The following is a 130,742-nucleotide window of genomic DNA, read 5'->3' as shown; positions in this document are numbered from 1 at the left end:
AGACTAACAAAGACTACAGTCCACAATAACCATGCGGATTAGCTTTGGATTTCACACATTAACAGATCACTTCAGGATACAATAGTTCCATATTAACACACCACACCCTCTTTAGCACATTATCTTGATACTTACAGGACAATGATTAGCACATTACCTTTGATACTTTTTGCAGGACAATGATTCAGCTCAAACCCAACCCCTTTCTGACTATGTATTACTCTTCCTACACACTTGACACTGAGAGACACTGTCCTTCAGTGTTACTCCTCTGAAGATGCCTGCCACAGCTGCGGGCGAAACGTCAGGAAAGAAAACACCAAGACCACTGTCACACAGCCCGTATTACCTGCAAGAACCAATGAACTCTGACCGTGAAAGCCTTCGACAGTATATTCCGTAGAAATGTTTATATATAAGTGACTAAAGAAACAGACCAAAGAGAGTATACTAGTTTAAACTATCGTAAGCTCTACCGGAAAAATGGATAGTGAGAGAATGACTAGAAACTTGGAATACTGTTGATTAATTTAGCAGTCATAATAGCTTTGAAATTAAGAGAATAGTATTAAGAGATAACAAGGGTTAAGAATGTTCACGGGGGCCTGATCCAGACACTGACCCAGCCATGTTTTAATGTATTTGCTTCCCCCGCCCTTCCCTCTTTTCCTTTTTTGTACCCTATAAAAAGCAATAAAATTTTAAAATAAAAAACAACCTAATATTTTATTCTAGCACAAGCTTTTGTGATCCAGAGCGCGCTTTTTTAGATGCACCAAGTAGATTCTCACTCTGTAATCCTTTTATGTAGCGCTATTTTTTAAGACAGCCAGCAGAGTTACAGGACAATAAAATAGACAGAGTACATGGTGAAGTGCAATATAAAGACTTCAGAGTGAGGATTCACTCAGTGCATCTAAAAAGTGGCATCTAGTCCACAACAGTTTAGGCTAGAATAAAACTGTTAGTCTTTACAGTGTCACAGGAAACTTGCTTATTTTTGTGGCAACAGACTAACACAGCTGTCCCTCTGAAATGATGACTCTACAAAGGCAGCCTTGAACTTTCCGCCCATTGGGTGCTTAGCATAACAGTTACTTCAGATTTGCCTCCTGGGATGGTGGGAAACGTGGGTGGCTGGATAATTGTATGGAGGACAGCTACTCTAGGTACAAAATAAGATGGCTGGAAACAATCTTTCCTGTCACTTCCCTATCATCACCTTCCAAACTTCTCAGGAACTTTCTCCTCCATCACAACTGGTGCAAAGTGACCTGATTAGCAGCATGCGCATTTCAGAAGCCATTTCAAATGAAGCAAAAGACACCTTTCAAGGGGGCATTACCAGCAAAACAAAGGGAGTGCTTAAAGTTTGCACCCATATGCTAAACAGGGTGTGAGACTGAGTTCCCTGGGAAGAAACAGCAGTTCGGTGTTTGAACAACAGAGGCTTGGAGATGCAGTGCTGTGGGCCCCACACTCATTCTGCTATGCATCTCTCCCTGTAAAATGCAGATTAGAAAAGGACACAGTATGCTTCCTGTTCTCCAAAGGCCACTGTCCCTACAAAAATATACAACAGTCTTGTGATACCTTCAAAACTAATATTTTAATCAAGCAAATCTTCACATAATTAAATGGATGCAAAACTTTGGCGAGATGATTCCTATGCAAACTTGGGCGAAAATGTGGAGGGAAGAAATTAAGTTTTCCGGCTTTAGAGAAATTAGAAACTTGGAATACTGTTGATTAATTTAGCAGTCATAATAGCTTTGAAATTAAGAGAATAGTATTAAGAGATAACAAGGGTTAAGAATGTTCACGGGGGCCTGATCCAGACACTGACCCAGCCATGTTTTAATGTATTTGCTTCCCCCGCCCTTCCCTCTTTTCCTTTTTTGTACCCTATAAAAAGCAATAAAATTTTAAAATAAAAAACAACCTAATATTTTATTCTAGCACAAGCTTTTGTGATCCAGAGCGCGCTTTTTTAGATGCACCAAGTAGATTCTCACTCTGTAATCCTTTTATGTAGCGCTATTTTTTAAGACAGCCAGCAGAGTTACAGGACAATAAAATAGACAGAGTACATGGTGAAGTGCAATATAAAGACTTCAGAGTGAGGATTCACTCAGTGCATCTAAAAAGTGGCATCTAGTCCACAACAGTTTAGGCTAGAATAAAACTGTTAGTCTTTACAGTGTCACAGGAAACTTGCTTATTTTTGTGGCAACAGACTAACACAGCTGTCCCTCTGAAATGATGACTCTACAAAGGCAGCCTTGAACTTTCCGCCCATTGGGTGCTTAGCATAACAGTTACTTCAGATTTGCCTCCTGGGATGGTGGGAAACGTGGGTGGCTGGATAATTGTATGGAGGACAGCTACTCTAGGTACAAAATAAGATGGCTGGAAACAATCTTTCCTGTCACTTCCCTATCATCACCTTCCAAACTTCTCAGGAACTTTCTCCTCCCCATTCTTATAAAACATGCTTCTTGCAAGCACCAAAGTCAGTCCACGCATTTTAAACAAACAATATCATGTCCAAGCTCAGAAGGGATATCAAAGAACACAGCTTGTCACTCAGGTACTAGCCCAGCTCAGAACATATGTCTGCAATTTGGTTTCCTTTGTGCAGCACTTCAAAAAAAAAGAAGAAAGCATTCCCAACATCAGTGGAGGAGAAAGCAGCAACTGGATCTCTTGAGGAAATTGCTCTTGGCCGATAGGCTGTGTCTGTTGGTGTGTTTGGAGAACTCAGAATGGAAGTCTATCCAAGGAAAGACACACACCTCTAATAGGATAAAATTCATTAAACGAGCAGAAGGTTCCTTAGCATCGCAGGCTAAGGCAGGGACTGCAAGATAACGCGTCAATGATATTCAGGCTAGGGGATTCACAGAACCCATGTAAAGGTACAGGAATGCAATGGAAAGAGCACAGAGGACATACAGCACCTACCCTTCTGTTACAAGGATCTCGGGAAGCGAGACCGGGAAAGACCTTTTTGTGCCCGAGACCCTGGAGAGCTGCCACCAACCAGTGCTTAGTTGGACAGATCCGTGGTCTGACTCTCGCAGCTTTGAGTGACCTGAAACAGCTCGGCTCAAAGCGTCCACAAGAGGGAGCCTGCCGGCACACAGTGGGGCTCAGCCACCCTGAACACTTTGCAGCTCCCAGAGTCATTCATTATAACATATGGCACAGAAGGCAAACCCGGTCGGCCCCTAATCCACACGGGCTCTTTACCCATCTATTCAGAAAGCAGCACATGAAGCTGCCTTATAGCAAGTCAGACCATTAATCTGCTTAACCTAGTATCAAGTTGTTTTTTTTAATTTGCTTGTTTTAGCATTCTTCCTTTAGAGGAGCTTCATGGCAGGGACACCCCCCGCCCCCAAAGCAGAGACAATGCATATGTGGTGCCCAAACATTGGAGTCTATCTCCCTTTCTTTCTTTTCTTGCATGCTTTATGCTAAGCCCAAAGCTTTCCTGCTAGACCCTATTCTGGCAATTTATCCTTACCGGGTTTGTTGTGTCTGTGTGTTAAGTGCCGTCAAGTTGCTTCCAACTTATGGCAACCCTCTGAATCAATGTCCTCCAAAATATCCTATCATTAACAGCCTTGATCAGGTCTTGCAAACTGAGGGCCATGGCTTCCTTTATGATGGAGTCAATCCATCTCATGCTGGGTCTTCCCCTTTTCCTGCTGCCTTCAACTTTTCCTAGCATTATTGTCATTTCCTGTGACGCTTGCTTTCACATAATGTGACCACAGTACGATAGCCTCAGTTTCATCATTTTAGCTTCTAGGGACAGTTCAGGCTTGATTTGATCGAGAACCCATGTATTTGTTGTTTTGGCAGCCCACAGTATTCACAGTCCTTCAACACCACATTTCAAAGGAATCTACTTTCTACCCGTCTACTTTCTTTATTGTCCAACTTTCACACCCATTCATAGTAATAGGGAATACTATGGCATGAATTACCAGATTACTATCCTTTAAACATTGTTTCAGGTAACAAAGTTTACAGAAACTGCTGCTTAAATAAATTTTAGCAGCTCTGAACATTTGTGCCAAAGTATTGTCTTTCCTAAAAGATTTCAATTTTAATCTGTTTATTTATACAAATATGTTGCTCTATATGTTTTCATTTTTTATAATAATGCACTGGCTATTTTACCATAGTTTTATATTCTCCTTGTGTAATAAAGACTCAGTGTTCACTTTGGCAGCACATATACTAAACTAAAGACTCAATGGCTACTTTCCAAGCGTCCAACAGCCAGTGGGATTTTTGGACGCTTTCTTTTAATAATCTGAACTTAGCCTAGTAATATCAACTGTGTGATTTGTAGCAGTCTCTCTGGGCAGAGAATAGTCTTTTTCTGAACACCTGATACCCAAGAACTTTTAGTTGGAGTTGCAGTGAATTGAACTTAGTTGGGACCATGAACATATATATGAGGCTACCCATCTATCCATCTAGCTCAGTATAGTCTGAGTGGGAGCAACTCTCTAGAGTTTCCGGGAGAGAAAGGCTCTTTCCCAACCCATTCCCTAAGATCCTTTAACTAGAGATGCTGTTGACATAGCCTGGGATTTTAATGCACCCAAAGCAGGTACTTTACCACTCCCTTGAAGAGAGGGACTTTACATTCCTGCTTCTACTAAGATATGGCTATACCAGACCCCCTTTCATTTTGGCTCATTTCTATACCCCGGATGCATCAGTGTTGCCACTAGTCCATTTCCTGTCCTCATCTCATACACACATTCCTCTCAAGATTTTAATGGACCCCAACAGCACACAGAGAGAAATACATTAAATATAGTCTTTCAAATAAATCCAGGTTACTAGCTTACAAAAGAAATTAGCTCGTCTGCCCTCACATACCTGCATTATTCAATTGTGGCACACTGATGGGCTGTGGGAGGAATCAAACTCTCCTTCCATTTATAAAGTGTGCTTTCAGCTAGTTGCCTGGAAGAAATTCCTACATGCCATGTGTACACTGAGGAGGGGGGGTTGCTCTCTGACTCATGCAATTTGGCAAAATTGTTGGCTCTACCTCTTCTTGCCGCTGAAGGATGCCTCCAGAAATGTGCAAGGCTTCAGTATGGAAATACATGCAGTGTAACAAGGAAGCATGGCCCCAACTTGCTGTTTTCTGACACAAACTGTTAGCTTCAAGCATGCCATGATGAGCTCTGGCAAAGGTTACGGCCTGCAGCCCAGCATGAACTGCAGCTTCCCACCATGCCTGCAAGAGACCCCCATGTCGAATTTGCCTGGGTCTGTTCTCTTTCTGCCAAGAAAACGTCCTGATAAATTCCTCCAAGATGGCTTTATGTTCTTAACTCCGTCTTGACATTTGATTGCTCTAAAGTTTCCATGAAACCATTAGGGTTCCATAGGGGGGGAAACTGATGATTGACAAAAACATTAAAGTAATGCTGAACAGACATAGCTCCAAACCAACCGCCGACCCCTAGAGGCAGCTTTCTGGAAGACGAGGCTAGCCAGCCCCTTGCCTCTCTAACTCCTTGTTTCAAACCAAGCCTAGCAACACTGAGACTCTTAACTTTACCCAGCCTCAGGGCTTACTAAGGCAAAGTAAGCTGTTACTGGGCTTACACCCACTTAGATGCCACAGAACCTGCCTACTGACCTTGACATTTGTGTCAGAATTAACCATATCTTGATGGCAAGGGAACTCTGCACCTACTCAGAGGCACTGTCTTCCAGCAGAGGCTGTTTAGGAAAGAGACTAGCACATGGATTTGTACAGATGCATCTGGCTAAGTGCTGCTGAAACAGAAGTAATGGTGTTCTAAAAAAACAAATTTTGGGGCCCAGAACAGCAAGCCTGACCTGTAAAATTGAATACAGATAGCTGAAAGAGAAATTGTAGACTAAATGTATGATCTTCCCATATAAAACCGATTAGAAGACTCGGTGGCACATTCAGACGGAGGAAAGAAGGGGTGCAAACAAGTTTTTAGCCCTTATAGCTAAAAAAAGCTCAAAATCATTATATACACCTGATGAAATGTTGGGATGAATCAAAGAGGTGCTGAACAAGATCTTGCAATGGTTAGGAATGGGCTTCAATACTTCTCAGATTGGAAAACAGAGAATGTTAATAGGGTACGCAAAGTACTTTCTGGTTAAAAAGGTAAAGGTCCCCTGTGCAAGCTTGGGGTCATTCCTGACCCATGGGGTGGCATCACATCCCGACGTTTACTAGGCAGACTTTGTTTATGGGGTGGTTTGCCAGTGCCCTCCCCAGTCATCTTCCCTTTACCCCCAGCAAGCTGGTTACAGGGCTATAAAAGTCAAGGCTAAGAATTTCCAAGGTCATAACTGCAGAATGATATTTAAAGGAACTTTGGGAGGAGTTGAGGCTCCAACTGCACCAGGCTTAGGCAGAGAGGACGCATAATATGAATAGGAGTGCAAGAGCTGGGGTGGAGGGAGACAGGAAAAGTGATTAGTATGCTTGGTCACCTTCATCAGAAATATTGCTTTGCAATGACCCATGGTTTTAAACATAGAAATTGAACTTAATTGAAAGGCAGAAGCAAGTAGATGTAGAAGCTGGATGAAAAGAAGCAGAAGCCAGTCAGGTGAAGAATTGGTGCCAACTGTGCAAGACCAGATGTGTCTAATGAAATTTCTACACAAGCATTGTGATTCCATAAAGCTTGGAAAATACTGCTTTGGCCCCATCCCAAGGACACAAGATAAAATGTTCAATTTTTAATATGAATAGCAAAAACTGGCTTTCAGGTTCTCAAATCAAACTTCACAGAAGGCTTGTGAGCAGCCATTGGTTTGCTCTTTTGGAGCACACAAGAACTGCCTGCAGGTGACCAGGTAGGGAAGCATTTGCAAAAGCTGATTAATGCAGGGGATTGGGGGCCAAAAAAGGAATGTGGGAACAGCAAAGACTTACCTGCACAGCTGCTAAATTTAGCAGGAAAGGGGTGTGTTCGACAGGGCAAAGAGTGGTGTCCTACCAGAAGCTGAATGCAATGCCACCATCTGCATGTTCAGCACCACTACCTTGCCAGTTCAAGTCACATTTTATACTGCACGCTTTTTCCTCACAGAGACAGCTTTTTTACAGGCTGAAATTTTTAAAAGCCTAAGAGGTCAAGACAGAGTAACAAGGAAAAGGCAATGTGACCTTTCCTAAATACATTAGATAGGACAAAACTCAGTGGACAAGTTTTTTCCAAAGGTGATGTAGCTGAAAAGTTAACACATGGAATGGGTGTTGTGAACAGGCACACACACCACTATAATTAAGGCTCACTGCAAGTGCCAACATTAGCTTAATCAACAGCAGATGTTCACATCTGCTTCAGTTCGCCTGCCTTTGGCCAACGTCACATTACCAGCCAAACATACATGACATCTAGTAGGTTCCAGTATCAGATTGCCCTTCTCCAGGGAATCAGCAGCTAATGATGTTCTGGAAGAAGAGGACACACACACTCCATGCCCTATTTTCATTGCTGAATTCAGGAATTCAGCTCCAGACAACTTCATCAATTCAGCTGCATGCAGTATGAACACTGGACACCCTCACCCCACCCCCAAAGAATCTCATAGTAAAGCAGGAAACAGTTCACAAGTAAGAGATGCTTCCCTTCTGGAAGGAGCATTCTTGGACAGAGGCTCAAACCTGCCAACACACTGCAACAATACACTTGTAACTATAACAGAGTACCTGAAGTTAGGGAAAGTATAATATAAGCATAGAGTGATTGGTACTAAAAGTACCTAAAGAGTGATGGGGCTTTTACAAAAGCCCCCCTCCCCATTCTGAAATTGGGGAAATTCTCAAAAATTTACCATAATCAGAATCAGACAGAACCAGACAAATTATATAACCGTTCACATTTGAAATTTAATAACACCAAAAAAAATCAGGAAAAAGCCCCACTTGTAATGAAGAGTTGGAAAATCCCAACAAATCATATGGAAGGCCATGTGGTTTTGTTTTACAATGTTTTATATAGTGGCTGGCGTGCTGGTGGGGTTGTTAGCTACCATAGATTGTCTGGAAAAGACAGGGTAAAAAGATTTTAAATAAAAAGGCAGTTTCAATAAGTTGCTCTTTGACTATTCTGTTCAATTTGTGAGCAGGCCTCATAATTACCCATATCCATTTTGCATGTGTTTTGTGGATATGCTGATTTTGTATATTTTGTATTGATTATGGGTCAAGACAGAAATGCACACCTGATGTCAACAATATTTTTGTAATGGATATGCATGATCTAGGGAAGTGAAACAACTGAAACTGTGTAAGTGCTTCCTTAGAGCACTAAGGTACTCTAGTTTCTTAGGAGTAACATCAAAAAATGTTAATATTCAAAATAGACAAAGAGTATCTAAACTTCCAGAGCTCTCTCATTTGTCAGGGAGGCAGAAAAAAGACAGATGGATCATCACAAATGCATGCAAAAGGTCCCAGGTTCAATCCTCGGCATCTCCAGCTAAAGGGACTGGGCGAGTAGGTTATGTGAAAGACTCCTGCCTGAAACCCGGGAGAGCCGCTGCTGGTCTGAATAGACAATACTGACTTTGATGGACCCAGGGGGGTCTGATGCAGTATAAGGCAGCTTCATGTGTTCAATTTTTTTTCAAGTTATTAACCAAGCCAACACATGCAAGGTTAGCAAAAGAAGCTTGCATTTCTCATGTAGAAGAAAACACAAATGAACACAAGACTGTGAAATCCCTGAAGCATAAGATGCTGCATTGACGATTAGGATCACAGCACATAAGAAACACAGAATGAAAACAACTAAGGGGGTGGGAAAGAAGTTGCACTCAAGGCTGGGATTAACCTCTCCACTACAGATGCTGCAGAGTAAGGCTTAAGATTCTAGAACACACCTGGTTTACTTTCCTGGAGCTTTAAGAAAGTCATATAAACATATGAAGCTGCCTTTGACCAAGTCAGACTGCCATAAACTTACACAGCAAAAAGGTTTTCCTCAACTCCTGCTACCTAAAAGATCCTAGAGATAGCCGCTACCTTGAAGACTCTGTGCTCCCATCACCAATGACCCTTTCCCCAGAGAAACTCAGCCTTGTGCTGAGGCCATTGGTACATCTAACACCTATCCCCTTTTCCCCCCTTTTGTTTCAGAAACACACACATACGCACAGGACAGGGACAATTTGAGCAAGAATATATTTTTAATTTCCAACTATGGATGTCATCCAGTAAACACCAGCAAAGAGTAATTTACACTAGACAAGAAGCTTCTTATTGTTTTGAAGCCACCCGCTTTTATTTTGCTTTTATCAGTTCCAGAATAACAGCCGGCTGCCATACAAAGCAGGTTTCAGCTCGCCTTCAACTGGTGGGTTTGGTGGCGGTCTTGGCCTGGAATGATAGGGATTCTCAGGGAGAGGCCGGTCAGTCTTCACTTTGGTGACCTGAAGTGGGGGGAATCACATTAGAAATGTCTTGCTAGGCAAAAAACGAGGTGACAGCTTTGCAGTAGAAAGCCAAACCACCCAATTAAGCACAAGCCATCACACTCCTTTATCAATTCAAAATATTTGTCATTTGCTCTAAAAAAATAAAAGCTTGTGGCGCTTCACACCACCAATAAATACAATTCAATCACCAAAACAAAGTAAATAAGACAAGATGCTAAAGATAAAAGCAACAGCATAACACCATAAATAATAGGCACTGCAGGATAATACAAGGGCAAGAAAGATTACCTGAGAGAGAGGTAATGAACTGCTCAACATAATGTGCCTCTGATTTTTTCCAGTTAGAAAGCCAGGGAAACTGCTGAAGGGAGGGCACTGCCCAACTAAGGACCCCCTCTTGGGCTACCACCCACCATACCTCAGAAGGCATGAGTACATGGAGCAGGGCCTCTGATGCCCATCTCAACAGAAAGTTAGGAAGCAACATTTTCAATTCTGCTTGGAAACAAAGGGTGGCAGGATGAGTTATCTATAGCATACACCCTTCTACAGACTTTATGACACATTCTGAACCAGATGAACAATTAACACACAGTGTGAATCTGAATACACAAAGCTACATCATACAGTGCCAGACCACTGGTCCTGTCTGGCCTAGAATTGTCTATTCTGTCCAGCAGCAATCTTTCAAAGGTCTCAGGCAGAGGGCTTGCTCAGCCTTCCTACGCAAGATCATTTTAACCAAGATTCTGAGCACCACGTTCTACCACTGAGCCATGATTATGTGGACTGTACAGTGATTTATATAAGTGTTCAAATGTCACAGTGCTTCTACAACGACAAAAAGCTGAAACTGGGTCAACAGTTAACAGTGTTAAAACTGGAAGGGATCCTGGAGGTCAATTGCTATTCAATGCAGGAATACATAGCTACAGGTAGCTACAGCATTCCCAACAGATGACCATGTTTGAGAGTCCCAGCTTACAAAAAAAACCCTACAAGGGACAACTGTACCTCTTCACACTCATCACTCAAGACATGAAGTCTGCCTCACCTGCAGAAAGCATGTTAGTATACAGACAACTAGGCAGGCTATGGAAAATGTTTCTCTCTGACACTCCTCCCACATCCTCAGATTAGAGAGCCCACAGTGGCAGCCAGGAACATATTCATGCTTTCATGTTACATAAGTGATGCTGTCTCTTCTTCAGCACAGGCTGATGAACAGGCATGTACATGCACATCAGAAATGGGGATTAAACTCAAATATGAAACCACATAATAAAATTAATGTTCCATTAACACATCAAGGATCTTCTACACAAATACCCCTGGGTTTCAAAATACAGCCAAGGTTATGGCTGTGCTGGATTTTAACACTATAAAGGAAGTAAATAGCCTGTTTCCTGGCCCACTGGTGCTTGGAGTTCCTTGCATTAAAAATATCCCAAAAATAATATAGCTAAGGGTTTGAAAACATTCCCCATCACAGTGAATGTCTGTTAGTAATCCTCTAGGCGGGTAGAATCAAAGTTTAGTTATTTATTGGGGGAGTTTCCAGGAATTTGGTTCTCGTAGGTTATCCGGGCTGTGTAACCGTGGTCTTGGTATTTTCTTTCCTGACGTTTCGCCAGCAGCTGTGGCCGGCATCTTCAGAGAAGTAACACTGAAGGACAGGGTCTCTCAGTGTCAAGTGTGTAGGAAGAGTAATATATAGTCAAAAAGGGGTTGGGTTTGAGCTGAATCATTGTCCTGCAAAAAGTAACAAAGGTAATGTGCTAACCATTGTCCTGTAAGTATCAAGATAATGTGCTAATGAGGGTGTGGTATGTTAATATGGAACCATTGTATCCTGAAGTGATCTGTAATTGAAATTCATAAACATCAGCACAACTTTAACAGAAGAGAAGAGAGTTTAAGAATGAATAAGGCTTGGCTTCCTGTCTTGAAAACCTCCAGACTAACAAAGACTACAGTCAACAATAGCCATGCAGATTAGCTTTGGATTTCACACATTACAGATCACTTCAGGATACAATGGTTCCATATTAACATACCACACCCTCATTAGCACATTATCTTGATACTTACAGGACAACGGTTAGCACACACATTACCTTTGTTACTTTTTGCAGGACAATGATTCACCTCAAACCCAACCCCTTTTTGACTATATATTACTCTTCCTACACACTTGACACTGAGACTGTCCTTCAGTGTTACTCCTCTGAAGATGCCGGCCACAGGTGCTGGTGAAAGAAAATACCAAGACCACGGTTACACAGCCCGGATAACCTACAAGAACCAATGAACTGACCGTGAAAGCCTTCAACAATATTTTTAATTCCAGGAATTTGTTTCACGCACACGTCTGCCAGACCAGGGTCCAAGCCCAGCTCCAGCGCTCTGACTAAACGAGTAGCTCAAGGGTTAGTGTGGCAAACAGCACGGATGCAACAAAAGGCAGAGGGAAGCTGAAGAAAGGATTGCTTGGATTTCTGACTATACTCTGAACTAAATAGAATATGTATACAGCAAGTAAGGAAGATTCAAGAAAAGCCAAGTTTTAAGAGGGAAAGATACTTTATTCTCTATAGAAGTGGCAGCCAAGATTTATGGCAAGAATGCCACAAGCTCTGAAGCATAAGAAAGTGCCCCCCGTGTATCTTCCCCTCTCCCCAGGGCTTGGTAAGGCTCTTTAAATCAACTGTTTTTACTACAGTAAGCCATACTGAGAAAGCAAGAGCGAGAAGTGGCAACTACTGCAAGTGGAATGCGGGCCTGCAGCACGTACACACGCAGCTGCCCAAAGATATAAGCACACACACACCCCAGGAACCAGAAGCCATTCTCCATTGCAAGCGCTAGAAGATCATCTTCACCTTAGGCAAGCCACACAGAGACCTCAGATGACCAGAAGAGGCTTCTTGAGTGTAGGTGGAAAAATTTGTCACAAGACTCCTGCAGACAAATACATCTAATATTTTCACATTTTAGGAGCTGACTGGGTATTTTGCCATGTTCATGTCCAAGCCTTCCCAAAGAGTCAGTGGGCAACAACACTGTCCTCAGCTTAGGGACAAACATACCGCAAGGAACAAAAGGGAGCAGGATCGACTTGCTTTATGATACAAAGAGGAAAACTGCAAAATAAAGCTGATAAGCCGACTGACACCCAGTGCACTGAGAATCACCCAGAGCATTCGGTTACCTTGGACAGCTGCCCCAAATCAGGTCTCACCCAGCCCAAGCTCTCCAGCACACAGTCATCAAAGACTTTCTGCTGTTTCCGGCAACGGCTAAGGTCCAACAGGTTGGTGTAATCGATGCAGGTCCAGTATTGGGTAAAAGGTTCTGCACAGGTCAACTTGATCTTCCTGAGGAAACAGCAACAGGTTGCATCAGCTTGGTCTGAGGACGAGAGAAATGCTCTGCACAACAAAAACTCCTATTTGCTGTTCACAGGGGTTCAAAAGGCACAGTCAGTATATTCATATTGGAACCTGTATATTCATATTGGAAAAACCAAGTTCAGAGTCTGTTATTTTGCCATGAGATCTATATACCAATATCCACCAGGCTCACCACAGCCCTAAATAAGACCACAGTTGTGCAGAAGCAACAGCCGCATCTAGTCTGAGCGAGACCTATTTTTTGTCAGTTTTTAAGCTGCTAAATTGTCTTAACTTTACTGACTTAACTGAATTTATTTATTTAAAACATTTTAATGCCACCTTTCCACCTAATTCGAGTCCACAAGACAGTGAACATACAAACATTAAAACAATTAAAATACAGTTAAAATGACAAAATTCAAAATACATAAACAAGCAACACTAGAAGGAAGGCTGATAACCATTATTGGGAGTATGCCAGACAAAACAACAAAGCCTTTACCTGCTTGTGAAAGACACATAGGGAGACAGACAAATCTCCCTGGGGAGGGAGTTCAAAGGTTTTGGTGCCAACACTAAGAAGGCTCTTTCTCAAGCTGCCACCTGTCTAGCCTCACGTGGTGGGGGCAACCGAAGCAGGACCTCCAAGGAAGACCAAAGTGAGCAGGTAAGTTCACATGAAAATGCGGTCTTTAAGGTATCTTGGCCCCAGGTTGTACAGGGTCAACACCAGCACCTTGACAGGAGCCCAGTAGCAAACTGGAAGCCAGTGCAGGTGGAGCAAGACTGGAGTGATATGGTACATACAATCAACTCCAGACAACACTCTGGCCAGAGCATTCTGTTTAAATTGTTGACTGCATTTTTATGCCACTGGAGTTCTGCTGTTTTTACTGGTTCAATGTTATAAGCTTCCTCAATAACATTCTATTGAGAGAGCAGGACAATTAAAAAAAACTTGCACTTTCATTACAGCCTCATGAGGGTAGGAAAGACATACCTGAAGAATTCCAGGGCACACTTGTTGACCTCTTTGCCTTCATTCAGACACTTCCGTGGGTCCTTCTCCTCCCAGCGGCACAGCATGAACTCCTTGTTGGGTTTGTCACACTGAGAACCATAATGGTGAGCGGCTGCTTTCAGTACCGCTGAGCTAACTTTCACCTGAGGAGTGAGAAGCAGACAATTTAAAAACAAGCCAGGGAGGTAAGACAACTCCAGCTCTTGCTCTATGAGCCTGCATCACAGAGCAGGGCCAAGCTACAGGCACACATGCCCCAAACTGGGTCCCTTTTACATAGTTCCCCATCTGTATAACAGGAAGAGAAGCTAGACTCATAACAAAAACATGCAATAAAGGCTGCAGAGCACTTTATAAATTACAGAATGTCCTATAAACAAATAAGACGCAAAGTACCACCACCCAGATAAACACACACACATTATACAAAAATGATTACAAACATACCTATACAGTTAATGTAAATGTATAAACACATAACCGAGGCACTTAGAGAGCAGATCTTCCTATGCTCTCAAAACCCTTTCTGTGCTGATGTAATGAACAGATGCATCTGAATTAAATAAGCAAGCACAGAAATAAGAGTATGGGGAGGGGCAACTCAGAAAAAATCTTGAGTTTGTACCTTTGCATTTGTGGGGTGGTGGTGGAAAGCAGGGAATGGAAGGTAGCAAAATCCAGGGCGTATTCATTGAGAATTAATGTTGCCATGATAATAATTTCAGAGGAGTAGCTATGCTAATTTGTTGTAACAACAGATATCCAGTATAACTTTACATATTTTATTCCAGCATACACATTCACAAACTCTGACTAAAAAAGAAGAATAAATCTGATTAATCTTGAAGGTGCTATAGGATTCCTATTTAATTATGGCCACCATGAATTTTCCTAGGTGACCTTAGGCCAATTACTCTCTCCTCACCCAAGTTACCTCAAAAAGCTCTTGTGAGCATTGGGGGGGGGGCGCATTGTACAGGGCCCACATGCCTTGGATAAAGAGCAGAATATTATTACAGCACATATTTACTGTATCAGTTATCGCCGTTGCATTAAACCTGCCACATAAGGCACCCTCAATTTCACACAGCGGTTACACTAGCTGTTATTAATAATATTTTTTTTTATTTACATTATCTTTAGTTTATTTTTCTCACTGAAGCTCAAGGCGGATTACATAAATCAATGCAATCGATATAATAATCTCTCCACAGAAGAGGACAACAATAAACATTTTTTTAACAATAAACAATAAACAAACTCTTCTGTGGAGAGTTTATTATATCGATTGCATTGACTTATGTAATCCGCCTTGAGCCTCAGTGAGAATAAACTAAAGATAATGTAAATTAAAAAAAATAATATTATTAATAACAGCTAGTAAAAACAGCTAGTAATAATCTCTCCACAGAAACAATTGTTTATTGTTGTCCTCTTCTGTGGAGAGTTTATTGATTATTGATTTCTTCACACCCATCTCTCCCCTGGACATCACAGACTCTTCTGCATACCACACCTCATCCCATCACGCCTGCTATTCACATTGACATACTGTTAACATTTACATACTAATGCTTGTCTGAATTCACTCTCCTCTACTTAAAGACAGATGGATTCTCATTCTAGCTGTAGCTGAAGAAGTGAGCTGTGGCTCACGAAAGCTCACCCCCTGCCAGAAAATATTTCTGTTAGTCTTTAAGGTGCTACTGGACTCTGGCCCTTTTCTACTACAACAATAAACAAGAACGCCAACAAAAACGTGGAGGGAGAAATCTGACCATAAACGCTTGGTTTTTAACCCGGGATGGGGAAGTCCTGAACAACCAGGTGTGCGAGGGGAGAAAATAAGGGATTCCCCCTGACCTTGAGCGGCCGGGGGGGGGGGGGAGAAGAGAGGGGAACCCTGGCAGGAAGGGTCTTAGCTGAGGGGGGGTCTTCTCTAGCCCTCCCAGCTGCGCTTCCAGGAAGGGGGGGCACCTGCGCTCCTTCACCTGCGGCACTTCCAGTTCTTCCCGCGACGGCACCTCCACTATGCCCGGCATGACAGCAAACCTGCCAACCTAACGCAACCCCCTTCGGGCACTCTCTCCTTCGCCGCCCTCCCTGGCAGGCTAGGCCGCACCGCTATTGCGCATGCCCACCCTTTCAACGGCCGAAAGACGCACGCATGCGCCTCATAGCCCCGGCAGCGAAGGCGTGCCCGACAGCGTGGAGGCGAGCGGTGCCGAATTTCTCATCTCAGCCACGCCCACTACGGCCCCACTCTCCTCGGCGGCGCGGCGTCTTGTTGTCATGGTGACCACCCCTCGGTTGTCGAGGCCTACCTGAGGCGGTCGCCATGGACCACACGGGCAGTCACTACGTGGGGCAGCGCGTCCACGGCAGGTGGGGGCAGGAAGGAGAGGGTGGGATGGCGGGCCGCGACTCCGTGTCCCCGGATGCCTCCTGCGGGGATACGTTTGGGTGACCGAGGCTTGTGTACCGTTTAATTTCCGAAGGGGCAGCTGTGTTCGTCGGTTGTAATAAAACGAAAGCCGTACCGGCACCTTAAAGACTGAAGAGGAAAATTATGACGGCAGAGGGAATCGTTTTGGGAATATTTATAGGGGAAATGACTAGAAGCTGAAATGACTAAACTGAGGCTCTCGTATTGTGGTCACGTCATGAGACGACAAGAGTCACTGGAAAAGACAATAATGCTGGGAAAAGTTGAGGGCAGCAGGAAGAGAGGAAGACCCAACAAGAGATGGATTGGCTCAATAAAGGAAGCCACAGCCCTCAATTTGCAAGATCTGAGCAAGGCTGTCAAAGATAGGACAATTTGGAGGACTTTCATTCATAGGGTCGCCATGAGTCGGAAGCGACTTGACGGCACTTAATGCACACATTGGGAAAATTACAAAAGGAGGAGGAAAGAGAGGAGTTGACAGAACAAGACTGCGGTTGAATCCCGTCCTGCTTTTTTTTTTTCATTTAGAGAGGGCTGTTCAACTCTGGAGCAATGTATAATATTAGATCATTTGATGGCAAAATGCTCTAAATCTACTGTGTCTCTGTACGCAGCTTTTATTGATTCAATTTCTAGAACAGTATAAGTCTTCCATGTCTGCATGCAATCGTGTGAAGATGCAGATGCAACTTACTGCAACTGTCTCCATGTGCAAGGGTGAAGTCCATTTCTGCAGGGTGCAAAGGCACCTCTGGAATTAGTATTATCATTGTTTGTATTTTTATTAAATAATAGCCATTCATTAAAATATGAGTATCCTACCTTTCCACTGTTATTATTTAATAATAATTTTTACAATGTACATATCCTACCTTCTTCTTGTTGTTGTTAAGGATGCATTGTTTTTAAAATTTGATTTCTGTGTGTGTGTGTGTGTGTGTGTGTGTGTGTGTGTGTGTGTGTGTGTTAAGTGCCGCCAAGTCTCTTCCGACTCATGGCGACCCTATGAATGAAAGTCCTCCAAAATGTCCTATCTTTGACAGCCTTGCTCAGATCTTGCAAATTGAGGGCTGTGGCTTCCTTTATTGAGTCAATCCATCTCTTGTTGGGTCTTCCTCTTTTCCTGCTGCCCTCAACTTTTCCTGTCATGATTGTCTTCTCCAGTGACTCCTGTCTTATCATAACGTGACCAAAATACGATAGTCTCAGTTTAGTCGTTTTAGCTTCAAGGGTCAGTTCAGGCTTGATTTGATCTATAACCCACTGATTTGTTTGTTTTTTGGCCATCCATGGTGTCCGTAACACTCTCCTCCAATGCCACATTTCAAAAGAATCTACTTTCTTCCTATCAGCTTTCTTCAATGTCCAGCTTTCACACCCATACATAGTAATAGGGAATTTGATTTCTAGCCTGCCCTCAATCCCCGGCCAAAGCCAGGCTCAGGGCTGGTTACAACAATTCATTACAACAAAACAGTTAAAATCCAATATCTCTCAATCGAGTTATTAAGACCATAAAACAATTTAGTCCAAACTAGATAAAATATTCAAATACAGTACAAAATGCAAAGATGGCGCTCAATCCGCAGAGCAGTTGCTGGAGAATACAACAACTTAAAAACCCACACCATTGAACCAGAAGTGTGGGGGAGACAGGGGGAGGCCAACAGTGATGACAACCTGCTGCTGCCCTCAATCATAGGCCTGGTGGAATAACTTCGTTTTACAGGCCACAGGGAATTCTTCCAGGCTGGGCCAGGCTGAAAAGTCCCTGCCCTTGTCGAGGACATCCGCATACTCCTAGGGCGGGGACTACTAACAAGTGGTATCTCCCACTTGTCATTATTACTATTTTATTAAAATAAAAATTCATAGTGGCTCTTTCAAAATGGCACCCAACTTTGTCATGTGTTGAAATGCAACGTTATGTTATGGGTTGAAGGGGATGCAGGGGTAGTGGCAACACCATCCAAAATATTTTCTATTGCCCATGTTGTGGTCCCAGCTTTCCATCACAGCATGTTAGGTTCCTATAGTGTGGATTAAATTTGTATTTACTGTCACTTTATAAAATATTATTTTATCTGTATAGCAAAATGTTGTTTTTCCATTGTAAACCGTTTTCCAGGATCTGAGACAGAGAAAAGGCATTCCCATTGTTTCAGATCCTGTTCACAGGAGATGCCAGGTACCTCGTGCTCCTCCAGAGCTATTGCCTCTCCAGGCACGATGGAACTCTGCCCCTATTGCTGCCTCTTCTCCTTCCTCTTCTTCAGATTCTCCTTGTGGACTTTTGCAGGTTGGAGGGGAAAGGCACTTACACCCTTCCAACAGACACCAAATACGTTGGTGAGATGAAAGATGGAATGTTTCATGGCAAGGGCACCTTGCACTTCCCTGGTGGGAGCAAATATGAAGGAACTTGGGACTGCGGAATAGCCATAGAGGTACGTTTGCAAAATCCCTACCATGTAGATAAGGTGAAAACAGTTATAGTCATAGTATGTCAGGAGAAGAAGCGAAGGATTCTTATACAGTTGGGAAGATCCCTGTTCAAGGCTAGATTAAACTCAGTACCAGAGAGTAGGACCCACGTTTTGTTTTCAACCACTGGGTTTTTTTCCCCAGGAGATCAAGATGCCTTAATGAATGCATGCAGGGATCCTGTACACATTTTTTTGTAATCCCTGGACACGCAACCCTTCCACGCATTTAGTCAATGACAGGAGAAAGAGAATTGGGAGTGATCACACTGGGTCCTTTGCCCCCCCACTTGAGATTTTCAGGTTGTTAGCACTGTGCCTATGCATGGAAGAAGTGAGAACATGTAGCTCCCTCCTCATGATTGGCAACAGTGCTTTCCTGATCATGGGCAAGAGTGTATGTACACACAGTTTCTCCACATGTAGGTACATTGCTGGTGATTAGGTGGAGTTGGGGGTGGGGCAAGTATATTTGTGTTCACTGACCCTCTTTGCACATTGATTGTCATGTGCTCAGAGCTGTTGAGTTTGTATCAGTAATTTGGAGAGCTAGTGATACCCCAGTGAAGAAGATGGTGGTGTTGACCTAGGTGTAGTGGGTTCAAACCCCTCTTCAGCCACATACTCAATGGACAGCCAGAGATATCCTGTAGAACAGTGGTTGAGAGACTTAGCTATGAGCCAAGATGTTCCCAGATTCCTCTGCCATGAGTTCAATATGTGGCTTTAGGTGAGTCACCACACTCCCACCTGCACTATAATAATGCTGATTTACTTTGCAACGTGATTGGAAGGATTTCGTGAAATGCTTTGACCACTCTGAAGCATGGGGCCCAGCTACATATGATGCTGGTGTTCAGTAATAGAAGTTCTAGATGTATTACTTGGCCCTAAAACACAACTGCTGGGAGGAGGTAGGTATTATGGATCAGGGCCATGGCACTGAGGGAGGAAGAATTAACTCTTCCACCTGCACTGTTTCCCCCAGTTGAAAATAGGTCCTCCAGGTAGGGCTTAAAGTTACCCAAGATAGAAATGGCAAGAAAGGGATTAAATTAACCCCCAACATAACAGCCCCAATCCATATTGTGCCCCTGCAGCTGCCTTTTAGTGTCAGGCAGCCCATTCCTGAAAGGGGGGGGCAGTTAGGCAGTGGACAGGAGTAGCGCAGCCACACCACCTCCACCTCCACAGGGGCTTTTTGGCTGGAATAAAGGTGAAAAATGGCCATTAAAAATAAAAAAGTGATAAATAGCACCATTGCTTTAAGCAAGGCTATGCCAGCAAGATATCTGGGGAAGCAACACTGCAGTGTGAGGAGGCATTCCCAGGGCGAAAGGGGTTAGGAAGCTGCGAAAAGACAGCTCTGCCCCTGGGAATGCCCTGGAAATGCCTTCCAGGATGCCAGTGTGGGGAGCTGCGCCGTTAGAATGCTGCCAGGAGACTGTGGCGGGTTTTAGCACTGCTGCTGGCGACCAGGAGGGCCAGCATAAATGCCCCCATGCCAGCATTAATGCCAGCTTATCACAGCACAAAGGGGCTCTTATGCTGGCGCAGGGTTATGCTGGCTCCTCTGGGCATTCACCCCCCTTCGGGATTGCATGCAAAATACATCAAAGTTTCCAGTTTAGAATTCCAGCATCATGTGGTCTGGCCTTATATCATGTTAACGGTGTTCATTCTCCAAGTGGTCTACCTCACCGTGTTCTCATGAAAATAAGGAAACCTCATTATCCTCACTGATCCCTGGGTGGGAAATGGGGTTGGTCTTCAAACTGGAACATGGTTAATGAATCCCTGTCTTGCCTTGCAGGGGAACTACACCTTTTCAGATGGCTTGAAATACACAGACGACAAGTGGCATTACTGTGACGGTTATGACAGACGGTTTTATACAGAAATCTGCAGTGGCCTGAAGCCTGCAGGTACTGGTTTAGTGACTATCAGATGAATTAGACCAGCCTTGTTCATTAAGAGAGACTAGTTTGTGAAGAGCAGAATGCATACATGGGTAGATGGATATGTTTAGTGGATTACAATCAAATTACAACACTACAATATCAGTAAGTACAACCAGAGTGGAAGTATAAACATAGGCCTCTTAGGACCCAATGAGCCCGATGGGGATAACAGGCAACTAGCCAACTAAGCCTCTGCCTCTTCCTTCCTTTTCCACCTTTCACCCCATATATCTTTTTTCCCTTTCTTTTGCTGCCAATGGCAGCCACTGGCATCTGATCTCCAGTCCCTTAAGATGTTATACATTTAAATTGCATGCCATTTGTGGAGTACCTTTCCTTAACACTGAAATTAACAAAGAAGTCTCTGCTTATGAGGTTTTTTGCTCAGAAGAGCTGCTCAAAGATCAGGGCCCCATTTACGGCCCCTCCCATGTATTCATTCTGTTCCTAAGCCCTGGATATTTTTTAACTTTTTGTTTTTGTAATTTAAGGCATTTCTCAGCTTACAAACCTGAGTCCTCCTCGGGCCATCCCAGAGGGCTGCTATGACTGTGGCGATGGCTTCTACAATCCTCAAACCAGGGTGGTGGTTGATTACAAACTACGGTTCCTAAGGAATGCAGGTACAGGTTTGTCTGTTGGATCAGCTGTACAATAAGACACATGCTTACTTTGGAATTATAACCTTCAGGTTGCAGGGGAGCTTCCTTGGTTGGCTTCTCCCAAGACCCAGCATCCACCCTATGCTCTGCGATAAATGATTTGAACTTCCATGAGGAACAGTGACAACGTGGATATATTATTATTTATATTAGTGCATTTTGTGGGACAGTTTTGCAACTCTCATTGAAATTTTGCCCATTTTGCATTTAGGCACTATTAGCAATGAGATCTGGAGAGGAGACCATGATCAAGTTCTTTGTTAGCAGATTCTTAATTGAAATCATTATTGAGAATCAATAGAAAAGTCATTCTCTCTCCCCTCCAACCCCCTCCACTGCAGTGCAGTGGAATTTCATGGTTAGAGCGGGAAAAGCATGAGGAACAGAAAAAAAAAATCTGTTTGATTTAGACAGATCATGAAGGTTCAGTTCTTCTAACTTACAGATAGTAAGTATTTATTAATTTTTTAGAATACAAACAAAATGTTTGAGGCTTCATAAATTCATTGAGGTCACATATGCAAAACCTGCAACCAACGCTGGATCACAGTGTACCCCAATAGCATAAAATGAATGACATCTCCTGGGGCAAAGGGCTACCTCTGCCTGCCACACATTTAATTCACCTCTTAAGGATATTATTCATTACATTTGCATCCTGGTATTCCTCCAAGAGATTGGGGCAGTATAAACAAGGTTATCCGCTTTATCTTCACATGAGCAATGTGAGGTTGGTTGGTTGGTTAGTTTAGGAAATTTACATTGTGCCTCTCCAGAGGTCTTCTGAAAGCAGCTCACAAAGTAAAAATAATACAACGATAAAATCACAAAAACAACAAACATAAAAATTACCAGTATTAAAACAAGCCATAAAGTGCCATAAAACTAATAAAGGGCCAGGGGCATAAAATAGCATAAAACAATATTCAGCGGCTTAATCCACAAAACAACCAACAAGCTAGAAGCAGATCATAAAAATAGCCTCTAAAAAGATGGAACTGTTCCATTAAAAGCCTGAGTAAAAAGAAATGTTTGGCCTGGTGCCTAAAAGACAATAAAATCAGCGACATTAAGTCCTTGAGGGAGGCATTCTATAGGTGAGGGGTCACCACTGGAAAAACCCTGTCACTGGTTGCCAAAAGACTCACCTCTGCAGGTGGGGGCACCTAGAGCAGGGTTTGGGAAGAGGATCATCACAGGTGGGTTGGACAGTATGAGAGAATGTCAGTACCCTAGCTCCAAGCTATTTATAGTCTTAAAGGTAAGAACCAGCACTTTGAGTTTTGCCTGGAAACAAATGGGCAATGAGTGGACATCTTTCAGTACAGGAATGATGTGATGCCCTTATCAAACTCATGATAATATTCTAGCATTTAGAACCAATTAAAGTTTCCAGTCAGTTTTCAAAGGCAGTCTTATATAAAGTACATTACAGGTAATCTAATGTGGATGTGATCAGAGTACATGAGGCCACCTTATACTGAATCAGACCATATGTCTATCAAGGTCAATAATGTCTACTCTTACTGACCGAAACTCTCCCAAGTCTTTTCACATCTCCTTTTGACTGGAGGTACTGGAATTGATGAGCCCTGTGGCACAGAGTGGTAAACTGCAGTACTGCAGTCCAAGCTCTGCTCATGACCTGAGTTCAATCCTGACGGAAGTTGGTTTCAGGTAGCCGGCTCAAGGTTGACTCAGCCTTCCAGCCTTCCGAGGTCGGTAAAATTACCCAGCTTGCTGGGGGTAAAGAGAAGATGACTGGGGAAGACACTGGCAAACCACCCCATAAACAAAGTCTGCCTAGTAAACGTCAGGATGTGAGCCAGCCATTGACCCAGAGAGAAAGATACCCACAACCCCTACCCTGAAAAATAGCCCTAATGGGACATGCCTTGAAGGGGGTGATGCTTTAGAACCTGGGATGGGACCAACCCAGAGGACTGTCCCCACTCTAAAGGAAGGAGTGAGGTTTTTCAAAATGAATTGCATGGCAGGGGTACAGCGCGTGGATCCTTGGGTTTGTTAAAGAAATCAAACCTGCTTCTTCAGTGAAATGGGTCAGCGAGGTTATGGTGTCCCCCCACTCCCAGGACTGCTGCATTGACCAACAGAACAGCTCAGACTTGTCTGGACTGAGCTTCCAGTTATTTGTCCTCCTCCATCCCATTACCTTCTCCAGGAACTCCATAAACCAACTGAACTCAGCTGTTAGGGAGAAACAGACCTGGGTGTCATCCACATATTGATGACACCTCATTCCAGATCCCAAGACAATTTCTTCCTGTGGTTTCATGTAGATGTTAAACAGCATGGGGGGCAAGATTGACCCCTGGAGGACCCCATAGAATAAATGCCATGGCACCAAGTAGCAGTTCTCCAGCATAGCCTTTAGGAACCAGCCAGGCAGGTGGGTGAAGAATTACTGCACAGTGCTCAGCAATCCCAGCCCAGCCCTCCTCTTCTGAAGGATACCATAGCCACAGAGCCAATAATATTTGAAAGCTGATAAGAGGTCCAAAGGAATTAACAGGAACAGGCCCTCCTGACAAAGTTTGTCAGGACAACAAAGGCCATTCCCAGCCCAAACCCAGGCCTGAATCCTGATTGAAAAGGATATAGATAATCCATCTACAGTGGATGTGGAATGGTATAGTATAGCCCAATCTTGGAAAATAAACTGGGTCAGTATTTGGATGGGACTTTGGTAAACCGCCACTGCTTAATCACTTGCCTTGAAAACCCTGTGGGGTTTCCATAAGTCAGATGTGACTTGACAGCACTTTACACACACAATCCAGCTCCTCCATGATCACGTGCAACTGCATAGCTTAAGCACCTTGCCAAAAAAAATTGCACCTTAGCCCCTGGGAGGTATCCATTTAGGTCATTCAAGTCCATGGACCACTTCTTCAGGAAAGGTCTCACGGCATCATCTGTCAAAGCAATCAGAATTGCACCCTCCCGCAGAAAGGCAATGACCCCCTGGGCCCACCTGTCTAGCCTGACCTGGCTATTCTCTACCAGCCACAAGAAGCAAGGTTAGAGGCTAGATGGGGCAAGGTTCGGTTGAGAGCATGAGACTGTCCCAAAGATCAGCCCCATGAGTTGTGTAACTGTGCAAAGATTTGAACCTGAGCTTCTGTCCACTGCACCACACTGATTCTTAGTGGCCCTCGTATTGTGGAGAGCGGAGGATGGTAAGCAGACGATAGATAGCATCTGCTACAAAGCCCACCTTACTTCAAAATATTAAACAAAATGATATAAATGGCTACTCATGGCACAGACCCAAGCCATTGGAATGCAGCAACTTTGCTGATGAGTGTGATAAGCACACGCTTTCCAGAATCACAGGAACCCACACAGATCAGCCTAGGCGGGAACGCCTAGGAATTCCAGTTTCTTTTTAAAAACAAAAACAAAAAACCTTGCGCTTTGAACTCTTCTTTGTTACATTTTATTACTATAAACTTACCACTAGTATCAACCCCTAGTAAATTGCCCATTGTCTATATCGCGTTCTGCAAAACAATTGTCAGTTGAATGTGCAAGAGGGGCCTTTTGCCCCCCGGCTCCTTCTCCGCACAGATTCCTTTTGAGGACATGGGTGTGAAGAAGGGATGTAGCTTAGGAGTCCATCCCTTCCTTTAAGGGCACTGACACAATTGAAAGAGCCAGAGCTTGCCTGACATCGGAGGAACTCCAGTAGCCCCAAGAGAAGTCGTTCGAGGCACAAGGCCACAGAGGTGACAAAATGCACGGGTAAATAGCTGGGCTGTGTGCAAAAGAAACTAAGAAAGGGAGTTGGAAAGAGAGGGAACAGATCCAGGGCTGCTCCTTTACAGGAAAGACAGGAAAGCCCGCTGGGCTTCTGGCCAGTTCTTAGAAGCATCAAAAGCAGATGGCAGGAAGCATTGCAAAAACTCGGGCAAGAGCCAAGCAGGTTGGCTGAAATGATACCTTCTTCCTCAAGAGCCAGGTTTGAGGGGACATTTCTCATCCTCTGGGGATGCTTGCTTTGCTACAAAAGCGTTATTCATTTTCATTGCATCTGTCTCTATTCCTGTTACTTTTCCTTATGAATATAAGGAATTGAGCTTTTTCAGTTCACGGAAACAACACCTCTCTATCAGCATCTTTTCTCCAGTTTTTGTTTTCCCTTGACATCACATAGTTTGTTGCAAAATTGAGAAAGGAGGGCCTGCAAATTGCTATATATTTGTCCAAAATTTGGTGAATTTGCTTTATGTGTAAGTACAGACAATTCCAGATAAATTTTATGGACATCCATAAGGAAGTATATACCTTTCCTGTTTTCAAACACACCCCATTCTGACAATCACATTGAGCAGACTGTCAACATTCCTTCTGAGTTTTCAATCATTCATCATGGTTGAACTGGAGTTGGTCATTCAGTTAGGTGTCTTTAGCCACATTTCAGACTTTGCTGTAGCACATATACAAACAGGCGCTTTCATATAGCTAAAAAACTGGCCTTGGCACTGTTACTTGCTGTAATGTCATGGAATATTCATGAACATTCCAACTTCTGAAGGGGAAGATGCAGTGATGTGATTCTAAAAATGATAAGCTTCCACGACAGAAAAGTCCATTAAGCTGATTTTTTTAAATTAAAAGAAGCTCAGAAAGAACAAAGTACAGGGTGGGTGGTATGCTGTTGGCAGGAATGGAATCAGCTAGAATCTGGGATGCTAAGCTGGCGGAGAAGTTGAGATCTGGGAAGCCAAACATGAGGAAGGCATTAGACAGAGGCAAGCTAAGTGGCACAAAAGTTTGTGGACTTGGTGGCAGAAGAGAGAGAGAGCAGTAGGCAGCAGGCTGAGCATCCCCTGAGCAGGACAGGTGACATAGGCAGATGGTGGAAGGAAAGGCAAGAGGAGAAGTTGGGTTGAGGGACTGAGGAGAAAGTTCACCCAGGGCTGAAGGTCCTATAAGGCACGCTCCCAAGGTTGTATAAGTCCCCTTTCCTTTTGGCATTTTCCTCTCCCCTGCCTCTTCCGTTGAACTGGGGAGTCTCAGATTTTGCTGCAGCTGTCTGGAGCAATGAATTTGTCATCTCAGTGCCACAGTCCCCAAGGAGGCCAAGGCAGGCTCCGCATTTCTGCCTTGCCTGGGCTGGCATGTGTCATGGCTTCCTCCAGCAACTCCCAAGAGCACACCTGGCCTTTAGAAAGCAGTGGTGAAAGTGGCTCTTGAAAGGCACAACAATTTAGTCATTGATATGCTGGTTGCCTTTTCCATAGTTAGGGTTGTAAATTCAGAGGAGGGCCACCCCTGCACATTGAAACTCTTCAAGACAAAAAAAAATGTAGTCCTTTAGATACTTTTGAAAACCAGGCATTGGGTTTTAATCAAGCAATGGAAGTCCTTGCTGCTTTTTTTTTAAACATGCTATGCTATAACTCTGTTGCTTTTGTATATTTAATCATTGTGAATTATAAGCCGTGTGAAAGATTTTAGTTCTGGGGCATTTGCCAGATGGTTGATTCTCCTTTTTTTACCCAACAAAAGACATACTGTTTGTGGCAAGCCCCGAGAAATTGTTGGTAATCAGTGTATTCTTCCAGGAATGGGCGCCAGACCTGTTTGCAAGAATTCCAGCTTTCGCTGAAATTAATTGTGAGCACTTTAGTCTCTGCTCTTGAACATAAAACAAGACAAATGGTGCCAATTGTTGTACTGCTTTCCATCGCATAGTGGTGTTCATGGAAGAGATGGCATATATTGGGGGGACAAGATGCAGTTTGTTACCAATCTGCTGGTACTTATCTGCCTGGGCTAGGCAAGTAGAGGAAGGACAGGTGAAAAGAACCCTTTAAACCAGGGGTGGGGAACGTCAGGCCCGGGGGCCGTTTAAGGCCCGCGAAGTCATTTGGTCTGGCCCTTCATAGGTCCTGGCAGATCTCTAGCTCAGAAGGATCTAAGACTGGCGATCAGCCCCCTCCCGCGGACAGGAATAGCCTCTATTCAAGGCAGATGTGAGTTTGTTTTGCTGAGAAAAGGAGTCTTTTTCCCCCTTGCAGAAGAGTCGTTAGCTATGGAGCTGCTAGGACCGCCCAAGAAACTGTGTTAACCCTTTCCCACCCGGGCCATGGAGAAACGTATTGGTTGGCTAATTTTTAAGTTGATAAATTTGTATGGCCTGCAAATGATGTTATAAGTATCCAAATGGCCCTTGGCAGAAAAAAAGGTTCCCCACCCCTGCTTTAAACCCTTCAGCATATACAAGTCTTGCTTTAGGAGGCACAGCTCAGTAGTTTAGGCCATAGCAATCTCTAAGTTTGCCAGCTCCGGGTTGGGAATTACCTGGAGATTTGGGGGATGGAGTCTGAGGAGGGCGGGGTTTGGGGAGGGGAGGGACTTCAATGCCATAGAGTCCAATTGCCAAAGCGGCCATTTTCTCCAGGGGGAAGTGATTTCTGTCGCCTGGAGATCAATTGTAATAGTGGGAGATCTCCAGCCACCACCTTGAGGTTGGCAACCGTAGCAATCTGAGTAATTTGTACTAGACAGGTTGTAGGTTTTGGTACATTGAGAAATGTTAGGGCCTACATTTCTGAGCAGTAGAGTCAAAGTTTGTGTAAGGAATTATGTTGCTCCAAGCAAAGTAAGCCATTGTTATTTTCCATGATGCCACCAGGTTCAGGTCAGACCTGGCCAGCAACATCCAGGAGGCAACGGCCTTCCAGACTGCCAATGCTAGCCAAGCCCTGTAGTGTCTCAACACCCTTCTCAGTCTGCTGCCCCCAGCAGTTGCTTGGGTGGCTTGGCTGGAGAACCAGTCCTGGGTAAAAAACACACGCTTTGCTGGCATCAGTTCCTGGCATCTTAGGGTACAGGGCTGGGAAAGCTGCTGCCAATCACTGCAGATATGATGGGCTAGAAGATGGACCTGGAACTGCCACTGTATAAGGCAGCTTCATGTGACTTTTGCATCAGACCTATTGCACCAGAACTTTGGACTATAGCCGCAGAGGACGGCGTTCCGTGCAAGATGCCCAAGAGAGTCCTTTGTTCCAGCCACTTCCAGTTGTCGAAATATTTGTTCTTTCCTTGGTCACTGACCCCCTTCCCTGGTGCTTGTGCAGGAAAGGCACAAGGGCACACTGGCCTGTTAACATAGAAAGGAAGTTGCCAAAAGGCCTTTGCCCCGGAGGGTGACCCGCACAGCCAAGAGCAAGTCGATCCCCTGACCTTGACTCTGCTTGCTCCTAGGCTGTTTTACATTCACAGTCCACCCCAGTAAGGAAGGAAGGCAAGCAAGCAGGCAGTTGGTATGGGGCCACCCTCAGCCTCAAGGAGCTCTAGCTGAGACTGAGGGAGTATAGCAGATTAAGGAGCTTTATAGCGGACAGCAGCCTGGGATTGGCTTTCTGGCTGTTGTGTTCCAGCTTAAATTTACTGCAGTTTTCTCCTCCACAAGGAGCAGGGAACTCTCCTCCGATCCACAGGGCTCCTAGTACCCAACAGTGAGGTTCACAGCCTCACCACCACTCTTCTGAAAGGACAAGACTTTCCCATTGATGATCTGCTTCTCTCTCACTAGGTTGCTCTTAATAACCTTCCAGCTCCATGGTCTGAGAGGGCATTCTCACCCTGCTCTAGGGTTGCCAACCTCCAGGTGAGGACTGAAGAGAGGATTTACTGCTGATCTCCAGATGATATAGATCAGTCCCCCTGGAGAAAATGGCTGCTTTGGAGGGTAACATCCCTGCTGAGCTCCCTCCCCAGGCTCTACCCCAAATCTTCAGAAATTTCCCAACCCAAAGGTGGCAACCCTAGGTCACTTATTCCCAGACTTATCATATCTTGGCAGAAGGGAAAATTGAATGTTTAGGTCACTGGGTGGACTGATGTTGTGGAGGAGCTACAGCATAGGAGGAGCTTTTGGCTCGCATATCTAGGCCATTTATGCACAGTCTAGGCCATTTATGCTTTGCTTTGGCCGCAGCCAGCTCAGTGTATTCTGCTGGCCAAAGTGCCATCCTACTATGCTGCCCCCAGAGGTCTTGGAGCAGCATGCACGAGCAAAGCATGCACCCCTTCTCATGGAGCCTATGCTGGTTCCAAAGCAGACTGCAGAAGAAGAAGAGTTGGTTTTTATACGCCAACTTTCTCTACCACTTAAGGGAGACTCAGACCAGCTTACAATCACCTTCCCTTCCCCACAACAGACACCCTGTGAGGTGAGTGATGCTGAGAGAACTGTGACTTGCCCAAGGTCACCCGTCTGGATTCATGTGTAGGAGTGGGGAAACAAATCCAGTTCACCAGATTAGCCTCCGCCGCTCATGTGGAGGAGTGGGGAATCAAACCCGGTTCTCCAGATCAGAGTCCACCACTCCAAACTCCATGGAGTTTGATGGCAGCAGCAGAAGTGTGGGGAGTGAATGCCTCATCCCATGCAGCCAGTGCAGGTTTCATGATGGGTTGCAGAGGTGAACTACAGCCTGTCTTGGAGCTCGGTGGAGGAACAGAATGGGGACATACACCTCTACCTGCGCAGGCTGCAGAGGTGGTTGCTTGGACGCTGAACTGGCTTCCGGCTTTGATCCAGCTGCCTGGCCCTGGACAGCACCATGAAAGGAGGACACCCGTCTGATGTTTCCTCCTGGAATGCTCCACATTGGCCAGATGGAAGCCAAGCAGCTGGCCCCACCAGGCTGCAGCTGAGGGGGCAGGTGCCTCACCTGTTGCTTCTGATGCAACCCGGGGACATTTGGCATTTATGGCCACCACTAGCGCAGTGAGAAAGAGCCAAAGAGATAGGTGCACTGCCAGGCCTGCATGCACAGCTCACAAGTGCCCTGGAGCATCACTCCTTTGGAGAGGAGCACTCTAACCACAAGGAGTGGGAACAGCATTTTTATATTTCTTTGCAGTGGTAAGGGGGACTTATGTGACCCTGCTCTGCCTTCTGGCAGTAAGTTGCTGAGACTTCTTGAATAAAAAATACTGAGATAAAAGGCCCCTTGGGAAGCTGAATTTACACAGAGACACTGCACAGCAAGTTAGGGAAAGGGCTGTGTTACCCTTCCCTTTATAGCTGCTCTTTGTTATATGAAGTACTCTAGCTCAGGGCTGGCTCCAACCAGTGAATCACCCCAAGCACCCTTTTCCCCATGCCATCTGTCTCGGCTGGATCCAAGGCCGGCTGCAGAGGAAGCTCTTTTGCAGCCCACCTGAACCCCAACCAGTAGCAACACCAGAACAAGAGGGGCCAGCAGGCGCCAGCTACACCTGCTGCCTCCTCCCACATTACCCCACCACTACCATTTTGGATGCCCCGTGTAGCTGCTTGGGTTGTTTGGGCAGTGAAGCAGCTCTGCCACTGCTGCAATATGGGGATGCTATTTGCCCTACATTACAGGGCTACTGTAGAAGGACTGGTGATATGCTTGCCTGAATGATTGACACATGGTATACAAATGCCAAGTGTAATTATTGCTGTACTTCTTCTTCAAGAGGAAGTCTTTGACTTGGTTGCATGATCCACTACTGGAAGTCCAACTCAATGTGATCAGGCTCTAGGCATCTGACATTAGGAAGAAGAAAAAGAAGAGTTGGTTTTTATACTCCTCTTTTCTCTACCGAAAGGAATCTCAAAGCAGCTTACAATCATCTTCCCTTCCCCCCCACCCCCACAACAGGGACCTTATGAGGCAAGTGAGGCTGAGACAGCTCTAAAAGAACTGCGACTACCACAAGGTCATTTAGCAGGTTGTACGTGGAAGAGCGAGGAATCAAACCCAGTTCTCCAGACCAGAGTCCGCCACTCTTAACCACTATACCAAACTGGCTCTATTGGGCTCAAGACCCTCACTATAATATGGTCCATTCGTGTCCTTTCAGAAATATAATAGATTCCCCCCCTCCCCACAATAATTCATGAGATTGTATATATAGGCTTGGCTGTGTGTGTGAGCGGGGGTTCTGTGTTACAAGTTTGTGCTGGGTCCGGACAAATGACGCTTGGATTCTGATGCTGTCATATATTATAGTTGCTATGAGCATGATACAATCAAAGACAGGCTCCCAGCCCTCCGTATACTTCCCTTTCGCATGCCCTTCTTGCCTGTCCTGGATGTTTTCACTGACTAAAAATGAACGAGACCTGGATATGTAAAGGAAACCAACAACAAGCAGTCGAGTGGAAAACAAGGGAGGGAGAAAATGTTGAAAAGCACGTATGCAAGGGAAACAACACAAAAAACCTGGCAGGATCAGGCATCGTTGTGTGCCCTTTTGGCTGCTAGGCTCTGCATCTGGAGTAGGAGCAAACATGGGGCCACTCTGATGTTTCCCCCCCACACACACACACACATATCCACCTTTGTTCTGCCATGAGCCTTAACAGAAAGGCCAAACTCCAGCTGTAGAACACCAGATTGGCTATTAACGTTTGTTGCACAAACTAATATACCTGGGAAGAGCCTTTTGCTTCAGCCATCTTTCAGGTTATTGGAGCTGACACTGTGACATTTTATGTTTGACGGAAGTCGGTTTCAGGCAGCAGGCTCAAGGTTAACTCAGCCTTCCATCCTTCCGAGGTCGGTAAAATGAGTACCCAACTTGCTGGGGGTAAAGTGTATACGACTGGGGAAGGCAATGGCAAACCACCCCATAAATATAGTCTGCCTAGTAAACGCCGGGATGCGATGTCACCCCATGGGTCAAGAATGACCTGGTGCTTGCACAGGTGACTACCTTTGCCTTTTACGAAACCTATGCACTGGTTTGGGGATGTTTTTGGATCGTTGACATCATGCCTGTTATCAGTTTGCTTTGTTTTCCTCATACTGCTAAGCCTCATACTGCTAATGCAGACAATGGTTTGTCTGCATTGCCCCTTTTTTAGCAGCTCTTTGACTATGCATTTAGCTTCATAAGGCCTAAGTTAGACAATTGCTTATCTTTGTCCTGTTCTTTGCGTTGGGACATGCAGAGCTCTCAGCGTAGCCTTCAGTTGGATGCATCATTTTGCTGTAAGAGCACAAGGCTCACATTTCCGGCAGAAAGAGAAAACATACCCAAGCCACCCAGGGGCAGACTTCTCCTGCCTTACCTAGCAGTTGTGAAGCGGGGCAGATGGGAGCTCAGCAGCAGTCTCATATGGAAGCCCTGAAATTATTCATTTCTCTTTTTCCACAAGAAGCTTTCCTTGTTATGATTTGCAAAGCTGTCCTCCTAAACAGCCCCCCTCCCCACCATTTCAGCATGAATTTGTGCCATGTGGGGGCTGCCAAAGGGGGGGGGGAATAGGAAAAGAATGAACTTTTTAAAGAGAAATGAGCTCAGATATGATTCTCACCCATAATGTGGAGAGCTGCCTAATTGCTCCTGGGCGATAATTTCCAGTTGATTAAAGAGTATTTGTATTCCCTCTTTCTCCCCCCCCCCCATTTTTTGAGGGGAAATCACATCTGAAGGTGATGATGTGCTTTGGCGTTCATATTAATATAGCCCAACAATTGTCGTTTGCAGGGGGGGATAGTAATTACAACTTGCCGTCTGGGAGGACTAATCAAACTCCAGGCTTTAATTCCGTTTTAAATATGGATAAAATGCGATTTTCCATGTTCACCCTGGTGTTGCGGGGTTACAGAAGCCGCCGGCGACAGCACGAGGGGACCGGCGTGGTTAACAAGCAGCTGCCGCCAAGCCGGATCGGCATCTGTGATTTAAATTGTTAGCTGCACAGTCAGGTAGAGCGTAGAAAGGGTGGTCGAGAGGCTGTTAAGTCCCTGGCCGCCAATTACGAACAATCAGGGAGGAGCCAGAAGACTTATTCAGTACAATAAACCCAGTTTGTCTTGTTTCAGGGGTTACTGCTGAAGAGGCTGCAGCTGCACTGATTCAAATACCCGACAACTACAGTGATTATCAGGCAGCCTCCTCTTTTAGGGTGGCAAAAGTAAAGCCGAGCCCATCAGTTAACTCTTTAGCTTCTACCAGGTTTCAGCTTTGTTGCACTTTGCCTTTTCCTGCAGCCGCTCAGACCCGTGGCATTGCAGCTCCGGAGCCGTCCCGAGTAGGTCCCGGCCACTGGTTCTCCTTCAGAGAAATCTGGCAAAATCTACATGTGCCTTGTAGAGAAGAGAACAGTCAGTATGCAGTAGTAAAGCCACCTTCGACCTGTTCAGGAACCTGGTTACCATCGCATTTGGAACCACCTTTCTGTTTTTTCATCTCTGATGTACGCATATTTAGAGCTGCTTTCCCGTTTTGCAGAGCAGGAGAAGGGCAAAGGAGTTCTCACAGTGGCATGGGTGAAGTCACTCGCAGCTAGGCAATGCAACTCGACTACAAGGTTGTTTTCTTGCTCCTCATCCCGGTCACCTTTTAGCTCAGAAGAGGCCATGCTGTTCCCCAAGAGGGTAGCTCACTGTGCCTGCATTTCTGTAATTCACCCATTCAAAATCACATCCATTCATATGCAACTGAAATGACATAATGTGCTAGGAGTTACATTATGTATAAGGTGGTGTGCCTCATTGACTCCTCTATCCGACGTTAGACCAGCAGTTCTGAAACTTTTTGAAGTGAGACACACTTGTGAACGGGCTACTCTTCTTATTAGGGCCCTCTTGCAAAGTAACTCCATGCCACTTTCTTCCATCCCAGTATAAAAATGCAAGCCTCTCATATCAGCTAATACTGAACAAATTTATTGTTTACAAATACACAGCATTATTGAACAACAGGCTGTATTTCATGGTCATATCACACAATGTGCAGGGGCAAATCCAAATTTGCCATCATGCCTCCCGGACCCAGAGCATCCTTGCCCAACTCACCTTATTTCACCTCTTCCTCCTGGTCTTGTGACCTGCCCACAAGTTGAGAAGCACAGCTTCAGACTGTAAGCTACTGGGGACAGAAAACTGTTATATTCTATGAAGCATCTCCCCTCCCCCATAAATTTAACAAGTAATTTTAGTGCTAGGAAGCAGGACGCTCTAGAGGACTGAATAATGGGCTGGGTCCAGAATCTGGCTTCCGACTCTTATTCAGCCATCCTCTTATTTATTTATTTGTACATTTCTATCCTGCCTTTCCTAAATTCAACCAGTTTACAATTCAGCACAATGAAAACCTAATACAAAGACAACAAAAACAGAGTGCCACGCTTTTTAAAATCTTTAGCTTTTCCCAACTTGTCCTCAAAATGCCCAGGCCTTCCAACAAACAGATAAAGGAGATGCCCTCCATGCTTTTTCAGGTAGCCTGTTCCAGAGCACTAGAGCTACCACCAGCAAGGCCCAGGACCTTGCCAAAGAGAGCCACTTTGGTATAGAGATTATACTGCCAGACTAGGACCTGGGAGACCCAGGTTTGAATCCCAGGTCTGCCGTGGAAGCTTGTTGGGTGACCCTGGGCCTGTCACAAACTCTCAGCCTAACCTACCTCACAGGAGTGTTGTAAGTGGAGTTTGTGGAGTTTGTGACTAGAGAGCCAGCGTGGTGTAGTGGTTAAGAGCTGTGGTTTGGAGCGGTGGACTCTAATATGGAGAACCAGGTTTGATTTCACACTCCTCCACATGAGCAGCGGACTCTAATCTGGAGAACCAGGGTTGATTTCCCCTCTTCTACACATGAAGCCTGCTGGGTGTCCTTGGGCTAGTCACAGTTCTCTCTGAACTCTCTCAGCCTCACCTACTTCTCAGGGTGTCTGTTGTGGGGAGAGGAAGGGAATTGTAAGCCAGTTTGATGCTCCTTAAAGGTAGAGAAAAATGGAGTATAAACAACTCTTCTTCCTCTAATTAAATGTGGAATAAAGTATACTGCCATTTCCAAGTGTGTATAGCTAACTGTTAAAGGGCATGTTCCAGAAGTGAGTTCTCTTGAACGAGCCCCATTCACTTCAGTGGAGCTTGTGTAGGAGAGCTTTTCAGTAGATTTTGTCCTGAAATATATCATCTTGGTTTTTAGGATTTTGAAGTAAAATCCAGTGAAATTATTAGAACATAACTCTTGAGTAATGTAAGATCAAAATGTGTGCGTTCAGCTGGAATGACATAGTGTGTCAAGAATCATTATATCTAGCCCTCAAATAGATAATGAAAGCTGTTATGTATGTACATAGTTAGGCCGATATGCAGGGGGAAATTTAGGAGCTTGAGTCCCCGACGAAGGATCCTAATCCTGCACACACCATTGGCCCAAGCCGGCACGTGCCATTGGCAACCCGGGGTTGTTCCCCCCCTATCACGGATCAGGAGGGGAATGGCCGCAGGCGGCCAGGGGGGCATATAAGCGGGGCCGGTTTACACATTTCTCCAGTTCTGTTCTTCAATAAACGCGTTGTTGTTGGAACTCCATCTCGACCTCATGTGTCCTCCCCACGCGGACTTAACAGTGGCAACGAAGGCTGGTAGGCAGTCCGGCTCTCCTGCTGAGATCACTCTCGCTGAAATCACCTTCGATTTTCCGCGACCTCACAGTGCCCGGTAGGCAGACCGGCTTGCCTTGCTGAAATCTCCCGACACACGAAGAGACGCAACACCTCGCACAATGGCCACCAAAGGCTTGGTGGAAGCATTCGACACCGCCAACCCCAGCGAGTGGGAAAGCTACGCCAACCACATCACGTTCAGCCACACAGGGCCAGCCACAATGACCAGGGATCTCTGCCTCCTTAAGACAGTCCCCATGTGGGCAGAAAAAAATATTATAAATTAACTAAAGTGGAGGACCCCAAAAAAGGACATGCTCCATAGAAGACATAAGTTGAGAGTAGCTAAATGTCAATTAAAGGAGGGAAATTGTTGTGTGGGGGGGGTCAGCCCTCTCAAGCCCCTGAGAGCTCAGATATTCCTGGAGGGAAGATTGGGGGGTGGGGTTTCCAAGCTGTTCTCCTTGCCACAATTCCTGGTTGGATCCCCAGCTTGTAAGGTCTGTTTATAATTGCCAAGTGAAAAATGAAGTCCTATGTATTAAATCTTCAGTTCTGAAGCAGTAAGTCTTTAAGTATTGACTTAAATGAGTCTTGCATGCATAGTTAGCTTTAATTAAGATCGGAGCCTAATCTTACAGGAATGTGAAATAGTGGCAAAATGAAACAGGAGAATATTGGCACCTTAAGTGACAAAATTCATTGCAGCATAAGCTTTCAACAGTCAGAGCTCACTTCATCAGATGAAATAGCAGGGTTTCAACCTTTTATTGGTAGATTAAACAACTAATATGTTGGTTGATTAATCAGCAAGGGCCAGTTTTAATTGGTGGGTTTGTAAATTAAAAGCAGATTTGTTATTTTTGAGGCTCTTTTGTTCAAGGATGTTGCTTTGATGGGACTGAAAATATAAAAGAAGGTGTTTCCCTCTCACAATGTGGAGTAGCTTTTGCTGATTAAATTGTACACTCCCCTACACCGACTTCCGCTTGCAAAAAAAAAAAAAAAAGGCCCCTCTGTCAAGATTTTGGCAATAGATAAAATTATTCAGATTAAATTAAGTAATTGATGGGTTAAAAGGGAGATGATTAATCATCTAAACACTTTAATCACCCGACAGCCCTACTAAATAGTATTTTTATTTGCTAACCAAAATACCAGTTAGTATTTATTGGGACTAACCAGCCACTGCAGGTGTTTTGGTTCCCCCAAATTCTCCACCACCACCACCCATTTTCCCTTCCCATGCCTTCAAAATTTTCAGGTATCATCTTATTCTCGTACCCCAAAATGGTTCATATAAGATGAAAACACTCCTGTGAAATATGCATTTGCTGATTTGGCAGAAAAATGATGAGGAAGCCACTGGTTATCGGGGTGGGGTGCATCTGAATACAGTGAATTTTTATTCTTTCTTTGTGTGTGTCTCCCCCCCCCCCCCCACACTTCAGATGACGATGAACATGAGTTGATCATCCGTACTTGCCGAAAAGGTTGGGACGAGATCGTTGGCTATACACCGAAAGAATGAGCCCCGTCCAGGAAGCAAAGAACAAGTACTGTTGGTGTCTGACTTCCTTGTCGAATGACGCAGCCCCTATAATTTCTACATTACCGTGGTTTTTGTTACCTTTACTAAGGAAATAAAATGTAAAGCCTCACTTCATCAGCTGCTTTGAGAGGAAATTGTGCGACTAATCACCCTCAACTCAATATAATATTCCCACAAGGTGTGTAAAGCGGTAGGCTTTTTGTAATCTGCATTGTGAACACAAAAGAATTAACTAACAAGGCTGCCTCCAATCCACCACAGCCGTCTTTCAGCACAGCATTATACCCTGTCACACATCCACCCACAAGCTGCTGGTGGATCCTTCTCTTTATACCAGGATATTAATTGGCTGTTGTAACGGTGAGCTCAGGAACTATGTTTTTAATAATTGGTGTGCCGACGGGGAAAAATAAAACGATTTGCCACAAGCATCAGAGCGCTAAAATAAGCAATAAGAGGGAAGACAAAAGATGACGGGGCGGGTTATCGTTTGATTAGCAAGCCGCAGAAGCATTTGAGAAATGAAAGAAAAGGGAATTGCGCTGTTTTCCTTGATGTAAGTGCCAGCACTTCGACTTGCGTTAACTTTATTTATTACACAAATAAGACATTTACAAAGCACAACAGTTAAAAGTAGGTAACAAAACAGACATTGGTTTTACAAAAAAAAAGTGCTTTACAATTTTTTAATTTTCTCTTTTTTTAAATAAATATCCATCTTGACTGCCTGCTCTCCAGAAGGGTATTTTTAGCCACTGTAGCCAAGACATGCACTATCGCAACATGCTACAAACAAAACAATCTGCTCTTTTTCCAAGACAACTTGGTTAAGTGTCTACAGCTGGCATTGCCTTGCGAGGGCTGGCTGCGTAAAACTGGCACCTCTGCCGTTTCCAGCCCCAGGCCCCAACTTATAGCCGGCTCAGAGGCACCGCATGTTCCGGAGGACAGCACTAATCCAAGCTAAGAGGGAGAGGAGAGACGAGGCTTCCAGAACCCCATCAAGCCCCTGCAACCTATGTACATTATGCAAGTCAAGCACATCTGCAGGGTTCATTCTGCTTTGAGAGCTGTGCATATCACTGAAACCTTGCTCCGTAGCCACTGGAAATCCTTAACACCCACGGTGCTATCGGAGATCTCACCAGATTTCACTATTTTCTCATCCTTAAGGACTGGAAACTTGGGCTCAGAAAAGAAAATGAAAAGCAGATGTTCTCACACAACGTTGAGGTCAGTCTCCCTTTGCAAATTTTGCCTTTGCATGGATTACTCACACCCCAGGTTAAGCCGTGATATGCTGGTGTGGTTAGTCTAATGAACAATTCGTTAGCCAACCCATTTGGGTTTTCCTTAGTATGGTTCGGGGAGAAGAAGGAATCCATGATGTTTTACAAATCATATTTCATATGACTCCATTTCCTGGCTATTGGAAGATTTTTAGCTGAATTCTAGCCAGAAATGTTGGTTGTGGGAGTATGGTCTCTGGATTAGCATTGCTAAAACCCCTTGAGATATTTTGGAAAAGTATTTGTGGCTGCAGTCCAAAGCTCCAGGGGGTTGCGATGCACACAACAATCTCTGTATGAGAAAGGGCATGCCCATGCAGTTGAAAATGTGTTCACTGACACTGAAATGTAATGGAAAAGCCCCTGCTTGCCTGAAGTTCCATATGTGCCCTAAAGCACCACATGCACCCTAGAACCGTGGATTGTGGCATAATCTGCTTTCATGCTTTACAGGCTCCTTCGGAAATCATTGAGCAAGTAATAGGAGGAGCATCTTTGTTCAAACTTAAAAAAAAGACAGAAGATGAGAATTTTGTTCAGTGCTATCAATTAGAGTGAAGTACATTGACCGACACAATTGCTGAATGAAAGAAAATCATGGGATGTTTCACATTCTCAGTACAGTTTGTATTTTCCATGTATATCACTCAATGATGAATTGTCTGCAGTTTTGCAAAGCTGTTGGGGTTTAACTTGGCCAAAATTCTCAAGGCAGTCCTAGCTATTTCCTCACAAAGTACACTGCACCATGTACCAGCCTGATCTGGGTCTGTAATGGAGGGTTTTTTTTTAAATCCCATCACAACCTATGTTACTGAATGCTGATAATAAAGGGGTCCGACAGTTTGCTTCTCACACTGTTTAAAAATACATTCTCCCAAGTGACATGCCACTGCCAGTATGAGCAAAAGATAACCCCCCCTTCATGCTTTCCTACAGCACACTAGCATCTCTGCAGCTCACAGATCTGCTATGGGCAAATCAAAACAGTACCATGGCACTGTATTGGAAATACTAGAAACATTCAAGACAAGCAGGGACCTTATTACCTTGGCAAGACCACTTCCCCCCACACAAAGCCTGATCATACAGGCCCCACTCCAAAACACAAAGACCACAGAGAGTCTATACCATAGAGATCTGCTGTGGCCAAAACAGCAAAGAATCTCAAAGTCTGAGGAAACTGCCCTTGGCTCAGCAAGAACTGGCCCTCAAGAAAGGAGGCTAAGAAATCACTGATTTTCCACACTAACCTCTACAGTTCCAAACAGAAGTACAGCAGGAAGGTACTCAACTTGTAAATTTGGTCATGGAACTACAGCTGCAGGAATGCAATTATTTTTTTTCAAGATAACCCACTCACAATACAAATGCAAGTGACAGCAGCCCCTGGTCCATCCCATATCCACCAACACCATTTTAAAACCATTTGTAGTTCTTTAAAAATTGCCACAAGGCCCTTAGCTGGACTGGGCGAGCAGCATGGCAGCCCCAGGAGCTCTTGTTCCCCCCTGCACCTTTTCAGGTACAAAAGCCGTTGTCCCCCCCAATAGCAGAAGAAAGAAGTGGATCTGAAAGTGGAGAACTTAAGGATCACTCTACTATAAGCCCAATCCACACATTGGTGAATGCAGCAGCTACCTCTATGTAGTAGGGTGAGCCTGATACCCCAGAGAACTACTGCCAGTCAGAATAGGCGGTGCTATGGGCATCCTGTGATCTGACTCTGCAGATCTTTATAGCAAAAGCTTTTTCTTACAAGAATCAAGTGCTTAAAAATAAAGAGACCCATTAATTGAAAATCCAATTCTGCTAATGGTTTCTTTAGTGCTGGAAAAATCCCAGGCACCTAGCCATCCCCAGCGCCTAAAAATTTAGTGATGACACTAAGGAGTTTATTCATTTATTTATTTCTAGAGAGGTGATTGGTGCCTTAAAATGTGATTTTGGCTCCTAGGAATTAGGAAGTCTTTCTCTTTCTCCCACTCCCCCTCTCTCGGCTCTGTGCTGGAAGGTTAGGTTAGAGGTACACCTAGTGGTTCAAGAACAGCCTAGAATAGATTTTCTTGATACAAATGCTCAATGTTTGGTTGCAGAACATAGTAAAACCACCACTCCCAAGCCCAGTCTACTGAAGATGGAGACAGACATTTCCTAGTGGGACAGTCAAAGACTTGATAGTTGGAATGCACTCGACAGATACAGAGCTGGAGTTCCTGCTATGGAAACTCTGTCAAGATATCACCCTCAAAAAGAAAAAAAGAACTCAGCCTCCAAGCGTGTAGATAAAGGCTGAACAGGTTTGTCAAGTAGACTGGATTCTTACACAGGTTTACACCAATGGCAATCAACATGTTAGAATGAACACGTTAGCCCAGATGCTTTGGATTATTTCCTTGACATGGTTAGCTGCTGGTAGACAAATCCTCTGTTTGGGTTTCAATAGTCCCCCTTGCCTCAGTTCTAGAAGCAGTAGTATGAGTAGCAGGCTTGTCAGTTGCTTCATTAGGAGAGGGCACTGCCCTGGAGTCTTCACTGGCCAGCAAGCCCACAAGGGCCAGGTGTTCAGCAGATGGTAGCACCAGAAGCTGTTAGAGATGCCAGATGGGTTTTTACTGAGGTGCCAAATCAGTAGAAGGGGCCAAGTACAGTAGGGGTGGATTGCCACAGCCCATGGTTTCCATGGATTGAAGAAGAAGTGCCACCACAAGCATCCCCAGGAGATCAGGAAGAGTGCTTGCCGTCAGTACTGGAAGAGGATGACCTGTCAGGAAAACCATGCATTAGAACTTAGCTACTTAGGAAGGCAACCCCACAAGGCAACATACATGACTCATTGAGAACTACTTGGGGATTTTTTAAAGCCAAGTGGAAATAAACAGAGGAGAAGGGGGGTTGCTATCTCCTTATCTAGTAATAGAAAAGAGCAAGAGTCCAGTAGCACCTTAAAGACTAACAAAATCTCTGGCAGGGTATGAGCTTTCGTTGAGCCACAGCTCACTTTCTTCAGAAAGCTCATACCCTGCCAGAGATTTTGTTAGTCTTTAAGGTGCTACTGGACTCTTGCTCTTTTCCACTGCTATTGACAGACTAACAGGGCTACCCATCGTGATCTATCTCCTCCCCTAGTGTGCAGTTCAGCTCCTTTTTCAACATTAGTGGAGCTCTTCCCACCCCATCCCACCCGGAGTCACTCAAGCTTTATTTTTGGCCTCACCATCTTCAGATTAAGCTGTCTGGTCTTGGAGTCACAACTGCCTGTGTTAGCTGTCCCCACGAGTTCAAGGAGCACTCCAACTTTCTTCTAGAGGCCTAGCACTCTAGAGTCCTGCTCTCCTCTTCTCCTCCAAGGACAAACACCACCAAGGGGAGGACTTCACTGAGACTTGAGGTTCAGCCCAAATGACCTGTGTTCAGGCTCAGGCTCAAGCAAAGCCACTCTAGGTGAACATCTGAACAGCTGCTTTAGAGTGAGTCATACCATTGGTCCAGCTAGTCCAGTATTGTCTACTCCATATGGAAGTTCTCCAGGTTTCCAGGAAATTAGGTCTTTTCCAGCCCTGCTACCCTATATCTGGTACTGGAGGTGCTGGGGATTGAACCTAGGACTTCTTGCATGGAAAACTACGGGGAATCCCCAAAAAGGCTCAGCATTGTCCTGTGATTTGGTGTGGCTGCCATAACTTCTGCTCTAGTCACCATGTCTCCCTAGGATGCTGCAAGTATACCTGCTGGGCACAATGACTGCACAAGACACGGGATTGTCACTGGAAAAGGTTGACACTGACAGGATCACCCCCAAGGTGAACCTGTCAAGGGTTAAGCTGACCCATCCCACAAGTTCATTGACTGGCACTGAAATCTTTCCACATTGGGCCAACATAAGCATTTCAAATGCCAATACTTGGAGGGAATTTTGTACATGCAGGATGGCAGAATGGCCAGGAATGGGTTTAATGCAAGACAATTTATACAGGGCTCCAAGCCAACCAGCAAGCTGTACTTGCAGTCATCCAGGGTCTGAGATAGCCCAGAATGAACACAGGAACATCCTACACGTGAATCTTCTGCTTGTGTATCCAATGCAAGTGTTATTGGGGGGTGGGGGGAATGGTTAGACAAGTGATTCCTTTTGTACCACCTGGAATGAGAAGAAAGACACCCTTTACCTTCTCCCCTCTACTCGATAGAGGTCCTTCCATGTCAGCTTTGAGGTGCACAGGAGGGGCAGCATAAGGGAGCCGGCAGTGCATTTGTCCACACTGTACCTGACCTGTGAACGAGAAGCCAGCTTCGGGCCTTATTCTTTTGTGCCAAAGATCAAGCGAACATTACTTCTGTACTACTTATAGATAGCTACCACCACCCCCGTCGTATCCTTCTGCAGTACATTATTAATGGAGTCAGAAGGGTTGAGGGCAGTGGATGTTGTGTAGGAAACGCACAAGTTATGAATCCTTAACAAAGAGAAAACAAGTCTCACCAGAAGAGATGTTTACCAAAGTTTAGCCTTCTGCATTCTGTACAGAGAGCAAAGATCCATTACACAAATATGGCCCCGTGCCTTCCCTGGAAGGCTGTGGGCCACAGTAGCCACCCTGAGACTCTGCAAGGGGCCCTCCTCCCCTTGGCTGTTACTAGGTTTGCCAGGTCCCTCTTTGCCACCTGCGGGAGGTTTTTTGGGCGGAGCCAGAGGAGGGTGGGGTTTGGGGAGGGGGAGGGACTTTAATGCCATAGAGCCCAATTGCCAAAGCGGCCATTTTCTCCAGGTGAATTGATCTCTATCAGCTGGAGATCAGTTGTAATAGCAGGAGATCTCCAGCTAGTACCTGGAAGTTGGCAACCCTAGCTGTAACTTGTGTAACTTACTGTAATGCCTGCAGCGACAATGGGTACTCCAGGCCCAACTTTCTTTAGAAAAGGGCGCCCAACTGAAACCTGGTGGCTGGAACTAGCCCCTGTTAGATCCATCGTAACCAGGTACATGAGACAAGTAAACAAGAATGGATTGAACAAAGTTACCTTACACTGGATCAGGCTATCTATTTTCCTCTAACTGACAGCAGCTCTCCCTGTTGCAGGCGGAAAAGAGTCTTTCCCATCACCTGCTATCTGAGACCCTTTTAACTGGAGATGCCAGGAATTGAATCAGGGACCTTCTACATGCAAAGCAGGCACCTGACAGCCTTCAGAACCATATGTAATTACCCCACAGTTTAACTGTATAGTGCTACATAGTGCTGTATAGTGAGAGCCAACGTGGTGGTTAAGAGCAGTGGTTTGGAGAGGTGGACTCTGATCTGGAGAAGCAGGTTTGATTTCCCACTCCTCCATGTGAGTGGCAGAGGCTAATCTGGTGAACTGGATTTGTTTCCCCACTCCTCCACATGAAGCCAGCTGGGTGATCTTGGGCTAGTCACACTCTCTCAGTCCCACCTATCTCACAGGGTGTCTGTTGTGGGGAGGGGAAAGTGATTGTAAGCCAGTTTGATTCTTCTTTAAGTGGTAGAGAAAGTCAGCATATAAAAACCAACTCTTCTTCTATAGCAAGATTTTAGATCCTCAGGGTGGACATGTTTGTGCTGTTGTGAGACTCAGCTAGCAAAAGAAGGACCATTCCTGTCTTGGGCAAGATGCTCCTCTCCAGCTTGCATGGAAATCGCACATCCTTTTGACAGGGCCAACCCATTTCTTTCCCTGAGCGGTCCCAGTTCCCTCACCAGCCATGGTAATAACACTTAGCATTGATACAGCACTTGAGTGTTTAAAGCTCCTCACATTGTCTTGTTGCAACCTTTTGTGGTGCAGACCAGTGTTATTATCCCTGCAATGCAGATGGGGCAGGGGTAGAGTTGCCTTTCCCTCTTTGCAGAGAGGTTTTTGGGGCGGAGCCTGAGTAGGGCGGGGTTTGGGGAGGGGAGGGACTTCAATGCCCTAATGAGTCCAATTGCCAAAGTGGCCATTTTCTCTAGGGGAACTGATCTCTATTGGTTGGAGATCAGTTGTATTAGCAGGAGATCTCCAGCTACTACCTGAAGGTTAGCAATCAAAAATAACACCTCTGTACCATTACCTTGTATCTGACTCAGGAACGTGGTAACTGTTAATATTGTCTGTGCAACCGTATCAAATGGATATCCTATATTGGAATTGAAAAATAATAGAAATATGCACGGTTGCTATATTGATCCCTAAAGGGGATTTGTTAAGAGACTTGTAGGAACTGTTGAAGCTACAGAAGCTTATGTAGAAATGAGTATATGCTTGACACCATTGATTAAACAGGACTGAAGAAGAATTCAAACGATCATCTCCCTTTTCCACTTTTCTTCATTTGAAGACATCGACTTTGGATTGATTGTTACTGTACAAGGACTAAAGATAATTTATGTGCAATTGGTTGGCTTTGTAGCACGTTGTTATATTCAATATATCATTGTTATCAAGCAATATCAGTAGCTTTTTCTGTACTTATTTACTACCTGGAGGTTGGTAACCCTGGGCAGGGGTGCTGAGGAAGAGCCTGGCTTGTCCTCAATCCACTTAATTTGTGGCAGAAGTGAAAATGAGAACTAGGTGCCTCTGGGCATGGAGTTCAGCCTCACAGCCCTCGTGCTACACCTTTCCAGGCCACATCCTGGAGAGCACATGTCAACACTTACTTTCTATGTAGCTGTGGAGCGTCACCATCCTGGCCCTCTCAGGACTGCTGAAGGGGGAATAGTGGATGTCGTCAGACAGCGCTGAAGGGATGCGGGACTGGGAGGCTCCAGAAGGAGGCACCGCGTGTTGGGGCGTATGCTTTTTATGCCGCGCTCTGCAGTTCTGAAACCAAACCTGGAAGGAGAGAAAACCCATGGCAAGGACATTTTGAGAGGAGGACTGAATTAAACACGGTCTGACATCAACAATGACATAGGTGTTGTACAGAAAACAGAGGTAGAATAATAGAATCATAGAGCTGGAAGAGCTCTGACCTGGATGGCCCAGGCTAGCCTGATCTCGTCAGATCTCAGAAGCTAAGCAGGGTCAACTCTGGTTAATATTGGATGGGAGACCACCAAGGAAGACCAGGGTTGCTATGCAGAGGAAGGCACTGGCAAACCACCTCTGTTAGTCTCTTGCCATGAAAACCCCAAAAGGGGTCGCCATAAGTCGGCTGCGACTTGACGGCACTTTACACACACACAGAGTTGGAAGGGACCATCAGGGTCATCAGTCCAATCCCCCGGTCCCTGCATAAAGGGCAAAGAATTCTACACTACATGGACTAGGTAGGGATGATAAAACGGTTGATCATTAAGGTCAATGTAGAAGGATAGAGACAGACAACATTGGAGCTAAGATGAAACCATCTTTGTCCTTGAAAACAGTGGCCTCAGCATCCACATGTCACTTTAGCCCAATGCAAGTATGTTATAAAGTACACTCTGTCAATACATAATTCTCTTAAAAATAAGATATTACAAAATCTTAATGTCCACCTCCCTCTGCTTCATTCTAGTCTTGACCTACAAATGTAGACGGTCCCGAGGACCTGCTGTTTTGTTGTATCCACAAAAACAGTTCAGAGACAGTTTGTGGTACAGCACTTCTAAAATTGCCCTGTTTAAAACAGAGTTGGGAGACAGCTCATGCGTTTGAAAGGTCCCCATGTGAAAAACTATCTGCACTTAGAAAGCTTTCTCATTAGGAGAAATAGGTTTCGCCTGACAGGCTAGCTTTCTGCATGGATGGAATTTTTTACATGAGAGCTTTAAACTACGTCATCCCTCCACTTGCATTCATAATCATAATTTCCCAGGATAATATCACATGCTTTTCTTTAATGTTTCTTTAATGTTTAGATACTCATTTCTTTAATGTTTAAATCATCATTCACCTCTATGCCATCCTGCCTTAAACTTTTGACAGCTAGAGTAATAGAATCATAGAGTTGGAAGGGACCACCAGGATCATCTAGTCCAAACCCCTGCACAATGCAGGAAATTCACAACTACCTCCCCCCCACACACCCAGTGCCCAGAAGATGGCCAAGCTGCCCTCCCTCTCATGAACTGCCTAAGGTCATGGAATCAGTATTGCTGACAGATGGCCATCTAGCCTCTGTTTAAAAACCTCCAGGGAAGGAGAGCTTACCTCCTCCCGAGGAAGGCTGTTCCACTGAGGAACCGCCCTAACTGTTAGAAAATTCTTCCTAATGTCTAGATGGAAACTCTTCTGGTTTAATTTTAACTCATTGGTTCTGGTCCGACCTTCTGGAGCAACAGAAAACAACTCGACACCATCCTCTATATGACAGCCCTTCAAGTACTTGAAGAACTTGAAGAAGCTTACAGTCTTTCCTGGCCTGGTTTTTTTCCCCCTCTACAAAACTGACTTTTACTTCCCTCACAGAATTTGTACCATTGGTAAGCATTCTCTGACTGCCTCTTCATAGATTAGAATGTCCACTCATATTCCATCACTCAGAAAACAACTGCATAGAATTCTCCATCATGATATGTTCCAAGGTTTCAGGAGCATCTTGCCAGCCACTGTCAGAGCCCAAAAGCTATATGGATTTTTGGCTTACTCCAATTAGGATGCTGCTGTTGTTTTTTACTCAGTGGGAGCCACAGTCTGTGGTTCAGTGATAAAGCACATGTATAAGGTCCCCAATTGAATCCCTGGCATCTCCGGTTAAAGGATGCTGGGTTTCACAAACTGGAAAGACCGTCTTCTTTGTGGAACCCTGGAGAGTAATTGCCAGCCAGAGGAGACAGTACTACGCTAGACAGACCCATGATTTGACTCCATATATAGGGTTTCCAGGTCCCTCTTCGTCACTGGTGGGAGGTTTTGGGGCGGAGACTGAGGAGGGCAGGGTTTGGAGAGGGGAAGGACTTTAATGCCATAAAGTCCAATGGCCAAAGCGGCCATTATCTCCAGGTGAACTGATCTCTATCGTAAGCAAAAAGGGCAAGAGTCCAGTAGCACCTTAAAGACTAACAAAAATATTTTCTGGTAGGGTATGAGCTTTCGTGAGCCACAGCTCACTTCTGATCTCTATTGGCTGGAGATGAGTCACAATAGCAGGAGATCTCCAGCTAGTACCTGGAGGTTGGCAACCCTATACATACGAGGCACATTCTTCTATTCATAAGCCAGGTTCAGGGCCTCACCTGAATAACTCTCCTGCTCAAGCCTGTCATGTCTGCCAGCTTCTGAAGGGTCTGAGCATCGGGGTTGTTATCCTGAGCAAACTGTGCTTGCATGACCTAGGAGAAGAAGTTATGCACAGAGTAATCCGGGTGCACTGCCAGCATCCTGCATCCTATTGCCACCCCCACCCAGGCTCTCTACCTGCAGCTGCTCTGCTGTGAAGGACGTCCGTGCTCTCTTGGCTGGCTTTGGCTGACTGTCTTGCTCAGATGGGACTGCCCCTTCCAGTGTGATGCCGTTACCTGCAAGAGAACAAACAATCAGACCCACCTTAAAAGCCAGGCATACTGCTGAACTGAGCTGAAGTGTACTTCTGCGGGTGGGGGGAGCCTTTGATGTGCTCCTTCACCTGAGCTTCTCTTAAGAAAAGCAGGTCCATCTTTGGCAAAAGCATCCACTTGCATAGATGTATTCAGATCACTCCTACAAAGATTGGGAACGGTGGGGTGAACCTGGTTATATCCACAGACACCTCCTGTTCATAGCACCTGTCATGAAGCTGACGTTGCTCTTCAGGTAACAAGGTAAAATCAAGATTCCTTAGCAATTCTCCTCCCAGCTTCAGATTTCTACACAATGCATTTTAGTGATTTGATCTTCCTTCCAACTTTCTGGTCCTATCCTTGGCCCTTTTAACCTCCTTCCTTCTCCAGAAACTGGAAACCCCCATCCCAGCAAGCAGGCTCATAAAAATTAATAGCAAAGTAAAGACCTAGGATATTAGATCATCCAGTTCCTTCCACCCCGCTGCCCCCCATTAGTCATTTTGGACTCTCCCCCCTTCTTTCCTTCCTTAATTGGTATCCACATCTAAATGACTTTAATGAAGATAACAGAAGTAGGGAGATGCTATTATTACACCTTGCTGATCCTGTTCCACCCAATACCCTTTTGTTAGTGAAAGACAGGTCCTGCTCATGATCAATCCCATTGCCAGCATTCAGCTCAAGAGGGAGGGTTGCCAAAAGCACAACATCTTGGCTTTCCCTCATATGAACTGGTGCCAGGCACACCATACCTCTTCCAGGATCCAGAGTTCCCTACGCCTCATTGGTACCACCCCAGGCCCCTTGCCACTGTCCCTTCCCACCTCTTGCAGCCCCTCCTAGCTTCCATTGGGTGTTTTCTGCCAACAGACTGACCTTTCACTTCCCTGACAGAATGTGTACCATTCTGTGACCCATCCCACATTGACAGAATGTCCCTGAACAATCTACTGCTGCCATAAAATAAAGAAGAAGAGTTGGTTTTTATATGCCGACTTTCTCTACCACTTAAGGGTAGGGTTGCCAACTGCCAGGTAGTAGCAGGAGATCTCCTGCTAATTCAACTGATCAGCAGCCGATAGAGATCAGTTCACCTGGAGAAAAATGGCCGCTTTGGCAATTGAACTCTATGGCATTGAAGTCCCTCCCCTCCCCAAACCCCACCCTCCTCAGGCTCCGCCCCAAAAATCTCCCGCCATTGGGGAAGAGGGACCTGGCAACTCTACTTAAGGAAGACTCGAACTGGCTTATGATCACCTTCCCCTCCCCACAACAGACACCCTGTGAGGTAGGTGGGGCTGAGAGAGCTCTTAATAGAACTGTGACTAGCCCAAGGTCACCCAGCTTGCTTCGTGTGGAGGAGTGGGGAAACAAATCCAGTTCACCAGATTAGCCTCCGCCGCTCATGTGGAGGAGTGGGGAATCAAATCTGGTTCTCCAGGTTAGAGTCCACCACTCCAAAAGCCAGAAGCTTAGCCAGAAAACAAGGAGCTTGGAGACATGAGCCACTTTTTTAGGCTGTCCTGTTGTTCTTGCACCCGTCAACCACTCCAAAAGCCAGACGCTTAGCCAGAAAACAAGGAGCTTGGAGACATGAGCCACTTTTTTAGGCTGTCCTGTTGTTCTTGCACCCGTCAGAAGATCATAGCTATTAACACCCACTTTTAAGCCACAGTTCCAAGCAAGGGTTCAAGGCTAGCCGCAGAGGGAGACTCCAGCAACTGTGGGAATCCAGCAGCTGCTGAGCTCAGGCATTCCCTTGCCCTCTGAGATATTCAGTTTGGAGGCAAGATTTGGGATGTGATTATCTTGGCCCAAGTTGAAGGGTTTTTTTTAGCAGTTTGACTCATTGCTATAGGATGATTAATGGGATTCAGGCTTCAGCAACATCTGTTTATTTTTTCTTCTATAGAAAACCCTCATGTGCAGGCAAAATTGTTTTGTAATTCCTGGAGGAAACATACACATTAACTGCCATTTGCCTTTACATCCCCTCCCAGGAGCTGGCAGGAAAGGGCATGCCACCCCACCCAGCTGCCACCCGGCCTCTGCCCAACGCCTGCCCTCAAAGCTGACACTGTGCCCTTCTGGAAAGCAGCATGCTGAGCTGCAGGAAGGGTTGAGGGGGTGGGCCAGAGGCTGCCCAGGACAGAGATGCAGCTCCAGTGCAGGGCAAGCAGTGGGGAAAACATGTGGTACATTTCAAAGAGGTGCAGATGCCAAAGCAAATGCCTGCAATCGCAAGGGCTTCCTTTTAGTTAAGTCCAAGCCCCAGAACTCATTTGCTCAGACTGCAGTGACAGAATTCTCTTTGAATAAATTAAGCGGGTTTAATCTGAGCAGGGCTCCAGAGCACTTTGCCATGGAATCAGGACTGGAGCGGAAGGGGAACCAAGGCTCAGAATCGGGTGCCATTCTCTTGCCCTCTTTCAGCCGTACTTCCCAGTCTGTAAAATGGAAGTAATACTGAGCTCCACCTCTGATGTGTATGTATTTTACTCTGTCTTTAAAAATTTATAACCAACTCTGCAACATATTAATAGGATCTCAAGGCATAGGGCTGTGGCTCAGTGGTGGAGCATCTGCTTGGCATGCAGAAGGTCCCAGGTTCAATCCCCAAGATCTCCAGTTCAAGGGACTAGGCAAGTAGGTGATGTGAAAGACCTCTGCCTGAGACCCTGGAGAGCCGCTGCTGGTCAGAGTAGACAGTATCGACTTTGATGGACCAAGGGTCTGGTTCAGTATAAGGCAGTTTCATGTGTTCTTAACATGGACCTCCATGAAGGCCAATTAGAAGTTCAACGGAAGGGCATGTAATCCAGAAATTTGTGAAATAATAATAGAGTATATATCCGAGCCTATATCTGAAGTGTAAGGATGTGTCACTGGCCACCAAGATTAGGTTAATTCATGCCATCGTATTCCCTATTACTATGCATGGGTGTGAAAGCTGGACAATGAAGAAAGCTGACAGGAAGAAAGTAGACTCCTTTGAAATGTGGTGTTGGAGGAGAGTGTTACGGATACCATGGACTGCCAAAAAAAAGAAAAGAAATCAGTGGGTTATAGATCAAATCAAGCCTGAACTGACCCTAGAAGCTAAAATGACTAAACTGAGGCTATCATATATTGGCCACATTATGAGACGGCAAGAGTCACTAGAAAAGACAGTCATGCTAGGAAAAGTTGAGGGAAGCAGGAAAAGAGGAAGCCCCAACAAGAGATGGATTGACCCAATAAAGGAAGCCACAGCCCTCAGTTTGCAAGAACTGAGCAAGGCTGTCAAAGATAGGACATTTTTGAGGACACTGATTCATAGGGTCGCCATGAGTCGGAAGCGACTTGACGGCACTTCACACACACACACACACACACACACACACACACACACACACATATATATATATATCTGAGCATCCATGGAACGCCTTTCCCTTGCACCTAACTAGCCCATCAATTATAAATGTATTTTTCCTGAAAGTTACAAATCCTTTTTTGCCCAGCAGCTGTTTAAAAGCCTAACAAGGTATGAGTAATCAACATAATATAACGGTAGAGTTGCAAAAGACCCAAAGGCACCTACTCTAAGTCACCTGATCATCCACCCACTGGCCTCCAATCCAAGCCATAGTACGTGCCACAAACAGCAAGAAGCGGCACAGGAAGAAACCCTGCAGCAAATGACTGTGAATGGTTTGATCAAGCAACACCTTGCAGAGGAAGACAGGCTTTCCCACACACGCTGATCAATCTTACTTGAACGGAAGATATTTTCCCATCCCCTGGCAGAGTGATCAGTTAGATCCTGAGCAAGTGAGCAGCCTAGTTTCTCCCCACTTCAACCATGGAAATATTTTTAACGATGCACGTCCCAACTGTTATCCGTCATTCCTGGATCCAGCAACACGTGGCCAGAGGGAGGAGAGGCAGCAGCCAGGTACTCTGAACACAGACCTCGCTGCGGCCAAACACCTTTATAAACTGGATTTTGAGCTTTATATTTTTAAAAACTTCTGTCAGCATGGCTGAGAAGTGGGGTAAAAAATGCACCAAATAATATTTGGAGGGTATAAGATGATGGAGTGTCCTTCAGTGCATGTGGGTGGTGGGAGGTGGACTTGGCAAAGTTTCCTTCCTGATGCATACAGAGATAACTGAAAACATTTTGACCTTTAGCAAAAATACCCCAAATGTTCTTTCTTCCGCTGTAGGAAATAAGCTGACAATTTGCAGACCTTTAAGGGTGCTTCAAAGTATGCCATACAAGAAGGGGCCTTTCCTCTACCTAGCAGGAAAGATGGCCTTGTTTGCAACATTTAGAGGAACTGGAGCCCTCTAGCACCCTGTGAGCATCTGTGTTACTCCCTCCCTAGTTAAGATGCAGTCCCTGAGACCCAGCGGGAGAATCTTACTCCTTCTCACAACTATCCAGTGCTTGCCTCCATCAAAGTAAAAGAGAGTCAAAGGGAGCCCCTTGCCCTGTGTCTCCTGTCTTGCGAGGTGGACCCTTCACGTTCTCATTTTGCACATGGAAATCTGAGGCTGAGAGAGATTCCCCACTTGCTTGAGCTGGGCCACCCAGTGAGTTCGCACAGCCCAGTGAGCATCTGAGCCTAGGTCCAAGTTCAACCCTCTAACAAGCGGCTGGACCACACTGGCCGAGCTGCGCTGCAAACAAGCCACTCAGGCACACGGCCCCTTCACCAGCCCGCTCTGGCATCTTGTTTTGATTTTGTTTTCATCTCCTTGCTTAAACCTTGTAAACAGAAACACTGATTATTTTCATTTTGAGACACCCCCCCATCGTCGTCTTCTTCTCCTCCAAAATTGTTTCCATCTGCCATGCAGAATGGCCTGCCACATGCCCGCGCTCACATTTTGCTCAGGAAAAAAAAAGAGGGAAATCGGACAACTTCTTAACACTCGGGAGGAGTTATTTCTCTTGGGAACTACAGGCACATTAATTCCAGAAAGAAGGAAAACATCAGGACTGGAGAATATCACATGGGATCTGAGCTTGAATTCTGTTTTTTTTTCCCCTTCCCCTTTGCTTTCTTTTGGAAAGTGAGAAAACTAGAAAGATGTAGTATCTAGGGAAGACAACATGAACACTCTTAAGATGCCAGCTACACATATTCTGAAACAGTTATTAGATTGTGTGTTCAAGTACAGAATCCAATGTCTGGCTCAAAACTTCCAACAGTAATAATTTAAGAAGTAAACACACCTTTGCTCTAAATTGTAAATCACTGAATAAATATGGGCTTAGTTTACTAATGAATCTATAAGAAGTCCTGAACAAGCCATACATTTACTGTCTCGGTTTTTCTCCTTTATACCGAGGCATTCAGTACCCACCCAAGGATGCTCACGACCAGGTAATTAATTCATAGGGTCACCATAAATCGGAAGCGATTTGACGGCACTTAACACACATGCAGTATGGGATGCGAGTATTGCCAAACTGCTCAGAGCAGTTGCCAGTGGCCACAGAACAGCCAAATTCAACATCTGTCCAAGTAGAAAGTTTATCAGAATGTCCACCATGGTCTCATTTGATTTCCAAAGAAGAAATTTCTCAAAAATTAAGGGATTAATTAGGAGGAAGTTGAAAGAGAGGGGCAGGAGGGTCAGACCTCAGCAGGGTGCTTGGCATTTATGTAAAACCATGAACAGCTAAAGGGTATAAAACAGATCAAGAAAAGTGCTAACAAATCCAAGAGGATGCCAGCATGCTTTAGAACCACGGTCAAAAAAGCAGTAATGTCAAGAAATGTTATTTTTGAAAAATGAAGTTCTGTCCAAATTAAGTGAACAGAAACTAGCACAAACTGACAAAACAAATCTAAATAGATAACGAGGCAAAGAAAAAAAGAACTTGAGGAGCAAATTAATAAGACTAACCATTAAAGTTTCTTTCCATGTATCAGAAGCAGAAAACCAGCCAGTGAGATGGTTGGATCATTACAAGACAAAATGTGAAAGGATTACCAAGGGAAGGGAGGGCAAAGAAGTTAAATTAATTATTTATAGCTGTCTTTACTGTGGCAGATGCTGGACATGTACTCACAACAGAAGCGCTATTTCGGAGGGAGAGAATCTGAAGAAATGAGTCAAATAGGGAGGGCAAGAGATAAATTTCTAGGGCTAATTGACAGATTACAAATTAACCAGTCACTGGGTCTAGACAGAATATACACCCAAGAATTCTGAAACAGATACAAAACTCTTGGTCTTCTAACAAAAATATACAATGAAAAGGACTGAAAACAGCCAAAAATTACATCATGAAGAGGATTGAGAACAGCCCCTATATCATCATTTTTAATAAAAAGGGATCCAAGAAATTACAAGCTCATTGATGGAAAATGCTGTTACAAATACATCTATCGAACATAGAAGCACAAGCCTTCCAGACGAAGAAATCTGCTTAATGACTATAAAAACAATTCTTGCCTCACCAACCTTTTAGAATTGTTTTAAGTGTCCACAACCATGTAAACGGAATTGATCCAGCAGACTACCAATAAGCTTTCAATAAAGACTCCTAAAAGGACCTCTCCAAACTGGATATGTGTGCAATCATTCAGCAAACGAAAACCACAGTGTCAAGCAATGTTCACTTAGGCAAAAAAAAAAAATCCCTACTGTACATGTTCACTGAGGGGAGCTGAACTGCCTGCATCTCTCCTGCAAAGACAGTTGAAAGTGTGGTGGACAGCACAACAAAAACATCAACACAATGTTCAACAGACAACTTCTGTACTAGGAATTATTAGGAAAAATAATGCAAATAAAATGCTCAGGATTATAATGCCTTTGTTTAGATCTATGGTGCAGCTGCATGTGGAACAGAGGATATAATTTTGCTCATCGTATCTCAAAAAAGGACATTATAGAGCAGGAAAAGGTACAGCAAAGGACTCCCCCAAATAATCAAGGGGTCGTCAGACCTATAAGCAATAGCTACAGGGCTGAGGGCTTTTTCAAGGTAGAAAAACATATGTCTAAGGAGGAGGGAATGATAAGAGGTTTATAATGGTGGAGAAAATGATCCATTTTCACTGTTGTAACAACACTCAGGATCACCCAATGAACCGATGGGCAGTATGTGCAGGACGGGCAAAAGGAAGGACTTCTTCACAGAATGCATCGCTAACGTATGGAATTCACTTCCATAAGATGTGATGGTGGATTGCTTAGACGGCTTTAAGAAGGGACTTAGGAACAGGATGCTGGCCTAGATAGACCTTTGACATGATCCAGCAATTTTTTTATGACCAAGAATATAAAGAGTATAATGCATGTTGCACTTAAAAGAGCAATCCTAATCAGGTGTACTTGTATCTATTCAATGGTGCTTACTCCCAGGAAAGCGTTCTTAGGATTGCCCTTAAGTGTACAAAAAATGACTAAATATGATCCTGTAAATTAAGGCTCCAAGTCCAAATTCAGCTCTGCTCTTTTGTTGAGTTTCTAGCAGAAAACTTTTCAGGGGCAAAGCTGATCACACATGCATATGTGTGGCACTTGCTGACTCACAGCTGAGCATCTGAACGCCCTCCCACCAAGAAGTGCTGTAGATGAGATGACATCATGCATCATGAAACACAGCCTATGGTGTCAGATTTGTGATGGCTCTGTCGTAATCTGGAGCAGAGCTGGATGCATCACCCATCAAGCGACAAAACGTGTTTGTGAACTGAGCCAGAAGTAGCATTTGCTCCAAAGTAAACTGCACTTTTCATCTCATAAAGTTCTGATCCTAACTACAGCCCCACTCTCATCACCTGCAGCTATTTCCAAAGAAACAGCCTTCATAAAACATCCGGTTTTTACTACCACCACCACCACCATCATTCAGGTCTTTAGCAGTATCCTTATTCTTTTTCCAAAATGAATATTAGCAATAAAATTGGAGAAAATCATTTTACCGCCCAAAACTCAAAATTTGACATTTTGATCTGAAACTCAGATTTTGAAAGTGAAAGTTCACCTCCATATTGTCCCCCTTCTTTGAATAACCCTGAGTTCCGGTGTAATGAGAAAAGACCTCAAAGTGGTTTAGGCTTGCTGGCCTCTCTTAAATTCTTTCAGTTGTGGGAGGCCTTAAATACAAAAACCACCAAGCTTTCAGGTGTCAATTACTGTTCAGATACTGAATGCCATGTCAACTATCAGATATAAAATAATGAAACAAAATACCAAAACTGGATTTGAAATGCCGGAATCAAAGTCAAATACAGAGATCACGTTTTTGGCAAACAGCATCCCTGGAGAATGTCTGAAATCAACATTCACAGAAGTGAATTTCTGGAAGAAAACTAACTCCAGCTGTAACCATTTTTCTCCTATCAGAACTCCGTGGAGGATATTGTGAGCCAGTTCTTCATTTCCCAGATGGAGACCAGTTTAGTGGGAGAATCCTGCTAGTCAGCTTTTCTACTCACATAGAAGGCAAACAAGGGTCCACATACCATTCTCCGCTGCACGTTTCAGGTTCTCTATCATGGTATCATAGTGAATCCGGCACAGGACTTTCTCTTCCACCAGGCCAAACTCCTCTCCAGTCGACAGCTGCCTCTTGCAGGAAAAGCAAGCAAAACAGGCCAGGTGATAGGCATTGCCACGAGCCCTCCTGACCCAGTCGCTGGCATAGATCTGTCTCCCGCAACGGGCACATTTGGTACCAAACCGGCTGCAAGGAGACAAGCACAAGATAAATGGTCAGTGCATGCTGTGTCAACTAGCTGTTCTAAGTTGTCGTCTTCTTCTAAGGATATATCAAGCATGCTCTCTGCCCACTATGTAGCACTGCCTTTCTGCTTGAAACCCAAAGCAGATCTCTGGGGCAGAGAGATTAGTGGATAATAGTAGCAATGAGGCCATGTTCCATAGCCACGTGGCCCTCGAAAAGAGAAGCATAACAACTCACCTGATTCCCTGAAATTAGACCCATCTGGGGGCAATGCTCAGAAGGCATACCTATATTATTAATCTGAATCAGTTGAACATGTCGTAACTATCTTCCTTCAAAGCATCCAGAGAATTGTAGTTTTAGGAAAACTGCAATGCCCATACTTTCTAGGGTAGGAGTGGGTGAGTCATGACAATTAAATGGGCTCACAGTGCTGGCAACTGGGATGATCAGTGGACTGAATGGGATTTGTGCAAAGGGATTCTTGATAGATTATTCTGTTTTAAATATGTACATGCCACTTGCTTCATGTGTTGAATCAAACCAGAAAAATTAAAACTACTACTCTAAAAATAGTTTTTTTAAGTCAAGGTAAAGGCAAACAAAATATCTAATATATCACCCAAATTCCTCCCCAAAAAATTCTTTCCAGATAGGAAATAAAAATTTTGCAGTATTTCTGGAATGCAAACAGTTTGAGAGGGAGGGTTGTTGTTTTTTTACAGCCTCAGGACCACAACTGTAAAAGCCCTGCTTCTAGCATGAAATGGATGTATTGCAAGGTAGACAGGAACTGAAACAGGGCCTACTTTAAACTAGATTGAGTCCAGTGGTTGTCCCCTACCACGTGAGCTTCATCACTTGTATTTAGGGTTGCCAATCTCCAGCTGGTGGCTGGAGACCTCCCACTCTTACAACTGATCTCCAGATGACAGAGATTGGTTCCCCTGGAGAAAGAGGCCGCTTTGGAAGGTGAACTCTATGGCGCTATACCCCATTGAAGCCCTTCCCCTCCCCAAAACCCGCCTTCCTCAGGCTCCACCCACAAAATCTCAAGGTATTTCCCAGCCTGGAACTGGCAACCCTCGTTGTATTAGAGACCGGTTTTCATGATGCAGAGGGTGTCGTAGCCAAAAATTCAAGGACTATATATTCAAATTGAAGAGGCTTGCTCCTAGCTCAGTGTGAGGCCTACACCTCTGTGCGTGTCAGGAATTGATAATGTTCTGTACCTTATAGTTGGAGCATCTACCTCTCTCTCTGTGACCCAGGGGTATTTCATAACAGCCAGCTATTTTTTTTATGTTTCTGCTCTCCTCTGTGACCCATCTAGAAGGGAATCATCCCCTTCCTTGCATATGGTTTTAAGGGCCTAGTCAGTAACGAGTGCCTCTTGAAGATTTCTCCCTGAAGGAAGTGAAGGGCAATGGGCCAACATCTGGACTGCCACCCCTACAGTTCTGCTGCCACGGACATGGCCTTCTCCTTCAACTCAGATAGCACCCTTTCAGGTACCACATTTGCCCCATAAGGTCCAGGTGCTAACCCTTAGGTTTGGCTCACCTCTCCCTCAAAGGATTTGTCACAGTTAGTGACAGGATGTTGAGTGGTCCCTTGCAGAGACTTTTGGGGGATGGATTTTTCTCTTGTTTGGGAGTCAACAGATGGCTGTATTTGAATGGGAGGAATCATCCTCCAGACCAGATCCCATAAAGATCTTTGGTTTACTTGCTTGAGTCACCTCAGGCTCTGCTCTCTGCAAAAGTAGCCTGTGTGCACCAAATCTCCCCTCATGGCATATTCTGCTCTATTCAGCCTCCATTGCTCTTTGGATAGATGATCCTATCTTCAAAATGCAAGTGGTTTGTCAGTTCCAGGGAGCTTGTTAGAAGCATGCCCCCATCTGCTTATGCCCCCAAATTCAGTAGAATTCCCTTGCAGGGATTGGAGTTTCACATCCTGAAAGTATGAGCAACCTAATTCTCTAAGCCTGCTTTTGGCAAATCATCCCTTCTCTGGCAGCTCCCACTTCCATGTGCCCAACCCGGACTCAAATAGCAAGAGAAAGCCAAGGGCCGAAACCATCACTGACAACATAATGAAAGGAATCGATCCCACAAAGCATTGCCCCGAGTTGGCGCCGATATGATCCCATTTCCCTTTTGCAAAGTGTAAAAACCGACTGGTGCCGAATTTGAAAACAAAATTGCAAGTGAACTTTTTTTTTCTTCCTGAGCAGAACCATTGCCAGTTTGAAAAAAGAACGGAAGGCGGGAGCAGCCGCATCTGAGTCTTTGCTAATTCCTTGCATATGGGGAATGCAGTGAGCCATCTTTGCAACGCTTGGTTTACACGAACTGCACAAACAAGAGAGCCGTGTTAATTAATTTTTCATTCCTGCAACAGATTCAGGAAGACAGAGATCCCCTGGAAACAGCATTCCCCGCTCACTCGCTCCCAGGGGCAAGCAAGAAATGGCTTTCGGTTAAAACAGCAGTGCTTACATAGTGGCACATGGACAGCTCTGCCATTACCTGGGGCTGCAGGCTTTTAATAGGGGAGGGGGAGCAGGTTTAATCAATCAGCAAGGGCAAATTTATAACCAATGAGGACAAGCATAGAAGGCATTGTTGTGAAATATTTTCTCTTTCATTTCAAATACTTAAAAAACAAAACAAAAAACAAATAAGGATGGCCTTTCCTTCTAACTATAAGGTCGTTTTTGCTCACTGAATTGTACTCATACAATCTTATTTTCATATGGCTCTTAGCTGCCTGTTTGGACATAGCAAATACAAAACAAAAACCTATGCTGAATACAATGAAGTATCAAAAATAATAGCACATGTAGCTAAACAGACATAATTAAAGAGTATATATATTGATATATACACACCACACATATATCAAGGATAGATAGATGAAGGCACTGGCAAACCACCTCTGTTAGTCTCTTGCCTTGAAAACCCCATAAGGGGTCACTATAAGTTGGCTGTGACTTGACGGCACTTTACACACACATATTGATATAATATATATTGATATAAATGCCTACCAAACATACGTTGTTTGGACAGAGCAGCATATAACTTTTAAAAAAAGTTAATTAACAAAAACAAAGTCAAAATTGGGTCTCATGAAATACCAACCGAATTCAATTAGATGTTGCAGAAACAAAATAATTAATACTGATGTTTATCAAGAGGAACAAATGGGAACTAGAGTCTTTGTTTTTAATGGACATGCAAATTCACCTCTGTTTAAGAGCCGTATGTAAAGAGGGTGAATACTGCTGGCCAAAGCAAATTTGAAGAACACAGCACAGGGAAACTACATGCAAGATCTTGTGTGGCCAAATCACACTGCTACCGCTACCACCCCCACACTACAATTTTTGTCCCAGGGATTTATCTCAACCAAAATGCTCTGCATCCAGCTTGGTTTAAATACTGTCCTCAAGTTTGCACCCCTGCAATCAGGATGGGTTTAATTGAAGCAATTCAAATTTAAATGAGGGGGAGTCAAGCCTCAAAACTGTTGTTATTTTTTTTTTACTGCCAGAGCTTAATCTGGAACATGAAGAGAACATGCACAAGAAGGTAAGGGCTGCTCTGAGCATGTGCCTGGTGCTTTTTCCTCCCCAGTAAGGACTAATCCACTATCAGCTCACACACTTCCGAGGCCAGGCCAGAGAAAGTGTTTTCAGCACCAAGGGTTGGACTTCCTTCCAGGCATTCTCCATTTTTAAGGGGGGGGGGGCTATGATATGTTAATATTAGGTGAATGTAATGAAGATATATTTGAATTGTATTTTTAAACAAGGCTGACCCCTGCAAGCTGCCAGAGGCTTCCCTTCCCTCCAGTTCTCTCCAGCACTCTCCATGACACAAGAGGTGACATCCCAGCGGCAAACATGGATGGATTTGATCTGGTTCAAATACATCTACCTTACACATCCAACTGTGGCCAATTTCACGCACGATGCCTCATTTTATCACCTCCCCCCATTTCCCAAATCTACAATTATAACGTAATCTACCTACATTGGCTAAGATGTTCTTTCCCTTTTAAAATCACTTCCGACTGCTCCCTATATCTCATTAGCACAATTCGCATGTGCCCAAAATAGTGCTAATTTTTTTTAATTGCCCTTTGATTGCAGGCTGTTTGGCCATGCCAGTGCCTTCACATTGGTACCAAACTCAGTTTGCGACTAAAGCTAACTGATGTTTCATTTTTCCAGATGGATCTACACCATGACTTTCCCACTAGCAAAAAGGGCCACGAGCTGTTGAGATGGACGGTTTGCAGGCAAAATCAGTGCCAAGGTGCCTGTAAAATTGTGCACGCAAAGCTCTGCCGCATCGCTGTTAAAAGCCCATGAAAAAGCAGGTGGTGGTGATTCTCCAACACACAGTGGCGGCTTTCATGGATACCTCTCAGGATAAGTTCTTAACCTTCCTCCTCTAAATATATACCATTTTCAAAGCAAGGCGCACATTTATGTAAATGTAACCAATTAAAAGACAGACTAATTTTAAAAAATCTCTAATGAGTTGACAGTTTAAAGGACCCAAATACCCCCAATTCCAGGGAAGCCAGAATGCCATTACCCACTTCAGATTCTCTAGACAATACAGCAACAAATTGAAGGGGAGGGACTGTTAAAGCATTTTGCAACACTGCGCAGAATATAATCGAACACTGCCTTTAAGTTTATTATAAATCAGCTTCCGCACCCTGTAAACATAAAGCATTTACTCAAAACAGCTGCAGGCACTTATAGATTCTGCTTCTCTTTGTAGAGATTTAGTAACCTTTCCCTGATCCAACCAGTAAATTTTTTTAAGTAACTAGAGACTTTGCATGCTCAATAAACATGATCAACCTGCATTTGGCCCAACATCTCTTCTAACTGATCTTGTACAAGTCTTTTTGTCACCACCAGGGTATCAAAGGCCCATATCAAACTTTAATTTGTATTAAACCTACACATGCCCCACAAACCCACGATGCTTCCCATTGTCTTCTCTTTATTCTTTGTTTCAATTTTTATTTCTCTCTTTCCGCCCCAGAACCAATCAGGTGATAGAAAAACTATTTATGGGAGAGAGACAAATGAATCCTCTGGAAACCCCACAAAGTTGTGAGAAGCATGAGGGGGAAAACGGTTGCAGGTTGGTACGAGATCAGCACTGAACCATTTATTCATGCTTCTTGGAAAACTTCAGGTGTCTGTTTTATCAGCACCATCCTGGCATCCCATTGGTAGCCCTTGGCAAACGTCCCATCTCCTCTCACGTGAAAATCCAGAAAGTTGTCGCATCTAACCACTGTAATTTTTAATTGTGGTAGGAATGGGGAGATCTGAATGATGTGAAGACAATGAAGGGAAAGCTAAGTTAGAGCAACAAGCCATCTCTTTGGGATTGCCTGTGAACAAGGAAATGTCAAATTAAACGGGACTGGAACATAATGTCCATGGCATGCGGCAGCTGTGCCACCACAGGTTCAAAGGAAGGTACCTGGGAGCTGCCTCTGGATAAACTTGTTAGTATTGAGTAGGTTTGGGGAAGTTTGGCAAGCACTGATTATTTATATATAAATATACACACACACACACACCTACATATCCCTTTTTAAACTACTAGATTGGGTTGTCCGTTCTAAGGCATGGGAACAGACGAGGGTGGCTCGTCCATATAAAACATTGCCAAATAGATTAGATGGAGGAGCCAGGTAAGAAGCCTCAGTAGCTTCACCTTCCAGGTATCCTGGGGCTCTTTGTGTGAGTGTTTAAGGACAACATTAATTGAGGGAAACAGAGCCGGCTGTCACACATTGAAAAAGAAAAGAAAACGGGGCACATACAGTGGGTACTTGTGTGATATGGATGTGCAGGTCGTGTAGAATTAGGGACTTTGGGAGACGTGACTGGCCAAAGAGCCAGGCAAAATAGGAATAACCGCGCTGGACGTATGCGCGCTCAACAACCGACACGAAATTAGAAATGGGCTTCATAACATCTAAAATGCTTAGGGCAAGGGACTGTATTCCTACCCCCCCCCCCCGTCTCTTCAACGTGCGGGTTTATAAAAGGGCGCATGAGAACAGAGCCCTTTCCCGCAAGATGCGAGCTCTTCGGCCCGACGGCCTGGGCGCAGTCGAGGCAGGCTGGGGCCATCGGCCGGCCGGGGTCCCGCTGCCTCCGCACAGCCCGCGTCCCCTGGGTCAGGCGAAGCCCGCAGCAAACCTTCCACCTGCCCTGGGAGACCTGGCAGGCAGGAGAGGTCAACCCGGGAATCGTGGATCTGCTGCCGGGGGGGGGGGTGAGACACGGGGCGGGGGGTCTACTCTCTGTTGACCTCGACATCCCGCCAGCAGAACGGTCGCTGGGGTGTTTCACACCTTTCTGCATCCGCAGCGTCCGGGCGGGCTTTCTTGGGTCCCAGGAGATCGGACCCCTCCCGACGGAGCCCAGAGGCCAGGAGGCAGAGACGGAGCGTCCTCGCTCGGCCCCCCCCCCCCGGTTCCTCCCGGGGCGCCGCGCTCGCCAAACCCCGCTGGGAACCGGCCCGTCTCCGCCGCGGAATTCCGCTCCAGACATCCCATGGACACACGAAGCTGCCTTCTACTGAATCAGACCCTGGGTCCATCCAGGTCAGTATTGTCTACTCACACCGGCAGCGGCTCTCCAGGGTCTCCGGCAGGGGTCTCCCGCATCCCCTGCCTGCCTAGTCCCTGCCGGGGATTGAACCTGGGGCCTTCTGCCTGCCAAGCAGAGGCTCTGCCGCTGAGCCCCGGCCCCTCCCCGTTTCAATGGATTGATTAGAACGATCAATTAACGATTAATCGCCAGACTGGCAACGGCTCCGTCGGAGAAGGGCGGCCGGGCCTTTGCCTCTCTGCGCCGCGCAGCGGGAAGCAGAGCGGCCGAGCTGCCTTCAAGGGCCCGATGCTGGGCGGGCAAGAGCCGCAAGCCCCGCGGCTGCTGCCTCCGACGCCGCCGCCGAGGGCTTCTCTGCGCAGAGACGGGCATTGCTGCACCAGCCCCGACGGACCCGCTCTCTGATCCCGGCCGCCCCGGCTCCGGCCCTCGGCCCAGTCCGGCGAAGGAGTCTGGCCTGGCCGGGACCCGCGGGGAAGCCAAGCAGCCCGCCCCGTCGGATCCTTTCCGCGGCCGGGCTTCTTGGAAAGGGTCAGCGGCCTCCCTCCGGGTCTTCTCTGGGCCGGGATGAGTTTTGAAACCAGAGCCGCTGCGTAGTGTCAACGCAAACGGGAGCCGCTTCGGATTCAAGCCGGCGTGCAGGCTCCCCACGAAGGGCCTTTGCCGAAGGGTCGGGGGCAGCGCTCCGGGCCGTCTTCCCAGCTGCATCTCCCCCCACCCCCTTCCCCGAACGAGTTCTTGCACGTTTGGGGAGCCTCCGCGGGGCGTCGCGTCGTTTTCGGAGCGAGACAAATCTTCAGGTCCGGAGGAGTTCGGTCCCAGCGAGCCCGAGCCACAGCTCCTCGTGGGTAAAGAGCATGGCTGTCCAAGGAGCCCGGGCTTCGGAGATCGGTTTGCTTTCGAGAGAGCAGCCGGAAGGGCCCCTCCAGCTTCGGGGGCAAAACTCGGGCGAGACCGGCCCGGCTGCGCCAGAACCTTTCCCGCCCCAGCCGGACCCCAGAAGGAGGGCTTCCACCCGACCCTCCCCAAACTCGGAAGCCACGAAACGGGCCAGGAAAGGGCGGAGGGGGGTCCTGGCGTTTCCGTCGAGGAAAGGCGGCGCACGGCTCCCTCCTCTCCCCGCGCCAGGGCAGAGAGCCGCCCAGGGCGGCGCTGCCAAGCCAGCCCCAAGACTCGTCCGGAGGCCGGCCGCCCATCCCGGCCTCAACTTCCGACGGCGGAAGTCGCGGCGGGAGGAGGCGAGCCCGGGGGCCGCGGCACCGTCGGGCGCCTCCAAAGAACCGACGGCAGAGGAGGCCGGCCGCGCGTCCAGGAGCCGGCGTTACCCGAGGGCGCGAACACTTCTGGCCAGCTCTCCCCTCCCCCGAAAGCGAGTTCAACCCCATCCCCCCCCCCTTTTAATTTCAGGCCGAAAGTGTCGCGGGGGGGGGTTGTCGGGGGTCGGAAAGAGGACAGGTCATTTCGCCCGTCACTTTACCGGTGGAGGATGCAGATGCGCAAGAAATCCAAAACAGCAGCCCTCCAAACACACACTAGTGCTTAATAATAATGGTAATAATTCCCCGCCCTCGCTGCTTCCCCCGACTCTCCGAGTGCCCGGAATCCTTCCGAAGAGTTGGGTTTCCCCCGTCGCGTCGCGTCCGTAGCGTTTTCCGACGACCGTCTCCCCTCGGTTAATTCGTGGGTGTCCCGGCTTCCTCCGAAGAGCCTGGCTTGGCAATCGCGGCCCCGGGCTGCCAAGCCAGAGGCTGCGCTCGATCCCGCTTCGCCCAGCGGGGCGGCACCGCGTCCCGTCCACGAGCCGTCGCGGCGCTTGAAACCAGGCCGGGGAGACGGGTGGCAAACTCCCAAGGGCCAGTGTCCCAAAGGCGAATGGCGGCCTGTGTCCTTTCCCAGGCCTCCCAGCGTCCCCTCGGGTGGGCCAAACGCGGTAGGGTCGCGCTTCTTCAGGAGTGGTGCCCAAACCCGGGTCGCGCGTTCACACGGGACGCCGGAGCTGCAGACGGGTGCCTCTTGATACGTCCGTCCCGTCCCGGGAGAGTTCGCGGCAGTCGCTCCAGCCCTCCAACGAAATCCGTTTCCCGCCTGATAGGAACCGGGATCCAGGCGCTGCGAGGGGCCGGTCCCGATCCAGAGAAGCCGCCGCGGTGCATCCGACCAGTCCTCCCAGCTGGGAACCGGCCCGGCTGCGAACTGACCTCCTTGGCCAACGGTTGCCCCAAAGAGCCGGATGAGGCCTCTTCAACGAAACTGGTCCCGGTAGGCTCGCCAGCTTCTCGGAACAACTCGGGACCCTCCCCTTCTTGCCCCCCCTTCTTGCCCCCCCCATCTAAGCCCCAGCCTGGGCGTCCCGAACCCCGCGCATCTCCCGCTCCAAAAACAGAGGTTTAGGCGGTTTTGAAAACAGAGGTGTAGACAGGGTCAGCCCCTAAAGGCACCCAGTTGCAGAGTGTGGGGCTGGCCCTAAAGAAAGGCCCGTTAGCCGCCTTCACACTAAATTACAACCATTTTACTAAAAATCAAATTAAAATTCTCCGCAAGCCTGTGCCTCTGCCAAGCTTTCAACGGCCAGCGAGCCCGTCGGGGAGGCGACTTCTCCCTGCAAAACTCCCTACAGGGAGGAGTTAAATTTAGGATGCCCGTAAAAAGATTTTAATCCGTTTTATTCTGGATTAATCAGGATTTATCAGCAGCAGCATTGCGGTGGCAAAACCGAAGCGAGCCCGCATGTCCTTTGCAAGCGTCTGAAAACAAAAGTGGGGAGGATACTTTCCCGCTGCGGAACCGCTAAGTCTTGTTCACACATTCCATTGCAACCCGTGTCTGAGCACTAGTTAATATCCAGCCAATATCTTGAGATCATAACCTGGGGATGCTACATAAAACTCTAGAGAAGAGGAGAAAGAATCCCAGAGGGACCCGTGTCTCCAGAATACACCTTGCCCACCTGGATGCAACTCTGTCTGGAGTCAAGGCTCCGGGGGGTTTGCGGTGCTCCAGCCCAGCAGCTGCAGATCCGACAGAAGCCCTTTCCCGGCTCGACGGAGCTCCCTTACCTGAAGTAGTCCATTTTGCAGAAGATCTCTTTGTTCTTCACGTAGCAGCTGTTCTGCTGGCGGAGGGAGGTCCGGCACACAGAGCATTCGAGGCAGCGGACGTGCCAGGTGAGGTTGTTCACCTGCCGGCAGAAGGAAGGCAGATAAGGCGAGGGAAGGCTCCCCTCGGTCGGCTCGGCGGAGCCCCGGCCCGTCTCCCTTCCTCCCTCCCCAGCGCGGCTCACCTTGAGCAGGTACCGGTCCAAGATCTCCAGGCCGCAGCTGGAGCAGATGTTCTTGGTCCCCGACGGGAGGGAGGAGGACGCCGAGGACGGCGGGGAGCAGACCGACGGCGTGGACGGCGTGCTGGCTCCCGAGCGCGCCTCTTCCTTCTCCAGGGCGCCCGGCAGCGCCTCCCCGTCCGGCTGGGCCTGCCGCAGAGAAAGAGGGACTCGGGCATCAGACCGACGGGGATGCACTCCGGGTGAGTGGGTGGGGGACCCGGAGCTGGCAGGGCCGGGAGCCCTTCTTTTGCACGGCAGTTCCCGCTTTTCGAGTCCTCCCCCAGCCCCGTCCTCCCCCAGCCCCGTCCTCCCCCAGCCCCGTCCTCCCCGTCGAAGGCTTACCATTGCCGCGGAGCGCAGAGGAACCGGACCGCCACGGACGGGAGGCTGCAGCGCTGGCAGCCGCGCGGGGCTCTATCTGCGGGGCTCCAGCCCCCCCTATATAAGCCGCGTCCAAACAATAAACCCCAACTTTGTAGTGGCCATAGAAACGGCGTCGATCAAAAAAAAAATGCGAACCCGCGGAAGGTAGCGGTGGAGGGGCGGGGGGAGCGCGGAGGAGGAGGGGGAGGCGGCTGGGGAAGCGGCTCTCGAGGCAAGCGCGGCGCTGCCGCTTCGTCCGCCTCCTCCGACGTCGCCGCCCCGAAGCACCTGCAATTAGCCCCGCTGCCCGGCCGGAGAGGCGCCGCCTGTCAATCAGCTGCCGTCGGTTGGGCCGCCAGCGGCAGCAATTAGCGGCTACCAGCCTTCCCCTCCCCCTCCCCGCCGCAATTCCTCCTCCTACCCCCCCCCCCACAAAACCAGCTCTTAGACCCCCCCACGTCAACCAAGGCCCTCCGCAAAACTTATTCCACGCGTCTCTCCCCCCCCCTCCACATTTCCCCTAATTGCTCCACCATCCATCAACGCTGCACAAGCAATAACCGAGAAGATCCCTCAAAGGGCAGGAAACCTGGGGGGGGGGGTTCATGTCTCCCCTACCTGTGAAAAGCATCCCCCCCAGCGATTCTTAGTAAACCCACAGGCACAACCAAGAATCAGCTGTACAGGACAGCCCCCCCCCCGGACAGCGGCAAAATGAGGACTCTCTTAATACCGTCCCCCCAATGCACACTGCTAGGAGTGTCTTCCCCCCACCCCACTCGAAAATGCAGGAAATTGAACAAGAAGAAAAAGAGGAGTCTGTCTACCCACCCACCCCGCGGCAAACAGACACCTTCATTCTGGGGATGGGGGCCCATCTGGGCACAGGGAGGGCCGCCCCCAAGAGCCCTCCGAAAGTCTTCAGCCCCATCCTTCTTAGATCTTTGTCCCGACAGGAGGGGGTGCGATCTCCCCCCCCCCCCATGAAAGTGAAGAAGAGGCAAACTGACGGCATCCTTACTTGGAGGATGGAGACCCGGTTCTCCCCCTACCGGGGCGGAAGCACCCTCCTGCCCCCTCTCCCTTCTAGACTGCCGGGCAGAGTTTGCATAGTGCGGGGGGGCACCTCTGCTTCCCTCCCCCTGGCCTCACCTTGGTCCGCGGCTGCTCGCCCTCGGGCTGAGGGGCAGAAGTCTCATTCTTCCAGAACATGGACGGGCGGGCACGAAGCGCGGCGCTCCCCTACACAGCGGCCGCCCAGACGGGACTCAGACGAGGCGGCTGCTTGGAAACGCAGGGCTTTGCCTGGGACGCCCCCCCCCCCTCAGCCGTGCAAGTTCCTCCTTCCTTCCTTCCTTTCCTACAGCTAGACGGGGCGGGGGAGAGCGAAGGAGGACCAAGCAGCGCCTAACCACGCTCCTCTACCCCGGTGGCCGGCTTCCACGGGGCTCAGCCCCAGAGTCCCTTGGAAGGGTAAGGAGGAGAGCGTCTCTGAGGACGCTCAGAGTGCCATTCCGGCAGCTGAGCTCCAGCTCCTCCTGTCTTGGGAATGAATCGCTGAGGCGCTCGAGTTGAATACTCTCAGTGCATGGATACAGGGGCCCAGATGCCCATGTGTCGGCAGAGCTTTCATTCCCTTTCCTGCCCTGTAGTCGCAGAAGAACGCTGCCACCTGTGAAGGATAATCTGGGGTTTAGCAAACACCTGCTTTAGCAAGTGACCCTGTTGCTGGAAGTAGGGAGAGTCCAGCCCCTTACCTTCCGCTGCTACCAGGGGGGCCAGGATTCCTTAAGGGGCTCCTTACCTTTCCCCTTGAATCAAGCATGGACTTCATACACTGAAACAAACACACTAGTTTATTCGTTCTTCTCTCTGTATATGTACACACACACACACAGGTTGGCATTTTTCCATCTTTGTCAGGCTAAGCAGTTGATGCCCTACCTGTCCTGACCTAGCTGCAGTGATCCATGCAACAGTCACCTCCAGGCTAGACTACTGCAACTCACTCTATACTGAGCTGCCCTTAAGGCTGCTCCAGAAAAGTAAACTGGTCCACAGTATGCAGAGGCGAGAGTCCTCACAGGGACCCCATGTTCAGCCGGTGCTCCACCAGCTGCGCTGGCTCCAGGTTGAGTACCGGATCAGGTTTAAGGTCTTGGTGCTGACCTTTAAAGCCCTAAACGGTCTGGGGCCATCATAACTATGGGACCGCCTCTCCCGATACACCCCTCAAAGAGCATTGCGCTCATCCAGTAACAACTTCTTAGTGGTCCCCATCCTGCGAAGTATCCGGCTGTCCTTTACACACACATTTCCTGCACAGAATTGTGCAAAGAGGTGCTGTCTCTATAGGGAAGCCACATGCGCACACACCTGTGTATCCCTCCTTTGCATCATCTAATTGCAACCTTCTCTTTGCAGAGACCTTTATTTTTGCAGTCTGTAAAGTGACACGCTTTCATGGCATTGTGGAAATAATAAATGGGGGAGGGGCTGTGGCTCAGTGGTCGCTCATCTGCTTGGAACACAGGTCCCAGCTTCAATCTCCATCATATCCAGTTAAAAAGATCAGGTAGTAGGTGAGATGAAAGATAGCCTGAAGCTCTGGGGAGCTGCTGCCAGTCTGAATCTGATGGACCCATGGTCAGTGGCGGACTGGGCATTGTGTTAGCTTGCCCAATGGCAAGTGGGCCCTGTGGATCCCTGATGGAGTGGACCCCCTTAAATATTAGACAATATGTTAAAAATAAAAATTAATAAAAATTAAATGATAGCCTTATAGTTGTGGGTGGGCCCCCTTAGTCTCCTGGCAACCAATATTTTTAGACCCAGTCCACCACTGCCCATGGTCTGATTCAGTGTATGACAGCTACATGTGTTTCCGCAATGGGGAATATTGTTTTATTCTCCCTCCCCCCCGCCCAACAATCTGAACATGCTGACCACTGGAAAGCCTTTAGTCCTCCTTTTGAAATTCAGCCAAGACATACAGTGTCAAAAGGTGCCCCATCCACCCTTCAGAACAAGAAACTTTATTTTAAAAGTTTTAAAAAATGTTCTGGATGCTACACTTTCTGCCAAATTTGGTGCTGGCTCAATATTCAAGCATACACATAACCTGTTTAACTGTCAGGGTCACAGCTCAATTTCAATTCTGCTCCTCAGTCACCAAGATGGTTTTGATCAGCCCCGAGACTATCCCAATGTTATAATCTATGCTTGCTCTCCAGTGGTCCCCACCATGAGTTCCTTGCCTACACAGGGCACTAAATGTCTACACAAGCCTGTCTTAGCCTAGCAAGACAAGAGCAAAGGCCCTCCTTTTCCCATTCCCTGTTGGCATGCTTTGTTTTCAAAGGATAAGTGGCTTTGGTTGCAAAAAAAAAACTGTGTGGAAGCAGCCACTCAAACAAGGTGGGATGTGAGCGTGGTTGGACCATCCTCATAACCTTGTTCCCCAGAGCTACGTGATTCATCTTTTCCTCATCCTGTATAACCTCCTCTTTCTGAGATTATAGAGTCAAAACAGGCTTGTCAGCTGTGTGGAGAGGAAGGGGCAGATATCTGTATCTCCCTGCCCAAATGCACACTATTTTCTCTCATTTATTTCACCCTCTTGGGCTCACCACCCCCTCCCCCAGGCTTTTGACAAGCTTTTAAAGAAAAATTGGTAGTTGCTATGTCACTATAGCAATCTGGGTACTGTTGCTTTAAGAAGAGTTGGTTTTTATGCCCCGCTTTTCTCTACCTTAAAGAGTCTCAAAGTGGCTTACAATAACACATGAACCTGCCTTATACTGAATCAGACCATTGGTCCATTGAAGTCAGTATTGTCTTCTCAGACCGGCAGTGGCTCTCCAGGGTCTCAGGCTAAGGTCTTTCACATCACCTACCTGCCTAGTCCCTTTAATTGGAGATGCCAGGGATTGAACCTGGAACCTTCTGCATGCCAAGCAGATGCTTACAAACTGAGCCACAGCCCCTCCCCATAACAATCCCTTTCTCTCCCCACAACAAACACCTTGTGAGGAAGGTGAGGCTGAGAGAGTTCTGAGAACTGTGACTAGCCCAAGGTCACCCAGCAGGCTTCATGTGGAGGAGTTGGGAATCAAACTTGGTTCACCAGATTAGAGTCCACTACTCTTAACCATTATACCACGCTGGCTTTCTACACCAGCAAAAATCCCACCAGCAGTGCAGAGGATGGGGGAGAACTGGAGACACAAGAGGATACCAGGGGAAACACGGCACATATCCCTGGGTGAACGCTTTGTTGGCCCTGCAACTTCTGCAAGTGCCTCTGCATTTGCAGCAGCAACGGATGGAAAACGGGGAATTGTACCCATGTGGAAGCAGTCAGTAACCAAGGTTGCTGCTTATCAGCCAGAGGCAGGTAGCAGCTTCTCTGCTGCATCCATTGGAGCAAAGTCACATGAGAAGGTGAAGGCTGGTGAAAAACATCACAGTTCCCAAGTCTGACATCCATACTGGAAGGAAATTACTTCTCTCCTTTTGCAAATGTGACACAGACCCACTGGGCTGGTGGTGAGAAGGAAACAGAGGCCAATCAGCTGTCTATGCATCCTTCAAGGCCTTTTTACCCAGCCTTAGTGGATCCAGTCCACTGAGAGCAGCGATCAGACAAAAGTCTTTCCCAGCCTTTTAAAGTAGAGCCTCCAGGGTGTGAACCTGGGATCTTCAGCATGCAAAGCAGGTCCTCCACCCCTGATCTCAGAAGCTGCCCTACACACTGATAGCAAGTGTGGTTCTCTAGGGCCTCAAGTAGAGGTTGAATCTATCCCGCCCTTCTGCCAGGGAACTCAGAGCAGCCCAACAGGGCAAGGCTGAGATTGATTTTGGTCTCACTTGGTCATTGGTCATGTTCTTTAACGGCACCCTTCACCATTGAGTTATTGGGCTCCATAGTCCTCTTTCCCAGCACTTAATCGCTGCCTCTGCCACCTCTAGAGTGGTGTAGTGGTTAAGAGCAGTGGTTAGGATTGGTTTGATTCCCCGCTCCTCCACATGAGTTGCAGAGGCTAATCTGGTCGGTTTCTCCACTCCTACACATGAAGTCAGCTGGGTGACCTTGGGCTAGTCACAGCTCTCTTTGAGCTCTCTCAGCCCCACCTACCTCACAAGGTATCTGTTGTGGGGAGGGGAGGGAAGGTGATGGTAAGCCAGTTTGATTCTTCCTTAAGTGGTAGAGAAATTTAGCATATAAAAACCAGCTCTTCTTCCTCCTCCTTTATTAGAAAGTTCTATATTTACCAAACCCGAGACTTCTAGTAAAGCCTACAAATAAAGCCTCTATCTGCATACATTATTAGAAGCCTTTTTAAGGGTTTGGGCTTTCTGATGTTAGAAATAGGAAGAAGAGAGGATTAAGGGGAGGGGAGACTATTTGCATACAATTTGATTAACATAATTAATTCCAAGCACAGAACAAAATTTTCTGGTGTGACTCTTCCATCTTCAGGCCCATGCATTTTAAAAAATTGGCACACAAACACTGTTGAGAGGCTGGGCCGTTGCGAACAATGATCATCTTTTGGCATACCCTAAAGCTGCTTTCAGCAGTCAACTCCCACATTTCGAGAGTATGCAACCACGATGCTTTTATAACCTCATCTATCCCTCACGATCACTCAATGGAGAATGGCTGAAGTTCTGTCAAAGGGCTTTGCCTGCTGGGAGCACGAGCTCACAGAGGAATGGCTTTTGGAGCATGGAAGAATGTCATAAGTCACCACTTCTATGAATTTTCATGCACATTCTATGAATTTTCACACACATCCCTCCTAACAACCAACAGTCTGCAATGTAAGTAGCATCCAAAGGGAGATTTTTGGTTTCCTCCCAGCCTCGACATTCCTGCTGCTCCCTCTCACAGTCCTACTACAAGGGTAATGAAGAGAGCCAGAATTGCTCATTCATTATAAATTCCAGGCCCCACTGGTAGAGAAGAATATCTAAGAGCCAGCGTGGTGTAGTGGTTAAGAGTGGTGGTTTGGAGCGGTGGGCTCTGATCTGGAGAACCAGGTTTGATTCTCCACTCTTCCACATGAGCAGTGGACACTAATCTGGAGAACTGGATTTGCTTCCCCACTCCTACACATGAAGCCAGCTTGGTGACCTTGTGCTAGTTACAGCTCTTTGAGCTCTCTCAGCCCCACCTACCTCACAGGGTATCTGTTGTGGGGAGGGGAAGGGAAGGTGATTGTAAGCCGGTTTGATTCTTCCTTAAGTGGTAGAGAAAATTGGCATATAAAAACCAATTCTTCTTCTTCTAAGGGGTTGTATTTATGCAGAGCTACTACATTCACTCAAAAGACAACCCTGAATTTAAGATCCCCCCCAAGTTACACACACAAGTTTTAAAAATTACTGTACATAGTAACTTGCAGTTGACAACCCATTCTTCCTTGACAGCACATCTGGGAAGAGGTACTAGTCTTCCTTTCATGTACATAGAGTATTAAGAATATCAGCTTGCCACAGAAATGTGAGAAACACAGCCACCAAAACAGCATAACACGAAGGAAAGATACAGGACCTACTTGGACTGAAATCAGGACTAGGAGTCCTTTTGAAAAATTTATGTAGATCAAAGACTATGAAACGTGCTCCCCATCATCACTGTAGATGTGCAACCTAACAAAAATCCAGACTGCAGCAGAAAAACCAGCCCAGTGTACAAAATGATTGTTGTATAAAGGCAAAAGGAGAGGGGGAGGGTTGGAAGATTGCGCAAAACATGGAAAGGTTGATTTGCAAGCGCTACAAAGAGACACCTCTGATCTTTTGGACTTGTTTTGCTTTGTACATGGAGACCCATCACAATGCTGTGGGAATCCAGCTTCTCACAAATGAATCTTAGTGTACAAACAAGGAGCTTATAGGAGGTTGCTCAAATTATCTTTTCCTTTTACAACACAGAAGCTACTCAGAGCCAACTGCCACTCAAAACTCGCCAAAGACACACTGGGACTGTGTGGGTGATTTTTCTATGATGCTGCATTGTCAGTGAGCTTGTTCTAAATTCCATTTGAATGTACACCAAGCACGGGCATTTCTGTATGATGCACCCCACATCCATTTTGTTTTATGGGTTCTGGACCTCTTCCCAGGTAGACTGCATCAGAATGCAAACATCTGGCTGAGGGCCTAAGAAATGGGCAAGAAATACCAGGTGTTGCTAAGTGGGATTTGAATCTGACTAGTAATACAGATGAGAGGATACTGTTTTTTAAAAAGCAAAACCCCTCACAACACAAGATCAAGAGAGAGGGAGACAAAGAGAACTGCAAGATCTCCATTTACAAGGAACCCTTTCCTATGTAGCAGAGGCTACTCACATTGAAAGCACATAGCCAGGAAGGAAGAAGGGATCCTGAACTTTTAACTGGCCCTAAGTGGTTGGATTGAAGGGGTACTACAGCTGTACAGGCCAGACTGTAGTAACCTCCATAAATCACGAACTGCAAACACTTGTTTGTGTTACAGCAACCCTCACTAGAATTTCAGGACTCAAGAGCGATCTTGCCTCCACTTGAAGCAACACAATAAAAGAAAAATAAACATTCAACAAGACCCCAGAAGGTTTCTAACAAAATATTGGCACAAATAATGCAAAGTCACATGCATTTTACGGATCGGTCTCACAAAACTGCAATTTCAAAACCTGGCCTGTCTTACTAGAGTGGTGTAGTGGGTAGAGTGTTGGACTAGGATCCAGGAGAACCAAGTTTGAATCCCCACTCTGCCTTAGGCCAGTTACTGTCTCAAACTAACCCACCTCACAGGGTCGTTGTGAGGAGAAAATGGAGAAGGAGAATGTTGTAAACCATTTTAGGTCTCCTTTGGGGAGAAGAATGAAGTATGAAAACAAAGTAATAAATAAATTACCGGTACAAGAAGATGCCATTTTAAAACTGCTACATTTGGTAGTCCTGAATATAGTTTATTCCTATACAACCATTTTAAAAGAATGTATTGATACATATGTCTGAGTGCGTTTAACTGGGCAGAAGAAGCAACACAAAGAGCCACCCCCCAATTTCAGGGTTCAGGTTTGTTTTAACAAGAGTCAAGATGAAAGAGAAGGTACTTGTTGGTTGCTGGAGTATACACACACACCACCCCGTTTCAGTTTTGTTTTTTGTTGGTCAGATTTATTTTCTTTGCTGACTAATAACAGCAATAGTATTTCCTGGCTAGAAAAAAAGAACTAATTCAAGCAATTAAAGAAAATAAGAATTCCACTGACAGCACAAATCTTGTACTTTAGAGTCAGGCTTAGCCCCACTGATGTGGTAAAAGTTCCGGTATTACTATTGAGAACAAACTTAGTTTTGCTTTCCTTTTAAGATGTTCTTCACTACTTTTTGGAATGGCGTCATATTTTGTTCATCTTCTCCACGGCCACCAAGAAGGTTTATTTCCGCACATAATTAGGTGAGATAACCAGGTCAACGCCACGCACTTTCCAGAAGTCAGGTAGTCCATTGCTCTTCCTAGTTAACTATATATACAAGAATGCTGGGCATTGAAGGGGGGGAATATCTGTCTCATCGGGATCATCTCTTTGACTTCCAGGCTGTCCTGGAGTACGGAGTAGTCCGTTTCTTATCAGGCGGCTTGAAGTAGGAGTAAGCAGCCACTGGGGGGAACTCTGCATCGGGGTTCTCCGCCATCATTTTCAGCTTGGCCTCAATGGCTTTGATCTTGGCACTAACACTGTGGAGGAGACAGAAGTTTGCTTTAAAAAAAGTGACCTCCCCCCCCCGAGAGTTTAAAACCAAAACCAAGGCACACAATGGCCCACAATAAAAGCCCCAGGCAACCAGGACAGCTTTAAGTACATCGTCGTGGCCTCTGTCCAGTCCCACATGGGATCTGCGCAGGCCAGCTGCACGTGCGCAGATCCCCATGTGTGCCTGCACAGAGGACCACTCAATGAACAACAATTACAGGTAAGTGCAACTTGTTGTGTGTGTTTCTTGAACAACAGATTTCTGGTGCTGTGTGACAAATGGCTGCTGGAATCATGGGGGATTTCAAAAGAAGCTAGGAACATGATGCACAGGGTGAGCGGGGAAGGTTGCCTGTCCGGGTTTTTAAAGAGACCAGAAATCGCACTGAGGATGCAAAGGTCCTGTTAGGCCACCTGTAAAACAGCTCTTTGGACCTTCATCTCCTACATTGCTATAGAGCTGCGTTGGCACATGGAGGATTGCCTCCTGCTCAGACTTCCACAGACTTCAGGTCCCCCTCCAGCAGGGCTGCTGAGAGGATGAGAGAGATGCCAAGTTCGTCAACCAGGAAATCTTGGCGGAAACAAGTGAGGCAGCCATATAAAACCCTCAATCCTTCAAGATACCTCTTGCACTCCCCACTGGGTTCCTGATTTCTCATTTGTTTAACCCCTTTCCCCACCCCCCCTTCAGTGCCTGCATCAAACTGCAGGTGGCACAGCAGGCTGATAGGGAAGTACAATTTCATCCTAACACTAGTACTCATGATTTCACAAGCAAATGAAAATTCACACAGCATTATCAATCTATGGAATAAATGGTCACTGGCTGAGGTGGTTTTAAAGGGGGGGAGTTCGTGGAGGAAGAAGCGGCCTATCATCGACGTTAGTAAAGACAGCTGAACAGAACTTCCATATTCAGAGCCAGTTGGCCATGTCCAGCTTGTGAAATCCCAAGAATCCCAGCCACATGGCTGACTTCTGCTGGAAACCAGATGCTAGGCTAGCAGGGCTATTGTTATGCTCTTGTATGGCTGGCTCTTTGGAAACTTTCTTCTCCTCAGAACCATTTCAACCATTACAAAGCAGCAGCAGAAAAGATGCCCTTCCCCCTTCCCTGCAACTTTGAAAGAGGATTCTGAAGATCTGAGGCACGCTTGTGGGAGACTCGTGTCTCTCACTATACTTGGGGTGGGGGACAAAGGACACGTCTTCTCTCTGGTGGGGGACCAGACACTTAGTGAGAACCACCAAGCAGCAAGATGCATTTTCTAAGGGCCTAACTACATGTAATATGTTTCCCAGGCCTGTTCCTGAGTCCAACTGACAGATGAACTCTGGGAGTTCTGTACCCAGAACTCAGTCCCAGGCATGCTGGGGCTTGATGTGGACTCGGGGAAGGCAACTAACAATTAAGACTTCCCAAGAGTTATTTGAGCAACCTTTGCACACTGGAGGAGTTTGAGCAAGTGTAGTATTTAAGACAGGGGTGAGAACTCATTTGTTAAGAGGGCTGGATATTGGATAAATGTCACTTGGTTGTGCCGGGCCATGCCTCGCCAGCCCAGATAGGGAGCGAGGGGTGGCTGCCTCATGGGCCGGATAAGAGCTCTCAAGGGAACGGATCCAGCCCGCGGATCTTATGCCTGACACCCCTGATTTAAGGGATACTCAGAAGTAAGCTACATAAAATATTTTGAAGTATACCATATAAAATAGTTAGCCTACCTGCTGTTTTGCTGTAGACTGACTATGAGTTTTACTGGAAACTGCCCCTCCCCACAAATCTTGAGAGGCTGTAGATATTTTTTTTAAAACACAGGGCTGATTCTGGGGTTTCCAGTGCTGAAATCTGAGTGCAGACTTAACACATGGTTCATGTTTAATGCTGGGAAGCCAGCAATAAACTGGCTGAGAGCCAGCCTGGTGTAGTGGTTAAGAGCAGTGGATTCTGATCCGGAGAACTGGGTTTGATTCCCTACTCCTCGACATGAGCAGCGGATGCTAATTTGGTGAACCAGGTTGGTTTCCCCTCTCCTCCACATGAAGCCAGCTGGGTGACCTTGGGCCAGTCACAGTTCCCTCAAATCTCTCAGCCCCACCTAACCTCACAGGATGTCTGTTATGGGGAGGGGAAGGGAAGGTGATTGTAAGCTGGTGTAATTCTCCCTTAAGTGGCAGAGAAAATCAGCATATAAAAACCAACTCTTCTTCTTCTTACCTCAGATTGGACTGGGCTGGCTCTGTGCTGGACGAGGGCTCCAGACTGATAGGCAGTATCTTTTCATTCTTATTCTGATCGAATCTCTGGAAGAGGGAGAGAAAGGATGGGAATGGCAAAAATTACTTTGCAAAAGCGGAGCAAAAAAATGGATCCAGCCCTTGAAAGACGAAGTGGAGCAGCCAAGCACACAGTGTTTATGGGCTGGCCCGCTGGCCCCTTCAGAGCAGGGAGATTACTCAGGCTGCTCGGCTCCAGAGCTGAGGGGAGCAAGGAGACCCCAAGTTCTGCTCACCTTGACTTGGGCATGGGCCCACCGCACCACCAATTTTTTTGACAGGGCCAGCTTGCCATTGAGGCACTGGATCGCTTGCTCAGCTTCCTGTGTGGGAAAAGCATCAATCAAAAATTAATCCCTACCCCAAGGAACAGAGGCTCCTCTGTCCTTTGTGCTTAGCTTTTTTTTTCAAAACAGTAAAAATAGTCACAGGAGCCTGCAGTACAGATGAAGGATGTACATACTGGCAAGCAACCTATAGAAGACACTTAGCAAGCATACTATTTTATTTCTTTTTTATTAATAATTTGAACTTTTTATATATATAGGGATACAGAAAAAAAGGGAAGAACGCATTGGGGAAAAGGAAACCCCCCCACAAATTACAACATGTCTGTGCCCAAACAACTATCCATCCTTCTCTGTATCTTACCCCGGTATTCCAACATCTTCTCGGTGAACTCTAACTATAGAAGAAAGCCATTACTTGAAGATCTAATGTTTAGTAGAGGTTTCTAAGACAGCAATGCAAATTATAGTAATATTATTTACATATTTGATTAATACCTAATATGTATAATATTGCTTGATAAAAACTTATGTACATTTTCTATACTAATTATACTAACAGTGCTGTCAGCAAGCATACTATTTTCGAGCTGTCAGTGGTGTGCTGCAAGGTCCACCCACCCACACATGGACAGGGCATGCCTTCCTTGAACAGTGGGCAGACCAAAGTGGTTGACGCACTAACTGTTCCTTCCTGAACCCTGAAATTCGATGCCACCTCCCTTGGAAACAGTTAGGGGGACGCCAGAGTTATGTTTCCTTTAAGGAAGAGCTGTGCTGGGAGAGCATCCAACAAGATGGATTGGTCTGGAGACAGGAAAAGACCAGTGCATCATTATGCCCAGCCCCCTCACTTCCTACTGGCTTCCTTGTTGGGGAGGTGGAATAGAGAATGCCTTCTGTCCAAAAATTCGCCATGGTTCTGGTTGGCTTCAGTATTTCTGGATCCAGCGTTTCATGTCCACATTGAGGGCAGAAAACCAGATCTTTTGCTTGTTCACTTAGCAGCTGTCTCATGAGCCTGGACAATACTATGGGTGTTTCATGGAGTTCTGGCCAGTCCCTGTCCTCAGCCTCAAGCCACTGAGCACATCCCAAGTCTGGGCCACCATTGCGTCAGCATTATGACAGCAAATTGTTACCCACGAGGAGCAAGATCATGGAAAGGATCCCCCCCCCAAAAAAAAAAACCTTACCGGCTTAGTTTCGAAGTTCACAAAGCAGTAGCCCCTGGGCTGCCCCTCCAAAGCGCCTGACTTGTGGAAGAGAAAATCAAATTGCTTCACCTTGCCAAACTTTTGAAGGAGCTTAAGAAGGTGGTACCTGGAGAGAGAAGAGGTGGTCTGTTTACTGAAAGGTAAAAGAAAGCTGAACTCGGTAGGAAACCAAACGACTGACAGCACTAGTTCAGCACAAGCAGCTCTCACATCTTTGTTATGGCATCGCTGACCCGAAGAATGGCGTGACTAGAGACACAAAATTTCCAAGTACGCTAAAGCCACGGAAAATCCCAGGAAAATATGAAATGTATGGAATATGCTCTTATTAAACCTAATCTTATTTATATTTTAGTTAACCTATAACACCGTATTTAGCATATTTAAGAAATTTCAGAGTATAAATGCCTTAGATTTCTACAAGCAAAGCTGTAAAAGCATCCAATAGGAGAGCGAGAGAACACTGCAAGCCACTGCACCCAATGCTATCAAGGCAGATCTCTTCGCTTTCAAGGTCACCAGAAGAAGGCAAGCAGCAGCTCACAGGGAAAAAGGCCTCATGCGCTCCTCTCATTAAGGCAGCAGCACCCTCTAGGAGCAGAAACACACCTTGGTGTTGCATATGTCTACAATATAAACAAGCTATTATTCCCTAATACTGTTGACTGTCTTACATGAAAACCATCCAGCTACACATTTGGAGTGACTAGAACCATGTCTTCAAAAGTATTTCACTCCTCCCTAAGAACAAATATTTCACAGGAGGTTTTTTCAGTGCTGTAGGATGGCCCAGGCTAGCCTGATCTCGTCAGGTCTCAGAAGCTAAGCAGGGTCAGCCCTGGTTAGTATTTGGATGGGAGACCACCACCTCTGTTAGTCTCTTGCCATGAAAACCCCAAAAAAGAGGTCGCCATAAATCGGCTGCGACTTGAAGGCACTTTACACACACACACACACACACACACACACACACACAGGAAAAGGTGAAAAGTTCAGGGGGGGTATAGAAAGAACACTGAATTTTTCTCTGGCCCTTCACATCTATACTTGCAATAAAGTCCAAAAGAAAGAAAGGACACTGTTCATGCCTTCACCAAAAGGCATTTCAGAACATCAAATGATTTTGATGACATGGTAACCAGGTGAAGCACAGAATGTGGCAGCCAGATGGAACAGAGCTCCAAAACAGGCCCAATATAGCTTCCAGTTCTCGGGGCATAGGGGGTCCACACAGTCCACAGCTTTGACTACTGAGGTCAGGGACTACTCTGGGCTCCCAGCAGCAGCTAGGTCACAACAACTTCCCCAAAACTCACGCAGGTCTCTGCTAGTTTTGTCCTGGATTCCAGGACAAGCAAGGCAATTCCAGGAACTGGAGTAGTCTCCCAAGTCAGGTCACTGCGGATGTGTTCCTGGAAGAGGAGGAAGACCCAAGCAGCTGGAAGGGAAAAGTGGCCTTGCTCAGTGAACCCTCCCTTAAGGAGACTAATGGAAATTAAGGGACGAACTCTTCCTAGGAACATGACAGTGTATGAGTAACCTTCAACTTTTCCTGCAGTTATGTGAATAACTCATAACAGAAATTCTTAAGGGAGCCTAAGGAGACTGTTGGTTACCTTAACGTTTTGGAAAGCGCCAGCCTGTGCTTTGGACTTGCTGGAGAACTTCCGGGGTCACATCCCTTCCTACGACCAGAGGAAAATACTGCACCTCTAAGATATGCTCTTGTAGCCTCATTTATTTATTTTTTGAAAGTCATCATCAAGATTTATTAGCTATTGTTAGAAGTGCATGCACAGTCCCCTCCCCACCTGCCTTCTCTCTTTTGGCAAACACTGACTACTTTCCTGAGGTCTCAAAAACATAACTAATTTCTTTCCTTGAAATGAAAATGTCTCATACCTTGCCAAAGGGAACACGACTAGATTTCCTTTGGCCAGCCCCAGAGGAGTGTCTATTTTTAGGGCCTGTTTGTGTGGCTGCAGATCAGTCTTGATTTCATCAGAATGCAGCATGCATCTTTTCCCGTAGCGTCTCCACAGAGCACAGCTGGGAAGCAACACGGCCTCAGAGTCATTGAGCTTAAATACTGTGTTGGATGGGGTGGGGGGGAGAGAATGTTAAATTACACCAATTTAAAGCATAACAAGATGAGTATGTTAACCCCCAAGCTCCAATACTGCAGCATTCCTCTGCAGGCAGAGTTAAGCAATACCCTTTCCCCCTCCAGTACACCGTTTGTAGGGTTCTCTCAAGCTTGCTGCTTGTGTGGCTATATGGTCAGTCACCAACAAATCATTGCAAGAGTTCTGCTTTGAAGTCACAGACAACCAAACCCTACATACATAACATGAGGCACCTCTGTAACAGCAGCACAGCCAATGCATGTTGACCAGGACAGCGGGGGAGACCACTGGATACTACGGAACATGCCAGTGCAAAGCAACAAGCCGTGCAGAAAATAACAGCGATCCTGCAGGTGTGACCACAGTGCCACTGACACTGTTTTGTTTTATTGAATTTAGATTCTGCCTTGTCAGCTGCTTCAAAGGCCTCTGATGGGTTAAATACAAAATATTCAGTGTGTAAACAATTAGCTTTTTGACAGCAGTTTGGGGGCCTACAAATATCTCCCCTAACATGTTACACTTGGGTTACATGCCTGTGAACAGTTTTACATTGATTTAATCAATAACCTCAACAGGTTCAGAAGAACCAAGCACAATGGACAGAGAGAGGTAGAAGAGCCTTTGTAGGATCCAGTGCTGTTATGCTGTGGCATGTGCCCTCTTCACTCCATGACTCTGAAACCGCTATGCATGCACTTAGCTCTGGATGTCCTACGGAAAGTGAAGAACTAACTTCGGTTTTTTGGCAAAGTTTTATGCTTTGTGCTTCTGTTATAGGAGGCTCAAAAGCAGAAGTTCATCTCCTCTTAGGTATCTCAAACAGGCATCCACACTCAAAGCGGTGATTGCCACAAGAGAGATCCTCCTTGGCAAGAGACACTTTTGGGCCACAATGAGGTACTATTGTTATGTCTGTGGGCAAATTTTATTCTTTATTCTCCAGCTGCAATTTTGCACATGACTCCATTCTTCACTTCCAATACTTTGGATTGTTATTTGGATAGGTCTGTTCAAGGGGTCAAGAAATGGCTTATATGTATGGCAGGGCTGCTTTATGAAGAGGGAACAGGAAGCCAGGCTGTTGGAAATTACTGAAGAATCTTGATGGGGTACTTGGAGTGATGCCCCCCATGGGGAGGGGGGTGTCACATCTCCACTGTGAGCTGCAGCCAGACCTCGTTCTTACTTCCTGTCATCCAAAGCAAGTGTGGGACAATCTGGCCAAGGTCAGCTTCCTTTTCCTCCAGCCTTCCTCCTGGCACCCTAAGAGCTATTCAAACGCTGAGTTGAGGCTTCCTCTGAACAATGCTGTCCCAAGGATATGGGAATGGTACTTGCCACATGCTAAAGCCATTAGAGCTGGAAATTCTGGCCCACTGGGAGTCAACAAGATATTGTTAAACACATTGTTTGCCAAGCAAAACTTCTCACAAGAGATCTTAAAATGGGATGCAAAGAACTGATGCATGGTGCCTTTCAAAGGACCTCCAAAGGAGTTGAACTTTAACACCAAGTTGTTTTATATTAAGAAGGGCTGTGAGAAAGACAACTTGCAGATGGGTAAACTAAGGCACACCAAGATCCGCGCCATTCATTGACAATCACAACAATACAGAAGTACTGAAATCTATTGCAAACACACAATGGTATTTCTGCTGGAACACATTAGGTGTTAAATGCTGAAAGGAAGCAGGCTAGTTAAGCAGAAAAAGAGAAAATAAGGGCTTCTGTTTCCCATCAGCCAACAGGATTGTATGATCTTGGGTAACCCCTAGTTCCTCACCCTCTTATCCCAATCTGTAAAATGGGAATAGTGAAGGTCTGCTTTAAATGGCTATTGCAAAAATGAACTAGAATACAAAGCACTTTAAATTCTTCCAAAGGGCTATGTAAGCTATTGCGTCTGGCAAACCATGACATTTGCACTTCCTGTCATTTTGATTGCAGGATATTTTGCTAGAAATTGGCTTCTGAAAAAAAATCTAATTTAAAGGTACACAAACACCACAGGGAGGAAGCTTCTGTATTCACAAGGCAGTGAATTTTCAACTGTGCAGTCCCTTGGCCTCATCCTCATTGCCTCTAATCCATCCCTACTGGCTTTAAAAAAGGATCTGACAAATTCATGGAGGAGAGGTCCATCAGTGTCCACTAGTCTAGGTGACTGTGTGTTAGGAAGCCCATGCAGTACACAAGGTGCTGGCTTTCCATACGTAGGGAATGTTTGATTTTGGAGGAAGGCTCACAAACATGCCACACCCATGTGTTCTAAAATGGTATGTATCCTAAAAGAAATCTACCCGTCTGCTATTTCAGAATGTTCAAATTGTGTCAATGATCTAACAACCAAGGTAGGATCTGAACCAGAGGATCCTATGCCCAAGTCCAACTTTGTTCACTCTATGGCACAGGCTGCTGTATTACATGAATACCTCCAAACAACAAGATTTACAGGGCCAATCAAAGAGTCCCAGAAGCCGTAGTCAGATTTTTGTAGGAACACGAATGCCAAAAACCACCACCAGCAGAATGATTTTTAAGGAGCTGGGTAACCAAAAACCTTAGATTTTTCTGGCCTTGTGAAATAAACCAGTAATAATCAGAAATAAAGCAGTACAGCAAAATAAATCAAAGTTTTGATTGTGTTTTGAACTGAAATTCCTTGCTGCAGATCGAACTGCTGCAAATGTTCTCTTCCCCTCCCCCTCACATAATTTGTGGAACTTTAATTCCCCAAAATTTCACAAACGGACCCTTACCAGAGGCCAGGGCAGCTCAACACCGCTCGCAATTACTCACAGCGGATAAGCCAGAGCAATATAAACACAGGGCAAAAATGGTAATTAATGCAAAACCAAGAAGAGGCCGACTATCGCAGTGCTGAATGACTTGCCTGAAGAGGGCATTACGCTAATGACGGACTCCACTTAGAGGCACGGTTAGGACGCTGCCCGGCTGAAAGGAGCAGCACTTGGAACAAAAACCCCAAACCACTTGCTGAAATACAAGGAGCTGGACAAAAATTGCTTCCACAGCTGAGAGCCACACAATATCCGGGCAATAAAACAAGAACAGCCACTTGGAATGCATAAAACCGAGATTGTTTTGTAAAGCTGGGGGGAAAATGGCCAACCGAATCTTGGTCTCGCACATCTAATCTCCCTGTGAGCAATCAAGCTCTCCTCCATTGGCGTTTAATTGCCCCACTTCAACTTGCTCAAACGTGTTAGCACGCAATTTAAACGTGCTAATCATTCAGAGGCCAAGGGAATGTCAAACGCATACACTTAACATTTGCTGCCACCAGGAAAGAGACTGGGGCACACACAGCTGCTCTAACTGGCGACCACTCACATAAATATCTCGGGCCCATCATGCCTTACAGGCCCCTTTCTGCCACCACCTCAAAGATCACATCTCCTTTACTTGACCATCACATGAACAAGGCTGTGGACAATGGCAACCAGAGTGGAACAAAACACCAAACCAACATAAGACAACAAAACAGGGAAGGGAGGATCTCTTGAACTGCTAGGGCAGTGAAGGCAAAGGAAAAGTAGTAGGATGCTCTGGGAAAGGCTGTGGCTGTATGGCCTTGTCTTGAGGATGGGCCTGAATAAGGAGAAAGACCCTTTTCCCATCTTTCCCTCAGTGTTTTGCTGCCTATTCCTTTTCAAGGGAACCTCACTGCATGGATCTGTACAGCTCTAAACATACTGTGATCCAAACTGAAAACTTACACAGCAGCAGAAGTAACAATTGTATGCTTGCTTCCTTACTTCCTTCCCAACCTCCAGGCTCAGTTTCAGATCCCTGCCCTTGCCACCCCTCACTCACTCTGTAATCTTGGGGTCCAGGTTTCCAATCCAGAGGCGATGCCCATCCTGCAGAGCCCCCTCAGACAAGATGGACGCGTTCTCCAAGCGCAGGCTATGCATGGGAGGCACTGCGGCCGCCATCCGCACCTAAGAAGAAAAGACAAGGGGAAAAGGGTTGTGGGAAATCAGCTTGAGGTTGGAAAACAAAGAGCTGGCTCATCCCTTAAATGAGTAACACTATCACAAGAAGCAAGCCAGTGCTCCAAGCTAGGGTAAGCCAGTTTCCTAAGTGAAATCTCAGACCTGGAATATACCAACAGAATGCACTTGTATAGCTCAATGCCCAAGTGTAGGAACTGTTCAAATATCATTCTCTATTATGAATACAAAAGGCTGGCTTCCAGCAAAAAAATTTCCCCCTCTGAACAACAGTACCATCCCACCCATAAGATTGCTGCATGGGGCAATTAAAAAACCCTTCCCTCTTCACCACCAACATTTAGATTGTAAAGCAGGGGTGTCAAACATAAGGCCTGGGGGCCAGATTCGGCCCCTTGACAGCTCTTATCCGGCCCATGAGCCAGCCATGGCAGCCACACACACACACTCTTGATCTGGGCTGGTAAGCCCAATGCGGGCTTGCCGGCCAAGGCATCCACTTCCCCACTCTTAATCTGGGCTGGCAAGCCCACTGCAGGGTCACCAGCTGAGGCAGCCAAACCACCACCACCCCATCCCGATCTGGGCTGGCAAGGCATGGCCCAGCCCGACCAAGTGACTTTTATGTAATATCCAGCACTCGTAACAAATTAGTTCAACACCCCTGTTGTAAAGTCTTCAGAGCAGAGACCCTGTTCATTTTATAAAACTGTAAGTATCGCTTTACTCTGCTCTGGTTAGACCTCACCTAGAGTATTGTGTTCAGTTTTGGGCACCACAATTTCAGAAAGATGTAGACAAGCTGGAATGTGTCCAGAAGGGCAACAAAGATGGTGAGGGGTCTGGAGACCAAGTCCTATGAGGAAAGATTGAAGGAGCTGGGTATGTTTAGCCTGAAGAGGAGAAGACTGAGAGGAGATACAATAACCATCTTCAAGTACTTGAAGGGATGTCATATAGAGGATGGTGCTGAGTTGTTTTCTGTTGCCCCAGAAGGTCGGACCAGAACCAATGGGTTGAAATTAAACCAAAAGAGTTTCCATCTAGACATTAGGAAGAATTTTCTAACAGAGCGGTTCCTCAGTGGAACAGGCTTCTTCAGGAGGTGGTAAGTGCTCCTTCCCTGGAGGTTTTAAGCAGAGGCTAGATGGCCATCTGTCAACAATGCTGATTCTATGACCTTAGGCAGTTCATGAGAGGGAGGGCATCTTGGCCATCTTCTGGGCATGGAGTAGGGGTCACTGGGGGGGGAGGTAGTTGTGAATTTCCTGCATTGTGCAGGGGATTGGACTAGATGACCCTGGTGGTCCCTTCCAACTCTATGATTCGGTATGCATATACACTGTTTATGTAGTGCCAATAAATATAGACAGACCAGCCTCTGTCCCAATTAATTTACAATCTAAAAACAGTACCTAGGGAAAACAAGGGGGGAATAGATCAGGACAAAGTTACATATTTAAAACTGGGCTATAAAAACAAAGGAAGGTGATTATAGGGATGGCAGAGGCCACTGAGACAAAGAGGGATTCTGTGGAAGAAGGAGAAGTAGTAACAATGCACCAACAATTCACACGAAGTACTTTAAACCCAAAGGACATAACTAAACTCTGAAGCCCGACTGGTTTTTATTTAACACTTTGGTACACTCTTCCACAAACCTGATGAAACTTCAGTTGCACCACACCCTTGCATAATATATACTCTATTCTCCATTTTATGTAAGCTGCGTTGGTCACCCATTACGGAAAAAGATGGGGTACCAATTAAGTAAATAAATAATATATACTGCACCCTGATTGCTCATTAGACTCTGGGTCTCAGGCTCAAAAGGAACTTTCATTAGAAGAGTACACCTCTGGGTATGTGTGCAGGGCAATATCCCCCCACAACACATTCCAACCCAGAAAATTGGGCTTAAAAGACACAAAAACACTACCAACAGAGGCAGTAACAGTGGCTGCTCTTGAGCCTTAGCATCTCTCCAGAAGGAAACATGGGCTGTACAGCTAGGCTCTGGTAGCTTCTCTCTGCTAGAGATGGAGAAATGAACACCACTAGCACTGCCTCCTCTCCTTCCTCTGAGGAAGATAAAACTTAAAAGTCCACTACTTTGTTGGATCATGCTGTCCCCTGTCTGTTTTTTTCCATTATATGTCTTATGCTCAAATAAGATTCTTCTGAAGGCTTTAAAGATGAAATGACTATATTAACTTTCTATTTTCTTTTTTAAGAGTACAATTCTTCTCTGTTTATCTACCTGGCAAATAAATTAACTGTAAATAACAGAAATAGGAAGCTACCATATATCAAATCCCCTTTCCTCTAACAGTGGTTCTCAAGGGACTTTGGCAGAGAAGGGTCTTTCCCTAAGGGATTTTGTAATTAGAGGCATCATGGACTAAACCTGAGACTCTCCACATGCAAAAGCAGTGCTTGACCACGGAACATATAATAATAAACTTGGGATTTAAAAAAATTGTATGCCACCTCAAGTGCTTTGGCAGAATAGCGGCATGCAAGTAGATAAAAAACAATAGTGGCCAAGTGTATTTGCAAACTTCCACAAAGGCATGAACAGCTGTTTAAAAGAAAAAACAAACATTAAAACATTGTCGAAGGCTTTCACGGTCAGAGTTCATTGGTTCTTGTAGGTTATCCGGGCTGTATGACTGTGGTCTCGGTATTTTCTTTCCTGACGTTTCGCCAGCAGCTGTGGCAGGCATCTTCAGTGTGACTCCTCTGAAGATGCCGGCCACAGCTGCTGGCGAAACGTCAGGAAAGAAAATACCAAGACCACGGTCATACAGCCCGGATAACCTACAAGAACCAAACATTAAAATATTTATCTTGCTTTTCAACCACTGGATCTCTCCCCACGACTGACCTACAATTCAAATAAACACTCCTAGTAAAAAGCCACCCTAAAAGCAAAGGCAAGTACACAAAAAATACACCAGTGAGAATAAGGGAGCAAGCATAAAGCTGTTTTTGGAGATAAAGAAGACTTAACACGTACATGTTGTTTTCAGCGTAATGATTTAGATAATTTCTTAGCTACTTCCAAAGAACGGAAGGGATGGGGGGATCTTAGAATGGGGGTCGCTTGAGGGCCCCCCCCCCACGACGAGGCCAGGAAAGGTTCAGCCTCATAGCTCTCACCCTCAGGACCATTCGAGTTTCGCTGGGGCGTGTGCAGTGTGCGACCCCCAAAACACATGAAGGAGGCACACCCCTCGATCCCGGTACTTCTTCTAACAGACAGTCAGACGGGGCGACTCCATCTGAGCACCCTCCCCACAAAAAATGGGGGGGGGGAGAGTGAAAAACGGCCGCCCCCAAGTCAACAAAAGACTCACCGGCATCCCCTCAGCCCCTCTCTCTCTCTCTCGGCCCGTTGTGACGTCACCGGCACGCGCCGAAGGGAAAGAGAGCAACAACTGTCGCCGGTGACGCCATCACCTTCGCGCGCGGCGTGAGGGGAACGGACGTCATACGTGCGCGTCAAGCTCGTGGCTTGTTTCCTGCCTCGGAGACCACGCTTGTCTGGTAGGAAGGTTAGACGGTAGAAGCGGAATTAAATGCAACGACTAGGGAGGTAGAAAAGGAAGGAACGTGCTGAGGCCTCCACTCGGAGTAGGTGGGGCTTGGAAGGGAAGAGGCGGGGCTTGGGTGGCGGAGGTTTGTGGTGGAGCTAATGGGGAATCCGGATCGGATACGTTTACACTGGAGCCCTGAACCATGTCTATTCCTATCCTACTTTTCTTTCCCCAGTAATTCGGGGAAAGGGAAATTAAACGGGCTATATAAAAACACTCTTAGAAGAAACTGTTTCATAACATAGTTTCAGAGGGTAGCCGTGTTGGTCCGCAGTAGAACAGTTAAATTTGAGTGCCGTAAAGAGCTTCAGGGTGCAAGCTTTCGAGAATCAAAGCTCCCTTCTTTGGACTCAGTAGAATAGAAGTGGAGATCTGAGTCCTTTTATCCTAGCCGGAAGGTGGGTGTTCAGATTGCTGAAGTCGAGTTAATTCACAAGTTCAGAACAATGGATCCCCAGGGGTGAATAGGGGCACAGGATTTTTATCACACTACAGATGCTAATTTTCTGCTCCCAAGCATTTCCCCTCTGCTCTAATCAAGCTGATTACAATATGCATTGCACTTTTGCAAGGATTCTTGACAACACCCCTCCCACTTTCTGACTAGGATAAAAGGATTAGGATCTCCACTTACGTTCTGCTGCTTCTGAGGAATAGAGCTTTGCCTCTTGAAAACTTACATCCTGAAACTTTTGTTGGTTAAGGTACTACAGGACTCAAATTGAACTATTTCATAACTGGTTTTGTTTGTACTAAATGCTTTATAATAAGCTCTGATATTAAGCAAATGCATTGAATTAAATTGAAGGATGTAAAAACAAAGATTGCATATTAATTTTAGTTAAAAGAATCCTGGCAATTGCTGCTTTTCCCCCATGTACTATGAGTACCATGTTTTGAGCAAGTGTCTGTGTATGTGGTTTAGGATTCAGGTTCACCCTTCCCGATTGCTCTGTGCCTTAGTTCCACCTCTGCAAAAAGAGAATCTAGAGGGGCTTGGACTTTGTAGGGTTATTGTGAAGGTAAACTGAATTTACAAAGCTGTCTTCTTCAAAGTTGGTCCTTCTTGATTGCTGTCTCTGCACATTAAGACAAAAAAGCTATATGGTTAAAGAAATGGAAGCAGCATGATGGAAGTGTAGCTGGGGCTTCTCAACCTTTACCACCTGAAACAGCTATTTCAGGCTGGTCACAAGACTCCTTGCAGTATTTCATGAAATTCTCTCCTTGCAGTCAAAAACCTTGACATCCTCAAAGTCATGGGGCTCTTGGGTTGGTGCACGCATAGTGCAACCAGCTTTAAACGTTCCTTTCTAGCACTGAAGCAGCAGAAAGTGCATGTGCCACTTTCTCAACTGGGCCTTCCTGGCTACTGATTAAACTGGTCCAGTGTCACTTCAAAGACTAACATCATTTATTCCAGTATTAGCCTGTTCCGACAAGCTACTCCTGGAATAAATTATGTTACTCTTTAAAGTGCCGCTGGACTTCAGCTTAATTTCCTGCAACAGATGAACATGGCTACCTCTTGACTACTAATCTATACTAAAGGCTCAGAAACCTTTTCTTAGAGCAGGTCTGGCAAAGCTGAACCTTCCTTTGGAAGCAGCACCAGGATGCTTATTTTTCCCAAAGCAAGGAGGAGTATCCCACTGTTATTTTTTTCCACATAATTCATTTAAAAATATGCATATTAAAAATGGCCTGTCATTGAGTATGAAATGTGTTGGGAGGGGAGTACCCCAGTACAGGGGGGTGTAGCTGCAAGATGGCTAGTCAGCTGCCCCAGTCCCCCTGGCAAACATAGCTCCCCACTAGAAAGTGGGGGTATTGCCTTCAATTTCTATCCAGTAGTGTCATGCAAGATCTTCAGCTCATCCCACTCTAGTACTGGATCGATAACCCTTAAGTTAATTGAGAAGGGGATGGGACTCCATAGACTATGAAGTGGGCATCTATTGAACATAGGAACACTGTCTTTGCAAACCACCTGGTGTGTAACTCCTCTTCTTAGGTAACTGCAAAGAGTGTGTCATGGCTGGGCCACTGAGATGGCTCCGGCAGTTGCCTCCCCTCCTTCGTTACTCTGACTTGGGAACTGCGAGGTCTTTGCTGCAGGCTGCTCAGAATATGCAGGGCCCTGTGCTGAATGACTGCAGCCAAGGCAGGGCCTGGCAGATGTTGCAGGCCAGGCACCTTGCTGTCAAAAAAGCCAAAGGTAAGAAAAGGAACCAGTGTACCAGCACATGCATTTCTGGGTATCATTTGGGCAGTCATGTACTAGCTTACATTTTTTTTCAGGCTTGTTGTGGCTGGAAGATTTCCCAGCTTCCTTCACTTAATAGAAGGTCTGTGATTCAGTACAGGTTCAGGTCCCAGTTAGAGGAACTTGGATAACTGGTGTTGGGAAAAGCCTTTGCTTGAGAAGTCCTGCCAGTCAGAGGAGACATGGTATAAAATTGCTTTTGGTAAATTAGTTGTGTTGCTAACCCAAAGGGGTTGAAGGACCTTTCCTTTGAAGAAGCACTTGAGGATTTTTAGAAAAAAGAAGACTAAGGCTGGGGAGAATGCGGTAGAGTTTTTAAATGTTCTGACCAGTATGCAGATTATAGACGGAGAACTTTCTGTCCATGTTTAATGCACAGGAAGGCATCCACTGATAATGATTGACAGTTTATTCAGTACAGATTAAAACAAAGTATTTATTTTCACAGCCTGTAATTAATGTCAAGATGTCATGCTGGCCACTGGCTTACATAGTTTTTTTTTTTTTAAAATAAATATTTTTATTGATTTTTAACAATAAATAGGGGTACAGAAGGTAAAAAAGGAATGGTGAGGATAAAAAAAAAACAAGCAACAAATTATACAAATAGTGATTAGCGGTGTAACGCATTGTACTACCCCCTTGAATCTTGTATTAATATTGCTATTTTCTAATGGCTTACATAGTTTTAAAGGGGAATTTAACAAATTTCCAAAGATGGGTATATTAGTGGCTGTTGGATGTGAGAGCTACATGGAACCTCCATGTTCAGAGGCAGTATACTTCCAAATAACCGGTGTTAGGGGCAACAGCAGGGGATGAATGTTGCTTTTGTGCCCTTTTTGCTTCTGGTAGGCCACTGAAAGAAACAGAACGAGGTTGGTTTGATCCAGCAGGGCTGCTCTGTTATTCTTGGGGATTGCTGCTGACTGAAGAGTTTGGGGGAATTGCATGCCAAGGGCTCAGTATGTTGGGGAGTTCTTGCCCAGTGAAATGAATGGGGACTGTGCAAGAGTATTGCTGTGATGTAGGGGAACAATTTCTTTCCTGTGCTATATTAATTCCTTTGGGAATCTCTGGGCACTTTTTCAGCGAAAGGGAAAGGCCAGGCTCGAGTGAATATCAAAGCTGCTTTAGTGGAGGACATCATCAACTTAGAAGAAGTCAACGAGGAAATGCAAACTATGGTTGAAGCCCTGAAAGAGGATTTCGGCAAAAATTTGAGCATAAGAACCTCACCAGGTTAGTTGCTTTCTATCCCTGGCAGCTTCCTCAGACTCTTCTGCGTGGGAGGAGGTGGTGTAGCCCCCCCAAAAGTTTTACATTACAGATTAGAAGTCTGGGTAAGTCAAATGATGGAAGATCTGGTACCTTGCGGTGCAGTTTGGGACCAGGGGTGGGGTCCTGATTTGCCTCAACTGAGAATATTTTTTTAAACTTTCATCTGGCACAATACTGGCTGCATTTAAAGAATGTGATTTTTTAAAAAAAAGAATAGGAACATTTCTTGTTAAGAGGAGAAAAGTGGCCACTTGAGTCTCTGGAAAGAGTGCCCTTCCAACCTCTGTCTTCGTGACTTGCTCACCGCTGCTCACTTTCAGTCTTACTAGGCTTAAGTTCCTCTGAAAATAAAAGCCCCACTAACAGCTTAAGGCTGTGAGTGCACAAGGGGCTCAGAGGAGGTAACTTGAGGAAGTTAGGCATTAATCATTCTAAGGAAACATTCTGGAGCATAAAAAACCCATCCTTATTCAGCCTGTGCATTTCTGATGCTTTCCATGCAAGGAGACTGGCCTTGGCCCTCCAACTCTTCACCAGTGGAGGAAGGCTTCAAACTTGGCTAAGGAAACTGGTTGTATACATGTACACTGTAACCATGTCTCTGTTGGTTAAAGGTAAAGGTAGTCCCCTGTGCAAGCACCGGGTCATTACTTACCCATGGGGTGACATCACATCCTGACATTTACTAGGCAGACTATGTTTACGGGGTGGTTTGCCATTGCCTTCCCCAGTTGTATACACTTTACCCCCAGCGAGCTGGGTACTCATTTTACTGACCTCGGAAGGATGGAAGGCTGAGTCAACCTTGAGCCAGCTACCTGAAACTGACTTCTGTTGGGATCAAACTCAGGTCGTGAGCAGAGCTTTTGCCTGCAGTACTGTAGCTTACCACTTTGTGCCACAGGGCTCTTGTTTCTTAAAGAGGAAATCCTTTATTTCAATCCATTTCTTTAAAGTCCCCCCCCCCCCCGAAATATGGCAGCCCCACTAAGGAAGGCTGGTTGGCTGTGGCCTTTCAGGGGACTATGAAGACATTTGCCTCTCCAGCTACTCCACTTAGCATAACTGGAAGCTCTGGAAACACCCCTTTATCTTCTGTGGTCCTGGTCCAGCAATCTCTTGCAGGCATTGGGAGAATGGATGGGCCATGGTTAAGTAGCAGAGCATCTTCGTTGCATGTAGAAAGTCCCAGACTCAATCCTCAGCACCTCTAGTTAAAAGAATTAGGGCACAGGTGATGCCAAAAACCTGAGACCCTGGAGAGTTCTGCTAGTCAGAGTAGATTATACTGACTTTGCTAGATCAGTGATTTGACTCAGTATAGAGCAGCTTCATGTGTACTTCTGTGTATTAAATCAGCTCCAAATGCCTGTTAACTTGTTCACACAGGAGCGCCACGTGGGTAAAAGAGCAAGCGGAGAGTCCCTGCCCGGATGCTTAGTACTCATCAAACACATTATCTGCTTTCAGGAATTACTTTGCAGCAGAGGGCTAGGAGTTTGGTTTTTCTTCTTCTAATGACATTGTTTTTCACAACAGCAACTGTGAAGGTATGGAAGGCCCTGCTGGCATTCCAGTAGTTATACTACAGTTGAAGCTGTATTGTCAGAACTTCTCCCCAAGCAGTTTACTGGGCAACAGAACAAGTGCTGCCGAAGAGTCCTTACAAAATTCTTTCTTCACCCTGAGCTTGACCAGGAAGGATCCGTTTTTGCTAATAGCTTCCTGCAGAAGGCCGTTACAAGTGGGAGATGTCAGAAGCATCTAAGCAAACTGTTTGCAGATGTGACAAGGAAGGGAGTTGTCAGTTACTAGCAGGGCCGGGCAGGAAAGTTGCAATTGCCACTAAATTAGCCTCTTGCAAATTGCCTTCAGGATTTGGGGGGGGGGGAGGGAGACACACAGGGGCATATTTCGCTAAAAGCATAGATCTGTGTGGCCAGTGAGCAACTCCTAACGGTCTTTAAAGAATGTTGTTCCATAAAGAGAGCCTGACTCAGTTTTACCTGACTGGAATGAATGCTATGCTATAGCATCCTTTTGGCTAAACTGTATTTCACATGATGCAGCCGCAAATGTGAGCCTCATCTCTGGATGCATTACTCTGGAGCCCTTTTACAAGTTGTCTCCTTGCACTTAACTCCTTATCTCTCTGTTCCAAGGGCATCCTTTCCCCCCCTCAACCTTTCTGGCTAGTAACATTCTGTATAATAGCAAACCAACTTGCATAGTATGGCCACTCTATTGTATATAAAGCATTCAACTTTAATGTTCATACAACATCTATATTCCTAACATCAAAAACATCTAACATAGAATATAAAGCAAAAACACCCGTGTTTCTCCACAACCAGTGTACTTATACCTATGATAATTATCTAAATATACACAAAACTATTTCATATTAATACAATGTTTGTACAATTTTTTAAAAAGACGATATATGTATTCATAGATGGCTTGTCGCCTATATGGAGTAAGGTCTTATAGATCACCAATGGCTTTTAGCCTATATGGAGTTTGTTTATGGTCTCATTGATCAGTCTTATGTGGAGAGTCCAGAAAATGCCAACAAGATGGACGCTCTCCTCCAGAGGCACATAAAACCATTTCGTGTGAGACACTTCCTCAGTAGTATTCCAAAATCTTGATCTCGTGTTTAAGGCGTATATTTTCTCTACCTTTTAAGAAGAATCAAACCGTCTTACAATCTCCTTCCTCTCCCCACAACAAACACCTTGTGAGGTAGGTGGGGCTGAGAGAGCTCTAAAAGAACTGTGACTAGTCTAAGGTCACCCAGCTGGCTTCATGTGTAGGAGTGGGGAAACAAACACAGTTCACCAGATTAGTGTCCGCCACTCATGTGGAGGAGTGGGGAATCAAACCCGGTTTCCAGATTAGAGTCCGCCACTCCTAACCACTATACCACACTGGCTGTCTTGGGAGAAGGAGGCTGTCTTGGGAGAAGGAGGACCTAAAAGATGTTCCTATTAGGAGAGTATTATTCTGTGCTAGACCTCCAGAAAGGAAACTGTATGGACACAGGGTAATGGTCATTGCCCTTGATTTTGTGTTGGCATCCCACCCCTGTGATTACTCGGTGTGGGCTCTCGTGAGTTACTTTTCCTTCATTTCATTATCAAGGTGAAATTCCCAAAATGGTGCACAGAATTGTGTAAAAAAACAAAACAAAAACCAGAACCCCATAAACAGAAGATAAACCATTAAGACAGCTGGTCAGCAGAAAAGAAGCTCTCCACTCAACAATGACTGCAGGAAGGCCTCTAGGTCAGAAGAGAGGCTCTCAACAGCCTGTGCTGTGTTGGTTTCCGCAAGTGCCCAAATACCAACAGGTATTGTCACAATTGCATTGTCTTCTTTCAGGATCTCTCGATCACATCATTGTTGCAACCGAAGATGGGAAGTTTCCTTTAAACCAGCTTGGGCAGGTGTCCCTGAAGTCTCCCCAGCTCATCCTCGTCAACATGAGCAGCTTCCCAGAAGTAAGTGGATTCTGTGGAGGGGCTCCAAGAAGGCCAGGTTCCGGCATGCAGGCAGGGTCGTGCAGGAAGAGTGCTCAAGAACCTGAGAGCCAGCCAGTCCCCAGTTCAAGTCCCATAGGCGTGACCTCGCTGGGTGACCTTCCCCTTTGAGTCACTCCACAAAAAACCTTGGTGTAAGCTCCAACTGCAGTATGCTTCAGGGAGGGGTTGGGGCTGCTTTTCATGCAAACAGGGTCCCATGTTCAATCCCTGGCAGCTTCAGGAAAAGAATCCCAGGCAGAAGGGGCTGGGAAAAGCTTTTCTGTGCCTGTGACTCTGGAGAGGGCTGCTGGTCAAAGTGGACTGCACTGAGCTTGATGGACCAATGGCAGAGACCCTAAAAGGCCACTTCTGGCTGCAGAGAGATGCTTTGAAAGTATTTGCTAAAGTTTCAGAAGGGTGGCTGTTTGATGGGGTGGACTTGAGTCAACTGTCTGGCTCCTCACCCCTCCTCAAAGGTATCTAAAACAACCCTTTTGTACATATATAGTAAGTTACACAGGGTGCCGAATCCCGCATTTCACAATGGATAATTAGGATTGCCCGAACAGAGCTTTTCAAAAGTCTTTCCCCCTTCAGCACCAGCAACCTGGCCTTTGAAAGAAACTTAGTGCCACACCATATCACAGCCTGTCACCTTTGCCTCACATCAGTGGTGGTGGATGCATCGTGAGCCTTTCAGACACAGCCTGAAAATCTGCAGCTGTAAAGAACAAGCAGCGTGCTAATCCCCTTTATTTTCACACTTGCCCGCTGCAATGTGGAACGAGTTAAACAGTTTAACTCTTCCCTTTATGCTTCTGCCACGTGGGATCTTTGGCATGCAAAAGACTCTCCCGAATCTTTCATCTTCTTTCGCCCTTTGCTTTGCAAAGTCCAGGCGCTCCTCCCTCCCCTTGAGACTTTTCTGTGGTTTTTTGATCTGTGTTGCCTCAAACCATCAAAAAAAATTTTTTTGTTTTTTTTACGTTTTCATTTTTGGTTTTCGCTTTCTTCCACTACCCCCCACTCCACTCCAGCCGCTTCACTGATACCGTGATACCAAGGGGGAGGCTGTACTGTGCAATTCAGTTTGATCAAAGCAGTCCGCGCCAATGTCACTTCCTGGTCTCGCTAGTAACCCAACTAAATGTTTCCATGTTCTGTCAAGATGGATTGCTCCCCATTGATGGAGAGCTCTGGCGTCTGGTAATAATTATTTACTAATTCCTTCTGCCTTTTTGATCTTGGCTTTGCAGAGCGCAGCTGCAGCTATCAAGGCCATCCGAGAAAGTGGAATGGACCTGAACCCGGAAGCCGATGGGCCGGTAATTCGGGTGCCCATTCCTAAGTAAGCAATTTCAGTGACTCTCTGTCTCCGTGCACTGCAGGGAATGCGATGTCCTGGGCTAGCCTAGGAGATTCTAGTTCGCGTCCTGGATTTTGCTGTCGGAGGAGGAGGGGGATCCCCAAAGCTTCAGAAGCACATCCTGAGGAATGGCTTCCAGATACCTGAGCCGTCGGCCAGAGGCTTATGAGTCCGTCCTTTTTGTCTGCTTTTCTTTCCCCCTGACCTGCAGGAGGTGTTTTGGTGGTGGGTGGCTCACGGCCTCTGCTGGGCCTCCCAGGCTGCTGCTGGTTTAACTTCAAGAAACAAGATTTGGGTGGAGGTGGAAAGAGCTATGTAACGATACCAGATCAAGATCACATTTCAGCTTTCCTGTGGTGCTATTGAAAAGTTATCATGATGAGAGCAATGGCGTGTTCTGGACATCTAAAAACCTTGGCCCTGAATTAGTCCAAGAACAGAACCTAGCCCAATCCCTGGGCTGGTGTACACATTTCAGAAACAGCCAGCCATTACCAAATTCAGTCAAACCAGTATTCCAGCCTGCATTGTGCCAGCTTTAACTCCATTCCTCCAAAAGGTGGGCTGGACAGAAGAGATTTTTAGTGAAGAAGAAGTTCCAATAGACTGTAGTACTTGTAAAAAAATGGTAGGGAATCTTAGTGCTGGGAACATTTTTCAGCTCTGCAGAGCTGGTGCCTAAACACTTGTGAAGAAGAAGAGTCGGTTTTTATATGCCGACTTTCTCTACCACTTAACGGAGACTCAAACCGGCTTACAATCACCTTCCCCTCCCCACAACAGACACCCTGTGAGGTAGGTGGGGCTGAGAAAGCTCTTAATAGAACTGTGACTTTGCCCAAGGTCACCCAGCTGGCTTCATGTGTAGGAGTGGGGAAACAAATCCAGTCCACCAGATTAGCCTCTGCCGCTCATGTGGAGGAGCAGGGAATCAAACCCGGTTCTCCAGATCTGAGTTCACCGCTCTTAACCACTGCACCACGCTGGCTCTTGTGATGCTTGCAAACGAGGGAACGGAAATGAGTTTCTAGTCCTGCCTTTTAACAACTGTTACAAAGGAAACTTTATCTTTGGCAAGTCTTTGATGGGAACATTTAGGGCAGTTACCTCTGGTGAAGCATGAAAGGTGGTTAAAATATTCTGAATTGTGTGTGCATGCCAAGGGGCGGGGGAGATGGTGCTCAGAGAATCAAACCCAGTTCTCCAGATTAGTCTACCGCGCCAAACCACCACTCTTAACCACTACACCACGCTGGCTGTCTGGCTAACCAATGCTGCGGACATAAAAATCTATCGTCGTGCTCTTGGTCACATTTTTATCTTCTCCTTCCTCCAAAGAGCTTGGAGATATATGTGTAGTGTACTTCCACTACATGACCACCTTTCCCAGAGTCTGGTTCAGACCACTCAGAATTGCCTCTACTGATAGGCAGTGATTTATTTATTTGACTTCTAACCCGCCCTCAATCCCCAACCGAAGCTGGACTCTGGGCGGATTCCAACAGTTCATTACAATAAAACAATTTCAAAATCTATCATTTCTTAATTAAAATTAAAACAAGAATAATTCTGCAGGGCCTCTGGCAAGTGCCAGTCTTTCCCAGCGCCTGACACCCAAGGGCCTTTAACGGGAGATGCCAGGGACTGAACCTGCTATGTAGGTGCTCTGCCACTCAGCTACTGCCCTTTGCCCAGTTGATTAGTCTGAGAGACTGACCAAGGTCACACAGAGAGCTTCTCAGCAAAGTGGGGATCTCAGCCTGGTCATACCCAGACACTCGAATCATTATACCATCCTGTCTTGTTCTTTCTGGCAAGGTGTTATTTGCAACCGGGTCTTGGGCAGCCCGGCTCTTTTGGCTATATCCTGCAAGGCAGCCCTTTCATGTCTGCTGCCTCCTTGCAACAATATTATGCTGGGTTGGTTTGAGAGAACATGATGGAATGCTGTTTGGAAGCTGCCTAGTTTCATAGCAGCAGCATCCCCGGTGGACCTATAAGCAACCATTATCGCTTGGCTCAGGACTCTGCAGCAGTGAAGCACACACAGAGCTTTAGCAAAGCAATTGTATCCTGCTTTTCAGAGATCCCCAGCTACAGATAGATGAAGAATAGCCCTTCCTTTCATGATTCTCATGCATTTTGCTCAGAGGTGTCTATTCTGCCCCAGCTATACCAGTCCCATTCTAGTTAACTGCAGCTCCAAGACTTCCTCCCGCACTCTCCCTTTTTCTATTCCCTGCCCCTCCCTTCTCTTCTTCCCCCCACCCTTCTGAAGGAGACAGCTATTATCCCCCTAATTGCAGAGGATTTGGGGTGGCTGCATGGCAGCTTGATTGTTAGCGAGTTCCCAGGTCATCCTCCGATTTGAATTACAAGGGAGGAGAAACCCAGGAACGGGCAAGAAAGACTGCCGTAATGTTTCTCTCGCATTGTCTTTTGTGGCAACAGGACTGGAAGCCGGCTGGTTCTCTCTGGAGCTGTTTCTGGTCATTGGAAGCTGAGCTTCAGATATTGCCTTATCTACTACTGGCATTAGCAGACTAGTTTTCCTTTGGAGATCATTGTGTGGGGCCATGTCTCAGAATATAGGGGTAACCAGGGACATAAAGGGATACCATCAGTCCTTATCAGAGGTTATTTGGTTATCTTAAGAGTAGGTAAAAGGTAAAGGTAGTCCCCTGCGCAAGCACCAGGTCATTGCTGACCCATAGGGTGACATCACATCCCGACGTTTCCTAGGCAGACTATGTTTACAGGATGGTTTGCCATTACCTTCCCCAGTCATCTACACTTTACCCCCAGCAAGCTGTGTATTCATTTTACCGACCTCAGAAGGATGGAAGGCTGAGTCAACCTTGAGCCGGCTATGTGCTCAGGTCATAGATATGTGAAAATCTTGGAATATGTATAATGGTTAGAAGGGTGTATCTTTACTTGGAATTGCACTGTTACACGTCTCTAAATTCCACAAATATGCCAAATAGTACAGTATTATATACTAAGTTATCCATTATGCATTTTATGTTGTTAAAGTTATACATTATGTTGTTTATGTTGTTAAAGCAGTAACTTAGGTTTGCGTTGATAAGAAAGCATTTCATATATTTCCTTTTAAAAAAGCCAGAAAACGCCCCAGCATCAAAATTTTGATTAGGCTGAGAGTGGTTTTTCCAGATTTTAGTCCAACATGTGATCATACAAATAACATGTTGCAGACAAAATTAGTCACATTTTAAGCATATGTCTACCATGGAGTTATGCAGAGTTGTTGATTCTCTTATGTGAAATTCTTCATACTTCATAGTGTAATACCTGGCTTTTAAAAGCATTTCACTCATTTCAAGAGAGTGAATATTTCACAGAAGTTGTTTGTACAGCTTACCCCAATTTCCAGTTTTTTCCATTGGAAAAAATTGGGAAAAGGTCCTTGGTGGAAAGTTGGGGCAGGGACACAATTTGTTGTCCAAATTTTTCCAGGCTTTCACATCTGTACCTAAGAATCCTCAGTCGGGGTCTCTGACAACCCACTGCCTCCTTCCCTCTGCACTTGTTCACCATCAGCTAAGGAAGCCAGTTTTCTGCACCGCTCCTGGCCTTCTTGTTTGCCAGAAAGCTGCTGTCTCAGGCACCCTCGCCTTGTCCTTTTCCCCCTTTGCCATTTGGCTTTGATGCCATTCACAATTCTTCTCCCAAACATGAATTTTAAACAATGTCTGTCCTGCGGCCCAGGGTGGCTTACAGCAACTGAAATGCATGCATTGTGTGCCCACTGAGGCCTTGTTCTGTTTGTCTATCGCTTGTCAGAGTCACCCGGGAGCACAGGGAGAAGCTGACCACGCTTGCCAAACAGCTGACCCACAAGGCCAAGGAGTCCCTGCGGAAAGTCCGCGCCAAGGCAGTCAACCAGACCAAGAAGGCCAAGAGCACCGTGTCGGAGGACACCATCAGGTTGATTGAAAAGCAGGTACCTATCCATTTATTGGTGGCATTGTCACCCGAGGCCCTCCAGCTGTACAACCTGGCATCTACAGGCAACTGCACCAAAAACCAGCACCCAAAAAACCACACACAATGGTGTAAATACAACTTGTGTGGATATGATATTACCCAGAACTTGGGGCTGTAAGCACCACAGAATGCATTGGGCATGCTGCTGCACTGATATCCCTTCTATGGAAAGGAAGAACGGTGTGCAAAGCAAGTGGTTTCTTTGGGCAGGCATGTTGACATGATATAGTCCTCTGGAGGAGATGACTATGCCATATGTCCTTTCTAAACCAAACTGCATCTAAATTACCAAGATGTTTCTGGGTAAACTGACCATCTAACTTCAAGCGTTCAAAGCCCTTAACTTAAATTGGCCAAGTCGCCCATACCATAACCCTGTAGTGTAGGTCAGTATTGTCTCTCTATTGCAAGGGGAGGGAGACTGGCACTAGCCTGAAGCCACCTCCTCACTTAACGGCCGAAGCAAGCTAGTATCAGGAGCTTTGTGCCTCAGTTTCTTAGCTGTTATGCTGTGCCGCTTCTTACTGCGGCGAGAATCAGGATGAAGGAGCCAGTGGTGAGAAAAGCAATTATGCTGCCAGTTCACTACATGTAACAACGAGGGAATGCCGGCAGCTGCCCTCAGCAGTCATCCTTCATGATCCTATAACCATCCAGCAATAGGCATTTTATGCATGGTCGCTTAACCCTCCTTTATTCCCTGTTTCAGCCAGGATCAAATTTTTGGGAATGCACGTTACCTCATTCCTTAGAAGCTCAATGCTGCTTCAACACAAAACGAACCCGGCTTTTCCCATTCCTCTTCTGGACTGAGTCAAACAGTTCTTCCTGGCTCATTCCAGAGCCACAGAGCGAGTGTACACCTTTCTCGGGATGAGCTTCGCCCCACCCTTTTCCAAACCCTTCTTCAAGGCAGCCAAAGAGGGGAAGCACAGAAGATTAGGTTCTCTCACAGCCAATCACGAAGCAGTGTAAAGAGGCATGGATTCAAGTGCTTCCTGCTACCTCAGAGCTCTTTCTGAGCAAAAGAAAGGCTTTTTTAAAACGAGGCTTGGATTTCTCCCACCCCCCTTCTTTCAGATTGCTCCACTTTTTGTTTTTTGTTCTTAAAATGCTTTTTTGTGCCGCAGTTGGGTCTGGGGGGGAAGGGAGTCTTCTCTCAGGGTGAGTTGAGAAGTCAGCCAATTACAGAGCAGCATTTAAAGGGGTGGGACTTGATTTGAACTTGGGAGGCTGCTTTTCTGTATTCATGCCTCCATTAGCACACAGTTTCATCCCTGATCATTCCAGCCAATGCATACAGTTTTCCCCAACCCGGGTTACTTTGATCCTGGCTGAAACGGGGAATAAAGGAGGTTAAAGCGACCATGCATAAATGACCATAGACAGGCTTGGGGGGCATTAAAAGAGGCAAACACAAGATATAAACCTGGCTGCCACTTTTATTCGCTCTTGAAATCTGGAGGAGATTGTGTGTTTGCTTCCAAACATATTGATACCTTCCCCTTTTCAAAAGGAAAGCATTCATGCCACTATTTGTATCTGCTTCAATCACACTACTGCAGATCCAGCAAATGACGGACGACACCTCGGATGAGATGGACAAGCTGTTGGCGGCGAAGACGAAGGAGTTGCTCGGGTAGCGCATGCCGGAAGGGTGGGTGACTGGGAGCCATGAATCGCCACAGACCTCCTCTGTCACTGCTGGTTTGCCACAGCCACTCGAGTGCAGTTTTGAGCCCCGAGCAGCCGACTTGCGCTTCCATCCAACCTGCGTGAAACTCTGTGGATCAAGGCTTGACATTGGAGGAGCTTCTGTCCTCCCCCCACCCCTGGTTTGGCATTAACCAGCGACTCTCAAAGGTGGCTTATACCTTGTTCAAAGCAGGACACATACCTTGGCCACCTCCTGCAATCCCAGGAGCTGCTGGGTCCTGGGGATCAGGATCTTTTTCACTACTTCACCGGTGGAGTTATGGTGAAATGCAGCCACGCAGAGACCAGATGGAGTATTTAATCTTGCCCAGGAGAGGCTCAGGCTAATTGTGCTTGCAGTGGCAATGAGGCTACCTCAGCTGGGTTGGCCCTTTCTGGAGTAACTGCCTGCTCTTTTCTGCCTGGCTTGCAAATTCTCCTGGGCTCAGTGCAGGGGTGAGGAGGCAGCACACCTCACTGGCTGCTACGTGAACCTTCCAGGAATCTCATACGTGAAATAAAATCTGACGGGAGCTGTGAAGCCTCAGGATTCCCCTTCACACCACTGAATCTTTGGGGAATTGCCACACCCAGAGAAACTGGGGTTCAGGTGTTGGGGGAGTCAGTTGTGACCCCACTGAACTTGGGCCATTGCTTGTCTTGTGAGTGTGCTAGCCGGTGCTGCGTCTTGGATGGCCATGCTTCCTGTGATCCTGTGGGCCATCAGGCCCTGCTGCCATTCTTCATTAGAAATAAGGTGCGTGAGGATGCGAATAGGCCATGAATGCAGAGAAGGGGAAAGCATGGTATTGGATGCAAAAATAATCTTCCTTATGAAACCCTGCTTTCATTTTAAAAAGAAGTTGCTAGTCCTCATTGGTGTACAGTTTATGCTGAAAAGTGTCTGGTTAGTACTCTGGATTCTTTGGAGTCAGAGGTGGTGGAAGACTTCCATTGGTTGTGCCCTGTATAACACTGGGCCCATCCCCAATATCCAAATATTCTTCATTTCCATAATTTGCAGGATTGGAAAAAAATTAGCACTGGATATATGCAGTCCTGCTAATGTGTTGTGAAGAAGGACCTGGTAACCCTAGCACTGGGCCCCCCTTTGTCTCCTGGCAACCAATATTTTTAGACCCAGTCCACCACTGGCTGGGAACCTTGGCAGAGAATAGTTAGAGGAGCAGGAGGTGGCACGTTAGTTTCTTACAAACTGCTAATCTCAGGTTATGGTCTCCCTGCCCCCCAATCATCTGCATATCGTGTAGAGGTGGTAATCGGACAAAGGCAAGCAGTGATATTCAGATGGGATTTGTGGGGCCACATCCTTTATTAGTTTTGTGTTTGTGCCAGGGGACGGCTGCTCCTCTTTTGTAAAGGAGCGTTTAGAGGTCCCAGCACCTGTTGCCTTTTTACTGCTCTGTGTGTGTGTGCGCGCGCCCCGTCAAGCCACAGCTGACTTATGGCAACCCCAAAGGGTTTTCAAGGCAAGAGACGTTCGGAGGTGGTTTTCCATTGCCTGTCTCCGCGTGGGCTGAGAGAGCTCTGAGAGGACTGTGACTGGCCTAAGGTCACCCAGCAGTCTTCACATGGAGGAACGGGGAATCAAACCTGGTTCTCAAGTTTAGTCCACCACTCTTAACCACTACATCACGTTGGCTCTCACTGCTCTAGAGTGCTGTAAAGACCTGCCCATCTTGCCCTGGCAGAACTCATAGGGCATCTCTGCAGAGGAGAGACGACACACGCAAGTCCCAAACAGCAAACTATGTCAGTACTTAGGCATCATGTATTACTCTACTGGCTTGTGGTAGGGGAAGTACATGCACACTCCTTTTTTTGCAGCTAGGGTAAGGGCAGAGGGGGAGATTTTGTTTGATAAATGTGCAACTGGCTAAAAGTTCTGAACTGAAAGCAATTTGCTGAACTAGGTGAGGACCGTAGGCATTCTTTCCCCCTTCCATTCATTTATCAAGAGGCGCTTCTGGCCAGAATACACAAAGCAAAGAAATTGTTGAATGTGGGGTCCAAAAGAGAGAGGAAATCTTTCATTTCTGCCTCCTTTCTTCCCAACTTCTGCAAACATGCAAAAGTTTAAACGTACTGCTTTGTTTATTTGGAAAGCACAAAGGACGCCGAGCCACTGAGACCAGCAGGCAGGGAGGAGGCTGACTTGAAAATACTTGTGCACGCTCTCTCCCAACCACCAACAACGGCAGAAGTACCAATGTATGCAGGGCAAGGGGGCAGGATCTGTGGGACATGCTTGCTTTTGCGAGAGGCATTCTGTTCCCCAAAGACACACACATTTGCTTCCTTTGTCATTTATGTGTGTGCCGTCAGCTCACAGGATTTATGGCTACCCCATAGGGTTTTCCAGGCAAGAGAAACTCGGAGGTGGTTTGCCATTGCCTGCCTCCCTGTGTAATACATGCAGCATGAATTGCCAAGGTTTGTTTGAAAGGGTTTCCCTGATGGAGACACAGGAAGGACATGCTTCGCGCTAGGATCCAGTTGCTCAGCGTTGGCAGAGTTCCATCCTCAGAGCGATGAAAGAAAAACCTCCCGCTGGTGGCGAAGGGGGAGCTGGCAACCCTATGCATAAAACAATTTTATAATACACTCCTGACATCTATATACATGTTATACAAGGCAAAAGAAATATTTAGTCCACGTGTGTTAAAACAGTTGCCAGCTCACACCTTGTGTATGATATCAAGCTTCTCAGGGTGTGTATAACATCAACAAGCGTGAAAGACAGGAGTTTGTCATGCAGGTGCCAGCCAGTTGCTTGATTCGAACTCAGGCCCACCCTTGGCTTTTTTGGGGGGAGGGAGAATCAGCCCTCCCTCCAGGCTGTTGAAAGCCAACCGCAGTCCCAGCAGAGATGAAGCACATGAAGCTGCTTTATACTGAACCAGACCCCTGGTCCATCAAATCCAGTATTGCCCCAGGGGAGGGGCTGTGGCTCAGTGGTAGAGCATCTGCTTGGCATGCAGAAGTCCCAGGTTCAATCCCCGGCATCTCCAGTTAAAGGGACTGGGCCAGTAGGTGATGTGAAAGACCTCTGCCTGAGACCCTGGAGAAGCCGCTGCCGGTCTGAGCAGACAACACTGACTTTGATGGACCCAAGGGTCTGGTCCAGTTCACATCACCTACTGGCCCAGTCCCTTTAACTCACTGGTTCCCAACCAGAGGTTCGTGGACCCCCAGGAATCCGCGAGAACTACATTAAGGTCTGCGAAAAAAAGTTATAAACCCATAATAAATTAATATTTTCAATTAAAAGTTCTCTATTATAAAAATATATATTCAAATATTATTCTAAGTTTAATGTTTAACTAACAGTTGTGATTAAAGTTTATTTTCAAATTCTCTGAATTTTTATTTTGTACCTTGGGGTCCCTGCACCGAACAAAAAAGTCCTAGTGGTCCCTGGTCAAAAAAAAAAAAGGTTGGGAACCACTGCTTTAACTGGAGATGCCAGGGATTGAACCTGGGACCTTCTGCATGCCAAGCAGTTGCTCTATGCCGGGGATTGAGCCTGGGACCTTCTGCATGCCAAGCAGTTGCTCTACGCCGGGGATTGAACCTGGGACCTTCTGCATGCCAAGCAGTTGCTCTACGCCGGGGATTGAACCTGGGACCTTCTGCATGCCAAGCAGTTGCTGTATGCCGGGGATTGAACCTGGGATCTTCCGCATGCCAAGCAGTTGCTCTACGCCAGGGATTGAACCTGGGACCTTCTGCATGCCAAGCAGTTGCTCTACGCCGGGGATTGAACCTGGGACCTTCCGCATGCCAAGCAGTTGCTCTACGCCGGGGATTGAACCTGGGACCTTCTGCATGCCAAGCAGTTGCTCTACGCCGGGGATTGAACCTGGGACCTTCTGCATGCCAAGCAGTTGCTCTACGCTGGGGATTGAACCTGGGACCTTCCGCATGCCAAGCAGTTGCTCTACGCCGGGGATTGAACCTGGGACCTTCTGCATGCCAAGCAGTTGCTGTATGCCGGGGATTGAACCTGGGATCTTCCGCATGCCAAGCAGTTGCTCTACGCCGGGGATTGAACCTGGGACCTTCCGCATGCCAAGCAGTTGCTCTACCACTAAGCCCCGGCCCCTCCCAAAAGAGCAAACGAGGAGGAGGAGGTGTTCTGAGTTGCAGGCGAGCCCCTCCACGGAGTTTAAAAAAAAAGCAACACAACAACAACCCGCGATTGCACCCTTCAAGAGAGAGGTGATTGCTCGCCTTGTGCCAAGGGGGAGAGACGGCGACGGCGCGATTGCTTTTGTGCGGAGGCGAGGCGAGCCTCTTCTCTGATTGGGAGCTGTCCGGGCTTGCTTGCAGCCGATCGTGCGGGGCTGGCGTGTCAGAGTTTGCAAGGCGCGCCGGCATCGCTGACAGCGCGCCCCGCGCGAGAAGAGCCCGCCTCGCCGTAATCGCCGGCCTCCCAGACTCAGTGTTGATTAGACGCGCTTTCGGGGCTGGATTGAAGTGGGGGGCTTTTGCTTTTTCTTTTTTTTTTTAATCACCGCAGCGGCTCATTACGGCTTTCCCGGCGACTCTCTCGTCCTCCAGTTCTCCTTTCCGATTAGGGCCCCGTAGTCGGATGAATATTGGATGATTTCGTTACATACCAAATGCAATCAACAGTTTTGCATAAAAACCCCTGCTCTTTTTCTCGAGTTTCAATTGACCCCGGCACCCGTGGCGGTAGGCGCAATACGCATGCAAATGAGCCCGCACGGCGGCAAAATATATATATATTTGGAAAAGGAGGGGGGAATGGCACTCCGAAGCCAAATAAAACTGCTGGGTAACCTTCGGAGCCTCCAGAGATGAGCCAAACGCTTATTTTTCCTCCAAATCCCCCCCTCCGCTAGGGTTGCCAACCTCCTGGTCGTACCGGAGGGGGGAAAAGGCTCTGTGCTGCATAATATGGGAAAGAAACCGCAACAGCTGTTTACTTGTCTGTAATATACCTTGCGACATTTGCACTTACCTGGAAGCTTGAACTCTATAAAAGAAAATTGATACATCAATGATAGCTATAACGTTTAGTACTTACCTTTATTAAGTGAATTTTTGTCTTTTTATGTACTGTTTGTTATTTATGTAGTCACTGTATATATATTTTGCACCCAATATATATAACTGCATTGATAATTTGTGCTGTTGCTGTTTCTTCCCCAACCTCCTGGTAGTAGCTGGAGATCTCCTGCTAATATAACTGATCTCCAGCCGATACAGATCAGTTCACCTGGAGAAAATGGCCGCTTTGGCAATTGGACTCTATGGCATTGGACTCTAAGTCCCTCCCCCCCCCCACAAACCTCGCCCTCCTCAGGCTCTGCCCCAAAAACCTCCCGCCGGTGGCAAAGGACCTGGCAACCCTTCCCCCACACACACACACACCCTCCGCTTGCAGAACAAACTCTGGATTTCCTGACTTTCCGGGGACTTGTTGGGGGGGAGGATATTTTTTTAATACGTTTTTATCCCGCCCTCCTCCAAGGAGCTCTCGATGGCATGCATCAGTCTTCCCTCCTCCGTTTTAGCCTCACAACAATCCTGCGAGGAGGTAGGTTAGGCCGAAGGTCACCCAGCGAGCTTAAAGGCCCAGAGGGGATTTGAACCTGTCTCCCCCAGATCCTAGTCTGAAACTTCAATCACCATCCCACTGGATCAGTGGGCTTCTTTTGTAGCAAAGGGTCAATTTAAAACTATGCTGCTGCCCTTTCCCCCTCCCCCTTTTATCTTGTACAGAATTGGAGATTGCATTTCCGCCTCAAAGGATTCAAGTCAAGTCAAGTTTATTAATACGGACTTTTTGACCAGCCAGAAGTTAGTTTATCATATTGTCCAACTTGATGAAACTGTAAAAACTGTTACAAATTACAAAAATTGATTAAAAAATCTGGTATTAATAAGATATACAAAATTAGTGTGTGACACAAAAGTGGCATGCCAATTTAAGATTACTAAAAATATAAAAGTATAAAAGAGTTTTATTAATGGGACTCTCAGGCATCCCCACACACACATCTAACTATGTCTGAATGGAGCCCCATTAGGGTAGCCAACCTCCAGTTAGTAAATCTACTACTATTAATCTCCAGCCGGTAGAGATCAGTTCACCTGGAGAATGTGGCCGCTTTGCCAATTGGACTCTATGGCATTGAAGTCCCTCTCTCTAAACCCCGCCCTCCTCAGGCTCCGCCACAAAAGCTTCCTGCCGGTGGCAAAGAGGGACCTGGTAACCCTAAGCCCCATCTATGGCAGTGGGTTTAACAGCAATGCAGATGCACTGGAGCTCCACTTAGGGTTGCCAGGCCCTTAATCGCCACCAGCGGGAGGTTTTTGGGGTGGAGCCTGAGGAGGGTTGGGGTTGGGGGGAGGGACTCCAATGCCATAGAGTCCAATTGCCAAAGCTGCCATTTTCTCCAGGGGAACTGATCTCTATTGGCTGGAGATCAGTTGTAATAGCAGGAGATCTCCGGCTAGCAGCAGTCTAGCTTGAGACCTATCATTTGCTCTGGTCCTGTTAGAAACTTTAATGAAATTTTGCTGTGTATCCTTTTGATACATGTTGCTGATGAAGCCATGTGCGAAACGTGATTTGAATCTAGACAACACGTCCGGTCACCTTCCCTTTGTGGCTCTCGCCTGGGACATCTGCTCCTTCAGCTGTCTATAAGTACAACAGAAGTCCATACTGGATTATAAATATTGACTTACCTGTTTTCAGGATATTTACCTACTTTGTGTCTTTGGACATTTGAACTTGATATCATATTGGACTTCCATTATTTATTTTGTATGTGTATCTTCGTCATCCTTGTATATATATTTTGTACCTTTTGCACTATTTCACACTTTGATAAAGCTTACTTTTGTATTACAATTTGTGAGTGCTGTCTGGATCTTTCCCAGTACCTGGAGGTTGGCAACCCTAACGCCACTCCCTCCAGTGTACCTCCCGGGGGGGGGGGAGAATGGAAGATTGCCCCAAAGGCCCCCCCATGATGTCCCAAGGGTCTCTGAACCAATCTCTCATTTCCTGATGCGAAAGGTGCCCAGAGGAGGATGACCTGGAGTTGGGGTTAAACAGTGAAGTAGCCAAGTTTGCAGATGACACCAAATTATTTAAGGTGGTTAAAACAAAATCGGACTGTGAAGAGCTCCAGAAGGATCTCTGCATACTGGAAGAATGGGCATTAAAATGGCAAATGAGATTCAACGTGAGTAAGTGTAAAGTGATGCATATTGGGACAAAAAATCCCAACTTCATATATACACTGATGGGATCTGTGCTGGCAGCAACAGACCAAGAAAGGGATCTTGGGGTGGTAGTGGATAGCTCAATGAAGATGTCATCCCAGTGTGCGGCTGCTGTAAAAAAGGCAAATTCCATGCTGGCCATAATTAGACGAGGAATAGAGAATAAAACTGCTGATATCATAGATTTGTACAAATCTATGGTGAGACCACACTTGGAATACTGTGTACAGTTCTGGTCACCACACCTAAAAAAGGATGTTACAGAGCTTGAGAAGGTGCAGAGAAGAGCAACCAAAATGATTAGGGGACTGGAGCAACTGCCCTATGAGGAGCAGTTAAAACGCTTAGGGCTGTTTAGCTTGGAAAGAAGGCGGATGAGGGGAGACATGATAGAGGTCTATAAAATTATGCATGGTTTGGAGAGAGTGGACAGGGAGAAGTTTTTCTCCCTCTCCCATAATACTAGAACGCGAGGTCATCTGTTGAAGCTGGAGGGTGACGGATTCAAAACGGATAAAAGGAAGTATTTTTTCACACAACGCATAGTTAAATTGTGGAACTCCCTGCCCCGGGATGTGATGATGGCTGCCAACTTGGAAGGCTTTCAGAGGGGAGTGGACATATTCACGGAGGAGAGAGGTATTCATGGCTGTTAGTTAGAATGGATACTGGTCATGCTGCATACCTATTCTCTCTACTATCAGAGGAGCATGCCTATTATTTTGGGTGCGGTGGAGCACAGGCAGGATGGTGCTGCTGCAGTCGTCTTGTTAGTGGCTTCCTAGAGGCACCTGGTTGGCCACTGTGTGAACAGACTGCTGGACTTTATGGGCCTTGGTCTGATTCAGCAGGGCCTTTCTTATGTTCTTATGAGGAGGATTCTCTTGTGTTCTCCTCTGGCCACTGGTGCCATCACCATTGGGAGACGGGCCCAGAGGGCCCAACCAAGACATCATGCCAGCCATAGAGCCTCAGCATTAATTTTTACTGGGGGGGGGGTTTACAAGAAAGGCTGGGGCCTGGGCTCCCTCTCCAGCCGTTAAATGGCCGCACTGCAATTTACCAAGCCCTCCCGGCTCTTGTTCTGCCTCTCCTCGCGCCATCCCTGGAGGATCGGATTTATACAAACCATCGCTCTTCTTGCCCTCTGCAAATCCCTCCTTTGAAAGCCCTGCAATACATCAGCTATGATCTTAACAGCACATGGCCTAAATTCCCACACTGCAAAGACTGCAAAATGGTGTGTGCCAGAGATATCCCGGGGCTTTACCTCTGATAACAGATCGGAGACCACAAAATATTCTTCCCTGTGAAATCGAGCAAGGGGGGCGGGGAATATGATCCAGTCACACTGTTACAGGCAGGGTTTTAATACACCCAAAAATACCCAGAATTTTTTATTTACTGTTTACATTGGCTTAACGGGAATCTTTGACAGGGGGTGAGTCCTAGAGTTGTTTCTTCCTTGGTGCCAACTGTTTCTCCCAGCTCTGCTTTTAACAGCTGCTTGCCATCCAAGAATCAAATCTGTGAAGTTTCCCTCCTTCACTTCTTCTCCACGCTAAGAAAAACTGTCACCTGATAAACGCTGCAAGGCAAGCTGCTGTTTGAGGCTGGGGTGGCCAGCTCTGGTACCTGGGTAGGGTCTGCGGGTGAAGCTCAGCAAGTCTGAGTACCACAGGTCCAGGCAGAGCCAAGTGAAAAAGCCATCTATTCTCTTTAAAAACGTACAGCATAAAACAATATCCCAGGGCGAGACACCAAACAAAATCCCAGGCAAGAGACCCACTGGCCCAAAAGCAAAAAAAGACAGGCCATCTCTAAAAAGTGCAGGAGCACAACCAGAGTTTAAAAGTGGCAACATTATTTTCATCCCGTCTTTCAGACTCCTGAAAGGCTGATGGGAGCACAGGGCTTTCCAGACCCCCATGGCTTCTTAACCGCCCCAGCTAATTTGAAGAAACTTGTCATTATAATTAAAGGATCTAGCCATTAAAAAAGATTGGTGGAGAAGGGAGGGGAGAAACAGCCGTAGTAAAAAAATTAAAAATAAACTTGCCTTCAACATCATAATTTTGGAAATCATACATATACACGGCAGCCTGCCCACATGCCTTTGGAGGGGGCGAGAAAAAAAAACCACGGGGTCCTTTTGCTACCTTCTCTTGCCCGTCTTGTTAATGGGCTTTTAATTAATGGGCGCAACCTATTTTGCCACTGTGGAAATAGGCAGGTACATGTTCCCTGGTGGGTCAGCCCCCCCTCCATTATATACAGAGTATACTCGCACCCTCCCTCCATCCCTCCTCCTCCTCCCCGGACGTAAACCCATTCTGAAGCAATTTTTATAAAATAAACTCTCTAATCAGGTAAATGATCCCATACGGTAAATTACGGCCCTGCAGCTGCCTCGTAGACCTGCCTCTCATTTTTTAAGGGGGGGGGGGCAGGCAGGGGACACACACCAAATGTGCCCCCAATTAGAGCCAAATCTGGGTTTGGAAGAAACCCAAGGCCCACGGGAGGAAGGGATCCTTTGCAAGCAGCATCACTGATGTTGAAGTTGTCATCGGGGAGGGGGGACTGATAACCTGGGGGGCACAGTGGGAGCAGGGGCTGGTGTTTAGGTTCACGTCCCCTGCAATTTCCTGGCCTCTGGCATTGACCGTGACTGACAGACGGCTGTTCATGTCAAACTCGTGCATGTGGCTCTGGGCTGTTCTGGGGGAGAGGGTTGCCGCTGGCTGACCTTTGGCCAGGACAGAACCAACTTCCGAGTGCAGAAGCTGGCCAGACATTTTGGACTAGCCATCAGGACCAAGCTTGACACAGGGACTCCAGGAAATAGTCCTGAGGTCCTTCTTTCTCTCTTCCTCCCTTGTCAGCTAGGAAATCCATGCACTAATCGGTTAAAAAGAGAGAGTGCTTCCGAACAAACCCTCCCTGCAACGCTGATCAAGCAGCCCTCCTTACCAACAGGAATTTAGTACACATTTGCCTCCCGACAAATACACACTTGCCAGATGGGTAGAGAAAAAAGCTCCCAGGTAGGATTCTGCCCCAGCTGCCCTCACATTGCTGCTCAGAAAGTCTGGATAGGCCGTCCTTTATATTTTTACCTGTTCTCCATGGAAACTGATGACACAGCTGCCTTTGGAACCCTGTACGTATTGCTGTTCTTCCTATCTCAAAAAGGATACTGCAGAAAACTGAAACCCAAAGGATCAAGGGGTCGCAGCACCTTCCCTGTGAGCGAAGGCAAAGGAGTTTGGGGCTTCTTTGTTTACAGAAAAGACAACCAAGAGGGGACACGAGAAAGCAGTGGTTGCCAACCTTTTCTTTAATGAGAGCAAATGAGAGAGTAATTGAAAGTATCCTCAGCTACCCCCTCTACCTTACCAAGTTTTGTTCATTCCTGCTAACTAGGAAGCACACCAGATGTGAAGATATCAGCTCCATGGCACAGAAGAAAATCCTATGAAATAAAAGTTTTTTTTTTTTTTTTAAGAGAAGTTCTTTTTGTGATCTCTTCTAGGGAAGGAACAAACTACCAGTAGCTCACAAGTTACTTGCTGGTGACCAGTGGGATAGAAATGTATACAATTATGCACCTCTTGGAGAAAGCGAATACTAGAACTTCCAAAATACTAGAACTCAGGAGCAGGTAATGTATTTGATAGGCAATAGATTCAGGATGGACAAAAGGAAATATTTCTTCATGAAACACATAATTAACTTAGAAGAAGAGTTTGTTTTTATATGCTGACTTTCTCTACTACTTAAGGAAGAATCAACCTGGCTTACAATCATCTTCCTTTCCCCTCCCCACAACAGACACTCTGTGAGGTAGGTGAGGCTAAGAGCTGTGACTAGCCCAAGGTCTCCCAGCTGGGTTTGTGGAGTGGGGAATCAAACCTGGATCTCCAGATAAGAGTCCACCACACCAAACCACCGCTCTTAACCACTATACCACACTGGCTCCCCAGGACTTACAGGACTCACTGCCACTAGATGTATTGATGGCTAGTAGCTTAGATGGCTTAAACAGGGAATAAGACAAGTTTACGAAGGGTGGGTCCATCAGAGGCTATTAGCCGTGATGGATAAGTGGAAGCTCCCTTTCTGGTGCGACTCTGAATATCAGTTGCTGGGAAGGAGACTTGTCTTCCTGCCCTGCTTGTGGGCTTCCCAAAAGCATCTAGTTGGCAATGGCTGGAAAGAGGGTGCTAGACTAGACTGACCTTTGGTATAATCCAGCAAAGCAATTCTTACACAACCCTCCCCTGGCCCAGGGCCAGACATGGACTGTCACCACCACACCAATTTTGGTCTCATAACAGCCATGTAAGTTAGGTTAGACTGAAAGAGGGTGACTGACCCAAAGTCATCTCATTGGCTTCGCCACTGAGCTTGGGGATTTGAACCTGGATCTTCCCAGTTTAACTGGCATTCTTGCATAACCATGTCACACCAGACCTTGTATCAGACCTTGTAGTCTCTCTTTGTCTCCCGCCTAATCTATCATGCAGGGTTGTAATGTGGAAGGGGAGAACCTTGTACGCCACCCTGAACTTCTCAAAACATGGGGGGAAAGGGGCAGAGAAAAAGATTAAGAAGCGAGGCACTGATCAAACCACTAGAGCTGCCTCCCTCTGCAAAGTCTTCCTTGATGGTCTCCCATCCAAGTACCGACCCTGCTTAGCTTCTGAGATATGATGAGATCAGGCTATACTACAGCATTCCACACGCCCCTTTGAGTTTTAGCATTGCTTACGTTTTGAGAAAAGAGGTATACGGAGTTCTGAGTCTCAAGGCAGACTGATGGGAGTCACACTTCCCCCCCAGCATGGTGTAGTGGTTAAGAGCGGTGGTCTGGAGCGGTGGACTCTAATTTGGAGAACTGGGTTGGTTTCCCCACTCCTACAAATAAGGCCAGCTGGGTGTCTTGGGCTAGTCACAGCTCTCTTAGAGCTCTCTCAGCCCCACCCACCTCACAGGGTGTCTGTTGTGGGGAGGGGAAGGTGATTGTAAGCTGGTTTGAGTCTCCCTTAAGTGGTAGAGAAAGTCGGCATATAAAAACCAACTCTTCTTCTTCTAATCGTGGAAAGGGTCTCAGAGGCTGGGAGGAGGGTTACGAGCCATTGCACATTGCCAAAGCGCTTCTTTAACGATAATTTCCTGATGCCTGCTATTGTGACAGGCACTGGGACTAAACCCTGGCAAGCCCCTCTCCAAGATTCTGGTGCACCCACAGCCAGCGTGGTGCAGTAGTTAAGAGAGGTGGTTTGGAGCAGTGGTGGTTAAGAGCAGTGGTTAGGAGCAGTGGTGTAGTAGTTAAAAGCAGTGGTTTGGAGAAGTGGTGTAGTGGTCAAGAGCGGTGGTTTGGAGCATTGGACTCTGATCTGGAGAACAGGGTTTGATTCCCCCACTCCTCCACATGAGCGGCGGAGGCTAATCTGGTGAACTGGATTTGTTTCCTCACTCCTACACATGAAGCCAGCTGGGTGACCTTGGGCTAGTCACACTCTTTCAGCTCCACCTACCTCACAGGGTGCCTGTTGTGGGGAGGGGGAGGGAAGGTGATTGTAAGCGGGTTTGATTCTTGCTTAAGTGGTAGAGAAAGTCGCCATATAAAAACCAACTCTTCTTCTTCTACCCATCATCTGCGAATGTGTATGACCCTCACCCGAGTCTCAGTCTTGGCAGTGCTTCGAGCTCAGAAAATAAGCCTGGAACCCTTTCCCAGAGCATAGAAAAGGGGTAATCAAGATTGCTTGCTCCCTTGACCTGTGGCATCTCCCTGGCAACCTGGAAACATTTATTTCTGAAACAAATCTCTCTTTCCTTGCGGGGGAACGGGCTCAGGATTGCTGTATACTGGGATCCGCGGGGTTGGCAAGTCTGCACCGGAGACCATGATGAATTTGATTGCTGAAAGCCGCTTTCCTGGGGTATTAGGTTTCCCATTCCCAGACTTCCTGTCCAGCCTGGGCTTTTCATTTCTTATTTGTGGCCTTCTAAACACTGTCTGTCAGCTCCCCAACGTCTCCGGAAACAGCTGTCTCTCTCTGGCTTACCCTCTAGGATGGCAGGCCAAGAAACCACCACTGCCCTTTTGGAAATCCCTTTGGGGGGTGGGCAATCCTAGTGCAGGGTCCCACTTGAAGCCCTCTGGGGCCGGCCCCTTTGTTCCACTTGGGCAAGTCCTTTCACTTCAATGTCTGCAATGTTTTTCAACAGCAGCTACATTTGATGAATGAGGAGGGGCAAAATAAATGTTAGGCTCAATAGATATTAGCAGGGTACATAATAACATAGGAAAACCCATGCTGGATCAGACCTGTCAAGTCCAGCCGTCTGTTCACACAGTGGCCAACCAGGTGCTTCTAGGAAGCAAGACGACTGCGGCAGCATTATTAGGGTTCCCAGGTCTCCCCTGGCCACTGGCAGGGGATGGAGGGTAGGGTTGCCAGATCCAGATTGGGAAACTCCTGGAGGTTTGGGAATGGAGCCTGGGATGGACAGGAACCTCAGTAGGGTACAGTGCCATAGAATCCACCCTCCAAAGAATCCATTTTCTCCAGGAGGACTGAGTTCTGTAGTCTGGAGATGAGCTGTAATTCCAGGGGACCCCCAGGTCCCTATGCCTGTGTTCCACAGCACCTAATATAATAGGCATGGTTCTCTGATCCTGGAAGGAATAAGGACACATCATGACTAGTATCCATTTTGATTAGTAACCATGGATAGCCCTATCCTCCGTGAACATGTCCACCCCCCTCTTAAAGCCTTCTAAGTTGGCAGCCATCACCTCATCCTAGGGCAGAGAGTTCCACAATTTAACTATGTACTGTGTGAAGGAATACTTCCTTTACTCTGTTTTTAATCTCTCACCCCTGAGCTTCAGCACATGACCCTGTGTTCTAGTATTATGAGAGAGGGAGAAAAGCTGCTCCCTGTCCACTGTCTCCACACTATGAACAATTTTATAGACCTCTATCATGTCTCCCCTTACTCACTTTTTCCCCTAAGCTAAACAACCCCTAAGCGTTTTAACCAGTCCTCATAGGGCAGTAGCTGTAGCCCCCTGATCATTTTGGTCGCTCTTTTCTGCACCTTCTCAAGCTCTGCAATATCTCTTTTTAGGTGCAGTGACCAGAACTGTACACAGTATTAAAAGCGTGGTCTCGCCATAGATTTGTAAAAGGGCCAGTGTAGATCCCATCAGTGTATATATGAAGTTGGGATTTTTTGCCCCAATAAGCATCACTTTACACTTGCTCACATTGAATCTCATTTATGTAAGATCTTTCTGCCAGCATCACCTATATGTGCATCACTGCATTTTCTATTTCAGCAGTAGCTAAATAAGGCAAAACAACACTGCTGTCCGCTTCTCCTCCTGAGGGTGGTCAAAAACTTGTAGTTGGCACAGTGTCTAATGCTTTGGGCCTAACATAGGAGAGATATGGCCATGAAGCTCCCCAAAAGCCCTCTCTGTTAGCAGATCTCCTCATTCTTCGGCTTCAGCAGGAACAGAACCACAGGTTTGTTGCTTCTGCCACGCTCATGGGCGGGCAGAAAATGCAGCGTGTCCAGATCAGATATCTAGAATGCGAACTATAGCAGCAAAACAAATTAGGAACCCAGTGGCATATCAATATAAAAGCATCAGACTAAGGTGTGTACACCTCACTGCACCTGACGAAGCAAGCAGCTTATACTGGATTACGTTTTGTGAATCTTTAAGGTGCCACCAGACTTCTCATTTCGTTTTTGTGTTTTGTTAGAATATAACCTGATTTGCTGGGCCAACGATAGCCAAAACATGCCCCAGAACCCTCTGCGATGTGCACGGATTCCACGGTAGACAGTCAAGGGCAGATGGCTCTAGGTGGAAGAAAAAGTGAGTCCATGCTGGTGTCACAGTTTGGCCTTCAGTTGGTAAGTCACAAACCAAGGGGAGTTGTACAAGTAGCACCATCCCCATGTGGGATGTTTGTTTAATTTTTGAGAAACAGGAGAAAGGAGGAGAGCAAGGAGAGACTGAAAGCACAAATACCTTGTAAACCAGAAAGGTTGAAATCCCATCATGCAACAGATTCAAAAGCCCAGTATCGGGGCTTTAAAAACTGACAGTTTCTTGCACATCAGAAACCCGATGATGACCGTCTCTTCCACCTCTCAACCAAAAGTCCTTTTGGGAAGCAGGGTTGCCAACCTCCAGGTCCGATATCCCAAGGAGGAATCTATGGAACCTGACTAACCTGAAAGAGCAGAGAATTTGTTTTTTGAACTACCCATGGGGAGCTTTTGAATAAAGGAAAGAACTAATGTAAAATTGAAGGAATATACCAACTGGTAAACCTAAGGGTCTGAGGAGGAAATGAAGAAGAAAGAAACGGCCGTCTTCCTCTTCTACCTGATATCTGAAACAAGAATTTATATATGATTAGTCTTTTATAGACAATATTGTTAATTAGAGTGAAAACAAAATATTTATTATACTTATCTGATATAAGAAGGATCTTGTACCTTTTTGATATTTTGTATGTATACACTAGTTGGTGGATTGTATAGTTTATACGGGTGTGTTGATAATTTTTGTAACAAAGAATTTGCATCTATATTAAGTTGTGACTGTATTTTTTGAGTTGTAACCTCCAGGTAATAGCAGAAGATCTCCTGTTATTACAACTGATCTCCAGCTGATAGAGAACAGTTCACCTGGAGAAAATGGCCGCTTTGGCAATTGGACTCTATGGCAATGAATTCCCTCCCCTCTCCAAACCCCGCCCTCCTCACTCTCTGCCCCCAAAATCTCCCGCTGGTGGCGAAGAGGGACCTGGTAACCCTATTGGGAAGACGCTCAAGCAGGCTAATTTTCTGTCAGCTCCCTGCCAACTTTACTCTCATCTCATAAATACAACTGGCTCAATACTTGAAATGTATTGTATTGTAATTTGTACCCCTCTATTGTATTTTGGCATTTGATGGTTTTCATTTATTTATTTTTGCAATATCGAAAACATATATTTTTTCAATTAAAAAATAAACTGCATACATGCACATATAAAACTCTTACTGTTTTTTTAAAATCACACACGATAGGGTTGCCAGGTCCCCCCTGGCAGGGGGGTAGGGGAAGAGCCGAAAAGTGCTTTAAGTGGCATGTTCAGCCAGAGAGGGTAAAGTCATCAAAGCAGCCCCTAATCAGAAGTGGGTCCCTTGCTACAAAAGGCCGAATTTATATTACTGTTTACAGAAATTGCAGATAGCCACATTTCTCAACTGAGGGAAAAAAACCCAAAAGAAACGGGGGTATTTAGGACGAACCCAAACTATACAAAAGAGTGAGCAAGCTTTCCAGTTCAACATAATTCTTTTTTAGACTAGATGTTCTTCAGATCAATGCATTCAACCTGAATTTCAAAACCATTTTGGGATGTTAGTTCGTCCTGATAAAGGCGATACCTTACAGTTACTTTTGGATTTATGCCACCATAAGGTTTTTTTTTAATTAAATGTTTCAGAAATGGTGCTTGACTGCCCCTTTGTGGCACAGGCTGGATTTACAGCATTTCTTAATGCATCCCTTCTTCCTGTGGGGTTTCACACTAGTCGCCTTGGGGGAATTATCCAATTTATCCCGTGGCATCTCCAGTGAGGGATGTGCCCAAAATTTCCCCCCAGATTTTGGACTTTAAAATTACTTGGCTTTGTTTGCCAAATGGAACCAGTGCCCAAGGGATTCTCCTCCCTGCCCTTCTATGTTTTCGAAGTATGTACAGAACTCTGACCGCACCGTTAACTACAACCTGCATCTCCTTCCGTTCTTTTGCAATTTCCCCCCTTCTTCTACACTGCCAGCGTGCATTGATAAAGCACTGCCAAAAATAAAAAAGAGCAATCTCACTTAGACTGTACATATGATAGCAAGATGCTTTTTAGTATGGCACTTTACCAATGCGTGGGAGTGCTTCAAAAAAGCACAACACAAACAGACTCTCCATACAATTGTGTTTGTGATCACATCGGTGCTGGCTTTGGCTTTTCTTTGCAGGATTCTGTCAAGGTGCAAGAGGCTTAAGGAACCTGGACATTCTCCTGCTTCGCCAGAATTCAGGAGCAAGTGGGTCACAGCACAAGGCAAAAAACTGGAAGAGAATGGTGCCCTTGAGCATATGCAGAGTGTTTAATCCCACTCCTTGAGGCTGAAGGCAGGGAACACACACACACACCTCAGGGGATGTGAGTAAACTTCCAGAGTGTACAAGAATCAAAATAACCATTAGCTGAATTGTTGCGGGGTGGGGGGCTGAGATGGTCATTCATTTCTATAGAAAGTAATGACAGTTTAGCTACTTCTCTGTTAGGCAATTTTAAATAAATAGGATGTTTTGGTTATCCCAGGTAATAGAAAATGCTTCAATGAAACAAAATTTGACAGGAAGCATTTTCTGACTTTATAGGACTTCTACAAAAACTTGTTCTGGAGCCCAAATCTATCTGGAGGCTCTTTTAACTAATCCCTATAGGCTATCTGGAGGCTCTCTTAACTAATCCCTGCGATATACAGAGATTCTCTGTAGCCACTCAGTGATGAGAGAAATGTAATCTGCACCTGCTCAGGGTATATATTACGTTATACATTCCAACTTGACTTCTGACATCACAAAGAACAGAGGAAGAGGAGGCACAAATTAACCTCTGCAGCAGATGTATCTCTACCAGCTATTCCCCACCTGCTTGCTTGCAATTACTCTTCCATCCATGTTCCCAGCCATACATACAGCCTAGCATCATCAAGGAACAGACTAGGGATGACAGCCTCCAGGAGGGACCTGGGGATCCCCTGGAATTACAGCTCATCTCCAGACTACAGAGATCAGTTCCCCTGGAAAAATTTGATATTTTGGAGGGTCGGCTCTATGGCATTGTACCCCACTGAGGTCCCTGTCCACCTTAGACTCCACCCCCAACTCCCCAGGAGTTTTCCAACCTGGATCTGGCAACCCTACCCCCACATCCCCTGCTGGTGGCCACGGGGGACCTGGCAACCCTAGAGCAGGCATGTGGGTACTGCAGGCATCGGCGAATGCAGATGGCGAGAAGGTTTGTGGGGGAGCAGAGGAAGGATGTTCAGGCATGTGAGTCAGTGGGTGGGAAGAGAGGCTTGAGAGGGAGGCAGAGGAGAGGAGGGGGCCTTAGGTACTCTCTGCCCAGGCCCCCCCCCCCAAAAAAAATCTGGAACTGGCCTTGCCTCCAGCTTCACCCCCCCCACTCCACTTAAATGGCTACCCTGCTCCCCCCCCAAGCCAGCTGATGCCAGCACACTAAAGTTCAGAGACATCCCACACAGCCCTGGCCCTGTAATCCCAGGAGATCTCCAGCTACCACCTGGAAGTTATCCAAAATAAACAACCTATGCTGAAGATAGATAAAGCTAGAAATAACAGACAGCATGAGCCTCGCGCTGGCTGTTATTTCTACTACCTGGAGGTTAGAAATCCTATCTGAGAGGGTACCCCCCAGACACCAATCTGAGGCTACCCCTAGATTCCAGTCTGTTCCTGTCGTGCCCCTGCATTACAAGAAGGACCCCCCTCCATTATTTGCTTCAGAACGTCCTTTTGCTCTTACTGCACATCCTAGGTCACAACTTGGAAAGACTCATAAAACTGGCACGAATTGGCCATTATTAACAGTAACAAAAGTAACTGGTAAATCAAATCATAGGTCCTGCATCACACCAGCTCCCTAAACACTAGATGTCCTCTTCCCACAGTTGTTCCACCCCTTTCTTTATAATTCCCTCTAGACCACTCATTCTCCCAATCAACCAGCTGCCCCCCCCCCCAATCCATACCTTCCGTGTGGGACAAGACATATGAGCCCCATGCAAATTCTTGGCGAATATACAAAACAGCTTTCAAAGTCATTGTATTGCATAGAACAGACAGCGAACGGTTTACACTAAGGCCTGTGTTATAAACCATCTGTGACATTTTGCAGGCTTCAAGAACTGAAGGGAGGAACATCAGCATTAACAGAATAGAATTCTCCACATTTAAGTGTTCAAGCCTTTGCGATGTTTTTGACAGCCCTGTAAGGTGGGTCAGTGTTACATACTTCAGACTTAGGGTTGCCAACCTCCAGGTACTAGCTGGAGATCTCCTGCTACTACAACTGATCTCCTTCCAATAGAGATCAGTTCACCTGGAGAAAATAGCTGCTTTGGCAATTGGACTCTATGGCATTGAAGTCCCTCCCCTCCCCAAACCACGCTCTCCTCAGGCTCCGCCCCCAAAAAAACCCCACCAGTGGCGAAGAGGGACCTGGTAATCTTATTCAGACTGCAGACCTGAGAGAGAAGCTTGTTCTTGACACCTTGTGAGTTCGTGGCAAAGAGGAAATTTGAACTGGGGACCTCCCGGATCACTAGGGTTGCTACCCTCCAGGTACTAGCTGGCGATCTCCTGCTATTACAACTGATCTCCAGCCGATAGAGATCAGCTCACCTGGAGAAAATGGCCACTTTGGCAATTGGACTCTATGGCATTGAAGTCCCTCCCCTCCCCAAGCCCCACCCTCTTCAAGTTCTGCCCTGAAAATCTCCAGCTGGTAGCGAAGAGGGACCTGGGAATCCTACTGATCACAGCCCTCTCACTCGGCTACTCTCGGATTAGCTTCTCACGCCATGGCACTTTTTGGAGAGAGGAAACGAATCAGTCTAGAGAGCCACAATCCCTTTCCTCCTCTCACTTTTGCTGATCATGGAGACAAGACTTCACCTGGTGATATCCTTCCACTCAGGCAGCTGTAAAACACTCAACAGCCCTGCCCCAAAAATAAAAAGCTGGCACTTTTTGTTAACTGAAGAATGTGCTGAATACAAGCCACAGCTGAATCCGAAAAGATATGTTTAACCCAGGAACAGTTTCCCCCCCAGAAAATAAAGAAGTGTTCGGTCTAAAGTGCCAAACGGGGACAAAAGTTGGGGCGGCATCACACCTGAGCCCCTGAGTGATGCTTCCAAAACGCTTTTTGGGCTGGAACCTGGTGGGGCTTTTGAAGGGAAGCAGCTGGGAGCTTTCCCTGTCTATAAACATTGCTGGCAGCACATGCAGCAACTCAACACAGACAAACTGCAATGTAAACAGAGGGCTGGGATAGGAGATGAGTTGGAAAGAGGACTCAGAAAGTCCATCCAGGGCTGAGTTCCTTTCAGCCCCAGAGTCCATCCCACCTGGGTGAGGGATGAAAGCCAATACAGAAGCTCTTCCCATTTGTGTTAAAGCAGTAGTATCTTCCCTTTCAGGCACCAAACAATCCCCAAGGCGATTTACAATAAAGTTTATGGGCAATAGATTCAGCAGGGACTTATGCACTGTGTGAAGAATGTATAGAATTTACTGTCCCAAGATGTGATAATGGCCACTAGTTTAGACAGGGTCCACAGAGAAGAGAAATCTATCAATTGGTTATGAAGTGAAATGGCTAAATGGAAACTCCATATTCAGAGGCAGCGTACCTGTGAATGCCAGTTGCCAGGGCGGGGGGGGGGGGCTGAAGCAAGAGGAAGCTTTGGCCTCTGTGCCCTGATGGCGGGACTTCCTGGATAACTGTTGGGTCACTGTAGGAAACAGGACACTGGACTATATGGACCACTGGTCTCACCAAGGAGGGCTCTTTTTAGTAAAATATAATTGCACAATGCACAACCTTCCACGATCAACATATTAACCTTTCAGTAATGCCAAATACTAAAAGCCAAGCAAGAAGGACAGGCAGGCAGAAGAATTCCAATGTACTAAACCTAGTTAGAAGCCCTTTTAAACAAAGAGGCCCATCCTTTTGCAAAAACTAAAGCAAAGGCAGCATTAGGACAGTGTTGTGAGGGAAAGGATTCCCTAAAGAGGGAAAGAATTCCATAAACACATGACATCATCCATCAGGGTGTGAAGGGACACAGAGCAGAGCCTCTCCAGATGACAACCCTATAGTTTTCAGCCCCCTACCTCTATTCATTTAGCTCTTAAGCTCACAGTCACCTGGGCCCCAGTGTTCTTCAGCCCATGTGCTCCCTTCTTTCCTCTGGGCCCTGCGTGAGGTCCAGCTATAACCCCCCTTTTCCCCCATTGGTGCCTCCTTTCCTGAGCTCTCTCTTCTCACTAAGCTTCCCAGTCCTCATGTCTGCTCTCATCCTGCCTCTCAACAGCATATATAGTCAGAGGTTCCTGGGCTTAAAGCTTCCTTGTATGAGTTCACACGTCACCTCACATCAAGCCAAACTGACTTCTCGCTTTCTAGTGTACTGTGCATGTAAACTTTCTGTCATGCTCAGCCGTATCCCTTCTTCCCAAACTTCGAATATTACTAGGGTTGCCAGGTCCCTCCTTGCAACTGGCGGGAGGTTTTTGGGGTGGATACCTGAGGAGAGCAGGGTTTGGGGAAGGGAGGGACTTCAATGCTATAGAGTCCAATTGCCAAAGTGGCCATTTTCTCCAGGTGACCTGATCTCTATCAGCTGGAGATCAGTTGTAATAGCAGGAGATCTTCAGCTAGTACCTGGAGGTTGGCAACCCTACCCTCAGCCTTCTCCCTTCTTCCCAACATTCAAATGTTAGTGAACGTTCTGTAACATCACGGCAGACATGTAGTCACACTGACATCACCAAGAGTCATCATTCCAGATGACACCTCAAGCCCATGATGATTTTGAAATGGGCAATCCCATTGTATTAGCTCTAGATGTTTACTTTTTAAAAAGTTGGCTTTGGAAGAGATGGGCCATGAGGTTTCAATGCTGACTTCCTGTAGGGAGGGTGTGGCATTTTAATCCACACGGGACAGGCCAAGAAAACAAAGCACATGAACTTGAGCCAAGACACTCAAAACGAATGCCAAGAAGAGAAGCATCTGACACATCACAGAGCTGCTGAGAACATGCAAGAAGCCGGGACACGCAAAGAGGCATCCTGTGGATTTCAGGGGCTGAATATAGGGCTGAATCACCAGCTGTTACGGGAAACAAAGTTGTCCACACTTTGGTCTTGTGAGCTGATTACCAGGAGATGATGGTCTCTCAAGAAGCACCGTCTGGCATTGGCATCTCTCAGGCAATACAGCAGGCCTGCTTGTTGCAGCCTGCTGCCATCCCATCCCAAACCAAACACATTACTCACATTCACATCCCACTCTTTGCTCTCTGGAGTTCATACACAGGTGGGATTATCTGTATTCCCCCTCACAACAACTCTGTGACACAAGGAGCAAAATGGGCTCAAGATCAGCCAGCGTGCCTCATGGTTCAAATGTAGAACTTAGCTCCAGGTTGGGAAATACCTGGAGATTTTGGGGATGAGGCCCAAGGAGGGTGGGGTTTGGGGAAGGGGAAGGGAGGGTTTGGGGTTTGGGGAAGGGAGGGACTTCAGTGGGGTATAAGGCCATAGAGTCTACCTTCCAAAGTGGCCATTTTCTCCAGGGGAACTGATCTCTGTCGCCAGGAGATCAGGTGTAATAGTGGGAGATCTCCAGCTACAGCCTGGAGGTTGGCAACTCTAGTAGAACTGCACCCAGAACTATTCAGCCCAAGTCCAATGTTCTAACCATTGCACCACACCACACTGGCTCTACACAGCTCTATATAATCTGCTCTATATACTCCTCCCTCTTGATTTTGGCATGCCCAGGCAGGCAGCAACACCCAAAGGTTTTTCAAGCCCTTGCAGGTCACAGTACATGACTGGTAGGGGCAGCACTCCACTCAAGGGAATTGCAAATTGTGCAGGCCTGGAATAACTCAAGGGTATCTTGGTCCAACTAAGACTGGTGTATGAAAGCTTTCAAGTCCCACAGAAGAGTTGCCAGCTCCGGCAACTGAGGAGGGCGGGGTTTGGGGAGAGGAGGGACTTCAGTGCCATAGAGTTCAATTGCCAAAATGGCCATTTGCTCCTGGTGAACTGATCTATATCGTCAGGAGATCTCCAGTTAGTACCTGGAGGTTAGCAACCCCATCCCACAGCATGCTTCTTCAGGCACAAATAAAAGAAGGACAGGATGACGGTGCAACCCTCTATGAAAGGTCCAATAAACTTAATGTCCTGAATGTCTTCTATCTTTTAGGATAGGGTTGCCTACCTCCAGGTACTAGCTGTAGATCTCCTGCTATTACAACTGATCTCCAGCTGATCGAGATCGGTTCACCTGGAGAAAATGGCTGCTTTGGCAATTGGACTCTATGGCATTGAATTCCCTCCCCTCCCCAAACCCTGCCCTCCTCAGGCTCCGCCCCAAAAATCTCCCGCCAGTGGCAAAGAGGGACCTGGCAACCTTACTTTAGGCCCAAGGGCAGAAATGAACAGCGGGGCAGGATCTTTAGATGACCCGGTGGCTTGTTCCTGAAAAGGGGGAGCAAATAAGGTCTACCTGGAAGTCACACACCCCTGCCAGATGAGAGACAGATAGGGAAGGAGTCCCGGTTAAACTTGCACTGAGCTGTGGTTCCACAGGCTGAAATCCCATCCCAGTGAGACTCATTGTGGGCTTAAATGGTTTTTAAACAAAAGGCAGATTCTTGGGCTCAGTCCTGCATGGAAGCCACACTGGTCTAACCAGCAAAGAGGGAGAGTATACTCTGCACATGCTCTGTAGATGCCAAGACAAACCATGCTTAGGTGCTCATACTTGCACGAATAGACTCTTAAAACATACATAAGCTCAAGAGGAAAAGATCACTTTGGTGTCTATTGTCAGGTTTTGCTCTTCTTTTTGCTACCTCTGGGGCATTTCACAAGAAGCAAAACATCTAGACCCTTGGAGGAAGGGCAAGACCTTTCCAAAGGTTCCAGTCCAGTACCAGCAAAGCAATACATCACGAGACAATAAATTCATTCATCACGTTGCAGGACTGTGTTATGTTAGCTGCAGCAGACAGAACAGGCAGCCTCTGTGGAATTCAACAGATATTCAATGGCCAGCACGATTCCAAGAGAAGCAGCTTTTGGCAATACATAAACCACATTTCTGGCAGCTTTGGATCAACTCTTAATCCCACAGCAAATGCAACATATCCATATGAGACACTGTGGGGGTGGAGGGGGGGAGAAGAGGCAAAGTCTTATCCAAATACACTACTGGGCCTGACTGACTCCCATGGAAAATGGGGGGGGGACAGTAGCTGTGCCTGCAAATTTTGGCATGCAGCACTTTCCCTCTTCTGGGGGGAGGCAGCTTGGGCACTGTTTAACATAAAGCTTTGAAACATAAAGTGGTTTTCACATAAAGCTTGTTCTGTTCAAATGGGTGGGATCCAGCTATTCTTCAGGCAAAGGTAGCCAGAGGTGTCTTCTCTAGACACGAAGAGGGCTGTTGACAGTTCAAGGCCCCTGAAAACAGAAACGTTTAAGCTACAAGAAAGTACTCAATGAGCGTCTGCAGACAGCATTTCCTAGTCTATTTTTAAAGCCTTGACTATGTTTTTCTTGTCGGTAACAATGAGATAAAACAGGTCTCTGAAAATGCAGGCAAAACACAGGGAAATGCAGGAGGACAGCGAGGCGACCTCTGATGGTCGGAAACGGTATGCATAATCCAAACAAAGACTTGAAGTCGTCGGAGGGGTGACAGCGAGTGAAACAGCCATGCATAAAAGACCTGAGTCGATCCATCTAATACTGGGTCTTCCCCTTTCCTGCTACCTTTAACTTTCCCAACCATTATTGTCTTTTCCAGTAAACCTTATCTACTCAGGATGTGTCCAAAGTATGGTAGCCTCAGTTGAGTCAATCTAGCTTTGAGTAAGCAGACATTGTCCAGTGCCTTTCAAGCTGCCAGGAATTCAGCTTCTGGGGAAATTATTTTCTAAAAAATAAACGTATGTGTAAAGTATACTGTCAGTTACCCATTTAAAACCGTCCTGAAAGCAGGATTTGCATGACACACATTACACCCTAAATATTTTGACCCTTTAGGATGCCTTGTGGTCATTACATCGCAAAGGTTGAAAAAGTGAGAAAGGAATAATGGCGATGAGCTTTAAAAAAAACCTTTTTAAAGCCAGTAAACGTATGTCTAAATAACTATGCATCACGGAAAAAGCTCATTTTTACGAATTCTGTCACTTCTCTTTGTACCTCCCTCTCAAAGCTTCCCACCGCTGACGCAGGGATAAAGGAAGTCGGCTTCAAGCATACAGGCTTGTCTTCCTCTCCTTGCCTGCCACTCAGATATTCTGTTGTTAACTACTGAGCAGTATATTTCCTGTACACACTCTCCCTTGCTCAACAGGCCATATGCACAAGAAATTTCCTATAGATATGCCCCATATAAGTTAGTGAGATGAAACCATTTGGAAAGAAGAAGAAGAAGAAGAAGAAGAAGAAGAAGAAGAAGAAGAAGAAGAAGAACAATAACAACAACAACAACAACAACAACAACAACAACAGAAAACAAACCAGGGAGTATAATTTACGAAGGAGCTTTAGAAAATGAAACTGTCTTTGCTTGGCACTAATATGTCTTAGTCCAGCTTCAGCTCCTGAGGGGGGAAAAAATAGTTTATTTCTTTTCATTTTGGTAGCTTGTGGAACTCCCAGCTACTATACAATGTTAGATAGTTGAGGGTTAAAAAAAAAAAGAACACAGGTCAGGACTGTGTTTTATTTAAAATAAAGAATTGTTTCCTCAAACAGAATCGTGACTCACCAACTCCATTCCAAAACATCTGGTTGACTAAGGCCATTTATGCATGGGAAGATTTGCCTTGGACTTGCTGCTTTCTAGGTGCACATTTTCCTCATCCGGATTCTCAAAACTCTGCGTGGGGGCTTACTGTTGAGTTTTGAGAATTTGGATGGGGAAAATGTGCCTCTAAAGAGTGGCAAATCCAAGGCAAAACTCCCATGCATAAACGGCCTTAACGAACTTCCCTTTCTCTTTGCCTCACTGAAGCCTTGCTGTTATTGTCACTATCTGAAAGCAGGACTCATACAAGAGGGAACAGGTGTTCATAAAGAGTTAGATGCAAGAGATTGAAATGCACCAAAATTGAGAGGGCCCAGAGCCAGAAAAGTTTTTATGAAGAACTCTTTGATCTGCCTCAGTCAGAATAAATTGAGATCACTTCCTTCATTAATAATTAATTGACCAATTACATTTTTCATTGCCTTTTCAGTTAAAACTGGCTCACGGGAAATAGAACCCACACCCAATACATGTGACATGTAGATTCCCCACCCATATTTCACAGAAGGGAGATATTGTGCTTTAATGTGCTTCTCCTTAACTAATAGGGTGCCAACCTCCAGGAAACAGCTGGAGCTCTCCTGGTATTACAATTGATCTCTAGCTGATAGAGATCAGATCACCTGGAGAAAATGGCCGCTTTGGCAATTGGACTCTATGGCATTGAAGTACCTCCCCTCCCCAAACCCCGCCATCCTTAGTCTCCGCTCCAAAAACCTCCCGCCAGTGGCAAAGAGGGACCTGTCAACCCTATTAACTAAATCAGTTAGATTTATTGGGAAAATGAATCCAAAATATTCCTAATTTTTCATATATACAGCGAAAGGAAGAGTTTATTTTAATAGCTTCCGGCTTAGTAGATAAAAGATTAATTAACAATAGAGAAGGCTGACCAAACTAGACTTTGAATCTCATCTTTCTCCTTGCTTTCATCTAAAATTAACAACAACAAAGGTGCTAAGAAAGAATCAAGTATAAACCATAAAGATGCATAAATTAGCCAATTCTGGGTTGAGAAATTCCTGGAGATTTGGGGGTGGAGCCTGGGAACAGCAAGGTTTGGGGCGGGGGGAGGAACCTCAGCAGCATATAAT

At 46.3% G+C, this 130,742-nt stretch overlaps 5 protein-coding genes across 5 annotated transcripts; 2 read left to right on the top strand and 3 right to left on the bottom strand.

Annotated features, from left to right (window-relative positions):
• Positions 1–9,301: 9,301 nt before the first annotated feature.
• Positions 9,302–15,997, bottom strand: NDUFA8 (NADH:ubiquinone oxidoreductase subunit A8). The gene is made up of 4 exons (XM_056860676.1): positions 15,885–15,997; positions 13,873–14,036; positions 12,689–12,854; positions 9,302–9,471 (listed from the first exon to the last, which is right to left on the bottom strand). The coding sequence occupies exons 1-4, from the start codon at positions 15,933–15,935 to the stop codon at positions 9,337–9,339; spliced, it is 516 nt and encodes a 171-aa protein (XP_056716654.1). The 5' UTR covers positions 15,936–15,997; the 3' UTR covers positions 9,302–9,336.
• A 234-nt stretch (positions 15,998–16,231) lies between these two features.
• MORN5 (MORN repeat containing 5) lies at positions 16,232–37,397 on the top strand. Its single transcript, XM_056860758.1, has 5 exons — positions 16,232–16,278; positions 18,642–18,789; positions 20,639–20,750; positions 21,278–21,409; positions 37,318–37,397. The coding sequence occupies exons 1-5, from the start codon at positions 16,232–16,234 to the stop codon at positions 37,395–37,397; spliced, it is 519 nt and encodes a 172-aa protein (XP_056716736.1).
• A 4,004-nt stretch (positions 37,398–41,401) lies between these two features.
• Positions 41,402–68,438, bottom strand: LHX6 (LIM homeobox 6). The gene is made up of 9 exons (XM_056860649.1): positions 68,377–68,438; positions 66,823–67,008; positions 66,599–66,720; positions 56,655–56,875; positions 48,053–48,153; positions 47,872–47,967; positions 45,370–45,544; positions 42,877–42,980; positions 41,402–41,471 (listed from the first exon to the last, which is right to left on the bottom strand). The coding sequence occupies exons 1-9, from the start codon at positions 68,434–68,436 to the stop codon at positions 41,451–41,453; spliced, it is 1,086 nt and encodes a 361-aa protein (XP_056716627.1). The 5' UTR covers positions 68,437–68,438; the 3' UTR covers positions 41,402–41,450.
• A 7,350-nt stretch (positions 68,439–75,788) lies between these two features.
• On the bottom strand, positions 75,789–89,249 carry RBM18 (RNA binding motif protein 18). Its single transcript, XM_056860704.1, has 6 exons — positions 89,232–89,249; positions 85,733–85,860; positions 79,746–79,872; positions 78,499–78,585; positions 78,204–78,289; positions 75,789–75,966 (listed from the first exon to the last, which is right to left on the bottom strand). The coding sequence occupies exons 1-6, from the start codon at positions 89,235–89,237 to the stop codon at positions 75,807–75,809; spliced, it is 594 nt and encodes a 197-aa protein (XP_056716682.1). The 5' UTR covers positions 89,238–89,249; the 3' UTR covers positions 75,789–75,806.
• A 168-nt stretch (positions 89,250–89,417) lies between these two features.
• MRRF (mitochondrial ribosome recycling factor) lies at positions 89,418–103,562 on the top strand. Its single transcript, XM_056860665.1, has 7 exons — positions 89,418–89,421; positions 91,486–91,689; positions 92,830–92,979; positions 96,403–96,521; positions 97,799–97,890; positions 101,716–101,875; positions 103,485–103,562. The coding sequence occupies exons 2-7, from the start codon at positions 91,506–91,508 to the stop codon at positions 103,560–103,562; spliced, it is 783 nt and encodes a 260-aa protein (XP_056716643.1). The 5' UTR covers positions 89,418–89,421; positions 91,486–91,505.
• The last annotated feature ends 27,180 nt before the right edge of the window (positions 103,563–130,742 follow it).

This window comes from Euleptes europaea, chromosome 14 (assembly GCF_029931775.1).
Source record: "Euleptes europaea isolate rEulEur1 chromosome 14, rEulEur1.hap1, whole genome shotgun sequence".
NCBI classification, from domain to species: Eukaryota; Metazoa; Chordata; class Lepidosauria; order Squamata; family Sphaerodactylidae; genus Euleptes; species Euleptes europaea.
The sequence above is the reverse complement of the archived record's forward strand: the minus strand, read 5'-3'. Positions and strand labels throughout refer to the sequence as shown.

Coding starts and splice junctions, on each gene's coding strand:
- RBM18 (XM_056860704.1), bottom strand. Junction 78,290..78,498: donor GGGCCCATGCCCAAGTCAAG/GTGAGCAGAACT, acceptor TCCCTCTTCCAG/AGATTCGATCAGAATAAGAA. Junction 75,967..78,203: donor CCAGCCCAGTCCAATCTGAG/GTAAGAAGAAGA, acceptor TCTCCTCCACAG/TGTTAGTGCCAAGATCAAAG.
- LHX6 (XM_056860649.1), bottom strand. CDS start 68,436: ATGTTCTGGAAGAATGAGACTTCTGCCCCTCAGCCCGAGGGCGAGCAG. Junction 45,545..47,871: donor TGAGCAGGAGAGTTATTCAG/GTGAGGCCCTGA, acceptor CTCTCCTTCCAG/GTTTGGTTTCAGAACTGCAG. Junction 42,981..45,369: donor GCTCCACAGCTACATAGAAA/GTAAGTGTTGAC, acceptor TCTCGTTCACAG/GTCAGGTACAGTGTGGACAA.
- MORN5 (XM_056860758.1), top strand. CDS start 16,232: ATGGACCACACGGGCAGTCACTACGTGGGGCAGCGCGTCCACGGCAG. Junction 20,751..21,277: donor CAGTGGCCTGAAGCCTGCAG/GTACTGGTTTAG, acceptor TTGTAATTTAAG/GCATTTCTCAGCTTACAAAC. Junction 21,410..37,317: donor ACGGTTCCTAAGGAATGCAG/GTACAGGTTTGT, acceptor CCCACACTTCAG/ATGACGATGAACATGAGTTG.
- NDUFA8 (XM_056860676.1), bottom strand. CDS start 15,935: ATGCCGGGCATAGTGGAGGTGCCGTCGCGGGAAGAACTGGAAGTGCCG. Junction 12,855..13,872: donor TGTGCCCTGGAATTCTTCAG/GTATGTCTTTCC, acceptor CTGTTTCCTCAG/GAAGATCAAGTTGACCTGTG. Junction 9,472..12,688: donor ATTTGGGGCAGCTGTCCAAG/GTAACCGAATGC, acceptor CCCCCACTTCAG/GTCACCAAAGTGAAGACTGA.
- MRRF (XM_056860665.1), top strand. CDS start 91,506: ATGGCTGGGCCACTGAGATGGCTCCGGCAGTTGCCTCCCCTCCTTCGT. Junction 92,980..96,402: donor GAGCATAAGAACCTCACCAG/GTTAGTTGCTTT, acceptor GTCTTCTTTCAG/GATCTCTCGATCACATCATT. Junction 101,876..103,484: donor TCAGGTTGATTGAAAAGCAG/GTACCTATCCAT, acceptor ACACTACTGCAG/ATCCAGCAAATGACGGACGA.